The sequence below is a fragment of the Erythrolamprus reginae genome, chromosome 1 (assembly GCF_031021105.1).
Source record: "Erythrolamprus reginae isolate rEryReg1 chromosome 1, rEryReg1.hap1, whole genome shotgun sequence".
NCBI lineage: Eukaryota > Metazoa > Chordata > Lepidosauria > Squamata > Dipsadidae > Erythrolamprus > Erythrolamprus reginae.
In genome coordinates, this window is record NC_091950.1 from 143,331,471 (window position 1) to 143,474,360 (window position 142,890).

At 42.5% G+C, this 142,890-nt stretch overlaps 3 protein-coding genes across 13 annotated transcripts in view; all 3 read left to right on the forward strand.

The window, feature by feature from the left end:
• Positions 1 to 12,038, forward strand: part of SSRP1 (structure specific recognition protein 1) — a 22,789-nt gene extending 10,751 nt beyond the window's left edge. For both annotated transcript variants that reach the window (XM_070727377.1, XM_070727387.1), the window contains exons 7-17: positions 615 to 718; positions 1,505 to 1,633; positions 2,299 to 2,520; positions 3,348 to 3,420; positions 4,042 to 4,186; positions 4,346 to 4,391; positions 5,628 to 5,751; positions 7,717 to 7,887; positions 9,024 to 9,118; positions 9,224 to 9,398; positions 11,492 to 12,038. In XM_070727377.1, the coding sequence (XP_070583478.1) occupies positions 615 to 718; positions 1,505 to 1,633; positions 2,299 to 2,520; positions 3,348 to 3,420; positions 4,042 to 4,186; positions 4,346 to 4,391; positions 5,628 to 5,751; positions 7,717 to 7,887; positions 9,024 to 9,118; positions 9,224 to 9,398; positions 11,492 to 11,563 (1,356 nt within the window). In that variant the 3' untranslated portion in view covers positions 11,564 to 12,038. The remainder of the gene's footprint in view (positions 1 to 614; positions 719 to 1,504; positions 1,634 to 2,298; positions 2,521 to 3,347; positions 3,421 to 4,041; positions 4,187 to 4,345; positions 4,392 to 5,627; positions 5,752 to 7,716; positions 7,888 to 9,023; positions 9,119 to 9,223; positions 9,399 to 11,491) is intronic.
• A 43,138-nt stretch (positions 12,039 to 55,176) lies between these two features.
• On the forward strand, positions 55,177 to 103,396 carry TNKS1BP1 (tankyrase 1 binding protein 1). 10 transcript variants are annotated; one of them, XM_070727434.1, is made up of 13 exons: positions 55,383 to 55,538; positions 65,322 to 65,460; positions 67,818 to 68,589; positions 71,428 to 71,500; positions 72,767 to 74,188; positions 76,420 to 77,087; positions 77,118 to 78,122; positions 83,290 to 83,674; positions 84,337 to 84,478; positions 85,532 to 85,665; positions 86,283 to 86,434; positions 97,739 to 97,817; positions 102,936 to 103,396. In XM_070727434.1, exons 1-12 carry the CDS (start codon positions 55,476 to 55,478, stop codon positions 97,797 to 97,799), a joined length of 5,016 nt encoding a protein of 1,671 aa, XP_070583535.1. In that variant the 5' UTR covers positions 55,383 to 55,475; the 3' UTR covers positions 97,800 to 97,817; positions 102,936 to 103,396. The 10 variants fall into 10 exon arrangements, with proteins under 10 accessions (XP_070583511.1, XP_070583527.1, XP_070583535.1 ...); XM_070727410.1 differs by having other exon boundaries at positions 55,177 to 55,538; positions 71,431 to 71,500; positions 76,420 to 78,122; XM_070727426.1 differs by having other exon boundaries at positions 55,177 to 55,538; positions 71,431 to 71,500; positions 76,420 to 78,122; positions 83,293 to 83,674.
• Positions 103,397 to 117,705: 14,309 nt separating this feature from the next.
• APLNR (apelin receptor) lies at positions 117,706 to 121,549 on the forward strand. The gene is made up of 2 exons (XM_070736214.1): positions 117,706 to 119,049; positions 121,268 to 121,549. The coding sequence occupies exons 1-2, from the start codon at positions 117,947 to 117,949 to the stop codon at positions 121,284 to 121,286; spliced, it is 1,122 nt and encodes a 373-aa protein (XP_070592315.1). The 5' UTR covers positions 117,706 to 117,946; the 3' UTR covers positions 121,287 to 121,549.
• Positions 121,550 to 142,890: the final 21,341 nt, after the last annotated feature.

Genomic DNA, 142,890 nt, shown 5'->3' on the forward strand with positions numbered 1-142,890 from the left:
GTAAATTTAAAAATAGAATAAAAAATAGAATAAAATGTCCCACCCACTACAAATTCCCCACCCTGAACCACTCAACCATCTACATGACTTCTGTCTGTCTGTCTGTATATGAATATGAATATACAGTGGTACCTCAACCTAAAACACCTCTACTTACAAACTTTTGTAGTTAAGAACCGGGTGTTCAAGGTTTTTTGCCTCTTCTCAAGAACCATTTTCCACTTACAAACCCGAGCCTCCGAAACTGTAACTGGAAAAGGCAGGGAGAAGCCTCCATAGGGCCTCTTTAGGAATCTCCTGGGAGGAAACAGGGCCGGAAAAGGCAGGGAGAAGCCTCCATGGGGCTTTTCTAAGAATCTCCTGGGAGGAGACAGGGCCTCCATCCTCCCTGTGGTTTCCCCAATCACACACATTATTTGCTTTTACATTGATTCCTATGGGAAAAATTGCTTCTTCTTACAAACTTTTCTACTTAAGAACCTGGTCACTGAACTAATTAAGTTTGTAAGTAGAGGTACCAATGTATATAGTTTCCACTGTCTCTGTTTGTTCCAGATAAGTTTATCTATCTGTCTGTCTGTCTATCTCTAATTATGACTGTCTGTTTGTTCCAGATCAGCCTAGACCCTCCTATAAAGCAAGGCCAAACTCGCTATCACTTCCTTATTCTACTGTTCTCAAAGGATGAGGATATCTCCTTGACCCTCAACATGAATGAGTAAGTATCCATATATGGTCAAGATTCATGCATCTCAGGAAGCTATGACTGCTTCAGCCTTGGTTTCACAGATTGTTTAAACCATAGTTAAGCAACCTGGAAGTCTTTGTATTTGATGTTGCATTTGTTCATAAGGTCTCCTGCCGCATACCTCCCAGAGACCAATAAGAGCTCACAGATTTGGCCTCCTCCAGGTCCCGTCGACTAAACAATGTAGGTTGGCGGGACCGTGGGGGAGGGCCTTCTCTGTGGCAGCTCCGCCTCTATGGAACCAACTACTTCCCGATGTCCATACTGCTCCCACCCTACTGGCCTTCCACAAGGCCACAAAGACCTGGCTTTGCCGGCAGGCCTGGGGACCATGAATTGTCCATCTTTCATGGCTAAATTTTATTTTATGAATGGTGTGCCTGCATAAGATTTGATTGGTTTTTATATAAATGGGTTTTATTGGGGTTAATTTTTTAGAGCTTATATTCGACTTATTTTTTACTGCTGTATCTTTTTGTATCGTTATTATGTTGTAAGCCGCCCTGAGTCCTTCGGGATTGGGCGGCATAGAAGTCTAATAAATAAATGTATGCATGTGTAAGATAATTGTAAAAATGGATATATAAAGCAATGTCACTTCTGTGGTAGTAGCATACTGTTTTAGAATGGGCAATAACAAACAACATCTGTTGTTTGTTATTGCTCTCAACTCCCAGGCTCACCTGATGTCTCAGTGCCCTAATATTGCACAGGGAGTCTGTCTGTGTCTTGATTTGTGTTCTCTCTGCTTAAAAGGGATGAAGTCGAGAAGCGCTTTGAAGGACGGCTCACCAAAAATATGTCTGGCTCTCTGTATGAGATGGTCAGTCGCGTTATGAAAGCCCTCGTCAACCGCAAGATAACCGTACCAGGCAACTTTCAGGGGTAAGGAATGCAGATTGTACGAACAGATGAATTGTGAGTAAACAGCTTTCAGTGTCCAGAAGGGCAGTGTCCAAGAAGGCATGAAGATCGGAGTGATAGATATAACGAATAACACAGCAATAACTACATTGAGTCTCTACAGGTAGTCCTCGACTTACCACTGAGCGCAAAATTTCAGTTACTAAGCAAAGCATTTGTTAAGTGAAGTCTTCCCCATTTTAACATTTCTTGCTACAGTTATTAAGCGAATCACTCCAGTTGTTAAGATAATAACTCGGTTGTTAAGTGAATCTGGTTTCCCCATTGACTGCTTGTCAGAAGGTCACAAAAGGGGATCATAAATTTGACCGTCATAAATATGACTCGGTTGCCAAGCATCTGAATTTTGATCACGTGACCAAGGAGATGCTGCCAAGCATCATTAAGTGTGAAAAATGGTCCTAAGTCACTTTTTTCAGTGCTGAACGGTCACTACATGAACTGTTGTAACTGAAGGACTACATGTACTGTGTTAATTATTAAGGTTAAGCCAAATGGTGATAAACTTAAGGATATTTGGGCTCCCCCCCCCCCCCCCCCAGTTTGATAAACTGCATCGCATTAAATAAATGCCTTCATCTGGCTCAGTGAAATTTATATCTGTGGGGTTTTTTGTCCTTTGCCAGACATTCTGGATCCCAGTGCATCACGTGTTCCTACAAGGCTAGTTCGGGCCTCTTGTATCCTTTGGAACGTGGCTTCATCTATGTGCACAAGCCACCTGTCCACATCCGCTTTGACGAGATTGCTTTTGTCAACTTTGCTCGGGGGACCACAACAACACGTTCCTTTGACTTTGAGATAGAAACCAAGCAAGGGACACAGTATACTTTCAGCAGCATAGAGAGGTAAGTGAACGCGAAGCCAGCAGAGCTGTTGCGGGATGCCACCCATCTCAGTTGCTGCTTTGTAATGTATAGGCTTTGTGATTCAAAAATTCTGTTTGTATTGCTTGTCTGCTACTGTGACCCATGATTTCAAATGGGATTTTTTTTTCATTTGATCTTCCATCTTCTTTGATCCTCTTCCTCCTCCTCTTCCACCACCACTACCGCCCTTTTCTCCCTACCTTCAGTTCCCTGCATTAGCAACAAAAAAAAAAAGTATTACAGTGATCCCTCGTTTTTCGCGGGGGATGTGTTCCAAGACCACCCGCGAAAAACTAATTTCCACGAAGTAGAGGAAAGATTTTTTTTAATGTATTTAACAAGTATTTGGACTTTTAAAACCCTCCCTGTATTGTTAATAACCCACTGCTGCTGACTGCTGAGAGAGACCGGCTTCTCTCACAGTCAGCAGTGTTGGTAGCGGCTTTCCTGTAGTCGGGCGGCGGTGGACGATCTTCAGAGAGTTGAGAAACATCCACGAACTGGAGGACAAGACAAGACAAGCCTTTCCCCGTGACGCCAGGGCTGAAGGAAGGCGCCGCTGCAGTTCCCCCCCCCCCCTCCCAAACACACACAAACCGTCCCTGCCCCGGCGTTCTAAGCCATAAGCCCCTTTGGAAAAAACCCGTGATGTAGCGAATCCACAAAAGATGAACCGCAAAGTAGCGAGGGATTACTGTGCTCCTGTTTGATTGGTTTCTGCCATAAACAGGTGAATATTGGTCCTATGCATACATACCTGTGATTTATATTCTTACATACATACCTGTGATTTATATTCTCCGCAGAGAAGAATATGGCAAACTCTTTGACTTTGTGAATGCGAAGAAATTGAACATCAAGAACCGGGGACTGAAGGAGGTACTTGTTTCAGGGGGTGGGCTAGAGAGAACAAGGAAAGGCAATTGCTGTCTAGTCCTGTTCCTGATCTGCTTGGGGTGGGATGGGGGTTTCTCTTTCTCTCCAGAGCTTTCTTCCTTCTCAATTTCTGTTCTCTCCTTGTAGAAGAAAAAGGTCTGTGCGATTATCCCCTCCTCTTCCTCCTCTTGGTTCAGGTCTCCTCTGCATGGCTGTGGTGAACATACCTAATCACCATAGTATAACCTTGCATGAACCACAGGGATGGGGCAGTAGCCTGCTTTGCTCCAGGAGTGGCTTCTTACCTAATCCATTGTTAAAGTCACCAGCATGATTCCTCCCTTTCCCTGGGGAGGGAAGAGGGTTTTTTTTTAGTAGATTCTGGGAAGCGGCATGTAATTGGTCATTGAGGCATCTGCGGGATTTGTGGTACCAGAAACTTTCTCTCTGCAGTTTGTGTGCCTAGGAGCATGGGATTGGGGGCAGGGGGGGGGAAGGCAGCTACAGATGTAGCATCTGTGCATGCCTTAGGTGTCCACATGATTGAATTTTTTTAAAAAATCTGCTTGCGGCAATTGAAACCTTTGCACTCGTATCCACGGATCCCATTGTGTGTGTTACCAGGGCATGAAGAATGTGACCTCCTACGATGACTATGACAATTCGGATGACGATTCCCATGATGCCTACTTGGAGCGGATGAAAGAGGAGGGCAAGATTCGTGAGGAACATGCAAATGACAGCAGTGACGATTCCGGAGAGGAAACGGGTGAGATTTCTTTTGGTGGCTGACCTGATTTCTCCAAATTGCTTTCACTTGCAGTTGGGATCTTTATGTCTCTTCTTCTACATAGGTGCAAAGACCTCATATTTCCTGTTAAACTCTTTGAATTAGAAATAAGGGTTTGGTTGTTGTTGTTTTTTTCAGATGAGTCATTCAATCCAGTAGAGGAGGAGGAAGATGTGGCAGAAGAGTAAGTTAAAAAAAAAAGATACCCATATAATTAGATCCTCTTGTTTAATGTCTGTGGTATATGAATGAAACTGTGGTATACTTTAGTGTTGTTTAATAATAGTACTATCTAGTGACATTAGATTCATGTCATATTTTGAGTTCTTGAATAACAGGCAGGCTACAAATCTTACAAAATAACTACTTTTTAGAAGGGTTGGTGCAGCTTTTCCTTGCAGTGAACATAAGGTCACTATGACCAGCTTAGAACCAAAATATGCAACCTGTTGCCCTCCAGATATTATCTTCATAATGGCTGAATGTTAATCCTGAAGCCTGGGCCTTTGGAAAATTGAAATTCAAAGTATTTGCAAGTCTAAATTGCCTACTTGTGTTTTAGAAAATGATTGAGATAACTTAAGAATACCGAAACAGAAAAATCTCAAGATTAAAATACTTCCAAGAAGTATCTGTGCTGACTACAAAAAACATAAAGGAGAGATAATTCCTAAGTATTGTAGGAATAAGTTAAGATTGAAATTGGGGTTTATTTAATAACTTTATTTAATAAATCCCCTTAGCCTGCAGTTTTAAGGCAACTGACTTGTAATTGTAAATTAATCTTACAGTAAAGTAAGAATGTAGAGATAATCTCTGGAAGATAAATTGCATTTACAATATGGTATAGTAAAAGTTACATCTTCAGGGAAATCATGAGCATCAGAAATCTGAATACTTTCTTTGAAATTACCGGATAATTTATTGGAGGAAACAATGTCAGGAAAGAGAATCTGCCTAGAGTGGAATATTTATGAGTGGTTTTGCTTACTTATTTGAGGAGCTTTTTCAATGGGTTTCTGAAAATAAAATAAAATACTTGCAGAAAAGTCTAAATGTATTTTTTTCCTTATAGTTCTTTCATATAATGAAACCTATTTGTGCTTTATAAAAAATATTCTGTAAAGGGCCATGTGTTGTTTGCCACTACATGTATGGGTAAGACATAGTTTATAGAAATATAAACTCTTTAAAAAAAATCCTAGTACCTGATTTCTTCAAAATTGATTGTATAGAATTCTTTGTAAGATTTGTTTTAAATATAATGATCCTGTGGTGTGAAGTGTCAGGAATTGTAGATTAGAACTGAGATTTTATCAGGAGAAGAACGTTTTTGGAATATGTGAATATACCTGTATACACGCATACTTATTTGGCTAATCATTTTTGGCTGTCCCTTCTTGACTATTTCTTGAGACAGATTTGATAGCAATGCCTCTGCTAGTTCTTCTAGTAGTAATGAAGGGGATAGTGACGAGAAGAAGAAACCTGTCAAAAAAGCCAAAATCGTTAAAGAACGGAAGCCCCGCAAGAAACAGTCTGAGGTGAAAACTGAGCTCAATTTAACATGCTTAATGGTGTCTGTCCGACAAGATAATGATTGCATTCGGTATAATTAGAATGAATCTTGTATCCTGCTGAGTACTCTCTTCTGTTGCTCAGAGATCGCTGGAGACTCTATCTTGTTCAGAGTCGCTGACCTCCATCTTAATTTGGAGGGTTTGGTGGTTAGAGAACCTTCACTTATGACTTAATTGAGGAACGCCCCTCTGTGTCTCCAGAGAATAGACGCTATCAGCAAGACTAATTAAACGAAGGAAAACACTCTAAAATCAAAATCAGTTTCGCAAATTATATCTGAATTCATGTAAACATGAATTTAGTATAGGTCTTATTTTTTAAACGGAAAGATTAATCTTTGAAATAGATTCTCTTGAGACTTTAGTAAGTCATAAAATTAGTATCATAAAATTTTAGAAGGCATAAAGAAGTGGATTCTTTGTGGATGTACCGAGAAAGACTTCAGGATTACAGAATCAGAAGTGATCAATAGTGCAACTGCCTATTCAGTGCAGGATCCCCTAGAGTAGGTCTGTCAAACGGGCGGCCTGTGGGTCGGATACATCACATGAGGCCACACCTGCCCTGGTTCCGCAAAGGCAAAAAATGTCGTGATATGTCACAATCCAGCCTGTGATGTGGCTGAGTTTGACACTCATACTCTAGAGCAGGGGTGTTAAACTCAAGGCCTCAGGCTGGATCTAGGTCACAGGATACTTAAATCTGCCCCATGAGGCAGCCTGGAAATAGCTAAAGAACGGCCTGTGGTGCCTCTGGCACCCATAACCATGTGTGTGGGCCCACATGTGGCTCCCCTGGCCCTGTTTTGGCCAGCTAGGTGCTGCAGGAGGCATTTGTCCCATCGCCTTCCTCCCCCAGCCAGCCCATGGAGGAGAACTACAACACTGATCCGGCCCTCGAAGAGATTCAGTTTGGCACCCCTGCCCTAAAGCATGAATTAAATTGCTAAAAATAGTTTTGGGCCCTTTATCAATGTGATGTATGTAGCATAAATAAATATAAATATTATTTATATTGATTTCCAATTGATATTTCTAAATGGACGTTTTGTGATTGACCACTTTCACTGACAAATTGTTTTGCCAATGGAGCCTCTCTTGAGACCATCTATGATAGGTACTGAAAATGCTCAGTAATATTTATTTATTTATAGATTTATTTATTGGATTTGTATGCCGCCCCTCTCTGTGAACTCAGGGCGGCTAACAACAGTGGTAAAAACAGCATGTGACAATCCAATACTAAAACAGCTAAAAACCCTTGTTATAAAACCAACCATACATACATACAAACATACCATGCATAAATTGTAGAAGCCTAGGGGGAAAGAATATCTCAGTTCCCCCATGCCTGACAGCAGAGGTGGGTTTTAAGGAGCTTACGAAAGGCAAGGAGGGTGGGGGCTATTCTAATCTCTGGGGGGAGTTGGTTCCAGAGGGTCGGGGCCGCCACGGAGAAGGCTCTTCCCCTGGGTCCCGCCAAACGGCATTGTTTAGTTGACGGGACCCGGAGAAGGCCCACTCTATGGGACCTAACTGGTCGCTGGGATTTGTGCGGCAGAAGGCGGTCCTGGAGATAATCTTGTCCGGTGCCATGAAGGGCTTTATAGGTCATAACCAACACTTTAGTTCACTGTCTCAGTAATGGCTGCCCTCCCATGGTTGTAGGGAGGCTGTCTCCATTCAGTGGCAGAGAGATCTCAAGGAGAATCTTGACTGTGAACAAATTCACCTAGCAGAGGGCTGCTGGAGTACAATCCGAAACAAGTTGACCGTCCCACTTATTTCAAGGCAGAGACCTAAAAAGTCACGCAGTTCAGGAGGGAAACGTCTTTTATGATATCTGTAGGATAGACCGGGGGGAAGGCTTCTCTTCCCTACATATTTGTGCTTTTCTCCTGATTCTCTTCTTTTGTACCCTCTTCCTAGGGTAAAAAAGGGAAAGACCCCAATGCCCCAAAGAGGCCTTTATCTGTGTATATGCTCTGGCTCAATGCTAATCGTGACAAGATCAGATCAGAAAGTCCTGGCATGAGTGTCACGGACGTGTCTAAGAAAGCTGGGGAACTGTGGAAAGGAATGTCAAAAGAGAAGAAAGAGGTGAGTCAAGAGATTATCCTGACCGGAATCCCATTTGTGGGGGGGGGGGGTGACAATGTGTATGTGGGGTGGAGGGTTGTCTGAAAAGGTGTGTTATAATAAATCCCAAATTGTTAACTTTCTAGCGCACAGTAATCCTATTCTTATCATTAGGCATTCCCACAGGAATACTAAATTTCATACGGACTTTTGGGTACCGCTTAAGATGAAAGATACAGAATTCCTTAAATTTAATGCTTGAGTTTTTAAAAAATAGACCCAAAGACTAGGCACGATAGGCACTTCTCTAATTGTACAATGGACAGGGACTTCAAACATAGTGGGAGAGGATACGCCTTGCATACAGAGTGCGCTAAACTCAATCCCTGTTAGTAACCAGTAAGAGAGGCAAAGGATTCTGTCTACAAATCTGGGGAGTTTATATACTGAAACTCTTAGGCTAGGGTGGGGAGACCCAGTTCCAGTCTACTTCCTGACCAGAAGCTCATTGGATGACTTTAGGTCAGTTGCCCTCTCATTCCAAACTATGTCAAAATTGATTTTAGGAGAAATTGGGAGAAGGAAGTACTGTGTCCAGTACTTGATCTACATGGGTATTGCTGGGGATTTGGGGAAATAGTTTTCTGTCCCCCAATGAGAGTCTGTGTTGGATTTAGCAGGGCTGCTACTTTTGGACTATTTGAAGATCAAAATGCTTCAACTCCCTAATGCACTCTGCCTACCTCCCCAGATACATTTGAGTGTTTAATTTGAGATAGTCCATTTCTGGTAAGATCAGACTCTAGTCTGTTCCAAGATTGGAATCTTTTGCCTTGGAACCTTTTGCATATCTTTACTTTCTAGGCCAGAGTAATCCTATCCTGATCATTAGGCGTCCCCACAGGAGTTCTAAATCTCTTTACGGGCTTCTGAGTCTAAAACTGACCTTCAAAACCTTAGCAAATCAGCCTAAGGGGAAAGCACTATTGATTTAAAGAAGTTGGGATTTTGAAAGGTAACTTTCTGTTTCCATGACATTTGGATAGGGTACACTCCGGAGTTAGTAGGAATATTCTATGCATTAACATGCATTATATGTATGAATGGGAGTTCTGCAGTTTAAACAAGAGGTGTAGAACTGGCTGTTTGGCTTGTAGGAATGGGAGCGCAAAGCAGAAGAGGCCAAGAGGGATTATGAGAAGGCCATGAAGGACTACAAGGAGGGAGGCGGTAAAGCGGACAGTTCTAAGAGGTGAGCAGTTATATACAAGAGTTTCCCCCCACCCCACCGACACCATTTCACCAAACCGGAAGGACTCTGCTATTGCACAAACGTGTCTATGTTTTTCGTGTACAGAGAAAAAGCCCCAAAGAAAAAGCCAGATAAAGCAGGAAAAGGCAAACCAGAGAAGAAGGTAGCGACACCTGTAAAATCTCCTAGCAAGACTCCTCTTAAACAGTTAGGCGAGAGCTTCAAGAGCAAGGAATTTGTGTCCAGCGATGAAAGCTCCTCAGGGGAAGACAAGAAGGAGGTGAGTTTTAAAATACAGTGGAGGTGGGTGCTGAGACGTGGTGGCACAATGGTTAAAATGCAGTATTGCAGGCTAATTCTGCTGACAGCCAGCAATTCAGTTCTCACTAGGCTCATGGTTGGCTCAGCCTTCCATCCTTCTGAGGTCAATAAAATGAAGACCCTGATTGTTGGGGGCGATACCTCTTAGAAAGCACTGTGAAGCGGTATATCAGTCTTAAGGGCTTGATAATTTCTTGATGTTTGCTGTAAACTAAAAAAACCCCCTAAGGCACTGTTCAGCTTTATGAACTGAAGGCTTGCTATAGAAAAACCTATAATAATAATAATAATAATAATAATAATAATAATAATAATAATAATAATAATTTTTTATTAGATTTGTATGCCGCCCCTCTCTGAAGACTCAGGGCGGCTCACAACAATAATAAAACAGTGTGACAATGTAAACAAATCTAATATTAAAAAGCATCTAAAAAACCCATCATTTAAAAATCATGCAACACACGCATACCATACATAAAACTATAAAAGCCTGGGGGAGATGTCTCAATTCCCCCATGCCTGGCGATATAGGTGGGTCTTAAGTAATTTGCGAAAGACAAGGAGGGTGGGTGCGGTTCTGATCTCCGGAGGGAGTTGGTTCCAGAGGCCCAGGGCTGCCACAGGGAAGGCTCTTCCCCTGGGGCCCTCCAGACGACATTGTTTAGTCGATGGGATCCGGAGAAGGCCGACTCTGTGGGACCTTATCGGCCACTAGGATTCGTGCAGCAGAAGATGATCCCGGAGATATTCTGGTCTGATGCCATGTAGGGCTTTAAAAGTCATTACCAACACTTTGAATTGCGACCGGAAACTGATCGGCAGCCAATGCAAGCCACGTAGTGTTGGAGAGACGTGGGCAAACCTAGGTAACCCCAAAATAGCTCTCGTGGCCGCATTCTGTACGATCTGAAGTTTCCGAACACTTCAAAGGTAGCCCCATGTAGAGAGCCTTGCAGTAGTCAAACCTCGAGGTGATGAGGGCATGAGCGACTGTGAGCAATGACTCCCTGTCCAAATAGGGCCGCACCTGGTGCACTAGGCGAACCTGGGCAAACGTCCCCCACGCCACAGCTGAAAGCTGATGTTCCAATGTTAGCTGTGGATCGAGGATATATACCATCATCCTTCAAAAAGTTGTAGATTGTTGCCCTTAGAATTAATCCTGATTGCTTTGTTGATCTGAGACAATCCATTTAAGTTTGCATTTAGCAGTGACTGTTCATTTACCTGGGATTTATTGACTTCGGGGCATTTTACCCTTTAAAGCTAGTCTCTTGCAAATGTGGTGTGTGGAGTGGCCCTGTGCCTGGACCTCCCTGGGCCAGAATCATCTGTGGAATACATCACTACTTCATCTGCCTGCACACCAGACCAGACATCATGATTCTCCAAACATCATCTTCCCACTGGTCACCAGTGTTCCCTCTAATTTTTTTTTGGGGTGGGCGGAAAAGTATAGTGTCTGAGCGGCAGTCCCTTCGGGACTGGGCGGCACAGAAATAATAAACAAACAAACAAATAAAAAACCCACCCTGTTTTGCCTCAGAGAATTTCAAAATAAAATACTGTACTGTGTGTCTATAACAGTGAGCTCATAATAGGGCAACTCTACCAATATCAAAATGCCACTTAAATAGTTGAGCTAGTTTCAAACTAGATTTTGATTTTCTTTCTCTCTTCCTTACTCCCATTCTTTTTCTTTCTCTTTTCCTTCCTCTCTTTTTTCTATCTGTTTCTCTCTCTTCCTCTCTTCCTCTCTCTCTCCTTCCCTCTCACTCTTTCCCTCTCGGCTTCTGGGCAGGTTTGGAAAACTCTGAGTTGATGATGATTTTTAAGTGAGCGATTGGTCACTACTCAGCTTAGAGGGAACTATGCTGGTCACCATCTGCCACTATTTGCCAACCACAGTGCAAGAGCATTTAAATAGGATGAGGGCAGGGAATGCTGGCTTTCCCTTTGGAATATGATTCTTCTAATTTAGAACCCATAAAATATGTAGCTAATCCTAATTTGCCTTCTGTATTCCTAACCACGCTTGTTCTCTTCCAGGACTCTGATGAGGATGAGGAGATGGCCAGCACACCACCTAGTTCAGCAGAATCTGCCTCTGGCTCTGATTAGCCAGGAATACTCAAGCCCTCACACTGGTTCCCCTAAGCCCTCCTGCAGATGGCATGGTAGCTGCACTGCGGAGGGGGAAGACTGACTGGATATTTGAATCCGGGCCAATAGGCCGAAGACCCGGCAAGGCATAGGGATACCTTTCTTGTTTCACTGGCCTCCTCGGCTTGTTCCCTTTCCAATACCACAGTAATGAGTCAGAATCAATTACTGCCTTTGGAGAGAAAGGATGACGCCTAAAGAGACTCGAGAAAGCCAGCAATCGCTTGTTTCCTGCCTCCATATTCTTGTAGGCGCGCTGTATCTCCTTTCAGATGGCAGGCCAAATGGGCATAGAGCTGGAAGCTGGGACATTGTCACCATCTCCAGAGTCCAAGTTCAGTTGGTATATTTGATCTTTCCCTTTCCGGGTTTTTCTCTTTGCATTTCTGTTTTATCATGGCTAAATGGATTAATAAAAATTAAAGTGACTATATAGATGGGGTTTGTTGTAATGTAATCGGAGGTAAGGAACTTTCCCTCTGGAGAGCTGCAAGGAGGGGAAAGAAAAAAAAGTCACCCAGGGTTTCTGCAGCAGCAAATGCGGGGAAAGACTTCCCCTACCTCCACCTCTCTTGACCCGAGGCAGTGATTTCCCTGGAGGCAGTTGTGTAGCAGCTGTACCATCCTCTGCTTTGGGCCAAGGGTCTTAACTCTACTGCCTTCCATTAGCAACGGCACTAATTGTGTTTAAAGAGCCATTGTGTGCTGCTGGGACTTGGCTAATGCAAGGAACAGTCAATAGTGTGGAGGTCTGGCAGTGCAGGAGGCTCCCATCAGCGGTAATAGCTTTGAGTATCTTCGGCATTAACACTTGGGACAGACCTGGTTTTCTCCTACAAGTGCTGCGTAAGGCAGGGTGGGGAGAGAGGTGCTGTTGTGCTCTGGCCTTCTAGCAGAGGCCAGAAGGGAACATAGTGAAAGGTGATTTCTCTCTCTCTCTCTTAGAATTAACTGTCCATAACAACCAATACGAAGGCACTTACCAATGTGCATAACTCTGGAAGGGTTAATGGTGGACTGGGTCTGGTCTCTGGTTGCATCATAGCGGCTCTTCATTTGATAAGGAGGTCATTCCTCAAACCCGGCTAAAGATTCACGAATAGAAATGAAAACAGTTGACATTCCCGATTCAGCCCACGGAGTTCACCAGCCTTTTTTTTACATTAAGGATTCTCCTAGCATAGAACAAGTTCCAGCTTAATCAGCATTCTGTCCCCTGGATATGAAAGAAAAATCATTAGGGAGACGTGGAAGCAGAATGTGGCAATGAAATCATGTATCCCTTATCGGCAAAGTGCATTGTTACAGGATTTTTCTCTTGGCTAAAAAGGGAAAACCAGTGCATCGACTAATACATATTAGGCACTGCTTTGAATAATTTATATGCTCCAACCTGGTTGTTTAGACATTAGAAATGAATGCTTGGTTTTCCAGATTTCATTTCCCCACATTACTATAGTTGCTTACGTACCAGTCAACTGCTTATTTATTGTCATAAAATACCGTATTTTTTGGAGTATAAGAAGCACCGGAGTATAAGACTCACCTTAGTTTTTGGGGAGGAAAATAGGGAAAAGAATCTGCTTACCGGATATTCATCTGGCTAGCATCCTTGGTCTGGTCAGCTTTAGCACATTATCTTATCCCCTGGTTAGGGCTTTAAAAAAAAACTTATTTGGAGAGAGTAACAATGAAAGAGCTTGCAAGCCAGCAAGAGCTGAGAACATCCTTAGCACCTGGTTAGGGCTGGAAAGAAACATTAGGAACAAGTAGAGAATGAAACCACCACCACCCTACAAAGACAGGGTTTGGAAAATATTCTTAGCAGAGAGTAACAATGAAAGAGCTTGCAAGCTGTTAGCACCTGGTTAGGACTGGAAAGAAACATTCAAGCAAATCAGCAATGAAAAAAAAACCCTGCAAAGACTTAGGGCTTGGAAAACATTGTTTGCAGAGAGAAACAATGAAAGAGCCTGCAAGGTAAGAACTGGGAAGATGTTAGCAGCTAGTTAGGGCTGGGGGGGGGGGAGAGAATGGGAACTACATTCAGAGTATAAGACGCACCCAAATTATCAGCCTCTTTTAGGGAGGAAAAAGGAGCGTCTTATACACTGAACAATATGGTAACACTCACAATTAATACTGATGCTTTTATTAATTTCCTTATGAAATGACCAGAAAGAGTTGTCATTAATAACATAAACATGCTTTATATCCTATCTGCTTTGGCCAAATAAGATGTTCCTTCTTGGATTCCTGTTTCTTTTTTATAATCCCTCTGAAACAGGATGTGTGCACATTTGTGATGGGAGCAGGAGGTGCCCTTATTGGTTGTTATGGACAGGTTATTTGCAGTAGCCCCCCCTTTGGAGGGAAGTTTGAACTGACAAAAATACATTTCTGCATTCATACATTGGCTATCTATGATATAATTTATAGCATTTTGCAGAGACGGATTATATAGAATCCAAGGCAGACCTCTTGGTTAGTTCTTCCCTTCTTGCGCAACTTGAATTCATGGAGTTTTATTTTACATTCTTTGCTCTTTTAATGAATAAATGAAAAGCTATGTACTGTGAAGGGCCAGAATCAGCTTCATTATTTACAAATTATTTCACACCTTGGCCCTGTAGCATAGCCACAGTCCACAAGCCTCATCTACCCTAGAAAAAAGACTAAACGAGAGAACATTTAAGGATGTTCTTTGATTGACTTCTGGAAAATTGGAATGGTTTAACTGGTTTTGGTAGCCATTTTGTGAAAATACTTTTTCAAATATATATATATTTGTTTTTGTAGATTTACACAGGTGTATGTAGATTGTTCTGAGTTCGGGTTCATATTCAAAGCAGCACGAAACCAATAACTTCAGCCTGATGATGGTGAATATATATATATATTCAAATATATCTATCCATCCATCCATCCATCCATCCACTGGCTGAAAGAGATTGTTTACCCCTGCAGTTAGATGCTGTCAAGGTTTTATTTTATTTTTTTTACTAATAATGTCAAATAAGTTGTAGTTCTCTGCTTCATAGCTATCTTTCTTCAGTGATTATGATCAAAGCTGTATTCATGTACACATAAGAGAATGTTCTGCTTCTCTTCATTCTTAATTATTCTACAGATAAAACAAAAGAGAAACATTATTGTCACAGGATTACAAGATATTTAAACAACATGTCAAAAGTGAAGGTGTGATATAATTTCCTGGCACCTCAGGATTTTTTAGATTTCTCTCCAATGATCAAATAAAAGAGATACAGCATAACAGACGTCTTTTATGAGTTTGTACACAAACATAGTGTTGGTTTTCCTCTAATTCCAAAAGGATAAAAACCATTTAGGAGCAGGATGAGAGGAAATAAACATAGGACATATAGTCTTTATGTTGTTCTAAATTTTCTGCTGAAAGAGGGCTTCAATTTATCAAAGCTAAAAAAAGCCTTATGCCTCATTACCTTTCAACCTTCTGAGAGTTTTAATGGATTTTCCTACCTGGATTTTTTTCTTCTGCCCCATGAATAACTCCATGACTTTTTGAATAATTCTTTATCCTTAGCCATGTTTCCCAGTTAATAATAATATATTATCTGGTCTAGGGTGCAGGCACATCAAGAAACCAACCCCACAGGAAAACTATACCTATATTTTATTTATCTGGGAATTTATAAGTAGGTATAGATTTATTTATTTATTTATACCTATTTATTTATTTATCTAGGAAGCTAATCTTGCACAACGCTGCTTGTATGTTATATCTTCTCTTCCTCCTATATTATCTGAGTCAGGGAAGATCCAACCTAAATCTCTTCCTAAAGCCATCTCCTCCCCCAGAGCTCAAGGAATGCTTCTGCCCCTTTTTGTGACTTCTGAATGTGCCCTGCATGCCATCTTCATGGCTCTCTAAAGTTATTTTCCAGTGACTGGAGTCATGCTACTACCAAATACTAAGTCCATATGTGTATTTCTTTAACAGAAAAAAGCCCACTGGATTTGAGCAGACAATAAATTGAAATAAACATGAAAGTCTGTGCCAGGCTGAAGCCATCATTTTCAGTTAGAGACTTACTTTATTGATTGATTGATTGATTGATTGATTGATTGATTGATTGATTGATTGATTGATTGGATTTGTATGCCGCCCCTCTCCGGAGACTTTGTCCTGCCACAAGTAGAAAAGTACTGTGGTAATTGGGGAGAGATAGTTGCATGAGAGGGAAAGATACTAGCCACAAATTCTTTCCAGAGATTCAAGGTCATTCTTTGTTCAGCACCAGCCAGAAGTACAGGGAGGATTGAGGACATTGAGAGAACCGGAATGGTCCATGTGATGTCCTTGTGCCTGTGGGGACGAGGGATGAATCTTAATCTGGGTGGAGAACTGTAAAAAAGTTAGTATCGGGATGACTACAATTCGTAATTAACATGGCTCTGTTAATAAATTAGAACTTGGAAGAAGGCCAAGGTTTGGACTCCTGATTTATTTCTCTGCTTTATATCTGTGGAGATTGTCTGTCATCCAGGTCATGTCCAGGTTGTCCCAAAGATGCCGTCTGCAAGGAATATAAATCCTTCCATTCCCCACCATCAGTCAGAACTGAGGAAGCTTTTTGGGTGTGGAAGCGAAACGTCTTCAAACAAAAACAAGGAAGTCCAATTGCCTCTTGAAAATAAACACCTTTGGAAAGAACTGCTTTGTACCATGCTGACTTGGCTTCCAATTTTTTGAATCTTAAATCTTAAAAAGAATGGGGAAATATGATTACAGGTTTACCAAGTTTCTTATCACAATTTCACACTTTTTGGCATATTCTGTTGGTGTATCAACTGTCCTGTTGGGCATCAGCTTTACTGAGCTAGCCATGATTCTCTTGGAGGAAAACCTTAAATATTCCTGATTTCAACATACATAAAGTTACCTGCTGTATTTCATATTTTGCAACATATGCATTGTGTGTGCCCTTCTCTCTTGTTGGATGTGGCAGTCTACCCTCCAGAATAGTTTTGTGAAGGGCATAGAGCACAGGCACACAGCAAATGGACACAATTTGTTTCGTATCTAGCAGGAGATTTTACTGGATCTAATTCTTTTCCATGAATTAAACAATTCTGGATCCATCCACCTTATTCAAATGCAGGAGATAGCTGCATAAGAAGAATATTACCCCAGTACAAATATTTTTAATTTTCCAACATTAACCATCATGTGAAGTTGCTTGATCTTTTTTTTTTTTTACTCAAATGCGATGATGGCATCTTAATGTATTTAAGATTGAAACTCCCTCAATCACAGATAAAGAAAGTAGGAATGTGCCTTTGTAAGTGCAAGATATTATTTTTAAGTCTTGAACTTTTTCTGGGGCTTTTCTTTATGACTTATTTTATCTTTGGATGATTTTTTCCATCTGGTTTTGATGAGGGGGCAGAATACACTTTGGGAAAAGGAAAGAAAGACATACACATACCCAGAAAAATTATGGAGTGGATGAAGCATTTAAGTTATCTCCATATACATATTTCTTATAGTTATTAAATGTAAGCGCCTGTCCAGCCATGACAGCTAAACCTACACACTTATGATCATGTCTAGTCCATGTTCTCAGCAATTTTTATCAAAACGTGTAGAATATTATTCAACAAGTGTGTTGTAAAAATATTCCAATAAAAAACAGAGACAGCAACAGAAATAATAATTCTTTCTTTTAAGATTCAGAGACTTATTTCATGAGCAATTTGGAACATGAACAGCCATCATAACACAACTTATAAGGTCCACTGACATAGCTGAGTCCAGCAAGGTGTAGCTATGGCCAGTGAACTCATCCCAAAACATTGTTTTTATACTTTTCTGCACGCATTTCAAAACTTACTCCCTTGTTCTTTCTTACTGATAGTCTCCACATATAACCGTGTACATCTCAAACCTCTATCCCGACGGGCTACTTTCAGTTCGTTATTTCTTGCGGTTTCGTTTTTCTATGTCCAAATATATTTCAAAACTATTTACTTTGCAAAATCACATTTGGAGGTTAATCTGTCAGCTGAGTAGTACTAATTTCTGTAGTCTGCAATTTTTCCTCTGAAGTGAAGGGCTGCAAAAGTTTTTACTACTGCACTGGGAGTGTGTCTTATTTTGTGGGTGTGGCTTGCTGGTCATGTGACCAGATGGCACTGCCTTGATGATCATGTGACCTGGTGTGGCTTAAACGTCACTCACGTCAAGGGTTTGTGTTAGGGTTAGGGTGCCTGGCCTCTCCTCACCTCAAAGAGATACAATTTCCCTATTTATTTACTATTACTGAACATTCAAAATATACTATTTAATTCTAAGTGTATATGTCATGTGTACATACATATTACACACAGGCACACAAAAATATACATTATCTACTATATAAACTATGTGTATGTACACATGCACTCACAGCTCTTCTAAAATTATACACATTCAACCTCCTTTACTGTGATAGAAAAAATATATCCAGAGTCCAGAAGGGGGGGAAAAATTCAAAATTTTTCTACCGGTTCTGTGTACCTGACTGTACCCGTAGGAGCTCATCACTGTTCCTTTGGAAATCCATTCCTATTCTTACACTATTCAAAGGGTGTTCATCCCAAATTGTATAGCTAAAAGCCTGTAGAGAGTCTCAGTTATGCAGGTCATGGTTCTCCCAAAGGTGCTTTTTCAGGAAGCAACTTGTTTGTTTGTTTGTTTGTTTGTTTGTTTGTTTGTTTGTTTGTTGATTGATTGATTGATTGATTGATTGATTGATTGATTGGATTTGTATGCCGCCCCTCTCCGGAGACTCGGGGCAGCTACCAGCGACAATAAAACAGTGTACAATAGCAATTTGGTATTAGAAATGATTAAAAATCAATTAATATAAAAACCAAACATACATACATACATACATGCCATGCATAGAATTGTAAAGGCCTAGGGGGAAAGAGGATCTCAATTCCCCCATGCCTGGCGGCAGAGGTGGGTTTTAAGTTGTTTACGAAAGACAAGGAGGGTGGGGGCAGTTCTAATCTCTGGGGGGAGTTGGTTCCAGAGGGCCGGGGCCGCCACAGAGAAGGCTCTTCCCCTGGGTCCCGCCAGGCGACATTGCTTAGTTGACAGGACCCGGAGAAGATCCACTCTGTGGGACCTAACTGGTCGCTGGGATTCGTGCAGCAGAAGGCGGTCCCTGAGGTAATCTGAAGGGCTTTATAGGTCATAACCAACACTTTGAATTGTGACCGAAAACTGATCGACAACCGATGCAGACTGCGGAGTGTTGGTGTAACGTGGGCATATTTGGGAAAGCCCATGATTGCTCTCGCAGCTGCATTCTGCACAATCTGAAGTTTCCGAACATTTTTCAAAGGTAGCCCCATGTGTGTTGGGCCTGGTCTTTGGGTGTTACGCGAATGTCGTTGTATGGGTATACTGTGTATTTACGTACAATGACAATGCTAAAGCAATTAAGTAATAAATCATGATTAGACACCTGAAGTGGCTCTGTTTCTTTTGTTTCCTCTGCTAGGACAATACATTTGTGAGGGGAAAGGGGGGTGGGTGTCCGAGAGGCATGATTCAATTAGAGTGGATTACCTGATTTCAGCCGTCCATTTAAAAGGATGCGGAAAACCTCTGAGACTCTTTTCCAGTCACCTGCCTGTCAGATCACATTTTCTGCTACGGGATAATTTAATAAGTACTGAATTGTTTTGCAGGAAGCTGCCAGGGAAGAGTCTGTTCTTTCCCTGCTACTTGGTGAGGGCAAGACTGAGGACTGGATGCTTCAGGGCTGCAAAAACGAACTTGAGAAATGTAGAATGGAAACCAGAGACAAATTCTTCTTGGTGCAACTGGAAACAAAACAAAATATAGAATCCCTTCCTCTTCCCCAAGTTTGGTGATTCTCTTTCTTACTTTCTTTCTTTCTTTCTTTCTTTCTTTCTTTCTTTCTTTCTTTCTTTCTTAGTTAGTTAGTTAGTTAGTTAGTTACTTAGTTTGTTAGTTAGTTAGTTAGTTAGTTTGTTCGTTTGTTTGTTTGTTTGTTTGATATCTATGCCGCCCTTCTTGCGGTGACTCAGGGTGACATACAACATAAATGCATCAATATGTAAAGAAATCTAAATTACTATAAAAGCATTATACAATTTACTAAAAAGTATTAAAAACCCCATATACAGTACAGTCATACGCATTCATCCAATTCAATCATACATAGTATCGACTGGAGACAATCTCATCACTCACGGCCCCCATGCCCACCGGCAGACGTAGGTTTTAAGAGCTTTATGAAAGACCACCACGACATCATGAGTTTGACACCCCTGGTTTAGAGTATAAAATTGAGAAGCATAGGTAGTCGTTGACATACATCCACAACTGTGCCCAAAGTATTTGTTGCAAAGACAGTTGTTAAAGGAGTTTTGCCCCATTTTACAACCTTTCTTGCTGTTAAGTTTCTGGTACTGAAGAGGATGGAGGCAGGCTTAGTAACAACAGCTCTTTATTGTATAACAGTAGGATCCAGCCAAAGAGTCCCTTTCATACAGAGCTGTCACATGGCTCAACCAATCAGTGGTCTCCTTTTTCCCCGCTTGCAAAGTGGAGCTTGGAATAAACAGTATGCCTTCAATACATAACACAGTTACAGTTGTTAAGTGAATCGCTGCAATGGTTAAATTAGTAACACAATTGTTAAGTGAATCTGGCTTCAGGGAACTGGTAATTTTTTACCGGAGTCACTCCGGTTGCGCCCGATGGCAATGGAGCGAGTCTACACGCTCCGTTTCTGTCAGCGAACCGGCGGTTCTGGCTGCTACCCATCACTGTGTGTGTGTATATACACAAACACACACACACACACAATATATACATATACATATATATATATATATATATGTAGATTGTTCTGAGTTCGGGTTTTACCCTGTGTAATATTTTGCATGTCTATGCGACGTTTCGGCGAAATCACATTCACCGTCATCAGGCTGAAGTTCCAATCTTCACTAAGGTTTCCTTCGGGCGCATTACTGATTTTCTCAAAGTTTGATCTGGCTTATGCGCTACTTTGACCCCGTGGGGTGCCAGTATGCGTGCGGCTGTTTCGGATACCCCTTGTATGTATGGGAGTACCCTCCATGCTGATGTTTCATTTGCGCTTTCAGTAGGTTGCCGGAGTCTGGGTGTGACGCACCGTTGGATAAAATCTCTCGAGTAGCCATGACGTATACAAGTTTGATAAAGATACGCTCGTTCTTTTTGTTTGGCTGCCCGTGTGCTACAGTGAGTTTTTATCCTGTTAAATAATGTCCGTATACAACTGACTTTATGTGCGTTGGGGTGATTGCTTTCGTTGTGTAACATGCGGTCCGTGTTGGTGGTCTTCCGGTATACCTCCGTGTCGATGCTTCCATCTGGGTTCCGGTTAATCTGTACATCTAGAAAGGCCAGTTTACTGTTGGCCTCCTCCTCCACCGTAAACTGAATGTCCGGATATATGGAATTAAGAATTCCCATAAACCTGATTTTATCCCGTTGTTTAATAATGGTAAACGTGTCGTCGACGTAGCGTGTCCAGAACTTGGGCTTATATATTTCCATGGCTTCTCTTTCCAATTGCTGGAGAACTGCTTCTGCAATCACGCCTGAAATTGGGGATCCCATCGGCGTGCCCTTTATTTGTTCGTATATCTGGCCGTTGAATGTAAAGTATGTTTTTAGGCAGAATTTTAATAGTTGGATGAGGTCATCCGTGCTGAGGGCCTTACAGTGTTTTGGTTCTGTTGTTGCCAACAAATTGTTAATGGTTTGGATTGCTAGATCCTGGGGGATAGATGTAAATAGTGAAATCACGTCGAATGATACCATTACCTCATCTTCCTCCACCACCACCCCTTTAAGCTGTTCTAAAAAGTCTGTAGCCGAACGTACGGTGGTGGTGGTCCCTTCAACCAGCCATTGTAGTTGGCCATGTAGCCATTTGGCCAAACCAAATGTAGGGGTGCCACGGAGAGAAACAATGGGGCGTAAGGGTACCTCTGCCTTATGAATTTTAGGTAAGCCATAGAATCGTGCCATGGCTGAATCTTTCGGACGGATCCTTCTTAACGCTTCCTCATCCAATTTGCCTTGTCTCTTAAGTTTATCCACCATTTTGTTAATTTGGTTTTTGAATGATACCATGGGGTCTTTATCAAGAAGTTGGTAAGCACTCCTGTCATTAAGAAGGTTGTGGGCTTTACTGTTATAATCTACCCTATCCATAATTACAGTTGCCCTACCTTTATCTGCTGGTAGCACCATGATTGAATTGTCCTTCCTTAATTCTTGGAGGGCTGATGTTTGTGATGTTGACAAAGTCTTACATGGTTTATGATTAGCGAGGAGTCCTGTTAGACGTTGCCTAATGGAGTTCTTTGTTTCCTCCGTGGTTTCGATCTGATGGATGGTTGATTCCAAAGCTGCCGCAAAGTCAACCACCCTAGCATCAGTCAAGTTGAAGCCAGCATCCCGTTGTAAGGTCCAGGTCTGAGTGTCTGTAAGAGCTTTTGAAGACAGATTATGCACCAACGTTTTATCTGTCTGGTGGATCCTGCGTGCACATAGTAGCTCTGCCTTTTTCTTGAGCGTGTTGAATTTGTGCCTGCGTGCTTCCCATGATAGTTGGAGTATCCTGTGGTTTAGGGTGCTGAAGCAAGTATTTGTCAATATCTTGTAACACTGTGTGCGGCACCGTTCAATGGTTGTCGTTTGTGCGTTGATCTGCCTATGACAGTTGTTAATCATGGCATATAGCATTCTGGTCTGGAACTGGCAAACCGCTGCGCGTCCCTCCGGTGTATTAACTGCGGGTCTTTTTTGTAGCGATCTAGGTGGTAAGTCGTTCCGGATACAGCTGTGAAGGAAGGCCAGTTTTTCATAGTTGGTTGCCTTCCGTTTGGCATGTGTCTGAGCAGACTGAATAATGCTTTATAAAGGTGATTGTCTCCCATGGCATTTTAATACTCTGACGAAGTTAGCAGCACGCTAACGAAAGCTAAGTGGTTTTATTAAAGTTTCTATGTTCCGGTGATCGAGATGGCTGCTGCCTCATCATTCACACACATACCTGGAACTCGCATTTTTAGGACTATTCTTGATGAATACGGGCGTGGAACGCTATATCATGCACGCCAGTGGGAGACACATGCCAAACGGAAGGCAACCAACTATGAAAAACTGGCCTTCCTTCACAGCTGTATCCGGAACGGCTTACCACCTAGATGGCTGCTGCCTCATCATTCACACATATATATACTGTGTATATATATATATATATATATACACACACACACACACACACACACACACACATACATACATATATGTTGTGGTTAGCTCTGGCCCAGCTCCTGCCCCAAGGAATGTGCAGGTGGATGTGGGGAAAACATCCACATGCTGCAGGCCGGTTTTGCTCCCGATGGAATCTGCCGATAAAGCCTCCTCTGACCAAGGCAGCATGAGTGACAGGGAAGAGGGGAGTTTGGCAGACAGCCCAGGAGGAGATCAATCATCTGTATCATCTTTGGCTTCTGAACAAGAATTAATGACACATCCACGCATGCATAGAGTGATGCATAGGAGACAACAACTAAAGGATTATTACAAGAGAAAATGAGCCCACCTGTGGCTGGGTGGGGCTCCTGTAATTAGGGCTGGTGCTATAAATAGTAGCGTGTGGGTTTGGCCCTTGTGAAAGAGTATCTGATCGCAGTTCTTCAGGAATCATGTGTTGCTGTTTTCTGGACTTGGTTTGTTGGTTTTCCATGCCTTTGAAACCAAAGCAGAGCAGTGTGTGTGTGTGTGTGTGTGTGTGTGTCTCACTTCCTTGGAAGAAGAAGGGGTGTGAAGTTTCTTCACAGCTGCTAGCTAAGTACTTAATGACTGCTTAAGGGAAATTGTACAAACCACAGGTTGTTTTGGGACGAGTGCTCTTTGCAATACAAAAAGAGTGCTTAGTTTATTTTGAATTTTGTGATAAAGAACATTGTTTTGAATTTTCAAACGTGTGTGTGTATGTGCAATTTGTACCCTTGAATTTTCAGGAGGCTCCTACCAGAGAGCCCGGCAGAACAATATATATGATGCAGTTGTATATATTCCCTACATAGAGATCACAGCATTGATTTCACTCCTGTTGATTATACAATAAATGCTCATTCTCTTGGCTTGTCTTTGGTGATAATTTGTAGCCCTTAAAAGAACAATTCTGTAATTCCTTTAATCCCGGCAATTCTTTCCAATACTCCGTTTCTACTTCTTTATCCTGCTAAACATGTCATTTTCCCCTGGTTCATTATCTGGTCTCATCCCGTATCTAAAATATAAAGTATGACTATCTACTTGCTAATTCTTTCCTGAGGGGGCAGTCAACTATTATTTGCTCCAGAACTGATAATTTTTCATTGCAGTCCATGATACTCTTATAATAGCTATCTTCAAATTCATAATTCAAAAGCATTTAAAGTCTTTCGTTCTCATTCAGTTTTTAGTTTCATAAGCATTACTATTAAGCAGACCATTGATTTATCTATTTTAATTGCTGTCAGTTTAAAATGATATACAGTAGTCCCTCGATTATCGCGAGGGTTCCGTTCCAGGACCCCTTGCGATAATCGAAATTTCGCGATATAGCGGTGCGGAAGTAAAAACACCATCTGCGCATGCGTGCCACTTTTCCATGGTGTTTTTACTTCCGCACCGCCAGCCCGCTGCCCGCCACTTGTCCGCTGCCCGCCCGCTCACCTCGCCAGCAAGAGGGGAAGACCCATGAAAGATTCCTTGGGCCGCCTAGCAGCTGATCTGCTCGGCAGCGCAGCAGCAGCCTGCGCTGCCGAGCAGATCAGCTGCTAGGCGGCCCAAGGAACCTTCCATGGGTCTTCCCCCTCTTGCTTGTGAGGGCGCTTCAACGTTTCCGGACGGCAAGCTCGGACTCTTTCTTTTTCCCTCAGAGGACGCTTATGACAGGCGGCTGAGGCTTCGAGTGTGTCCCCTTCCACCGCCAAGGTCTCCCAGGAGTCCACACCCCCTTTTAAGGCGCCCGCAGATCAAGCGCTCTAGCCAGGCCCGGGCGCACGCCCCCTCTTCCCGCTTCGGTGGGCCTGCCCGGCGCGGGGGTCTCTTCCCCCTCATGGACACTCTTCGTGCCTGGCTTCCTTCTCTCTCCTCCCTTCCCCCCGCTTTCCTCCGGGCGTGTTGGAGAAGAGGGTCTTCTTCCGCTCTTATTGTCTTGGGTGGGCGGGAGGCAGGAGCTGCAGAAAGGGAAACTTTTTTGTTTTCCTTCGCTCCGCCACCCAAGAGAGCGGAGAGGCAGCGGGGGCGCAAGGAAGAAGAAGCGGTGGTGGCGGCGGCTTCCTTCGGGGGCAACGCCAGCAAGAGGGAAGATGACGCGCGGGCGGCACAGGGGGGGGGAGGCAAAGCTCTGCGGCTCCAGCCACTTTCAGCCAAGCCTCCCCGGCCACGGAGCCAGGGAAGCCGAGCCGGGCGTGGAACATCGGCGCAGGAGGCAGGACACGATCGGGCGACCGGAGCAGCAGCGCCGCCGCCGTCACGCCCGGCTCGGCTTCCCTGGCTGCGTGGCCGGGGAGGCTTGGCTGAAAGTGGCTGGAGCCGCAGAGCTTTGCCTCCCCCCCCCCTGTGCCGCCCGCGCGTCATCTTCCCTCTTGCTGGCGTTGCCCCCGAAGGAAGCCGCCGCCACCACCGCTTCTTCTTCCTTGCGCCCCCCGCTGCCTCTCCGCTCTCTTGGGTGGCGGAGCGAAGGAAAACAAAAAGTTTCCCTTTCTGCAGCTCCTGCCTCCCGCCCACCCAAGACAATAAGAGCGGAAGAAGACCCTCTTCTCCAACACGCCCGGAGGAAAGCGGGGGGAAGGGAGGAGAGGTCTTCCCCCTCTTGCTGGCGTGCGTGGGCGGTGGGGAAGACCCATGGGAGATTCCTTGGGCCGCCTAGCAGCTGAGGGTCTTCCCCACCGCCCACGCACGCCAGCAAGAGGGACACTCTTCGTGCCTGGCTTCCTTCTCTCTCCTCCCTTCCCCCCGCTTTCCTCGGGGCGTGTTGGAGAAGAGGGTCTTCTTCCGCTCTTATTGTCTTGGGTGGGCGGGAGGCAGGAGCTGCAGAAAGGGAAACTTTTTGTTTTCCTTCGCTCCGCCACCCAAGAGAGCGGAGAGGCAGCGGGGGCGCAAGGAAGAAGAAGCGGTGGTGGCGGCGGCTTCCTTGGGGGCAACGCCAGCAAGAGGGTCTTCCCCCTCTTGCTGGCGTGCGTGGGCGGTGGGGAAGACCCATGGGAGATTCCTTGGGCCGCCTAGCAGCTGAGGGTCTTCCCCACCGCCCACGCACGCCAGCAAGAGGGCGAAGACCCTCTTGCTGGCGTTGCCCCCGAAGGAAGCCGCCGCCGCCACGCCCGGCTCGGCTTCCCTGGCTCCTTGGCCGGGTGGGCTCGGCCGAAAGGGGCTGGAACTGCAGAGCCGAAGGGTGGCCTTTTTGTCTGGGAGGGAAGATGACGCGCGGGCGGCACAGGGGGGGGGGGGGGAGGCAAAGCTCTGCGGCTCCAGCCACTTTCAGCCAAGCCTCCCCGGCCACGGAGCCAGGGAAGCCGAGCCGGGCGTGGAACATCGGCGCAGGAGGCAGGACACGATCGGGCGACCGGAGCAGCAGCGCCGCCGCCGTCACGCCCGGCTCGGCTTCCCTGGCTGCTTGGCGGGGGGGGGGGGAGGCTTGGCCGAAAGGGGCTGTACCCGCAGAGCTTTGCCTCCCACCCCTCGCCCCTGTGCTGCCGGCGCGTCATCTTCCCTCCCAGACTCCCCCGGCAAAGTGACGTGGAGGAATGGAAAGCTGAAATCGGGCGGTTTGAGTTTCCCATTCCTTCAAGTCACTTCGCCGCTGCTCTCCTGGCTAAACTGTGTGGCAGGAGACAGGCTTTGAGTTTTTGGCTGGGGGGGAGAAGTAGAACCTTCCTAACTCCCCCCCCCCCCACCAGCCAGAAGGAGCGGCGAAGTGACGTGGAGGAATGGAAAGCTGAAACTGGGCGGTTTGAGTTTCCCATTCCTCCAAGTCACTTTGCCGCTCCTCTCCTGGCTAAACCGGCGGCAGGAGACAGGGTTGGGGGGGGTACTGGGAAGCCCCCCAGGCCGACTGCCACCTTTTCAAACAGCCGCGCCCTTCCCAGCTGAGTCCTGAAGCCAAGCGCCTTTGGAACTTCTGCGCTTGGCTTCAGGACTCAGCTGGGAAGCGGCACGGGTGTTTTAAAAGGTCTCCCCCGGCATGGGGGGCTTCCTAGCACCCCCCCAAACCCGGGTTGGGGGTTCGGGGGGGTGCTAGGAAGCCTCCCATGCCGGCGGGAAGACCCAGGGAAGGTTCCTTTGGCCGCCTAGCAGCTGATCTGCCCGGCGGTAATGCAAACTCCACCATCTACGCATGCGTGCAGATGGTGGTGTTACTTCCGGGTAGAAAACTCGCGATATAGCGTTTCGCGAAGCTCGAGATCGCGAAACTCGAGGGATCACTGTATTTATTCTTCATGATGTTGTCTACACTCTTCATGATGTCTATATTCTTCACGATGTTGTCTATTGCCTTAAACTCTTTACTTTTCCAACTGTTTGTGTACTTTTATAGTCAAAGTTATTAAATAGCTTTTCCCCATTAAGGGTGAATTTGCAAAGCATGCAGGTTGACATTAGTTGGTTCACAAATGTATAGTATTAAAGCAGTTTCACAATAAAATTTGTGATACATCTGTATTTTCAACTAATAAAATATCATCACATACGTATATACAGTAATCCCTCGCTACTTCACGGTTCATCTTTTGCAGATTCGCTACTTCACGGGTTTTCAAAGGGGGCTTAAATCTATTAAATCCATTGAAAATTTTAAATCCATTAAAAATTCATAAAATTCTACAGTACTACTGTGCTCTATTAAAGAAACTGGTAGGATATCACATGTAGTTCCAGCTGAGAAACATTACAGAATGACTGTTTAATGCAAAGGTTGGGTTTTAAAAGTCCAAATACTCATTAAATACATTAAAAAATGTATTTCCTCTACTTCACGGAAATTTGTTTTTCACGGGTGGTCTTGGAACGCATCCCCAGCGAAAAACGAGGGATCACTGTAGTTTTGTTTCCACTTTTCATTTTTGATTCCAGCAGTCAGGCTTTGCAATCTTGCCATTTTTAATGCGTTCCTTTCTCAGTTCATTTTTTTTCCAGATCCTATGTTTATGGTAGCATCTTGTTAATTGAAAAGATTCCTCAGTAAAATAATCAAGTGTTCTGGTACACTCATTAGTCTTAATATGTTCCACATTCTGGCATGTTCTACACAGGCCCTGAAGTTGCCAATGAAGTAAAGACAAACCTCCTTTGTGTAGTCTCTTGTTCTTTCTGACATTCATCTTATGTTAATTATTCAATTTTGGATAGCTCGGTTGTTTATAAAATCTACCTGTTTGGCATTTTTTTCATTTATTACAGTTGCATTTTCCTTAAGCAGAACTTCGTATGAGGAAGTAATGATTTGATAATGTGAACTTTTCTTGTTGTATCTTTCTGTTTCAGTGTCTGATATATACCCTATTTCTTATTCCTAAACTATACTACTGTAATTTGTTCCATATTTATTCATACCAAGTTAACATTTTTCCTCTGTGGTTTCAATAAAGAGTATTCATATTTCATTGAAATTGTCCATATTTAATCTGTCTGTAAGTAACTCCTTCATAAATTACAGCTACTAAGAAATCTTCAATCCATTCAGTAATTAGGACCATAAATGCATCTTTCCAATGTCTCTTAGTAATAAGAAGGACCTGGAGAATACATTTCCATATATGTTGTTTCAAAAATATGAATGTCCCAAAATATGGTTGTCCCAAAATCAAATTAATATACATCATCACATCTTCTCAGAAGACAATAGGTTTAGAAAATTATAACAGCATGTGCTTTAATCAAGATATTCACTAAATCGCCAACATGACACTTTGTTAATTTTTTTGAATACAAATGCAATTGGATTCAATAAGCCCAAAGTTGAAATTTTTTTGTTGACTAGGACTTGATTTAAATCCCATTTACTGAAATGTTTGATTCTAATGTTAAAACAGTTGGGATATCAAACTGATTTGTCAATAACAACTCATTTATAGAGATAAATTGCAGGGGGGGGGGGTTTTCCCCATAATGATCACTTCTAATAATTGAGGTGTCTCTGACACTGAAAATTACTGAAATCAAATTAAAATGTTGATATGAGGAGTGGCAACTACAGACAAATGGTATTTATCCTCTGACAAAGAAAATGATTTTTAAAGCAGTCTTTGTCCAATAATTGATCTAAAGTAGAAAAAAATCCAAACACATATCCAAATCTATATAATGTATTTTTAAGCAACTTTAAAGTTTGGATTAGCCCATAGTGTTAATTTAGCATGAGAAAAAAAATAAAATGCAATTTGCCAGATATAGTCCAGGATAAAGAGGGAAAGGTCTTCCCTGTCCGTCATGTCTGATTCTAGGGGGCAGTATTCATCTCCGATTCATGGCCAAGTCCAGTCTACCGTGATTTCTTAATCTACATAATAGTGGCAGAGTTAGCTTTAATTCATTATACTATACTCCAGTATTGGCGAACTTTTTCAGCACTGAGAGACGAAACAAGAGCATGCGCATGGAGAAGCACCAAAAACTGGACTAGCAGCTCCCTGGACCGCATGTATGCACTGGGAAATTAGAGGTTCCAGTTTCTGGCATTCATGTGTGCATGAAGACTAGCTGGCCGGCGCACATTAGTGTACCGGAAACTTAACTTTCCGGTGTGTGCATGCGCATCAGGGAGTTGCTCTTGTGGTTTCCAGCAGTCCCACTTGCACAAAAACCATCGGACCAGTTTACATGTGCATGCTGGAATCCGGAAAAACAATGGGTGACTCTGTTTGCCACTTCATGTTCGCATGCCATAGGTTTGCCATCACGGCTATGTTCTATCATATCATATTTCAAATATTGTGCAAAGCATTCTAATTATAAAAAGATCCCTTTTGTGTCTGGGAAGGAGAATTATTCCATGCAAACTCTCCGAAATGTAATACTATTCAAAATATATTGTAAGCTGCTTTTAGTCAGTTGAGAAGGATGGCATAGAAATCTAATAAATAAACAAATACACAAACATGCATATTTCAACATTTGAGAAACTGAAACCTCCATTGACAATTACATGTTTTGCAAATTACATGTTCTGCTCAAGATACAGAAGGATCTTGACAGACTTGAGCATTGGGCGCTATCTAACAAAATGAAATTCGATGGTGAAAAAAGTAAGGTTCTACATTTAGGCAACAAAAACAAAATGCACAGGTACAGTATATGTGGTACGTTGCTCAACTGTAGTAACTTTGAAGGGGATCTTGGAGTCCTAGTGGACAACCATTTAAATATGAGCCAGCAGTGTGCCAAAAAAGCCAACACATTTCTAGGCTGCATTAACAGAGGGATAGAATCAAAATCACATGAAGTGTTAATACCACTGCATAATGCCTTGGTAAGGACACACTTGGAATACTGCATTCAGTTTTGGTCACCACGATATACAAAGGATGTTGAGACTCTAGAGAGGTTGTAGAGAAGAGCAACAAAGATGATTAAGGGACTGGGGGCTAAAACATGAAGAACGGTTGCAGGAACTGGGTATGTCTAGTTTAAGAAATAGAGGGACTAGGGGAAACATGATATCTGTCTGCCTGCCGCCTGCCTGCCTGCCTGCCTGTCTTTCTATCTATCTATTTATTTGACTTCTATGCCACCCAATCCTGAAGGACTCAGGGCGGTTTACAACAATATAAAATACAAGACAATAAAAAGAAGTCAAATATAAAACTAAGTTATAAAATATGAATTAAAACCCTAATAAACTTAATAAACTAACCCAACATGCATACTAAACATTCATATAACTTGGCCACTGATGTTGTTTGTTCATGGCCTCCAGGCCAATGTTCCAATATCTCAGGGGTTGCCACAAAGGAGTCACAGAGCATCTGAGAGTAGGATAAGAAGCAATGGGTGGAAACTAATCAAGGAGAGAAGCAACTTAGAATTAAGGAGAAAATTCCTGACAGTTAGAACAATTGATCAGTGGTACGGCTTGCCTCCAGAAGTTCTGAATGCTCCAACACTGGAAGTTTTTAAGAAGATGTTGGATAAGCATTAGTCTGAAGTAGTGTAGGGTCTTCTGCCCAAGCAGGGTGTTGGACTATAAGACCTCCAAGGTCCCTTCCAACTCTGTTGTTGTTGTTGTTGTTGTTGTTGTTGTTGTTGTTGTTATTATTATTATTATTATTATTATTATTATTATTAAATCCATCTTCCAAAGTGAAGATAGAAACCCGTAGACATTTGCAGAACAGTATACTGGGTTTTTGAAACTATATCACACACTCCTCTGAAAATGGTATTTTTGTAATATGCAATAATTTCTTCCCAGAACATCACAAATTTACCTCACTGTAAAACATGTTTTAATTCAGTATTTTTCTCAATGCAGCTACAATAACTACATGATGAACTTATTACATTTCCTCACAAATACAATGAGGTCTTTGCAAAATGAAGTTCTTTTCATTATTGGTACCCTCAGTAAACAGTCTACACTGTGTCTTTAGTCTGGATATACAGTATTATCATCTCCAGTTCATCCCAAATACTAGAAGATGTATTGGGGTAGTAGTGGGTAGTGTCTCAACATCTGACATCCAAACGTAACTCAATATTACAGCCTTGAGTAATCAAAAATATACAATGCAAAAGACAAATGTAACAAACCACAGCACTAATCAGATTTATGCCAATGTATTTTTCTTGATGACAATATAAAAGTAGTTTGCCAATGCTGCCTTCTGGGCCAGATTTTAGAGATTCTTTTCCTAGATGTGTTGGCTTTTCTCACATCAATTGTGGGATTCTGGATAGACTACAAGGTTTGGGAGTCAGGAATACTACAAGTAGTCCTCGGTTTATAACAATTCATTTAGTGACCGTTATAGCAGTACTGAAAAAAGTGACTTACAACCATTTTTAACACTTATGATACTTTTGTAGCATCCCCATAACCATGTGATCAAAATTCAGATGCTTGGCAACTGCTTCATACTCATGTCCCAAGGTCATATGATCCCCTTTCGCAACTTTTTGACAAGCAAATACAACAGGGAAGCCAGATTCACTGAACAACCATGCTACTAATGTATCTGCTGCAGTGATTCGCTTAACAAGTGTGGCAAGAAAAGTTGTAGCAGAGGGCAAAAACCACTTAACAAATGTCTCACTTAACAACTAAAATTTTGAGGTTCAATTGTGGTTGCAAATCAAGGACTATCTGTATTTTATTGCAGTTCTGCTTTTGCTAAATAGTTAATTCCAAGGAGTGGTTGTGAAAGGAAAAAAACTTGATCCAATATAGAATCCGATAGGGCTCTGGGCTCCACCTATGCTGCTCAACCTCTATACAAACTCCTGGAGAAAGAGTATCCATTATTTCATTCCTACCTACTTTGACACTGCAGGACAAACTGAAGACACCATAAAAGTCCTGAACCTGTGTTGAAGGCTGTAAGGCTTGATTGGATGAAAACAAGTTTGAACAAAGAAGACAAAGTGGCATCAATAAACCTGTAGATTGCCTCATAACACTGGCTCTAGTACAGTGATCCCTCGATTTTCGCGGGTTCAAACTTCGCGAAACGGCTATACCACGGTTTTTCAAAAAAATTAATTAAAAAATACTCTGCGGTTTTTTTTCTATACCACGGTTTTTCCCACCCGATGATGTCATATGTCATCACCAAGAGTCACTTCTCTCTCTCTTTCTCTTTCTTTCCTGTCATTCTCTGCTTCAATCATTTTCTCATTTCTCTTTTTTTCTCCCTTTTTCTATAATTTTTTTCTCTCTCTCTACCTTCCACTCTCCCCCTCTTGCTCTCTCTCTCTTTCTCCCTCTCTCTCTCCCTCTCTGTGAGAACGCCTGCCCCCACCTCTCCTGCAGCCCCCTCGTTGATAGCTGGGACGAAAGCACTCTCAGCTAAGGGACTGTGAGAGGGGCGGGGCAGGCATTCTCAAAGCGCTCAGAGCGGCTACCGGCCGAATGAGGAGGATGAGAAGCCGTAACCGCCAACGCTGCTGCAGGAGGACCCGTGTCCGAAGAAAGCCGGTGAGAGGGGTGGATCGGGCGGGCGGGCGGTAGCGGCGAGGGGGCCGGAGGCGCTGGGGGGGCGGGGGCAGCCGACATTCAAAGCAATCTTTGCCGGCCTCCGCACTTTCGTCGCTCCCTGCCCTAATTTCAAGCCCGGCTCCTTGCGCTGCCTTGAAAAAGGGTGCGTGGGGGTAGTTTTTGGCTGTCCATAGCCAAAAATGGTGTTTTTACTTCCGCACCGCTACTTTGCGGAAAATCGACTTTCGCGGGAGGTCTTGGAACGTAACCCCCGCAAAAATCGAGGGAACACTGTAGTTACTTTGGATGGAGTAACTCCTGAAAAATGTACCGGTAGTTCAACAAGAGCCTTGGTGGCACAGTGGTTAGAGTGTAGTTCTGCAAGCTACTTCTGCTTATCAACGGCTGCCAGCAGTTTGGCAGATCAAATCTCAGTAGGCTCAATGTTGCCTCAGCCTTCCATCCTTCCAAGGCAGGAGTGGGCTAGTGCCTGGACCGGGGGGGGGGGACGCAGTGAAACTGGAATTCCACCCCAGAACACCCAATTTGCACTGAAAGGTGTTGAAACAAAATGCATAATCCACACCCACAGTGTGGTAGTAAAATTTTTAGTAGCCCTTCACTGTTCCAAGGTCAGTAAAAATGAGGACCCACATTATTATTATTTATTATTTATTAGATATGTTTGCCGCCCCTCTCCGAAGACAGCTTATTCTCTGTAAACCACTTAGAGAGGGGTGTAAAGCACTGTGAAGTGGTATATAAATCTAAATTTTATTTATTTATTAGATTTGTATGTCGCCCCTCTCCAAAGACTCTAAATCTAAATGCTATTGCTATTCTAAATCTAAATGCTATTGCTAACATCAGTGAGGTGGGAAGGCGCATTATTATTATTATTATTATTATTATTATTATTATTATTATTATTATTTATTAGATTTGTATGCCGCCCCTCTCCGAGGACTCGGAGCGGCTCACAACAAAAATACCATGTCACAAATCCAATATATTAAAACACATTATTTAAAAAACCATACACTCAGACAGACCATACACACTTCAGTCCTGTTGGGACTGTTAGTTTCTACTCAAACAGCAGATAGAAACATGGCCAGTGAGTCTTTTGCCCAACTGTGGCTCACAGTACAACCCCATCCGAGGATGCACTTGACATTGATAAGTTTCACCTGGACCATCACCTGGTTAGATCACTGTAATACACTATAGCTAGGGCTGTCTTTGGAGAAAAGCTGCAGCAGATACAAAATGCAATATTCTGTGGGATAATTGTTGGAACAACTCTCCAGTATAGAATACTGTAATACCAATTCTGAAGTCATTCACATTGAGGGCTAGTAGGTTTCCAGGCTCAGTTGAAAGTGCTGGTTAACGCTTTAGAAAGTCTCTTTTTGGCCCAGCACCAGATGCATGAGGCTATCCCTTACCAAAACTAAACTTGCTGATCTGATCTTTTAAGGAAGCCCTGTTTAAATTCCCCACCCCAGGAAAATACTGGGGTTGGGTAGGAAGAACCAGAAGACGGTCTCCTCCATAGACAAGCTCCACTTCTGGAATACCTTGTTCCCAGAGATGCATCTTTCTTATCTGCTTCTACAGATGAGTAAAAGCAATGCTATTTCAATAAAACTTTTGCCCCAGCTGATTTGATTGCGGGTGTAGAGGAAAACAAAAAATGAAATTTAAGTAGGCAAGAGCTGTTAGCTAATGAGAGAGAGTAAATAACATTTCAGCTCCTGGGAAAGGAGAGAGCTTGAGAAAGTGGCTCAAAATAACCCGACTTTGATTCTGTTGGGATAAGACGGGGCAGAGGGAAACTCTGGCAGGATTTCAAGATATTGTTATTATACCCTGTAACAATAAGATGAATCCGAGTAATATCTGTTTCCTGGCCTGGTTTATCTTGAAAGGGCTGGCAGGGAGTAATTATCATGTTTGTTGAATAGAGGAATTTGCTGTCATTCCGCCCCACCCCCCCTCTTGTGATATATTCACTATACGAGACCACGCAATTCTTTAGAATTGGGATAGGTTATAAATATTGCAAATAAATAAATCTCCCCCTCCTCCCTTTGTGGGTTGCTTTTAGGTTCCACCTGGGAGGCATTGTCAGGCATCAGAGAATTCGCATTCAACAGAATACAAAGATGTTGTTCTGCCCGACAGTACTGCTTACGCTGCTCTTTGCTGATAGTTTTCTTCATCTTGTGTTTGTTAGAAGTGAAAAGCATTTGTATTTATGGGGGAAAGAGAATGGGGGACAGTTGGCAGGAATGAAGAAAAAAGGGGGGCTAATGTGCTGATGATAAGGAGTGCAATTACCAAAATCTTATAACAGAGGGATCAGTGTTAGTCATTTTCAGCTGACTTTAAAAAGCGAACCAAGGCCATGTCAAGAAAACGTCACAGCCCAAGAATATAGAGAATATATATATAGAAATCACCAAGAACATTGTGATCCCCTTATATAGAGCGCTGGTGAGACCACATTTGGAGTACTGTGTTCAGTTCTGGAGACCTCACCTACAAAAAGATATTGACAAAATTGAACGGGTCCAAAGATGGGCTGCAAGAATGGTGGAAGGTCTTAAGCATAAAACGTATCAGGAAAGACTTAATGAACTCAATCTGTATAGTCTGGAGGACAGAAGGAAAAGGGGGGACATGATCGAAACATTTAAATATGTCAAAGGGTTAAATAAGGTTTGGGAGGGAAGTGTTTTTAATAGGAAAGTGAACACAAGAACAAGGGGACACAATCTGAAGTTAGTTGGGGGAAAGATCAAAGGCAACATGAGAAAATATTATTTTACTGAAAGAGTAGTAGATCCTTGGAACAAACTTCCAGCAGACGTGGTTGGTAAATCCACAGTAACTGAATTTAAACATGCCTGGGATAAACATATGTCCATTGTAAGATAAAATACAGGAAATAGTATAAGGGCAGAGTAGATGGACCCTGAGGTCTTTTTCTGCCGTCAGTCTTCTATGTTTCTATGTTTCTATATTAAACCTGATTGAAGCACTCCTTTAAGGAAGGGTTCCTCAAAATGGGTTCCGTGAAAACTTAATGGGATTGTATGAGAGACTCAAACAAAACAATAATTTACTCAGACCCAGCCAATTTTCCATCACTAGAACTTGGCCTCTCTTGACTAGAGTTTCCAGGAATTCAAACCTCCCCCCAACTAATAGCATCTGTGGTCTAAAAAAGTTTAAAACCCCATTTTAAGATGCTAGGTCTCCATCTGGTGGCCACATTTATATAGTATGGCTCCTTAAATATACAGTGTCTTCATGCTGCATATAAAAAGGAGAAGACAATTAGCCATGTGTTTTTCCTTATTGACAGCATATTTTGAAAATATGGCTGCCAGTTCCTGCCATATGTAGTAACAGTTCACAACTGTGGTGCATGTCTAAAATAATTCTCTTCAGAGAGAGGCACCATACAAATCTAATAAATTATTATTATTATTATTATTATTATTATTATTATTATTATTATTTGTTGTTGTTGTTATTGTTGTTGTTGTTATTATTATTATTATTATTATTATTATTATTATTATTATTATGTCAGTACAACACAGCAAACAAGATCACTATGCTGGATTTCGTATTTCATCACCAGTCGGGCGCTTCCCAAGCACCTAAGACTGAGTGATGTAGCGGCGAATTATGTTTGCCGATCCCAGTAAAGCGGCCTTTTGCAATTGACAGATGGAGATTTTGTCAATTCTGATGGTTTTCAAATGTCCGCCGAGATCCTTTGGCACTGCGCCCAGCGTGCCAAGTACCACTGGGACCATTTTCACTGGCTTATGCCAGAGTCGTTGCAGCTCGATTTTTAGATCTTCGTATTTCACTAATTTCTCTAGCTGCTTCTCAATTCTGCTGTCCCCTGGGATTGCGATGTCGATGATCCATACTTTCTTTTTCTCCACAATCTGAAGTTAGTTGGGGGAAAGATCAAAAGCAACATGAGAAAATATTATTTTACTGAAAGAGTAGTAGATCCTTGGAACAAACTTCCACCAGACGTGGTAGATAAATCCACAGTAACTGAATTTAAACATGTCTGGGATAAACATATATCCATCCTAAGATAAAATAAAGAAAATAGTATAAGGGCAGACTAGATGGACCATGAGGTCTTTTTCTGCCGTCAGACTTCTATGTTTCTATGTTTCTAAGATGTCTGGTGTTTTATGCTTCAGAATTCGGCCAGTCTGAAGTCAGAAGTCCCACAGTAGTTTTACTTGCTCATTTTCGACCACTTTTTCGGGCTTATGATCCCACCAGATCTTTGCCACTGGGAAATGGTAGTTCCGGCACAAGTTCCAGTGAATCATCTGTGCCACAGCATCATGTCTATGCTTGTAGTCAGTCTGTGCGATCTTTTTGCAGCAGCTGAGTATGTGATCAATTGTTTCATCTGTTTCTTTACAGAGTCTGCAATTATTATTATTATTATTATTATTATTATTATTATTATTATTATTATTATTTACAGACATCTACTAGATAAATTCTCCCAACGTTTTTATTATACTTGATTTAATTTCCAAACCGTGTAGTTTCCTACATATAGCCCCTCACGGTCTGGAGGGATGTCCAACTCCCTTCAATGGCCAAGTCCAAGGTCCAGATGTCACTGGTTCCTTCGTGAGTTAATGAGTTTATTTCTGAAACAATGTGGGTAAAGCCCGCAGAACCCTAAATGTGCATTATAGTAGCCTCAATAAGAATACGGAAATAGGGCCAAGAGACTTAAGGGTCACATTTGAGGCTGACTCTACATCAAGAGATTCTGTGATATAGCAAGGTGTCACTTGGCAATAGCTTCTTAAAGAAGCTGTACCTTTTCCTGCTTCGAAAGACTGGTTGCTGCAGCTGTAATACAAAGCCAGGAAAAATATACTTGGTTAAAGTGTCTTGCAGCAGACAGATACTTTATTTATTTATTTGCTTTTTGTTTATTTATTTATTTAGATTTCTATGCTGCCCGATTCAGGGCGGCTTACGACATAATAAATACAATACGAAACGTATAGAAGTCTAATATTACAAATCTAAAAAATTCTAAAACCCCATTATCTTAAAAACACAATCATGTACATCAGTGTTTCCCAACCTTGGCAACTTGAAGATATTTGGACTTCAACTCCCAGAATTCCCCAGCCAGCAAATGCTGGCTGGGGAATTCTGGGAGTTGAAGTCCAAATATCTTCAAGTTGCCAAGGTTGGGAAACATTGATCTACATTTATCCAACTCATTTAACTATTTGTGGCCAGGTTTGGAGGGGTGGGTATGCGCAAGAAGCCCGCTTACATGGGGAGGCAGGGAAGCCCTGTCCTGCCTGTCCTTGCTGCTACCAACCTCTCGGCTCCGGCGGCAGAGGTTCTCACAGTACCGCTTTAGGCCAGGATGCTGGAGCAGCCATGAGGGACGTGAACTGCCCCAGGAGGGCCAGAGAAAAGTGCAGCTTCTCACACATGGAGGCATGCCGGCCAGAAAGCAGTTGCACTCCCTTGGCAGAAGTTGGGAGAGGGAGGGCTGTGCTGGCTTGTTCCGAGGCTGGGAAGGGGCTCCGGCTTCCCAGTGGAAGGTGGTGGAATTTCCCGTCCCAGTTTGTTTGTTTGTTTGCTTGTTTATTTATCATTTTTTTAAAGCTGCCCTTCTCCTTAGACTTAGGGCGGCTTACAACTTTTTAACAGAGTCAGCCTATTGCCCCCACAATACGTGTCCTCATTTTACCCACCTCGGAAGGATGGAAGGCTGAGTCAACCTTGAGCCGGTGATGAGAGTTGAACCGCTGACCTTCAGATCTAGCAGTCAGCTTTAGTGGCCTGCAGTACTGCACTCTACCCACTGCGCCACCTTGGCTTTCTTTCTTTCTTTCTTTCTTTCTTTCTTTCTTTCTTTCTTTCTGTCTTTCTTTCTTTCTCTCTTTCTTTCTTTCTCTCTTTCTTTCTTTCCCTCTCTCCTTCCCTCCTTCCTTCCTTCCTTCCTTTATTGCACTTGTATGCCGCCCCTCTCCATGGACTCTGGGCGGCTCACAACATATCAGAAAAAACAATATACAATAAGACATCTAAAATCCAATTGATATAAATAAATAACCTAAAATCATTCTAAAAAGGCTAAAGCATTAAAAAATATCATTCATTCGGATTCAAACCACAAACATACCACACATTCGTTGGCCAGAAGCTAGGGTCTAGTGACCCCAAGCCTGGCACCATAAATAGGTGTTCAGATTCTTATGAAAGACAAGGAAGGTGGGGATAGTTCGAATCTCCGGGGGGAGCTGATTCCAGAGGGCCGGGGCCCCCACAGAAAAGGCTCTTCCCCTAGGCCCCACCAAGTGACATTGTCTAGTTGACGGGACCTGGAGAAGGACGACTCCGTGGGACCTAATCGGACACTGGGATTCATGCAGCAGAAGGCGGTCCTGTAAGTAATCTGGTCCGATGCCGTGTAGGGCTTTATAGGTCCTAATCAACACTTTGAATGGCGTTCGGAAACTAATTGGCAACCAATGCAGTCTGCAGAATGAGCATACCTTGGGAGGCCCATGACTTCTCGCACGGCTGCATCCTGCACAATTTGTAGTTTCCAAACGCTCTTCAGAGGTAGCCCCATGTAGAGTGCATTGCAGTAGTCGAACCTCGAGGTGATGAGGGCATGAGCGACTGTGAGCAGTGACTCCCTATCCGGGGCTGCAGAACCTAGTTGTCAGTGGGGATGTCTTGCCACCCCGATGGAGAGCAGGGGCATGGAGACACAAAGACCTCCAAAAGGCAAGGCAGAGCCGGCACATGTGCACTGGACAGCCGGTCTTTGCACGTAGATGTGCTCCAGAAACCAGAAGATCCATCTGCTTTTCAGGTTCAGGCATTAACATATGCACACACATGCCTGTGCTTCCATTTCGGCACTTTGCCAACAGTATTGTTGTTGTTGTTGTTATTATTATTATTATTATTATTATTATTATTATTATTCAGATTTGTATGCCGCCCCTCTCCGCAGACTCGGGGCGGCTAACAACAATAAAAAGACAATGTAAACATATCTAATATTAAAAATAATCTAAAAAAAACCAATTTAAAGAACCAATCATACATACAAACATGCCATGTATAAATTCTATAAGTGCACTCATGGGAATTCCAATCTATTTTGAAGTGTTGCTCAGTCCTAATCTTTTGTACCCTTCCAGGGGGAACAATGGGGTGATAATTTTCTCTGACAAGGAAAAGAAAGGGGAAAAGTTGTTTTCAAAGTTGTTTTATCTGTAAAATATAGATAAAGTTGTATTTTACAGGCATATGGGACTGAAGGCCAAGCCTAGATTGGTTCCAGAAATGTGAATGAAAGAGCAGTAGATTTCTGCTTCTTAGCTCCCTTTCAGTATATCTTTTGTAGCTAATTTACACAGCAACAAAACAGAAACGCGAGAAAATAAGGACATTTCAAAACATTATATCCGGGAAGGTAATTTGGTCCAGCAGCTGTTGTACTACCGAGAGTAGCACCTGCCAGCATGTGCAGTGTGGGAGAATGATGGAATGTATTACTTTCCCAATACAACAATTAAGGCTGCGATTGTATACAAACACAGCTAGAAATAAGCACACAACTGAACTAAATAAGGCATTTCCCCACCTGTTTCTACAGCACTGCCCTGAAAATGTGAATAATTAATGTTTTAACTCTAAAAAAGTATAACACCATAGAGTATGTGTTGGGGACTGTTTTATCTTTGGCTTCTGTGAGCTATTCTGTCAACTGAAGCCAACAGCAAGACATAGATAAGAGGAGAGGGCAACTGTGGCAGTGATGAAAATGCTAGCCTTGGTTGATGGAGACCCAAGTTCTAGTCTTTCCTGATGGATAGAAATTAACTGGGTGTCTTTGGGCCAGTCACTGCCTATTAGCCATAGCCGGGAAAATTCAAAAACATCTTACCATTACCTACCAACCTGCATTGAACTGGTAGAGTAATAATCATGATATTGCAGTGGATTGATATGGGCTGATAATAACAGATGACAGTTTAAGACTCTTATTATCAGCTCATGTCAACCACTGCAATTTTTGTTATTATCTTTGTCCCTGTGCTTCTTACTCACCCATTGTTAGTGAAATGAATCTCTTCAGTTTAAGAAACAAAGGATTCCTGCTTCTTCCTCTTCAAAGATAGAAGTAAGACTTTTCTATCATTTTACTACAAAGATAATGAACATTTATTGGCATCCAATGATAGGATCAAATTCAAGACCGCCATACTCTGAACTTACTTTATTCTTTTTATGGAAATTCTGCTGCTTAGTCACTCCGTATTCTTTTAGTACTCTGCTTGGGATCAGGAGCACTTCTCTAAAAATGGCCTCCAATGAATTCAAAATCTCTCACAATGTTACAGGCCCATAAAGCTGCAAAATAATCCAGAGTAGAAAATTACAGAAGAAAATGCAAGTATACCTGGATAGGCAGAGTAAGCATAGGGTAGCAAGACAGGCAGCTAAGATTGTTTTAGTTTGATGGATTGTCTGCCCTGCCCTGCCCTGCCCTATCCTATTCTATCCTGCAAGGGGTAAAGAAACAGGTTCAAAAAGATAACACATCCATAAGAACATAAGAAGAGCCATGCTGAATCAGGCCAAAGCCCATCAAGTCCAGCATTCTGTGTCACACAGTGGCCCACCAATTGTACATGGGGATCTCGAGTAGAAAGAGAAGGCAAAACCCTCCCTTTCCCCTGACCCCCAACAAATGGCACCCAAGGGAATCCTGCCTGCCTCAACCAACATAGAGGCGGCACATGGACATCCGTTTCAATAACCACCGATACACTTGGCATCCATGAATCTGTCTAATCCTGCCTTGAAGCTATCAAGGCTGACAGCTGTCACCTCTTCTTGAAGTGAATTCCATAAACCAATGAACTTCTGGGTGAAGAAATATTTCCCTTTATTTGTCCTTGCTTTCTTACCTATGAGCCTTAGGGAGGGCCCCCTCGTCCTAGTATTGTGTGATAGTGAAAATAATTTTTCTCTATCCACCTTTTCTATCCCATGCATGATTTTATACGCTTCGATCAAGTCACCCCTTAAACGCCACCTTTCAAGGCTGAAGAGACCAAGGCGTTGCAACCTGGTTTAATAAGGGAGGTGCTCCAGTTCCTTTTTATGTTCATAGGTTAGATTTGAGCTGAGTAGGTTTATTGTGTAATGTTTTTGGAAACTCTTGGATTATGGCAAGTCCTGGAAATTCAAAGCATTTCTGCAGGTGGGGAACAAGAAGTCTGTTAAGGCAAAAATGGGAAAGCCTATCGGTACTAATTGGTACTTTGATATCTCTGGATACCTAAGTACCAATGTGTTTCGGTCAAATTAAAGAAAGCTTATGATACAAAGACAATGGGCTCCACTACGTATCTGATTGAAAGAATGAGCTGTTTAAGAATGCAAGCATCTCCTCAGACCAGAGTCAAATCTCTGAACTGAACAGGCTGTACACTAAGAGAAGGACTTAGAGAATGATTTTTCATTGGATTTGCAAAAGATATTTATTAAAATCTCAAAGATGTAGAAAAAGATAAAAGGGAAAACAAATTCTATGACAATATCTGAATGAATTAAAGATGGTTAGAAGTACAAGGAAGGGATATATATTTGGTTTGTTTGACCAGGTTTAATATAAGACATACTGCATTTCTATGTCTAATAAAACATATGGACTTTTTGCTGACACCAGGACTGAAAAGTTGATGATTTATGGATTTGCATATAGATAAGTGATGGATTATGAGAAGAAGACATTTGTTTGTAGCCTTATAGGTAGTGAAGTGGTATCAAATGCCAGTCCTCCAGAACCAAGCAAGTTATGTATAATTACTTCTGAGCAATTTCCCTTATTGTTCTTCATCCATACACAGAATAGGCATTGATTGCTTACCTGAACGCCTCTTCTCGTACGGTGAGCGGGTACAGCAGTCACGTGGGTTGCTCCTGTCCAATCCGATGGGACTGAGCCTAGTATTAAAAAAGCCTGCTGGATCCGTCCCTTCCCCAGAATTCGCGAATCCGTAGACTTAGGCTCAGATGTGAAGGCTCAATAATGTTCAACTCTCATGTATTAGAAGAAAGATAGGTTATAGAAGGCATAGAAATCACATAAAAAGGGAGGGAAGTGACTGCTGTACCCGCTCACCGTACGAGACGAGGCGTTCAGGTAAGCAATCAACGCCTATTCTCCATACTGAAGGTGCGGGTCCAGCAGTCACATGGGACATACCCAATAGATAAGTCCCTAGGGTGGGATTAGTTCGCTATCATGAGAGATAACGGATTGGAGTACCCTTCTGCCGAAGGCAGCGTCCGCTGAGGCGTAAGAGTCGATCTTGTAGTGCCTTATGAAGGAGTTTGGTGAGGCCCAAGTGGCTGCTTTGCAGACTTCTTCCAACGGGGCTTGAGTCGCCCAAGCGGCAGATGTGGCAGCACTCCTGGTAGAGTGCGCTGTAATATTCTTTGGAATGGAGAGGGAAGCTGACTCATAGGCCTTAGAGATGGTCCCTCTGATCCAACGGCCTATTACTGTTGAAGACACTTTGGATCCCAAGGATCTGGGATGATAGGCCACGAAGAGTGCTTCAGACCTCCGAATGGGTCCTGTGCGTTGAATATAAATCTTCAGCGCTCTAGTCAGGTCCAGAGTGTGCCATCTAATTGCCAGGGGATGATCCCGTTGAAGACAGAAGGAAGGTAAGACAACATCCTGGAACTGACCTTGGGTAGAAAGGTGGGGTCCAGGCGCAGGACCACCTTGTCCTGATGGAACTGTCTGATTGAGAGAGCTGCCAACTCAGATATGCGTCGGGCGGATGTAATCGCCACCAGGAATGCTACCTTAAAAGATAGGTACCTGAGGGACGCTGATTTCAGGGGTTCATAGGGTGCCTGAGTAAGGGAATGGAGAACCCGTGGCAAGTCCCAGGAAGGATATCTGTGGACCTTAGAAGGCCTGAGGTTGGCAATACCTTTGAGAAATTCTTGGATTTCCGGAAAGGAGCGGAGAGGCTGCCTGCGAGGCCCTTCCAAGACAGAAGAAATGGCTGCCAGGTGGCGACGGATGGTGCTGGTAGAAAGGCCTTGATGGAAACCCTTCATGAGGAAGGAGATTATCTTGTGAATGGGAAGACACAGGGGAGATAAACCCTCCTGCGAGCACCACTGATGAAACTTCGACCATGTATGGTCGTAGATCCGATTGGTAGACCCTCTTCTGGCCTTCAGGATGATTTCCACTGTGTCCGGGTCGTACCCTCGCAGGTCTAGGTCTCTCCGGATAATAGCCAGGCGGTGAGGTGGAACCACTCTGGGTCTGGATGGAATGAGGCCCCCTGCCGCAACATATCCTCCGAAACGGGGAGTCGCCAGGGGTCCTGGACGGACAGCTGTTGGAGGTCCGCGAACCAGGGCTGGCGAGGCCAGTGAGGGGCGATCAGGATTACTTGAGCCCTCTCTAGGATGATCTTGTGGATCACGTCTGGGAGAATTGGAATTGGAGGGAAGGCATACAGTAGACCTGGGGGCCAAGGACTCCTGAGAGCATTGATTGCCTCTGCTCCCGGGGATGGAAACCTGGAGATGAAGCGAGGAAGCTGGGCATTGGCTTCGGTCGCAAACAGGTCTAGAACTGGCTGACCGAACCTGAGGCAGATCTGGTGGAACAATGTCTGATGGAGATTCCACTCTCCTGGATCTATAGTCGCTCGCGAGAGCCAGTCCGCTTGGACGTTGAGGCTCCCCGAGATGTGGTCGGCTAGTAGTGACTGGAGATGTCTCTCCGCCCAAAGGCCTAATTTTAGGGCCACTCTCATGAGGGCCTTGGATCTGGTGCCTCCCTGTCTGCAAATGTGGCTTTTTGTGGCTATGTTGTCCGTAAGGATCAGAACATGCTGGTTGAGGATGTGAGGTTTGAACTTTTTGAGGGCCAGAGAAACAGCTCTCAATTCTAGCCAATTGATGGGCCTGGAAGCTTCCTCCGGTGACCACGTGCCCTGGGCTATCAACCCCTGGGCATGGGCTCCCCATCCTGATAGGCTGGCATCTGTGGTGACAACAAACTGGTCTGGGCACCTGAAGGGAGATCCCTTGTCCAGGGCTGGAGAAGTCCACCACTTGAGGGATCTGCGAACTGCCGGTGGAATGGCGATGCGACGAGTCGAGTTGCTGTGCCCCGATCTCTGGAATGGTAACAGAAGCCACTGTAGTTCCCTGGCATGAAGACGAGCCCAGGGGATAATGCCAATGCACGACGCCATCTTTCCCAGTAGGGAGGATAGGGTGACTATGGAGGCTGATTGTTGAGATAGAATACGTGAAATAAGATCCCCTATGCTGTGTTTTCTCTCAGGAGAGAGGAAAACCTGGGACATCCTTGAATTAATGATGGTTCTCAGATGTAGAATGGAAGTGGATGGCCGGAGGTGGCTCTTACCGAAATTAATGGAAAAACCATGGTTCTGTAGAACCGACATGGTGGAAGAAAGATCTGCAGCCGCTCCATCTTTAGAATTTCCATGAATTAAAATGTCATCTAAATAACATAAAATATGGATGGGCGTGGCCGGGATATGAGCCGCCAGGGATCCCAAGAGTTTGGTAAAGACTCTAGGGGCCGAGGAAAGCCCAAATGGCATAGCCCTATACTGAAAGTGTCTGCCCTGGAAGGCAAAACGTAAGAATTTTCTATGGCATTTGGCAATGGGAATATGGAGATAGGCTTCTGTGAGATCCAAGGAGACCATGAAGTCCCCTGGATGAAGGGCGGCTAAAATGGATGTCAGGGAATGCATTTTGAATTTTCTATATTTGATGAATTGGTTCAGATTTTTGAGATCCAGAATGGCTCTCCAACCTCCAGAGGTCTTAGGGACCATAAAAAGGATGGAATAAAACCCCCGGCCTCTCTGGAGAGAGGGGACCGATTGAATGGCTTTGATAGATAATAAATGAGAAATAGCTTCCTCCATCCGGATACGAGATGGGGAAGAACTGGGAGAGGGACAAGAAATAAAACGTTTAGGGGGGGAGAAATAAACTCTAAACGGAGACCCCTTTCTACCGTATCAATGACCCAGGGATCCTTGCAAGAGCGGCGCCATCTGGAGGAAAAACAGGCAAGGCGACCGCCTATGGGAAAGGAAGGTAACTTACCATCTAGGTTTTTTGGAAGCCCTGTTTGAAGAAGCTCCTCTTTGGTAGCGGAATCCTCTACCTCTGGAATTCCTAGTTTGGGATCGAAAGCGCGGGGAATACTGACCTGGATTCCTTTGAAAGACAAGCCCCTGATCCTGTTGACGCCCTGGGCGACGAAATGACTGCGTTTTGGTGGTCTTCTTGGTGGTTGGCCCCAAAACTTTTTTCTTGTCCGTGGTTTCTGTGAGAAGGGGATCCAGAAGGTCTCCGAAGAGGAGATCACGTTTCAATGGACCCATGGCTAATTGCCACTTTTGTCTTACTCCTGCCTGCCAAGGGCGAAGCCATAGAAGTCTTCTGGCCGTTGTAGAGGCCGCTACCGACCTGGCTGCAAATCTGGAAGATTGCAGTGTAGCATCTGCCACATATTGGGCGGCAGCAAAGATCTTGTTGAAGTCCTGTTGGCCCCTGAGATCATCGGGAGGAAGATGCTGCTGGAGTTGACGAAGCCACAAGAGCATAGCTCTGGAAAAGAATGATGCAGCTGCGGCACTTTTAATGGCCCAGGAGTCTGCGACGAACCCTCTCTTGAGCATTTGCTCAAGACGCTTGTCTTCTGGACGGAGAACCTCCTCTGCTTCACCAGGCATGGCTGCAGCAGAGTGGAGGGTTTTGACCGGTTCATCAGGCTTAGGACAGGCTAGGAGTTCTTCATATGAAGGAGAGAGCTTGTATAATTTTTTGTCCTTGGAAGTGGGGTTAAGGCCAGATGCTGGATGTTCCCACTGCTTAAGCAAGGCATCCTTGAACAATTTTGGCATAGGAATTACCTCATTATCTTCCTGTTCTTCCATGAAGTAGGGTAAGTTCTCCTCCGGAGGATCTGTGGAAGGAGTAGCCTGCTTTTCCTGGCCAGCTAAACCCGTGGATACTCTTGCCTTGAGAAGAAGAGATTTGAAAAGTTGAGAGGGAAAAATGGTAGCTGGGGCTGGAATCTTAATTTGAGATTCCTCGTCTTCCAACAGACCTTGAAAAGGGTCGTCATCCCCTTCTACATATCCATCCTCATCATCTTCCTGGGAAGAATCTGAATCCTCATTGATTGGAGCTCTGAAGGATGAAGGAGAGCTCAAGGGAGGGGAGGGACGTGGAGGTGGATGAGACAAGGAGGGCACATTGATGGCCGAGAGTTTGGCATCAATGGCCTTAGACAATACAGAAAAAATAGCTTGAAACTCCGGAGGTAGATTAGAGATATCAGCAGGAATGGCAGAAGAGTCCCTGAAGGCCTGAGAGGTTTCTGGCTGGGAGGAATCTTCCGTTATATCTGGTTCCTCTGGACCTAAGCCCCATAGGTTAGGTTGGGGTCTGTTTAGGTTTGGCTCATCCAGAGATAACACAGTGACACCAGAAAGAGGCAGGTTAGGAGCCTCTGGGGGGTCAGGATTGATGTGCACTTGGGCCTGCACCTTTAAACGTTTTGCTGATTTATCATGTATTTTTTGAAGGGCTAGGTCCCTTCTCTTCTCAGCCCTGGTGGACTTGGCCAAAGAGTGGGCTCCTGAAGAGGAGGATGAGGAGGCCTGGGGAATACTAGTAATCTCATTGCCTGTAGGCCTAGCCTCTCTGGGACCTTTAGTTGTGCCTCTCTTGGGAAAAGAAGTCATAGTCTGAAATGTTTACAGAAGACAAGACTTGAGCCAAAAATCTTTGGGGGGAGAAGTTCTTTTAAAAAGCTTTCCCAAGAGGAATGGGATCCTGCTCCTAGGCCCAGGAGCTACTGCGACTTAAGGGCAATCTGGACGGGACCAGAGTTCGTGACCTCAAATGCAGCGTGGCAGGCCTCCCTGAACTTAAATAAAGTAACCAAGGCACACTGGTTGGAGGCGCAGCCGGTGGAGAATTTAGCCTGAGAGACTCAAAGCCCACTCCAGGATCAAGCGGTGGACTGAAAAGCACTAAACGGCTGGCTAAAAGGCCAAACCGAAAGTGCAACTTAAAGGGCGCGAGGACCTTCGCGCCAAAATAAACCGCTCCGTTAGATCTAATGAGAGCGATAAACTAAGTCCAGGAGACTAACAAGAGAGCTTGAAGGAGTCTCACACCGCGGGAGGTAATAGCCCTTAGAGTAACAAAAGCTTGCCTAACAAAAACCTCCAAGCCGAGAGGATTGTGAAGCAATCCAAGCCGGCGGCAGCTGCAAGCTAGCGGCGAGGGAAAAAGCCGCGGAAAGCTGCGCTGCAGACTTCTCCCCTGAGGGAAGCCTAGCTGACGACGGCTGGCGACAATGTAGGCAAGCAGAATGGAAGGAAAATATTTCTTACTTATTTTAGAAGAGAAGGAATCAAAGGGAAGGTGTTAGTAGTTGGAACGAGCCTTCACGATACCGCTGGATGCGGGATTGAGCGAATTCTGGGGAAGGGGCGGATCCAGCAGGCTTTTTTAATACTAGGCTCAGTCCCATCGGATTGGACAGGAGCAACCCACGTGACTGCTGGACCCGCTCCTTCAGTACGGAGAAATCTTGCCAATATAAAGCAACTACAGTATTTGCATAATTAAAGATATGTGAGAATTGCTAGGGTGGAGCCTTTTAACCAGGGGTGGGTTCTATTTACCTTCCTCTCTGGTTCGCATCACAACGGAAGTAAATACATGCCCAGAAGCAAAAAACAATATGGCGGTGTCTATGGTGCCTTCAAACCAGCTCAGAGGCATGGCAGGCCCGGGTCGCTGCCAGTTCCAGCAATCCAGGCTGCCAAGTTACTACTGGTTCTATAGAACCGGTCTGGACCAGGAGGACCCCACCTCCACTTTTAACACTCAATCAAACTATCTAAGCTTTACTGACTTTTGCCCTCTGGAGTGCAGTCCCTCCCTCCTGGGAAATCCAGGCTATATTCCATCAGATCCAATCTGTTTATACTTCTTGTGATGAGGATGGAAAGTCACTTCTTTATATATTTCTTTTCTTTATTTTTTTCCCCTGTTTCTTTCTTTGTCCTTTGTATTCTATTTCTCCTTCTCTCTGAGTTTAGTTTGCAGTTGCTTTTACTGTTGTTAAATAAAATCTGCAATAAACATGATTTTAAAAATGGTGATGAATTTCTAGATGTCTCTGCCTCTGTGTTTTAAGGCACTGAAACAAGAAATAATCAAGATTATAATAGCCGAAATACATGAGCAGGAATACCTAGCAGAAACAGAGATGTTCTCTGACGCGTCTAATTTCTAGGCTAGAGAAAAATTCTGCCTGGTCTGCAAACAGAGATCACACTTGAAAGCATTTTGAACCCAAGCAAGCAAAGACATCCCTCCCCCACCAGTCCTTCAGAGATGCTAATGAGGGAGAATTAGCCAAGACGGAGGCTTATCCCCTCAAAGGAAGGCAAAATAGACAAGATGAAGAAGACAGGGCTAATGCCCTAAGGAAATGATGCCTGTTGGGATGAAGTAGGTGATGTGCTTCCTTAGATGTTTTACTGCTAGAACTTTCAAAAATAGTAGCCAACTGAACTCTATCCAGGTATAGTGGAGCAACTGTTCCAATGTTAAAAATAATAATAATAATAATTATTATTATTATTTATTAGATTTGTATGCCACCCCTCTCCAGAGACTCGGAGCTGCTCACAACAACAAAACAGTACAAATCCAATAATTAAAGCAGTTTAAAACCTGTTGTGGTTAGCTCTGGCCCAGCTCCTGCCCCAAGGACTGTGGATGTGGGGGAGACATCCACATGCTGCAGGCCTGTTTTGCCCCCGGTGGAATCTGATGATGAAGGCTCCTCTGACCAAGAAGACATGAGTGACAGGGAGGAGAGTGTGGCAGACAGCTCAGAAGGAGATCAATTATCTAGCTCCTCCTTGGATTCAGAACAAGAGTTAATGATACAGCCACGCATGCGGAGAGCGATGCATAGGCAACAACAACTGAGAGATTATTATCAAAGAAAATGAGGCCACCTGTGGTTGGGTGGGGCTGTGGTCATTAGTGAGGCTGCTATAAATAGCAGCCTGTGGGTTTGGCCATTGTGGAGGATTATCTGATCATTGTGTTTTGTGACTGCTTTACTGACTTTTACCTTTTGTGTGCTGATTTTCCCCCGCTTTGAAACTAAACCAGAGCAAGGTGTGTTTCACTTTGTGAAAGAAGAAGGACTGTGAATTGCCTCACAGCTGCAAGCTAAGTATCACAGAACTGATAAGGGACTTGTACAAATTACCAGTTTGTTTGGAGACAAGTGCTCTTTTCTATACCAAAAGAGGGCTTAGTTTAAGTGAATTTTCATTATAAAGAACATTGTTTTGAATTTTCAAACGTGTGTGTGTCTGAAATTTGTACCTGTGAATTTTTGGGAGGATTCTACCAGAGAGCCCAACAGAACAAAAACCCTTAATATAAAAAGCAATCATACATCTCATACAAACCATACATAAAACGAAATGGTCCAGGGGAATCAATTTCCCCATGCCTGACGACAAAGGTGGGTTTTAAGGAGTTTGCGAAAGGCAAGGAGGGTGGGGGCAATCCTAATCTCCGGGGGGGGGGAGTTGATTCCAGAGGGTTGGGGCTGCCACAGAGAAGGCTCTTCCCCTGGGTCCCGCCAGACGACATTGTTTCATCGACGGGACCTGGAGAAGGCCCACTCTGTGGGACCTAACCGGTCGCTGGGATTCGTGCGGTAGAAGGCGGTCTGGGAGATATTTCTTTGTTGATCTTGCAAAGGGCAGATTATAATGACAAATGGGAAGCAAATAAACAAAATAAAATAGAAATAGAATCTTTATTGGCCAAGTCTGATTGGACACACACAAGGAATTTGACATTGGTGCATAGGCTTTCAGCGTACATAAGAAGACTAAAATACATCCATCAAGAATCAAAATATGCACTTAGTGATAGTCATGGTTACTAATAAAGATCGCAAATCCTACTAGGAAGAAACAAATGGAAACAATATAGATTGAAAGAGATAAGCAACATGGTTATAGTAATATGTGGGAGGAGATAGATACTAGTAAAGAAAAAAAGAAGAATAGTAATATAGTCTTAGTAAATTATTTGACAGTGTTGTGGGAATTATTTAATTGGATTTGTATGCCACCCTTCTCCGAGGATAGTTGTTAGTTGTTAATTAGTTGTTAAGCAGAGTGATGGCATTCAGGAAAAAAACAATCCTTGTGTCTAGTTGTCCTGGTGTGCAGTGCCATATAGTGTCATTTTGAGAGTAGGAGTTGAAACAATTTATATGCAGATGTGAGGGGTCTGTAGATGTTTTCATAGTCCTACATAATCCAGACTGAGTGATGAAGTGGCATTTTCGTGTGGAGGATGCACTGGACTCCCTAAAATTGGACTCTATTTTACTAAGCATGAGTTATGTAGTCCAGAAGGAACTTAAGGTTGGATTTGCTGATAGAGCTTGCTCAAGAACAAGGAAGAATGGATATTCAACTTTGAAAGAAACAATATTGGAATTGGGACTTTTCAAAATGGATTCTGTTACAACCTGAAGAAGTTGGGAAGTTTTCACTCCAGTCCGACAGTAAAGTATGAACATTCTGATTGGTTCCCTGCCAGATTGGCTCCCTATTTAAACCCCCTGCCTTTTGTACTCTGCTGCTGGAAGTTGCTCCCTGTAATCTAATAAAGAGCTGAAGTCACTCCACCAGTCTTCTGTCTCTTCAGTATCAGAACTCAACAGATTCTCCTAAGTATTATAACTTCTCTGGTAGAAGAGACTCATTTGGAGCTGTAAAGCTAGCAAAGCAACGCAATGAAGAAGGAGGCATTGCCTTGAATTTTGATGCAGATAATTGGGAATTTTGAGGAAATCAGGTGGATGCAAAGGGAAGAACTGGCCATAAATTGCCAAATCACAAACTGCAAATGTAGCAGTCAGCACATATAGAGTTCATGGAAGAAATGTCTGAGAGAATCAAATTTAAAAAAAACCCTAAAAACATGGAAAATATAGAAAATGTGCTACCCACAGCATTTAGTGGGTAAAGAAATCTAGATTGACTTTAGTTGCCTGAATGTTGAGACAAGTGAAGGAAACAGGCATTTTATATATTTTTTGGACTAACAACAGTAAAAGAACTAGCAAGGCAAAGATATGCCACAGACTAAGAGTAGCGATGAAGGCCTTGGGGAAGCTGTTCAGAAGCTTGGATGTTTCTGTATAAAGATCAGAATCAGGCTAGCAATGGTTTCCCATATTGCTTTTGGATAAAAGGGACGGAAATTAATATTAAATGTTTTTGAACTTTGGTATTGCAGAAAACTCAAGAGAACACAATGGGAAACTATGAAAATAAACAAATGGCTCACAGAATAGAATAGAATAGAATAACAGAGTTGGAAGGGACCTTGGAGATCTTCTAGTCCAACCTGTTTCTTAGGCAGGAAACCCTACACCACAAATCAATTCAAAACTCTCGCTCAAGAAATAAATGATCAGACTCAAGTTATCACATTTGGGACACATTATGTGAAGATCTTACTATAAATCTGGAGTACCATCAGCAGATGGATGCACTGTAGAAGATTGATGGATCTACTATCAGCAAAGCTGTAGGGACAGGTTGGGAAAGATCATTCCAGAGATAATCTGACTACTAGTAATTTAGAATAAAATAGAATTAGAAACATAGAAACATAGAAGACTGACGGCAGAAAAAGACCTCATGGTCCATCTAGTCTGCCCTTATACTATTTTTTATATTTTATCTTAGGATGGATATATGTTTATCCCAGGCATGTTTAAATTCAGTTACTGTGGAATTTACCAATCACGTCTGCTGGAAGTTTGTTCCAAGGATCTACTACTCTTTCGGTAAAATAATATTTTCTCATGTTGCTTTTGATCTTTCTCCCAACTAACTTCAGATTGTGTACCCTTGTTCTTGTGTTCACTTTCCTATTAAAAACACTTCCCTCCTGGACCTTATGTAACCCTTTTACATATTTAAATGTTTTAATCATGTCCCCCCTTTTCCTTCTGTCCTCCAGACTATACAGATTGAGTTCATGAAGTCTTTCCTGATACGTTTTATGCTTAAGACCTTCCACCATTCTTGTAGCCCGTCTTTGGACCCGTTCAATTTTGTGAATATCTTTTTGTAGGTGAGGTCTCCAGAACTGAACACAGTATTCCAAATGTGGTCTCACCAGCGCTCTATATAAGGGGATCACAATCTCCCTCTTCCTGCTTTTTATACCTCTAGCTTATGCAGCCAAGCATCCTACTTGCTTTTCCTACCGCCCGACCACACTGCTCACCCATTTTGAGACTGTCAGAAATCACTACCAATTCTTTATTGGCCAAGTGTGATTGTGCACACAAGTATTTGATTTGGTGCATATGCTCTCAGTGTACATAAAAGAAAAATATACATGTCAAGAATCATGAGGTACAACACTTAATGATTGTCATACGGTACAAATAAATCCACACCAACCTGATGGCACACAACAAACTGGGTACTGCTTAGTTAACAGAGGTTGGGTTTACGCAATGCACAGTGCTAAAACACAACAGGCTTAATGTGGGTCAGCAATCCTTGCTAATAATAAGGGAGCAAACATGCCTGGGATAACAGCTCACATTTACTGCATACAGGCTTTCTCTAAGGCAGTGTTTCCCAACCTTGGCAACTTGAAGATATTTGGACTTCAACTCCCAGAATTCCACAGCCAGCAAATGCTGGCTGGGGAATTCTGGGAATTGAAGTCCAAATATCTTCAAGTTGCCAAGGTTGGGAAACACTGCTCTAAGGCAATACAAAAGCATGCTGTGTTGGCACAATGGTTAGAATGCAGTACTGCAGGCTGCTGCTTCTACCGTCTGCCAGCAGTTCAAGTCCAACGGGCTCAAGGTTGACTCATCTTTCCGAAATCAGTAAACTGAGGACCCAGATTATTAAGGGGGCAGTATGCTGACTCTGTAAACCGCTTAGAGAGGGCTAGTAAAGCGGTATATAAGTGGCATTGCTATTGCTAACTCATTTTAGAGACTGTGGGAGTCTAGCCCAAAAGAGAAAAAAAAATATGAAAGAGTGACGTCAAAGCCAGTCCCAGTCCCAAAATAGTGGCCCGGGCAGACTATTACTAATTACATTCTTCAGTCTCAAACCTCCATGCCTGAGTTCCCACAGCAGCAGCCTCACCCCATAAGAGTTGCGATCATCTCTCGGTATCTGGGAGAGGCTTTAAGGAACAAGGGACCGCCTCCCTTTGGGGTGGGTTAGGGTGGTGGGGTGGTGCCTGTTAAAAGATGCTGGCTGCCCATCTCTGTTGTAGTGGAGAGAGTGGAAATTAGTAAGACATCTGATATATGCTTCTGAGTATAGCCTCCAGCCCACATAGCTTTGCCTATCGTCCCGTCTTTATGTTTCTCTCTTACTAGTACTAGTGTGTATGTATATATGTATAACATATTTTTGCCGATAATGAAAAGGGAGATAGATTCGACAGAAAAACACGCACACACATATATACACTGCTCAAAAAAAATAAAGGGAACACTCAAAGAACACATCCTAGATCTGAATGAATGAAATATTCTCATTGAATACTTTGTTCTGTACAAAATTGAATGTGCACAACAGCGTGTGAAATTGATTGTCAATCAGTGTTGCTTCCTACACGGACAGTTTGATTTCACAGAAGTTTGATTTACCTGGAGTTATATAGTGTTGTTTAAGTGTTGCCTTAATTTTTTTGAGCAGTATATATTCAAATCCCGGGAAGGGTATGGCTAGCTGACGAGAGGGAAATAGCTCAAAATAGATCTATACAGTATTAAAATCCCTTCATTTTCATTATCAGCAAAAATGTTGTACACACACACATACATACACACACACACATACACACCCACGTACATATCGAATAAGGAAAGCTGCATATGGTTGGAGACTTGCGCGGGCAGGGACTTGCTCTCAAAAGTTTGGCTCCTTAGTCATAACTCCCGGAGAACGCAACCAGCCAGATAATGAGCCTCGCGTCCTTATTGCGCATATGCAATAATGTAAATCACGGGGCTCGTTAAAGCCTCCCAGCTTTCCAGCGGGCGGGGAGCTTGTGGCAGAACCGCTTCAGGTTACAAAAGGGAGGCGCATGCGCACAGCCCCACCCATCGGCCCTTCTCGGAGACCAGTTTTTTCCTTAATAAGGCGGCAAGCAAAGCAAGGCAAAGGGGGTTCTCGTCCAACGTAGAAAAATAGCCTCCCTTCGCTAGCCCGGCCTTTTCCCCTTCGCCGCTCTGGCCTCCGGGCTCTGTGACACGTGGGGGTTGGGGCGGTGTCTCCCGCCGTCTATGAATATTGAATGAGAGAGGGCGGGGCCAGCCTGGGCCTCGAATAGGGAACGTCATGAATATGCAAAGAGCGCGAGGAGCGCCCGAGCCTTCGTCGTGCTCCGGATCGCGAAGCTTGGTAAGAAGCCATTCGCGGACGCCCCCCCCCCCTCCCTCCCCGAGAAGGTGGGGAGCTGCGTGGCTCTTCTCGCGGGGAAATTTCGGTTTGCAGAAAGTGGCGGGGTTCCCGGAGGCTCTTGAGCAGGAGAGGTAGGGAGGGAAAAGGTGGAGGCCGGAGTGGGGTGGGGAGGGATAAGGGGTGCAAGAAAGGGGGAACGCATGTGAAAGGGGGGGGGGGGAAGGCCATATGTGAAGTCTTGGGATCTTGAAAACGGGACGGGGGGGGGGGTTTACGACTGGGAGGAGGAGACCTGAGCCACCGCGGCGGAGATCTGTTCTGGGGATCGTAGTGGCTGCAAGGAGTTGTAAAAAAAAGAGGCCCGGCCTGAAGACCTGGACCCGGCTCATAGCAGGGGCGCAAGGATGGCGGACATGCTGCAAAGCGGGGGAAAGGCCAGTGAGGTTGGTGCCATATGGTATGTATGGGGGCAGCGCTACTTTTGTGTGTGTCGCCTGGACTCCCGGCTCCTGTTCCTTCGCCCTGAGTTTCCCACCGAAATTTGGACCCGGATGGTGCCTCGTTTTCCTGCAGCTGGGGTCGGTTTTATTTTTTAAATCTCCTCCTCGGAACGCTTTGCAACTCTCCCTCTTTCTCTCTCCAACCACTCCTTCTCTTGGCTGAGGTTCCAGGTCACACACACGCACACACAAAAAACCCACACAAGCCTCCTCTGAAAACTTACTGAATAGCAATTAATGCAGGCTGAGGTTCCAGGTTACACATATACATTACACCTCCTTTGAAAAATGAACTGAATAGCAATTAATGCAGGCGGGCTGTGTAACCCTAAAATACACCCTCTGACCTCTCATTGAAACCCTGTTCTTTCCCAGCCCCTGCCTTTCTTGGGTTTGAGTCAGCCAAGGTTAATTCTTCAAATGGCATCCTGATTTTTCTGCCTTTTGTGTGGGGAACCAGTTATTTACCGATGACAAATTCCTTGGGTGACCAATCACGCTTGGCCAATATATAATTCTATTCTATTCTACTGACAAGGCAGTTCCTTCTCTGATAGGAATAATCTATTCCCTTTGTCTTCTTGAGTAAACGGGCTTGCCAGAAATCCTCCACACCTTCCAGTTTTTAAAACCCACTTCTTAATCTGCTTAACAGAATTGCATCCTTTGATCTTTTAGGCAGCTTTTTCACTTGGCTTTCAAAGAAATCTTGCCATAACCACCTACATCTGCCCTGGTTTTGTTACTGATTTCTGCTACTCAGTAATCTGTTTGAAGTAAAAGAGCCACAAAGTGTTCCTCCCCAGGAGGACGGGAGACCAAAAAACAACAACACCCCACCACAACAAGGGGGGAGTGGCTCAAGAGACTGGTTTCTCCACCAGCCAGAAGGAACATCCCATCCTAAGGACAGTTATCTGGAGCAGTGTTTCCCAACCTTGGCAATTTGAAGATATTTGGACTTCAACTCCCAGAATTCCCCAGCCAGCAAATGCTGGCTGGGGAATTCTGGGAGTTGAAGTCCAAATATCTTCAAGTTGCCAAGGTTGGGAAACACTGATCTGGAGACTGGAAGGGTAACACTTTGGTGTTCCTTTCAGCTGAAGAAACAAGAGGCACATACTGCTTTGCAAGGGAGAACTACTGAAAGCCAAGATCAGCCCAGTTTAAATTAAACCAATGCCAGCATATTGCTCTTCCTTTCCACTCCCTGTCTCTTGTGTGTGTCTTTTTGGGTTGTGAACTAGTGGGCAGGGCCTTCCTCTTTTGGCAGACGTGAACTGCTTTGGAAGAGTTCTACGAAAAGCCATGTTAAAGTTAGCCTAACAGTCTTTAGCGTAAAATTTATGTTTGGGGTTTTATGAAGTCAGTCTGGTTTCATCTAAAACCCCTATTCTTGCAATTTTTTTTAAAAAAGTCCATCTGCACCTACTTATTTTTCCGCTACTTCTCTACTGATGTCCTTTCCCTAAGGAGGCCCCTCTTGGTTAACCATCCCATGATTTAATCCTTGTTCTTATAACAATTGGTTGAGATTCTTTTGCAGTCTTCACTAACTGTGGCCATCATCCAGTCGTATGGGTTTCAATACCCACCAGATTTCTTATCAGTGGTCATTCTGAGTGGGAAAGTCCTGAGAGTTGATGCACAGGTCTGGAAATTTCCCCAGTTCGGGAAGGCTGCTTTTACATGTAAACTTTTTCACACATATAATAGAGATCAATGCCCTATCTGCCAGCGTTTTATAAATAAACAGGATAGTATGTAAAACAAAAATCCATAAATGGTAAGGGATTTACTGGAATGTATATTATAGTTCAGACTGTATTGCATGTTGAGGTGGGGGGCTCTTGAAAGACATGGGGATAACTTTTCTTTCTCTATTCTTTTTATTAATGAATCTACTTGACGAAATTTGTATAGCCACTCACTCACTCTCAAGGTCTCTGGGCGGCTTATAAAAAGTAAAAACCCAATTTACAAACAGTAAAAATATTAAACACACACTTCACCGTGACAGCAATTAATCAAACCACTTGGTAGACTCCATCTCACTCTAGGTTCCCCATTGGCAAAATCGTATCTTCAGGGCCCTGCAAAAGAGTGTCAGAGTGGAAGGCAGTCTTGAAATTCTGTGGGAGATGATATTCCAAGGGAGGGAGCCACCACGGAGAAGGCCTTTCTTCTGGGTCCCGCCAGATGGTACCTCTTTAGGGAGAGGGGACCGTTGTCATTACTTTCTTTCAATGAAGAAGTAACCTCATTCCTTTATGAGAAATGTGACCAAAGCAGGAATGCTTTCAGATGTTGTAATATACGACTGGTAACCTGGTTGAATACTAATTGCACAAGATGAGTTCCTACATAATGAAACACTTTCAGAAGAGATAGTTGTGCTGAGACAAAATCACTTATTCTTCAAATCTGGAGTACCTATCCACTACTATGGAGGGAACTCCAATCCATTCAGCCCTTTCCCTATAACAGTGATGGCGAATCTTTTTTTCCCCTCGGGTGCCGGAAGGGCGTGCACATGCATGAGTGCCCACCCTCATAATTCAATGCCTGGGGACTGTGAAAATGGCTTCCCTTGCCCCCTCCCCCCCCGGAGGCCCTCTGGAGGCCTGAAACGGCCCATTTCCCAAACTCTGGTGGGCCCGGTACCATAGTTCCCTCTAAGCTGAGCAGAGAGCAATCGCTCACTTAGAAATCATCATCAACTCAGAGTTTTCCAAACCTGCCCAGAAGCCGAGAGGGAAAGAGTGAGAGGGAAGGAGAGAGAGAGGAAGAGAGAGAAACAGATAGAAAAAAGAGAGGAAGGAAAAGAGAAAGAAAAAGAATGGGAGTAAGGAAGAGAGAAAGAAAATCAAAATCTAGTTTGAAACTAGCTCAACTATTTAAGTGGCATTTTGATATTGATAGAGTTGCCCTATTATGAGCTCACTGTTATAGACACACAGTACAGTATTTTATTTTGAAATTCTCTGAGGCAAAACAGGGTGGGTTTTTTATTTGTTTGTTTGTTTGTTTTTTATTTTTTTATTTATTTTTTCTGTGCCGCCCAGTCCCGAAGGGACTGCCGCTCAGACAGTATACTTTTCCGCCCACCCCCCCAAAAAATTAGAGGGAACACTGCCCGGTACGCCAGTTTTTTGCCCTCCCCAGGTTCCAGATGCGAAAATGCCCACCCCTATCCCCCCAGAGACTCTCCGGAAGCCGAAAACGCCCTCCCAGAGCCTCTGGGCAAGCCAAAAATCAGCTGGCTGGCACTCACATGCACATTGGAGTTGAGCTAGGGCAGGGGTAGGCAAAGTTGGCTCTTCTGTGACATGTGGACTTCAACTCCCAGAATTCCTCAGCTAGCATGATTGGATCAGGAATTCTGGGAGATGAAGTCCACAAGTCATAGAAGAGCCAACTTTGCCTCTCCGTGCCATAGGGTTGCCATTACTGCCCTATAAAGCCTCCCACGTGGCTGCTAAAATTCTATGGAAGAAGAATTCAATTTTAACTTTGTTTTTGGCAAGAGTTTATACTTTTACCTATTTCTTCCTTTGAGCATAGAATTGCTGAAGCTGGGGGGAAATGTTTAGTTAGTTTACCTTTCTATGTCCATCCTGAAGAATGCTTATATAAATGAGGATAGTTCTAATTTTTTAAAAAGTACTCTACAGCGGAAAAAAATATCAATCTCAGTTGTGGTTTTGGAGGTAAACGTACCGGAAATGAACAAGGATTTATTAATGTCACCCAATTTTTTTTTGTCTTTGTTGGAGCTTCAAATTCTGGCTAGATTGCGTTTAGAACAGAGTGCAGGGACACTCCTTAGAGTGGTAAGAAGCAGAGTTTACACATCGTGAGTCACATTTTCAAGCCAAATACAACAATTAGGTTTGTTCAGTACAAGCTTGTAAGAAACATATATTGCAATAGAAGGTTTATTCCTATATTATAATAGATATATCAATTATTGTTGATCAGCATTTTTAAATAGAAAAAAATTAGAAAAAAATAGAAAAAAATAAGAAAAAAATAGAAAAAATAGGGAAAAAAATAGAAAAAATAGAAAAAATGAGAATGCACTAATTCAGGGATATTTGTTTAAACCTCTTGGAGAAAGTAAGGAACATGACTTGATGTTGGAGGCAGCAACTAGTATAAGAAGCATTGTATTGAACTGTCTGTGTCAGTGGCCCCCTTAGTTAAGAGAGAAGAAAACTTAGCCTTGTAGATATTGTTGAATTATCATACTTCAATCATGGACAGTGAGAATTGAATCTAAACTATCCGTAGGCCAAATGTCCCCATCTCTGCTCAAAAGAAATTGGTTTAGAACTAGGTGATCACAGGTTGTATGGGGGATTATGATGGTCATGGATGCTTAATCTACCAGTGGCATAGAGAAGGCCTACAAGATATGTCTTCTCTGGATTTTTCTGTAGGAGATGTTTTATTGAATATCTTAGAGGTATGAATGTTTTACAACAGGAGTTTATGTAGATATTTAACAGTGCCCTTTGGGCATTTTGTCATTTCTGTTTCTTAGTTCAGTTTTGGCACTTGCTGGCTTCTTACATATATCATTTGGCGTCTCTTTGTCTCAAGTTTCTTCAGTCTACATTTTCTCTGCTCTTTGCTTGTTCCCCAGGATTTCCTCAACCAGATCCTTATTATAATCCCAATGGGAGGGGGGAGGGGTTCTTGTGTAATTTAAAGTTGTAATGTCTCATATTGCAGTAGGTGTTGATTTGGATTCAAGTTCTAGGAAAGTCTTTCTCCAACTGCTTGTCATGCAATCAGTAGATGGATTTAGATGCTTCAGTTGAACTTTGTGCTTAGATATTACTTAATATTTCTCCCTTGGCTAAATCACTTTCTCTCTGTTTTAGTTCCCTAAACAGAGCGAACCTAATTTTGTCTTACATCACCAAATTCTAAGGAAGTATAATGAACATTTCTACATGGAAGGCAATAATTAGTCTGCTTTAGAAACAACTTTTTTTTTCTTTGCACATCGAATCTTCCTATCTTTCTTAGGTCCTTATAGCTTATTACAATTCTATACATTTATTTTCTGCATATCAACTTTTCATCACTGTAGCCCAAGGCTCATTTGGATAAGACGATGTATTTGCTTGGCCAAAAATTTTATTCGAGGATGTGTTACAAATAATTTTACACCCACCCTAAACATTTTTTTCCTATGAAAAAGTACTGTACTTAGAGGTAGTCCTGAAGCAAAGACCACAGTTGAAGTCAAAATTTCCATTCCTAAGCAATACAGTTGCTAAGTGATTCATGTCTCATTTTACAACCTTTTCCCCCCTCTGATTGTTAAGCGACTCACTAAAGTAGTTGAGTGAATCAAGGGGCCATTAAGTAAATCTGGCTTCCCTGATTGACTTTGTTTGTCAAATGCTCCCTAAGAAGGTTGCAGGTGATTCCAGGACCCCAGGATGATGCAAACATTATAAATACATCCTGGTTGCCCAGCATTTAAAGTTTGATAATGTGACTGTAAGGATGCTGCAATCATCATAACTCTGAAAACTGGTCATAAGTCACTTTTTCAGTGCAGTTGTAATTTTGAATGGCCCTTATTCAAAAGGTTGTACATTGAGGACTACCTGCATAGGAAAGTGGGGGTTAGCGTTAGATTTTAAAGCAGAGGTCTTCAAACTTGGCAACTTTAAGACTTGTGGTCTTTAAGCTATGCTGTCTGGAGAATTCTGGGAGTTAAAGTCCACAAGTCTTAAAGTTGCCAAGTTTGAAGACCTCTGCTTTAAAGGCTTTCAATCGTCCTTTCAACCCTGGACGACAGCCCCCCTTCCTGGATTCTTGCAACATGAAAACTTCTGAGGAAAAGAATTTTGCTATGATAATTTCTGCCTATTCAAAACCTCAATAAATTCTTTTCCTCATGTGATATTCTCAGCCGAACAGCCCCCCCCCCCCCGGTTCTTTGTTTACTCGTTGTGCATATTTTCCCAAAGTATGTACTTCCTCTTTGAAAGTTACTTCATACTTATTTTATATGGATAACACTATTTTCGGTGCAGGGAGGAAAGCAAGTCACCTAATAACATGAATGCATTTCTCTCTCCAACAAATATATTACTTTTCAGAGACAGGTAACATTTATGTAGATTAACCTTACGTGTGCATTGGCTGGACTGCTTGATAAAATGCCGCTACATTAGCTTACATTTTGCACACTGAAATGTTTGTCAGTTTTACCCTGACAAATGTTTTCTGCAACCCGATTCTGTAGATACGTTGGGATTACAACTCAGAAATTCCAACCATTGTAACTGTTGTGTGTCTTTATAGCTCAAAACAAGACTGAACAATGTATATTGGATGGTACTTCAAGAGCTAAGTCTTTGCATAATTGGAATTAATATTATTAAGAGAGAAAAGTCTACGGAGAGGGGCGGCCTACAAATCTAATTAATAATAATAATAATAATAATAATAATAATAATAATAATAATAATAATAATAATAATAAAAAAAAAAAAGGCTAGGAAGCAGCAGCACAGATATGTTCTTGTCTGGCTACTGCCTTGTTTAATGACTGTTTGTAGTTACAGTGGTGATTAAAAAAAGTAACTTTATAACCATTTCCTCACATAAACAATCTTTGTATGTCTTTTAAGGCCAAGGAAAGCTGAAGTAAGGACATAGGTAGGTACTGTGAGGTTTCACTTAACAACTGCTTTGTTTAATGATAGAGTTCCTGGTCCCAATTCTGGTTGCTAAACAAGGACTACCTGTATGTGGGTAATACAACGATTCAACCTGAATGCATGTTAGTGGTTAGAGTGCAGTACTGCAGGCTATTTCAGCTAACTGCTAGCAGTTCAAATTTCACCACCGGCTCAAGGTTGACTCAGCCTTCCATCCTTCGGTGGGTAAAATGAGGACCCAGATTGTTGGGGGCAATATAGGCTGACTCTGTAAACTGCTTAGAGAGGTCTGTAAAAGCACTATGAAGCGGTATTTATTTATTTATTTATTATTAATTAGATTTGTATGCCGCCCCTCTCCGTAGACTCGGGGCGGCTAACAACAGTAAAAAGACAATATGAACAAATCTAATATTAAAAGTAATGTAAAAAACCCCAATTTAAGAAACCAATCATACATACAGACATACTATACATAAATTTTACAAGCCTAGGGGAAGGGAATATCTCAATTCCCCCATGCCTGACGACAGAGGTGGGTTTTAAGGAGCTTACGAAAGGCAAGGAGGGTGGGGGCAACTCTGATATCTGGGGGGAGTTGGTTTCAGAGGGTTGGGGCCGCCACAGAGAAGGCTCTTCCCCTGGGTCCTGCTGAATGACATTGTTTAGTCGACGGGACCCGGAGAAGGCCAACTCTGTGGGACCTAACTGGTCGCTGGGATTCGTGCGTCAGAAGGCGGTCCCTGAGATAGTCTCGTCCGGTGCCATGAAGGGCTTTATAGGTCATAACCAACACTTTGAATTGTGACCGGAAACCGATCGGCAACCAATGCAGAGTGCCGAGTGTTGGTGTGACATGGGCATATTTAGGGAAGCCCATGATAGCTCTCGCAGCTGCATTTTGCACGATCTGAAGTTTCCGAACACTGTATGTAAGTCTAAATGTTATATTATCCGCAGAAGAGGTTGGCTTGTAGATACTAAGGGATGAGATGAAGGGCTGAGCAGCAAACACAGTCTGTTCTTCAGTCTCCTCCATTCAGCAATGGAAGAAGTTGCTTGCTGGGTTCCCAAGAGGCAGACTGTGGATGGGGGTGTTTTCACGGTCTTTCAAGGATCCTTATTCTCCTCCCTCTGTCCACTGTGATAATTTTTTGCCCCTATCTGACTAAAGGGGAGCTCTTCACAAGCCCTTCTCTGGCCTCATTCTGGGTCCATTTCTGTTCGAATATAAGCCAATTGGAACAGTTCCTGCTACACACACTCTTCGTAATGCTGTTTCCCTTCTTGGAGAGAGTTTGGCCCATTGTTGAAATCTAGTGGGAGGTCGTTGCTGTAGTGATGGGAGCAGGCCCCAGCTTTACCTCATTGAATTCCAGTGGCTCTGCCAAGTGATTGAGAAATCAGGAAAGGGGAAGCACTCCAGATGTTTACTCCTTGCCCTGCACAGTCTGGTTGGGAACATGTACAGCTGGGATGGCGCTGAGCTGAATTTATCCCATTACGGGGTGGGGGGAGAGGGAGTGGATAGCCGAAAGGAACTTGGAAGGAGGAGAATGGCTCAGATTAGAAAAGCAGCTAAATGAGAATGCTGTGGAGAAATGACAGGAGCTGACAGAAGGGAGGGAGGGAAGGAAGGAAGGAGAAATGGAGGGAGGAAGGAAGGAGGAAAGGAAGGAAAGAAGGAAGGAAGGAGAAATGGAGGGAGGAAAGAAGGAAGGAAGGAGAAATGGAGGGAGGGAAGGAAAGAAGGAAGGAAGGAGAAATGGAGGGAGGAAAGAAGGAAGGAAGGAAGATCAGAAGGGAAGGAAGCAAAGGATCAGAAGGAAGGAAGGAAGGAGAAATGGAGGGAGGAAAGAAGGAAGGAAGGAGAAATGAAGGGAGGAAAGAAGGAAGATCAGAAGGGAAGGAAGGAAAGGATCAGAAGGAAGAAAGGAAGATCAGAAGGGAAGGAAGGAAAGGATCAGAAGGAAGAAAGGAAGATCAGAAGGGGGGAAGATCAGAAGGAAGGAAGGAAGGGACGGAGGAAGATCAGAAGGAAGGAAGAAAGATCAGAAGGGAGGAAGATCAGAAGGAAGGAAGACAGATCAGAAGGAAGGAAGGAAGGAAGGAAGGAAGGAAGGAAGAGGCAAATCGGTATTAAATGGAAAGAATAGCAAGTTGGCAGAAGAGGAGGAGGAGGAGGGTGTGACGAAGGTGGCGCAAGTACTTTGCTGAACAGGGCAGTGGCATAGGTTAGGAAACCTAAACTGTGATGCATCTGAGTTTTTCTACTTTCAGTGTGAGTCATGGGCTGGTTGCTTGTGTTCCCTTCATCCTTGTTCCAGCCTGTCCTGGGAGGGGCCTGAAATGATATGTATTCTCATATTCTCTCCCTCCCTCCTTCCCCCTTCCCTCCCTCTCAGAGAAAGACAAGGAATGGCACCTCGTATTAGAGCTAAGACCTAGCTAAAAATAGTAAGCAAAAGTATTGGGGAAATTTCATTTTGATGATTGAATATCAGTGCTGTGCCATCTGATAAGAAGCCTTGGTTACTTCTTGAGATGATTTTGCAAATTGCCTAATCTCTTTTTTTTGTCTCTCTATGTCCTAGGGGCTGGCCTTTATGCTCACTTCTGAGTCGACGCCTGATGTGATGGATTCTAAGCCTCAGTCGCTGTGTTCTTCATTTTCCATTACCGCCGCCAATGGCCATAAAGACGCTAAGCCACCACCAAGCAGCTCTGAGATAGGTATATCCAAAGGACAGCAGAAATGGGTTCCTTACCACATGGCGACCAGCCAGGTTTTCTATTGATAATAAGGGAGTGGTTCTCTAAAGAATTAAGAGCTGACTGTTATATGAAATGGCTCTTTCTGTGGGACTGCAAATTGCACATATGGGAAAACATTTTCTGATGTATTCTTAGGCATAATTCTCCTTCCCACCTTGGAAATATTAAACACTAAATTAAAGGACAGTTTAATTCCACGTTGTTGGTTCAGAAATATTTTGTTGTTGTTACTTCTTTCAGGATACAAACTAGGATTCTTAACAGTTCACTCCTCCTATAGTCCAAATAAGTGCTCCCTATACCTGGGTAAACCCAACCTTAAAAATGAATACAAGTGTATTTTTTCTTTGGGCAATGTTCTGTCGGGCTCTCTGGTAGAATCCTCCCAATAATTCACAGGTGCAAATTTCAGACACACACACGTTTGAAAATTCAAAACAATGTTCTTTATAATGAAAATTCACTTAAACTAAGCCCTCTTTTGGCATAGCAAAGAGCACTCGTCTCCAAACAAACTGGTAATTCATACAAGTCCCTTATCAGTCCTGTGATACTTAGCTTGCAGCTGTGAGGCAATTCAAAGTCCTTCTTTCACAAAGTGAAACACACTTTGTTCTGGTTTAGTTTCAAAGACGGAAAAATCAGCACATAAAAAGTCAAAGTCAGTAAAGCAGTCATGAAACACAACGATCAGATAATCCTCCACAATGGCCAAACCCACAGGCTGCTCTTTATAGCAGCCTCACTAATTACCACAGCCCCACCCAACCACAGGTGGCCTCATTTTCTTTGATAATAATCTCTCAGTTGTTGCTGCCTATGCATCGCTCTCCGCATGCATGGCTGTATCATTAACTCTTGTTCTGAATCCAAGGAGAAGCTAGATAATTGATCTCCTTCTGAGCTCCTCCTCCCTGTCACTCATGTCTTCTTGGTCAGAGGAGCCTTCATCGTCAGATTCCACCGGGGGCAAAACAGGCCTGCAGCATGTGGATGTCTCCCCCACACCCACAGTCCTTGGGGCAGGAGCTGGGCCAGAGCTAACCACAACAGGCAATGTGTCCATGTGTTGTTATCCAATCACAATAAGAACTTTTGAATTGGTTTAAAATGTTTTGTCTACATTGGGTAAACAGGACTTTCAGATAAATGGTTTTGATAGCAAAGCGGTAGGGGGTGGGGAGAGAATTGTTGATCTAAAATGATATAATCCTCCATGAGCTTTAACCATGTGAATCTGGTGGTCCTATCAAGGATTGACCATGTTTTTTAGCCTGAGACTCTTGCACCTTAAAATGCAGTCCACAGGGTCTTTCACAGGCTATGCTGTATTTTTCTTTGTCACTTGGGATTTGCAGGCTTGGTAAGCTGTTCAGTGTGACCTGGGTCCCAGGTTGCTTACATATTCATGGAAAATGTTAAAAAATTACATCTGCTTTATTCCCTTCTCCCTATTCCATTTTCAGCTCAACATTGCTTACAGCTTTTTACTAGAGAAAAACAATGGTGTTTGAAATACATGCACTTGTCTAATCATAGATTCTTGTAATCTCTGAACAAGCTTCCTCTGCTGAAAGGATGAGACGACTTAAATCTTTTCAGAAGCAATTGCCAGGAAGACAGTGGACCATTAAACCTTTCCTCAGCCCGGAGCACGGATTCAATAATATCCCCTGAAAATTGAGAAATTAAGCATGAAGGGCTTTAGTAACAGTAATTTAAATTAAGGATTCTTGTATTGGAGTCTTATACAGTGTTACCTCTACCTACAAACACTTCTACTTATAAACCTTTCTAGATCAGAACCAGGTTCTCAAGATGGTTCTCAAGAACCATTTTCCACTTACAAACCTGAGCTTCCGAAACTGTAACCAGAAAAGACAGGGAGAAGCCTCTGTGGGGCCTCTCTAGGAATCTCCTGGGAGGAAACAGGGCCGGAAAAGGCAGGGAGCAGCCTCTGTGGGGCCTCTAAAGGAATCTCCTGGGAGGAAACAGGGCCGGAAAAGGCAGGGAGAAGCCTCTGTGGGGCCTCTCTAAGTATCTCCTGGGAGGAAACAGGGCTGGAAAAGGCGGGGACAAGCCTCCATGGGCCTCTCTAGGAATCTCCAGGGAGGAAACAGGGCCTCCACCCTCTCTGTGGTTTCCACAATCGCACACATTATTTGCTTTTACATTGATTATGAGAAAAATTGCTTCTTCTTACAAACCTTTCTACTTAAGAACCTGACCATGGAACGAGTTAAGTTCGTAAGTAGAGGTACCACTGTAATTTAATAGCCATGTGTTAACACTTCCTTATTAAATGTTTCTCTTAGGGGATGCCCGTCCAAAGCCTCCTGTGAAACCCAAGCCTTGTGTTCTTCCTAAGCCAGCTGTGCCCGTGAAGCCTATAAGTGGACTACGCCAAACTCTTTCTGAGGTGCCTTCTGCAGAAAAAATCAATTTGTTGGCTGGGCCTAAGCCATATAGCGGTGGAGCCGGCAGTGCCGTAAAGCGCCCTTGTTTTAACCTCAGGTGCTCTCCAAAAGAGGTTGCCAATGGGAAGGAAGTTCCATCTTCCTTCTCCACTGCAAGCAAGTCATCTGAAGATAAAGAAGATGCTGAGCCCACAAAAAAACCCAGTGCTGTTGAAAGAGCTTCCGAGGAGGAATGTAGGGAATCCTCTAGTGTAGCCAAATGCACACTCCCCTTCAAAGTGAAACCGGTGCCGGTAGCAACTAAGCCAGAACGTTTTCCTGGGACCACAGTGGAGGAAATCTTGGCCAAAATGGAAAAACCCAGTGAGAATTCACCCAGCTGTGACCGGCCTCGGCTAGTACGCTCTTTCTTCAGCCAAGATGGTGGTTCAAATATTCACCTAGGGCCTAAGAGTTATGTTGCTTTTCGGAGAAGTTCCAGTGGAGAAGAAGGAGTAGGAACAGATCCAGAAGGGTCTGCTTACCGAGTCTCCTCTGAAGTTAAGAGGAGTTTGTCAAGGAACAAGGAATTGAAGGAAGAAGACAGCAGCTTAAATGAGCAGCGTGGGTCTGAATCTCAACAGCCAGAGACAGAGGTCAAAATAAATGAAATTTTTCTTCCTACAGACAGGTGAGGTTCCTATACCATTCTCAGTAGTGTTGAAAGTTTGCCTTGTGAGTCATCAAATACATTCTGAGAGCAGAGATGGATTGTAGATTAGTAGGTGTTCTCGTGCTAGCACTCTTAGGAAAAATGAAATTAATGCACCAAATGTTTTTTGTTCTTTTACATTTGGCATTAGTGGGGGCAGATGCTTTCTTTGAGAGCAAAAGAACAGGTTGCTACTTTTTAAAGATTCCAGCCCTCCTGTATATATATCTATACTTGGATCAGTCTCGGTCGATTTGATGTGACTTTTCTCTGACTAATCATGTCTGGAATTGAGCAAATTTCTCATAGTTCCATCTTTGCCAAATCGCGGATACAAAGAATATAGGGCTGCAAAGAGATGGCAGCTCTCAGATCTAAGTGTTGACAAGGTAGAGGAGATGACATCTGATGAAATGGAAGATACTTAGAATATTCAGCAAGACTTAAAATTTCCATAATTTTTGCTTTTAACACCTTCATCAGTTCATTTAGATTAATCACGGAGCTTCCTCGTTCTTATGTAGATTGCACGTGTGTTTGGCATCACAGCTTTAATTTTTGCATTTAATAATACAATCCATTTATTTAGATTTGGCATGAGCACTGTTTCCATTGTTAAGTAGATTTACTACTGTTCTTTGTATATGTTGTGAGCCGCCCAGAGTCCGCGGAGAGGGGCGGCATACAAATCCAATCAAATAAATAAATAGATTATACATGTGATAGGCACAATGCCCTTAAAATAGGGAAGTTTCAAGTTTTATTGGATTTATATGAAGATTCCATTTTTGCAGGCTTTGAGAACCAGCCTGTGGACACCCCTTGTGCCTGGAGCAACAAGAAGATGTAAATGAAGTAGTTGTTTCCCATTAGTGCTGGAAATGAAAAAAAAAAGTGATATGCAGGATAGTTTAGTTTGGAGGAACTTTTAAGTCACTCCACTCTTTATCTTTGAAGATGGTGAAGAAGGATGATTCTTTTCAGTTTTTGGAAACTTGTGCAACAACTTAGGGGTGTCATCTTCACATGCTCATTTCCTTAGTACAATGGCTATGGTAGCATGTATGTGGAGAAACCCACCATCCAAAGAGTTCATGTTAAGCAATGGTCCTCTGAAAGACCTTGGAGGGCTCCAGATTAGCTATATGTGCTTTAGGTTCAGGATCCTTATTTCTGTTTTTTGTGGTTGGTGATTTACCTTGTATTCAACCTGCCTTTAAAATAATATGAGGTTATCCAGAAAGTACACATAGCTCTTGCGGGGAATATTCGCCGGGGAAGTTGGTAGTACTATTGTATAGCGGGAAGCCAGAGGAAGAGAACAAGCAGTGCCTATGGTCAGATCATCGACTGATGTTGTGGTGACCATCCTCATTCCATTTCCCTCCAGTGTGAAGTGCGCACTGTACTACGATACCTGAATTCTAAAGGCATGAACGCTGCTGCGATGGGTGTTCAAGATTTGTGCGCGATGGGTGCCCAAGATTTTTCTCGCCGATTACTGAGCTTTGAATTTTTTGGCTGAAGGAGAATGCATTGATTGACGTTTGCTCTCTGGAGCAGTGATTTTCAACCTTTTTTGAACCGCGGCACATTTTTTACATTTACAAAATCCTGGGGCACACCACCAACCAATATGACACAAAATGACACTCTAACACAGTACATATTATACATAGAGTTAATAATATAGTTTCCAAATGTATACAGTATAAATACTCACTTAGTGTGAAACCTGGGCCTGTTTTGATGAACACAAAAGGGGTATCCTGGCAGGAGTGGTAGTTTGGGGACAAATGTTTAATTTTCTCACGGCACACCTGACCATGTCTTACGGCACATTAGTGAACCACGGCACACTGGTTGAAAAACACTGCTCTGGAGTATGGTGATAAGCCCAAGTTTCTTGTCCTGTCACTATACAGTTGAGAAAAGCCTCGCCTTCAATCTCAAAACGGTCAAGAAATTCTCGGGTGGCCCTGACTGTCGATTTTGTGAACTTCAGTAAGCAAGGAGTCATCGGAGAGGGGCGGCATACAAATCTAATAAATTGAATTGAATTTTGAACACCCATTGCAGCAGCGTTCATGCCCTTAGCATTCTGGTAGCGTATCACAGAGCGCACATCGCACTTGGAGGGAAACGGAATGAGGACGCTCATCTCCAACCTTCACCGCAATGCCAGTCGATGACCTACTGACCACTGGCACTGCTCGTTCTCTTCCGCTGGCTTTATTATTTATTTATTATATATTTAATCAGATTTGTATGCTGCCCCTCTCCGCAGACTCGGGGCGGCTAACAACAATAAAAAGACAATGTAAACAAATCTAATATTAAAAATAATCTAGAAAACCCCAATTTAAAGAACCAATCATACATACAAACATACCATGCATAAATTTTATAAGCCTAGGGGGAAGGGAATATCTCAATTCCCCCATGCCTGACGACAGAGGTGGGTTTTGAGGAGCTTACGAAAGGCAAGGAGGGTGGGGGCAACTCTGATATCTGGGGGGAGCTGGTTCCAGAGGGTCGGAGCCGCCACAGAGAAGGCTCTTCCCCTGAGTCCCGCCAGACAACATTGTTTAGTCGACGGGACCCGGAAAAGGCCAGCTCTGTGGGACCTAACTGGTCGCTGGGATTCATGTGGCAGAAGGCAGTCCTGGCTTCCCGCTACACGATAGTAATACCAACCTCCCCCGCGGATATTCCCCACGAGAGCTACGTGCTTTGCAACTTTACTTTCCAGATAGCCCTCGTAGAAGTAATAGAAGGTGTCTCTCTTCTGGTAATGACAACACATCTTTCTGTTAGCAGCTCCAGCCCGCCTAGCACGAGCTGTGAGGGAGACCAACTTGAATCCAGCAGTCCGCGGTCTTCTCCTGGTGTGAGTTATTTGCAGCTCGGCAATTCCTCCATTGGCCTCTCTCCTTCCAGGCTCTCTCCTGTCTCAGGGGTATCTGCCACCTCTCTCCTTCCAGGCTCCCTCCCTGTAGGGTGCGTGTCTCCTTTCTCTACTAATGCTTCTCTTCAAGAAGAAGAGTTCTAACCCTAGCAGGGAACTTTTTCATGCATCAGTATTGGTTATCTTAGCCCAAAAACTTGTTGCTCTTTGGGGCATAGGTTATGGCATGGTAAACAAAGAAGCAGACAGTTCTCTATGCCGATATATCCAGGTGCTTTGGTGTTTCAGAGTGAAATATTCAGCTCTGCTAGCTGTGTTAGATGTTATCGCCGGTAATTTATATTTTTCCCCATCTGGAATGGCATTACCCGGAGTGCAGAAATCTTAGCTATGCTGGTTAGTAGATTATGAGAGTCTAGATAGTTATTTCAGTACTTTTTAATTTTTAAACTAACCACTTCATGTCCAAGCAAAGAAGAATAGAGCAGTGTTTCTTCAGATCTTAAAATAAATTAAAAAAAACCACCCCAAGCTAACTGCGCAGAGAGAACCAAAGCTCTAATACAAAGTTACGGGGCCATGGCCAGAGGGAAGGGAGCAGTTGTGACTCAGAGTATGTAGTTCAATGACCTGGCAGGTATGTATGAAACAGTTCCCGCTGCTCAGCCTGTGGACAAATTTGCTAGGAGAGAAAGCACAGCAGCCTCTTGCTGGTTGCTCTGAATGGGTGATGGTAATGATTAACTCCATTTGCCTCACTTCAGGAAAGAGAGCCATGGGCTCATTGGGTGTGTTTCACTTAGCGCTGCTTTGTGTTGCGCCCTCTCCCTCTCTCTCTCTATAAATCTAATCAAGGAGAAGGAAAAGGCTGAGGTGGGTGGGGCATGCATTTTTTTATTGTTACGGCACAATGTTGACTGATTTCTTCAGCTTCTCTTTTTCCCTTCCTGCTCCACTCTTTGCATTTCATTGTCTTCTGACTTTAAGGCTATAGGGGCGATACTTTGGAGAGGGGCTTTCAAGGTTGCTGTTGATGTGTAAAAGGCAGGAAGGTGATGCATGTGGAGTGATTCAAGGGAAAAAGGGATATAATTGAGCCAGATAGTCTTGTAGTATATTCTAAATAATAAGTCCTGGTCTATAGGTTGCAAGATGATCAAGTTCTAAGATTTTGCTAAAATTGTTTTGGAAGTTTTCGAGGAAAGAAGGTGATTGAATTTGTTCTTCCTGTGTGTCTCTTTCCCCCAGGCCAAATTCTCTTCCAGAGTCACACCTGGATCTCCCGATGCCCCTTCTGAAACAACCCAACCCCCTGGTGCTCCCTACCTTCCAACAGATGTCCAATGTAGTGAAGCTTTGCTTCCACCAGGCTCCCCTGATGGATCTGCTAAATCCCCCAGGGGTTCTCTGGCAGACGCTGTCAGTCGCGTTCCGTTTGCAGACCCCACTGTAACCCTTGCAGATCCCTGGCCTCCAGGATCTCCTATGAAGACTTCTCCAGGACAGCCCTTGCTTTCAAACTCGGCAGATGTTTCTGCAAGATACCCTGAAGCCACTCTTCCCCCTGAGCACACTGCCAGTTTGACCCACCCGCCCGTTGAGCATAATCTGCAATCTCGCCAGTGTCTTACAGGAGTCTCCGAATCGCCGGGCTCCCCTAGCATTCTTTCAAAGTGCCATGCTTGTTCTGATCAGCCTCCAGGGTCCCCTTCGTGCCTACCAGACACCCCACTCAACAGGGGAGAAGGTGATCTCAAAATCCAAGCACAGATTCTTCCTCTCGAGGAGAAGGCTCCCCTGCTAAATCAGCGGCGTGCTTCAGAGGGGGTGGTGCAAGCCCAGAGTAGAAAAATGGCCAGGGAAGAACTAGGAGGTTCCTTAGCTGCCCTGCCAAGAGAGAAGGACCCACCTGTAGAGCAGACTTTAGGAGGAGACTCTAGTTGGAGCCTGTCGCAGTCGTTTGAATGGTCGTTCCCTAACCGGGGACTGGAGTTGAGTGGGAAGAGACTAGTATCTCCTCCCAACTCTCCCATTCAAGAACACGATGATGACAGTCTTTTGGAAGCTCAGTTGGGTGGAGAGGTCCCTCCCATTCAAGGGTCGTATCAAGAGGCAGGTTCAGAGGGAGGAAACGGGAAAGAGGAGGAGACTGAGGCTAGTGAGCACAGGGCCAATAAGGAATCTGAAAGCAATTGGAAGGAGGTTGAAGGGCAGCTAGAAGGCCATTCTACCCTTGAGTTGTCTGCACCGGGTGGTCCGTCTGTCCAGAGAACGATTGGTAGCCCTAGTCTAAGGGCCCCAGTGGTGGCTGAAGAGGTTACTTTCCAAGAGGATCGTGATGATTTCCTCCAGTTTCCCCCAAGCCACGAGGAAGAGGCTCTACGGGCAATGGAGCCACTACCAAGTGTAGAGGAAACTGCTCCTCCTGCAGAGCCTTGCATCTTGTTCTCAGAAAGTGCCCAGATACAGACGGCTGACACCTGTCAGGAGGAAGATGATGCCCTGGCTATGGCACAGGAAGCTAAGATGGAGAACTCTGACCTACTGGGTGGAGTTGAACCTGGTTCTAGTTCACATTGGCTAGATGAGCTTCTGGCATCTCCTCCGCCTAGCGCTGATGATACAAAGAAAAGAAGTACATCTGAGATGGAAGATCCCGCAGGACCACAGGTAAAAACACTGTTCATTTTATGGAAGGCGGTGTTCTATTCAAAAAGAATAGTGATGGGAAGATCTTAGTGGATTCAAACTTTCTCAGCGCCTAAGAATGAGGCATAGAAGGCGTTAAATGGACACAAGCATGTTTAGATGAGTAAACATTCCTGCCCAGTTAGAGGACTGAGCCAGGGCTTGTCTTTAAGAACAGCAGGCAGCCCTTTTTTTGAGGAAGCTATAAAGTAGTTAAACTGGTTGGGTGGCTGCAGAATGTACAAGAACAGAGGCTGAGCCAAAAGGTGCTGCCATATGAGATAATCCTCCAGTCATCTGGGAGAAGTTAATTTTCCTTTTCCCAAATCCATTTCTCTCTGCGCATCGAAGATGACTCTTGATTTCTTGGACTTCTTGGTTATTAAGAAGTTATAGTTTGGATCCATTACAGTCTTGTCCTTAGTTAAGGACTTAAGTTATATACATTTTGTCTATTATTGAGGGAGACTTTATCCCATTAAGGGCCCATTGATGTAGTCATAAAAGCTGAAAAGTCAAGTGGGTTGATAGATTTAGGACAATTAATTTCCACTGGGAATTAATTTCATAATTTGAAATTTGAATAAAAATTCATGATATTGGCTTCTCCAATTTCTCTTCATAACTGCAACAAACTCACTGCTCTGTTCCAATTAGGCCATATAAACTTTTCTTTCTTGCTAAACTATCTTAATTATTCCTTATAGATGATTGTTTATTTTTATTGGCATATTTCATCCTTTCATTTTTATACATCATACCACTTTTCTGTTTCAGAATTATTTGTGTCTTTGGTATTTTAAATGTATTTTAAATTTGGTATTTTAAATATATCTTAAATGTTTAGTTTTTTAAGATAATTTTTAAATTAACTATTATTTTAATTGGCTTAGAAATGTTTTATATATTGTATCTTTTTAATCAAAATGTTGTAAGCCGCCCCGAGTCCACGGAGAGGGGCGGCATATAAGTCCAATAAATAAATAAATTTGTAATATACTGCATCTATATATGATTGGGTATAGCTTTCAAACTTATTGATACATGTATAACTGTAAATTGGATCATAATACATGAGTAACATATAGAGATAGTTGTGTCTTACTGTGGGAAGTGGCTTCCATTAACAAACAGTGCACGTGTAGTTTGGGAATGTTAAAAGCTTCTGTGAAAAGTCAAAGTCCCTTTATCCATCTAGTTCAGTATTTAGACTTTTCACAACTGGGGCTAATTTTTATTTTCAATCTTAATTAATCTTGACTTTTGGATCAAATGTTGTAGTTTCACCATTTGTATGATAGACTGTATTTATATCCTGATTTACCAGTTGAAGGTTAGGGGTCCATACGCACGCTGGGGATTTTGTAGTTCTCAGTGTAGAACTCTAAATCTGAGTAGCTCCAGTAACATTGCCTATGATGAAATTGCTGCAAACATGAGTTCAATATTTGGACAACCACACATCTCTACTTCTTAATATCTAAATGATTTAAAAAATTGCTGTCAAAGGTCTTTCCCAGCTCCAAATAGTTCTCAACTGGTCGTTAAATGACCATTCTCAGTTACAACTGTGATTTGTATCAATCTGACTTGTATTGGACGACAGCCGATAAAAGTTACTTGAGCAGTTTTCACATGATTGGTTGCAGCATCCATTGGTCGCATGATCAATATTCAGACTCTTGGCAACTGGTTCTTTTTTATTGACAGTTGCAGTATGCTGGGATCATGTGATCCCCTTTTGCGACCTTCTGACAAGCAAAGTCACTTAACAACTGTGGCAAGAAAGATCACAAAATGGAACAAAACTCAATTAACAATTTCTTGCTTAGCATCAGAAATTTGGAGCTCTGTTGTAATCGTAAGTCAAGGATGACCTGTATACAGGCTGAAACTGGGATCTTTTGTGTGCCAAATATGGACTTTTGCTAAAATATTTAGATTTTTTAAAAAAGAAAAATACGAATAGTTCCTAGATTATTTTTCTTTGCTTTAATTTATGCTTCTTGTCATTCACATCCCTCTAATTCAGTGTTTCTCAACCTTGGCCATTTGAAGATGTGTGGACTTCAACTCCCAGAATTCTGGGAGTTGAAGTCCACACATCTTCAAGGTTGAGAAACACTGCTCTAGTTTATTATCCCAACCCTTCGTCTGTAAGAATCTCATACAATTTCCCCCTTTGTCTTGTTTTTCCCCCCTTATTTTTTTAGGATCTTCTGGGATGGTCACGGAAAGACCTCTGTAGCGAGTTTGGCATTGTACGTGCTGATCATTCCGATACCTTTGGCTTGGATTGGACTGCCGATGCGACCAAAGTTAAATGGCTCGGAGAAACAGAACAGGATCGAGAATTTGGCACTGGCTCACAGGACTGGCCAAACTCCTACACTGTTGGTAATGCCAAAAATCAGGATATGGAATTTGGCACCAACCAGCAAGAATGGACTAGAGGATCCCCATTACTGGGCAGCCCCAGTCCAGTGCAAGAAGAGTGGCTTGCTTCTTACGGCAGCCATGGTGCTGATCATCCAACAGAGGAATCAAATTGGACCAGCGCCTATGGTATCAATACTGACGAGGGTCAGCCCGCAGAACCTTATATGAGGAAGCCCGGCTGGCCTACTCTCTGCCATGCTGGCGGTGATCAACAGAGCAGTGAGTTTGTTGTGGTTGAGAAGACAGATTGGAGCAGCCAATATCATGCTGCTGCTGCTGCTGAAACAACCGAATGGCCCACGTATCAGATGGAAAATATCAGTTGTCCAGAATCAGGTGTCAGCCCTGAATTGGCAAAAGTGGCTAGTGAGTACACTATTGAGAGCCAGCTGGAAACAGAGTTCAGTGCCAAACGTTCAGATGATACCACCCCAGTTTCTATGTTTAGTGCCAGCCATTTAGGCTGGCCTAGTGGATCTGATTCTGGCAGCGGTACTAGTCAACCACAAAGAGAATTCACTGCCCATCAAGTGGAACTGTCTCATGAACCTCAGAGCCGTCCAGAAGCTCAACTTAGTTTTCAGCAGGGCTCCCGACCCGATACATATGGCTTTGATGATGGCAGTTACCCAGAGTCTAAACTGAATGTCAAACAGTGTGACTCACCTAGTAGATGTGATACAGAAATTGCCCCAAACCAATTCAGTGCTGGTAAATCTGATGGAGCCAAAGAATACAATGACGAGATAGGTTGTAGAATTGAAACAGATGGCGGCAGTAACTCTCAGATGGAGGTGGATAATCAAGAATTCCATGCCCGAAGACCAGTTTGGGCTGACGAATACTGCCTGGGTAAATTTGAACCACGAGAGGATACTACTGGTAGAGGAAATTGGGTCAAAGACACTTTTAAGTTCTCAGAATGCGAACAGAATGATACTACGGGACAGGATCTAATAGCTGGATTTGGCTCATTAGATTTGTCCGATCAAAAAGTCACAGTTGATTTAGAGGAATCAACTGACAACCTAATACATCAGGTTGGGAATTTAATACATTTGGCCATCGACGAACCCCGAGGAATTGGAGAAGGTGAACCTGAATGGACTCAGCATCTTGATGCTGGAGAATTGGCTATCTCCGGTGACTTAAAAGTTGAGAACTTAGAAGCTTATGAAGAACCTGCAAAGAAGCACCTTGACTGGGTCAGTCCTTTTGGCATGGAAACTTCATCTGCCACACCAAACCCAAGATTGGTGAATGCAGAAGAAGGCAGAGAACCTGATGTTGGGCAAGCAGATTTAATTAACAATATGGATTTATCTGACCGCATAAAGACAGATGTAACTGGTTTGAGACCCAAGGCTTTGGATGGGGCTGAAGTGGCATATACAGATGGGAGCTGTCGTTTGGGGGCTACTAGTTTGGTTGATGATGTGATGCAGCACCAAGGAGCAACACCAGTATGTGGAGAGAGGTAAAAGCTTGTTACAATTGTTTGATAGTAGAGATGCAAAGAAGGAAGGAATGGACTAACACAAGGAATATAAAGTAGCAATTAATTTTGCTCTTGGATTGATTTGTTAATCAACTATGGTGAATGAGTAATTGCTGATATCTTATTGTGCTTGGCTGTGATTCCTTTCATTATTGCAAGTTATCAGTTCTTGGTGTACGCAGTGCTATGTGCAGTAGTTCTTTGCCATGTAGACTTGATTAAATACGTTGCAACTTGCTCTGAAAGTCAGACAGCATTGGGAGGACCCAGATCTGCAATGCTCATATTGTTGTTCTGTGGAAATACAATTCAGTTCACAATTAAGATGGTTGCTATGTCAATGTTATCCTTATCTAAAACAGCCTATCCCAACTGGATACAAAGGTGTGCGATTTTAATTTCCAGTAAGGCTATGATGAATTGAAATTTTAGAAATTGAATGCCACAGCTCTGATTAATGTGCAGGCTGAGGAATGCTCTTTTAAATCAAGTGGGAAATAACTTGGACTTTTCACTTGTAGCTAAGGTGCAATTGCTAGCTAGGGTCATTGGGAACTGATGCTTAAAATCATATTTATCCATAAATTGTTCATTAAATAATAAGACAGGGGAGATGTAAGAGTGATAGGATAGCCACAAGTGGAAACTGAATATATATGCTCTTTGTTACTGTTGAGAGAAGCAGGCATAGAGAAATAATGTTATATAATGCATCTTGAAGCTGTGCTTTCTGGCACTCTATCTAATCTGGCCAAAAGCCCCAGTTGTAGACTTAGTAGTTACAGTTTGTTTATTTATTTATTAAATTTGTATGCTGCCCAATTCCCAAAGGACTCTGGGAGGCTCACAACAAAGATAACATTGCTCTGATTTTTCTACTTGGGAAAATGTAGCAAGATATCAACATTGCTGCAAAATGAATACACAGATGTCAGTTTGACTTGTTACAAATGATCAAATGTGTAAAGTTAGTCTCTGGTGGAAGAGCTGTTCCATTTGCTGTTGTATTTCTCAAAATTTATAAAATATTAGTAACACCAAGGACCTTCAGAATCCATTCTCTTAAGTAGATAATGAGATTATTTCTTTTTAATGTATATATTTGGACCATCATCGACTTTCCTATGTTCCTGATCATAGATCTTCTTATATGACAGCTTTTCAATAATTAGTTTCATTATCACCCCTCCTCACATTCCACTGTTGATCTACTGCAACTTATGTTACCGTGCGTGAAATATCACACAGCTTCCAGGGGGAAAGTGTAATGTAATGTTGCAAGATTGATGTCAAGAAGCAGTGCATTGCAAGGACTCATAAGTAGTGTTGGGTGAACCCAACAAAGTTCAGGTTCGGCACCCGAACTTTTGCCATAAAAGATCAGGTTCGGTGCCGAACCTGAACTTTACCCGAACACGAGTAGCCGAGGAGTGCCGTCGCTTGACTGTCACCTTCCGAAACAGCTGGGGCACTTCTCGGCATTCTCCTGAATGCTGAACCTGGAAGTTCAGCAAAAGTTCGGGTTCGGGTGAACGCAATCCCCAATAGGGGATTCCACGGGCGAAGCTTTGACGTCATGGAGACATCCTTCCTGGCTGGCCGAAACGGGGATGTCAAAGCTCCGCCCATGGAATCCCCTATTGGGATTCCCCACCTCCATTTGCGCCTCCCGACCGGCCGACAGCTCCCCGGCTCTTCTGAGAAGGTGACAGCCGGGTGGCGGCGTTTCTCGGCGTTCACCTGAACCCGAACTTCCGGGTTCGGCGTTCAGGAGAATGCTGAGAAGCACCCCGGCTGTTTCGGAAGGTGACAGCTGGGCGGCAGCGCTTCTCGGCATTCTCCTGAACCCGAACTTTTGCCAAACTTCGAGTTCGGGTTCGGTATACCGAACTTTGCAAACTTCGGTTCACCCAACACTACTCATAAGTAATGCAGGGGCGAAATGCTCCCAGTTTACTCTTGCCTGTTGGTTGTCAGAGAGCTGGTTGCAAAGGCAGCTCGAGGTTCCGCCCAGACGCCACCATTTGGGTTCATTTACCCTCTGCACATGCGCAAAGTATTCTGTACATGCACAGAGGGTAAAAGAACCCAAATGGCAGCGTCCAGGTGGGTGAGCAGAGTCTCATGCTGTCTTTGCGACTGGCTCTCCTATGGCCGACAGGCAGGAGCGAACAGGAAGATTTCACCCCTAAGGTAAATGTTCACTGAACTGTATCCTGATATGACCCTAATATATCTTTCCTATTGAACCACTGGACCTTGATGGAAGTTAAATATGGCTGAAGATTTAGAGCAGCTGTGTGGTGTAACGTTGCAGCAAGAATTCCCCACCTATCCTGAGAAGATGTTGTTTATTTTTTTATTTAGTAGATTGCTCTGAGGCAATCCAAAGGGAAAAATAATCTGGGTGGTAAAAAATATGGAACAATTTTGTCTCTTGCCAAAGTAGTGGAACAGAACTATCCCATGGAGATTCTCAGTTTTGGAACCATGACTCTTTCTTTTGCTGAAGAAATAACATCTTTGAAAACAAGTTAGCTGGACAGGAATGCAGAATTATAGTCGGCTGTTCTTACTCTGTTGTTCTCTTTTTCTCAGTCTTGCACTGACATTGGGCCCGTTTTCAGCTTGCATTATTATTATTATTATTATTATTATTATTATTATTATTATTATTATTATTTATTAGATTTGTATGCCGCCCCTCTCCGTAGACTCAGGGCGGCTCACAACAATAAAAAAAGACAATGTAAGAACAAATCTAATAATTTAAAAAACACTAAAAAACCCCATTATTAAAAGCAAACATACACACAAACATACCATGTATAAACTGTAAAGGCCCGGGGGAGATGTCTCACTTCCCCCATGCCTGACGGCAGAGATGGGTCTTAAGAACTTTACGAAAGGCAAGGAGGGTGGGGGCAGTTCTGATCTCCGGGGGGAACTGGTTCCAGATGGTGGAGGCCACCACAGAGAAGGCTCTTCTCCTGCATCCTGCCAAACGACATTGTTTAGTCGACGGGACCCGGAGAAGGCCAACTCTGGGACCTAACCGGTCACTGGGATTCGTGCAGCAGAAGGCAATCCTGGAGATATTCTGGTCCAATGCCATGAAGAGCGTTATAGGTCATAACCAACACTTTGAATTGTTACCGGAAATTGATCGGCAACCAATGCAGACTGCGGAGTGTTGGTGTAACATGCACCATTCATATTTATACCTCATTTTCTTAAATCAATTTTCCCCTGTATTCTACTGTTAGAGGAATTCATCTCACTGAATGGAATAAGGCATATGGATTCTTGGCTCATTCTTGCAGAATGCCCTCAATTGCTTGACATTATTGTGAAAGGAAGAGGATGTGAGAAAGTGCTTCTACATAATATTTATAAATAAATCTATAGGTCCTTCTGCATAACAATAAAAATGCAGCACATTCTTAATGTCATCAAATTATGTTATCTATGTCTCTCTAAATGTTGGAGAGAAAAAGTTAATCACTTTTAAATAATTCAGAATAGCCATCATTTACTTCATGAAGCTTATGATGCTAAAAGATGCCTAAGGTTATTCACTTGATTTTGGTAAAGGGTCAACGAGATGTGAAACATGATTATCAAGAACACAGGCATACAGTTTTAAAGATGAATAAGAACTCTTATTCAGAAGAAGTAGTGGCTGGGTTGGTTTGAATAGATAGGGAAGAGGAAGTCTTCTACATAATGTTCTTCTCTTTCCAACTCAAAATCTGGATTGATAGGATACTTTAAATTGTGCAGTAACCCTATATTGAGAGGTATATTTTGACAGCTTAATGTAAACAATTGTCAAGGTTCGCTCTGTATTGATTATGTCAGTTCTCCCCTCTCAATCACCCTCCAGATTGTAATTCCAAGAAATCATAACTAGTTTTTCCTGTCGTATTATCTGGTTGTGTGCACTGTTGCATATACACAATACAATCGTAATAGTTAAAGGAAATCTGCTCAGGAGGAAATTGTTTTCAGAATAAAATGATGGGGGAGCAAGTAAGGGAGAAGAGAAAGATTTACTATATTTTTCAACAGTAAGACCCACCTACATTTTGAAGAGGAAAAAAATGCTTTTGGTCTTCGTGCACCACATTTTTGGACCCTTTGGGGGCTTTTTCCAGCTTTTTTTCCTGCCCGTTTTCGAGGGTTTATTCAGCATTTTCGAGGCTTTTTCTGGGCTGTTTTTGAGGGGGGGGGCATTTTTGAAGCTTTTTTCAGCCTGTTTTTTTCGGGGGGGGGGGGGGATTTAAAGAAGGTTTTTAAGCCAGGATCTTGGGGTTAACTTGTGAGTTAAAAACTATATATAAAGGTGGTTTGTTTGTTTATTTATTTATTCGGGGGTTTTTGTGCTGCCCTTCTCCTTAGATTCAGGGTGGCTTACAACATGTTAGCAATAGCACTTTTTCACAGAGCCAGCCTATTGCCCCCACAATCCGGGTCCTCATTTTACTCACCTCGGAAGGATGGAAGGCTGAGTCAGCCTTCAGCCGGTGATGAGATTTGAACTGCTGACCTACAGATCTGGTCAGTTTTAGTGTCCTGCAGTACTGCACTCTACCTGCTGCGCCACCTCGGCTCCTTGATGTAGTAGTTAGGTAGTGACTTATAAAACAACTATTATATTTCACTTGATGGTAAGATAAAAACATACATTTTTCTTTTCTTCCTGCTTTCTCTGCAATGTTTAGTTGCCTTGGATTTTTTTAAAATCTTACGTGCATTTTTTAAGTGGTACGGCCTCATTAATGATTAGTAATTTTTGTAATGATTCATATTCAATATAGTTATGCTGCTTTTTATTGAGTGTATGTTTGAATCCTTTCTTGTCCACTTCAATATTATATTATATCTTTATTATATCTGGAAAGTCCTCTACACAGCCTTTTAACTATGCAGCTCAGTCGTAAATACAGAGGGGCGGCATATAAATTCAATCAATCAATCAATCAATCAATCAATCAATAATCATTACTCTCACAGTCAGAAAACATTTTTTAAAAAGGGAGCAGCTAAACTTGGGGCAGGTTGATAGGAAAGAAACAAGTAGAGCAAACCATTAAAACGAAACCTTCTTAAGAATTCTACTTTGTCTCTTTATCTCAAACTGAAGCAGAAAATGCCATAGTCAGCGCCTGTCCAGTCCCAGCTGCCTGCTGGAAGGAATGGTTTCTAGTAGTGCCAGCAGACCAGAGCTCCAGCAGAAGAGACCTGCCTCCTTCCATAGCTGCCATTTGGAAGAAGGGAGGAAGCTGAATACCTTGCCCAGTGAGCTGGTGCCAGCCGCTGAAAAGATCAGGCCGTCTCCATTCCCATTGGAGGACGTGGGAGAGGTTTTATCCGACACGGATGGTGACATCAGGCAGTGGAACAGTGGAAATGGGAGCCAGCCACCTGAAAGGCAAAGTGAAAGTCAATCCACGCAACCTGTTTCCCAGGATGATTGTGCTTCGGAGGGAGCTGAAGCATTAACAAGAGAAAAATTCACTTTCTTGGAGGCAAGTAGTAGCAGGGGTGGCTACTTGTAAGATAAGAAGGCTCTATGACCATGATGGCGAACCTATGGCAGGTGTGCCACAGGTGGCACACAGAGCCATATCAGAGGGCACGCAAAACTCTGCCACGTTTCAGCTCCCAAGCTGATTTCTGGCCTTCGGAAAGGCTGTTCCGCCCTCCAAATGCTTCCCTGAAGCCCTGGAGGCAAAAAATATCACACAACAGACAAAACCGGAAGTTCAGGAAAACGCACTTCCGGTTTGCCATTGTGCTGTTTTTTTGCACTCTGGAGGGTTCAGGCAAGCTTCCTGAAGCCCCGGAGTGCAAAAAACAGCACAATGGGCAAATAGGAAGTGCGTTTTCCCGAACTTCCTGTTTGCCTGTTTGGGCATTTTTTTTCACCTACCAGGCTTCAGAAATGTGCGCATGTGCGGGGGTAGTGGTGCACATTCATGGGGGGGGGGGGGACGGGTGTGGGCAGATACACATGCTAACACACACACCCCTTTTGGCACGCAAACCAAAAAAGGTTTGCCATCACTGCTCTATGGTAACATTGGCGGAGCAACGTGGGAGTTATGGCAGTAGCAGTAATTTAGTCATTAAATCCCAAGTAACACCATTTTAAGAATAGATGATGTTTTGACTTCTGTATTGCTTTCAGGATATGGAAATTCTTGATAATAGTGCACATCGGGACCGTGCAAATTTGGGGCGCAAGCGGGGTCACCGAGCCCCATTCACCCGAGCAGGAGGTACTGTGTTAGAGGAGGACAGGGACAGCTGGATGTTCAGAGATTCTACAGGTAAAATGCCACCAACGGATGAATTACTCATTTTTGTTACCAGCATTATATGTTGTGTCCAGGGGTGAAATGCTCCCGGTTTGCTTGTGCCTGTCAGTCATCGGAGAGCCAGTCGCGAAGGGAGCATGAGGCTCTGCCCACCTGCCCAGATGCCGTCATTTGGCTTTTTTTACCCTCCACGCATGCACAGAATATGTGCGGAGGGTAAAAAACCCCAAATGGTGGCATTCGGGCAGGTGGGCGGAGCCTGGCGATCCCTTCACGACCTGCTCTCCAATGACTGACAGGCACGAGCCAACTGAGAACATTTCACCGCCTGGTTGTTTCTGTTTTCCTTGGTTCTGTCATTTGTGTGCATCATGTTCCTGTCCAGCTATTGTGTATGTTGATGTCAGCCTTGTGATGTAGTCCATAGAAGAAGCCCATCAAGGAGTACTAGCCCTGTCTTTAATTGAAGGTTTCATAAGCTTGCAAGTCTGAAAGTATATCTCCTCCTCCCCCCCCCCTTTTACAATTCAAGAAAGTAGAGATATCCTTTCTGAGGGTGCAGTCCTTCTGTGGGCTTGACTACTTCTTATAGGAACTTTGCTTAGTGTGCAGCAATTCCTCCTGTCTCCAACATCATTCTCACATACTGTTAGTTAACTGTTAGTTATCGATTTATCTGTTTCCAAAAGAAGGCAACACCTATACTTTGCCCTACGTTTAGAACTTACCAGTCATAGTTCATTATTAATGATTTACTGAAATTCTGACATCTGTTCTTTTCTAATGCCATCATGGTACTTGATATTTGAAAGGAGTCCATGAAGGCATGTGTCCTCTCTAATGGTCTAGAAATAGTCTATAAAATAAAATAAAAGCAATCTAAAAATGGAGGAGAATTGGAGGCAAGGGATAATTTTTTTAAGTAACCACAATTTCAGTTGTGCTTTGAACCTTTATTATAGGCTCCAAACTTTTACCAAGTTCTTTGATATTGTTTTGGTTTAAGGGAGTATACTTCATTGTGCATTAATCTTTGTAGATTTTTCTCTCCTCACCTTTCCCCAGAGCCCAAATTAGTTTCTGCAGTTTCTGATGAAGAAGTCCCCGAGGAATCAAAGAGCAAGAAGTCACGAAGCTCTCCGTTGTCCAAGGGGGTAAAGGTAGCCCTCTTCCCAGGCCTCAGTCCTTCAGCTTTGAAGGTAAGGTGTAAAGGGAAGTGAGGACAAAACAGAAGAAATTATAATATATTGTCAGATTGGTTTCTGGAAACTGGATTGTTAAAATCATCCCAAATTGAAATCAATTTTGCCTGTGAGATTAGGAGATTAAGGTATAAAAGGGCCCGAGCATCTGATCTCCTAAATCTGTTAAAGCAGTGGTTCTCAACATTTCTAATGCCACGACCCCTTAATACAGTTCCTCATCTTGTGGTGACCCACAACCATAAGTCCAGCGGCAATTCTCTCCAACAGAGCTTGGAGCTAATTGGCAGGAAGGTCAGAGGGACACCCCCACTGTCAACACCTGATTGGTTGGATTGTAAAAATATAATCCAAGGAGCCAAAATAGAAACTTTAGTTCCTAACACCATGAGAAATTTGCCTTTTCCCATGGCCTTAGCTAGGCGACCCCCGTGAAACGGTCATTCGACCCCCAAAGGGGTCCTGACCCCCAGGTTGAGAACCACTGTGTTAAAGTATAATGAAAGCAAGAGGATAATAATGAAGAATCGGGAGAGGACGTATGGGATAGCTTGTTAGCAAAGGTTAGGAGCTTTGCTGGGGCCTGCTTGTAATTCTTCTGCTCTTGATCCTAGGCTAAGTTGCGAGGGAGAAACCGCTCCGCTGAGGAAGGGGAACCACAAGGTGAAGTAAAGGAGGCTCCTGTACAGCGTTCTAAATCATGCAAGATGGCCAACACTAGTGGGAAGCCTCTGGTGCTGCCACCTAAGCCAGAGAAATCCTCAGGGTAGGTATGGTTGTACACGAGGAGGGGCTGGAGAATTGCAGGTAAAGGGATCCTGGAGGCTGTACAAACAAATTTGGCTTCAGTGTTCTAGGACAGCAGGCCCCAACTTTTTGGGCACCAGGAACCGGTTTTATGGAGAGATTTTTCTGTAGACCAGAGGGGATGTGATTTCATGTGTTGCCTGCATCCCCCAGATGGGGCTTTGCTTGTTTGCATGGCCCAGTTTCCAGCATACCATGGACTGGGGGGTTGGGGACACCTGTTTTGGGATCCTTGTATGATAGCAGGTGATGAACATAGTACTCTGCCAAGCAGGGAATGGGTTTCGCCAATGATTCAATGCCTTTTGCGCAAAAGGAATCCTTTTGAAACTACTTTTAAGAACTACTGATGGAAAGAGTATTGCATGATATCAACATGGAATCTCTATGGTATTTGTGAGCCCTATGTGCTTTCAGGAACTTTTTCTTATAATTTCTTAGCTCACTCCTTGTAGAAATTTGACTAAATTTAATCTGGAATTCTTTGCTTAAGCTTTGCAATGTCTTCTTTGTTAGTTCAAGGCCAGCACCACCTCAGATTTACATGGACTGAAATATTAATAACAAATCTTTTAGAAGACAATGAGAAATTAAAGAAAAACCTTTTACCTGTTATAGTTTGAGGGCATGGGAGATAACAAAATTTAGATGAGTAAAATGGAAATGCAAAAATCAAGAAAAGGATCTGGATCTGTCACAATCATGACAAGAAATTCTGGACAATGCCTCTTTGTAGGAAGAAAAGGATATGGATATGGAACAGCTTCAAAAGAAATTCTTCTCACTAGGAGATTTACAAAGTAGGCTGGTTAAAGGTTTGAAGATTTATTTTACATTTAGAGAATGATGAAAGATTAATTCTTGCAATGCCAAATGGAGTAGGGATGATTTAAAGATTGTGCAGAACAAAAAAGAAAGAATATAAAGTTAGACTGTTTGATCAGAGAAACTATTTGATATTTATGTTAACGTCTGAAAAAAAGATAATTTCTGGAAAACATATAGATAATAGGCTTTGGAGAGAAGAATTTTCTTTCTGTTTGTAACTTTAAAAGAGGGTCAAAATTAGTATGTTGGTTTGTACTCAATGTGATGAAGATTGGAAGAAGCCTCTTTATTATTGTCTTTTTTCTTAACTGCTTTTTTGCACTTTTCTTTTTCCTAAAAAAACCCCTCTATAAAATTATTTTTTTAAAAAATGGTTTTCCTCAGTTTAGCAAAATTGGTGCAGCAGAGGCTTAGCTGTGTCCTGTAGATCAGAGGTCCCCAACCTTTTTTGCACCAGGGACCGGCTTTCAGCTAGACCAGTTTTCCATGGCCCGGTGGGGGGGGGGGAGCTAGCTGTCAGCGGCGCCGTAAAAGGGGCGATCAAGAGAGGAATGGGTGAATGAATGGACGGAGGGTGGGAAGGAAGGAAGGAAAGAGGGAAGGTACAGGAACAGAAGAAGGGTGCAAAGAAGCAAAGAAAGGTGTGAAAGGGGAGAGTAAGAGAGGAAGGAGTGAAAGAAGGGAATGAGGGAGGAAAGAAGGGAGGAAGGAAAAGGAAAGCAAGAAATGGAGGGAGGAAAGGAAGGGAGGAAAGGAAGGAAGGAAGAAAGAAGGAAAGAGGGAAGGGACAGGAACAGAGGAAGGAAGCAAGGAAACTTATGAAAGGGGAGAGTAAGAGAGGAAGGACTGGAGGGAGGGAGGGAAGAAGGTAGGAAGAAGAAAGAAAAGAAATAGAGGAAGGAAAGGTAAAAGAGAGAAAGAAAAAGAGCAAGAAAGAAAGAAAGAGAAAGAAAGAAAGAAAGGCAACTTCAAAGAAAGGCTCACTGAGCATCTCTCACTCTCTCTCTCTTTCTATCCCTCTTTCTTTCTTTCTCTTCCTTTCTCTCTCTCCTCTTCCTTTATCTCCTCTTTCTCTCCCCCCTCTCTCCCCCTTTCCCTCTCTCTTTCTCTCTCCCTCTCTTGCTATCTCTCCCCCCTTTCCCTCTCTTTCTCCCTCTCTTTCTCTCTCTCCCCCCTCTCTCTTTCTCTCTCTCTCCCCCTCTTTCTCTCTCTTCTTCTCACTTTCTCTCTCTTGTTTTCTTTCTGTCTCTTTTGCTTTCTCTCTCTCTCACTCTTTCTCTCTTGTTTTGTTTCTCACACTCTTTCTCTCTCTTGTTCTCTCTCTCTTGCTATCTCTTTCTCTCCCCCCCTTTCTCTCACTCTCTCTTTCTCACTTTCTCTCTATCTTGCTGTCTGTTGCCTTCACTCACTCTCGTTCTCTCTCCGTTCTTCTCAGCGGTGACGCGCGCACGCCCTGCCCGCCTCACATTTGCCGAGAGGACTTTCGCCCCGGGCTCTCAGCAAGGGGGTTTGCATGAGAGGCGGGGCCGGCGGAAGGTGATATTCAATGTCGGGGGCGCACGGGCGGTTTTGCGCGCGCTCCCTATCTCCCTGCTAGCCCACTCGGAATACGTATTCAAAATAAGAAAAGCCTTTGCCGGCGAAGGCTTTTCTTATTTTGAATACAGTATTCCGAGTGGGCTAGCAGGGAGATAGGGAGCGCGCGCAAAACCGCCCGTGCGCCCCCGACATTGAATATCACCTTCCGCCGGCCCCGCCTCTCATGCAGCCCCCTTGCTGAGAGCCCGGGGCGAAAGTCCTCTCGGCAAATGTGAGGCGGGCAGGGCGTGCGTTCCGGGTGCGGGAGGAGCTGCGGTGAAAGGCAGGAGGTGGCAGAGGAGCAGAGGGGGCAAATCGGGCGGGCGGTGGGCAGCGCGGAAAGGCCGAGGGGGCCCTGGCGCCGTGGACCGGCTGAAAACCCCCAACGGCCCGGTCCCGGTCCGCGGACCGGCGGTTGGAGACCCCTGCTGTAGATACACTGGTTAATGCTTCCAATCAGTTTGTCGACTATTGTTTGGGTTTATATCCGAAGCTATACTACATACATACCTTTAATGATTCTGAGAAATCCTTGTTTTACAAAAGAATCATACACAGAAATATAAGTGTTAAAAGTGGATCTTGAAAATAGTCTATTGAGAAATGAATGCACTTCAAAATGCCAGGAAAAGGGGAGAGTGAGATCCTTGGAATGTAATAAAACCCCTGGAATGCTGAATTCAAGAGTATTCCACGTTTGAAACACCTGTCCAATCCAAATGTACCGTGTACCTATGATTGCTTACTTTAAAGTTTGGGCCTGCCCATTATAGCGTTTTTTTCTTAAGGGAGCATGACCTTCATATGAGGGGGAAAAATTGGAGAGTGTGGCCTAGATGGCTAGTTCTATCCAATACTTCATGTGGATTTTTTTTCCTTTTAAATCTGCACAAATTCTGCCATTGCTTTTTCTTAGGCTAAAAATACCATGATTGTTGATGATGAAAGTGCAGAAACCGAGTGGAACATTAGATGTGTTTTTAGAATGACATTCTATCTCTGAACTTTCTCAGACTATCTCTTCTCCCTCAGAGGTCTTCTCAGTATTCTTTGGTTGTCAGAAAGCACAAGAAAGAGAGAATGTGCCTTCCTTTTCTCATTAACCGCCATTATCCCATAAGGGTGCCAGTAGAAAACAGCCAGCTTAAAGAGCACTGCCAACTCCTTTGCTGCCTCAGCAACAACTAAAAGAAAAAAGAAAGCCCAGAGGGGAAGAGGCAGGGACGTTTCCTTTTATCTGGGTTATTAGCAGAAGAGACCTGTGCTTCCACTGTCAGTTCTCCAACCACGCAGAGTAATCCCATACAGCAAAGGCTTCAACTCTCAGAATTCTCCAGCCAGCTATGTTGACATTAGGTAGAGCAAGCAGCGTTTGCCTTTATGGAGAGCTGGGGCTTGAGGTTGATTTGGTTTGCTCCTGTCCTTGAGAAATGGTTGACGGGCCACTAATGCGCAGAGCTACTTTGGCTAGTGTAGTGGTTAAGATACTAGTTTATTTATTTATTTTTTAAAAAAATATTTTTATTGATAATATTTAAATGAAACTGAGTTGGGACAGCTGATGGGACGGTGGGACAAGGTAAGACGATATATGACGAGCAGAATCCGAGACCAAGCTACAAGAAATAAATTGGAATCACTCTATAATATGTAAACAGATATATTGCTCTTGGGTTAAGTGGACTATACAAGAAACACCCCCAATTTGGTGGTGGGGAATGTGTGTATGTCGGGGTGGTGGGCACAATTCTCCGTGCTAAAGGAGCGGGTCCAGCAGTCACGTGGGTTGCTCATGTCCAATCCGGTGGAACTGAGCCTTGTATTAAAAAAGCCTGCTGGATCCGCCCCTTCCCAGAATTCGCTCAGTTCTTGTATCCATCGGTACGGTGAAACGCTCGTTCAACATAACACCTTCCCTTGACTCCTTCTGCTTAGAACAGTAAGCATATTTCTCTATTTTTTACTTATTATATAGCCAACCGTAATCGGCTTGGCTCCTTTAAGGGAGAAGCCTGCAGCCCGGCCCCCCGCGGCTTTCCCTTCGCAGCTAGCCAGCTGCTGCTGCCGGCTTGGATTGTTTCCCCTCAATCCTTTCGGCCTGGAGGTTTTATTTTTCTTTACAAACAAGAGGCTTTTACTTAGAGGGCTTTACCTCCTGCGGTGTGAGACGTTCTCAAGTTTCTCTTGTCAGTCTCCTGGACTTAGTCATCGCTTCTTTAAACTTCGGAGCGTTCTATTTTTGGCGCGAAGGCCTTCGTGTCCCCTTAATTGCGCACTTTCGTTTTTGGCTTTCTGCCATCCGCTTAGTGCTTACAGTCCACCGCTGGGTTCCTGGAGTGGGCTTTGAGTCTCTCAGGCTAAATTCTCCACCGGCTAAGCCTTTAACCAGTGTGCCTTGGTTAATTAATTATCTTTAGGGAGGCTAGCCGCGCTGCATTTGAGGACAAGAACTCTGGTCTCGCCCAGATTGCTCTCAAGTCGCAGCAGCTCCTAGGCCTAGGAGCAGGATCCCATTCCTCTTGGGAATAAACCCTTTTAAAGTGCTTCTCCCCCCTAGGTTCTTTGGCTCAAGCCTGGTTTTCTGCTAATTTCAGACTATGGCTTCTTTTCCCAAGAGAGGCACAGCTAAAGGTCCCAGAGAGGCCAGGCCTACAGGTGATGAGATTACTATTTTACCCCAGGCCTCTGTTTCCTCTCCTGCTGGAGCTCACCATGTGGCTAAATCCACCAGAGCTGAAAAGAGAAGGGACCTAGCCCTCCAAAAAATTCATGACAAATCAGCTAAACGCTTAAAGGTGCAGGCCCAAGTGCACCCTAATCCTGACCCCTCAGAAGCATCTATCCTGCCTCCCCCTGGGTCATCTTTTTTATCTCTGGATGAGCCAAACCTAAACTTACCCCAACCTAACCTGTGGGGTCTAGGGCCAGAGGAACCAGATTTAGTGGAAGACTCCTCCCAGCCAGAAACCTCTCAGGCTCCCAAGGACTCTTCTAACATTCCTGCTGATATTTCTTCTCTACCACCAGAATTTCGATCTATTTTCTCTGTCTTATCCAAGGCCATTGATGCTAAGCTCTCAGCCATCAATGTGCCATCTGTGTCTCACCCACCTGTGCGTCCTTCCCGCCCCCATGGTTCTCCCTCAACCTTTAGGGCTCCAATGGAGGAGGTCTCAGACTCCTCCCAGGACGAAGATGAGGATGAATACCCGGCAGAGGAGGAGGACCCCTTTCAGGGTCTCTCAGAGGACGAAGAATCTCAAGTCAAAACACCTACTCCAGCTACTATTTTTCCTTCTCAACTTTTCAAATCTCTCCTTCTCAAGGCAAGAGTATCCACAGGTTTAGCTGGACAGGAGAAGCAGACTGCTTCCTCCACTGACCCCCCAGAGGAAAATTTGCCATACTTCTCAGAAGAGCAGGAAGATAATGAGGCAATTCCTATGCCAAAATTATTTAAGGATGCCTTACTTAAACAGTGGGATCATCCAGCCTCTGGCCTCAACCCCACTACCAAAGACAAGAAATTGTACAAGCTCTCTCCTTCATACGAAGAGCTTCTATCATGCCCTAAACCTGATGAACCTGTCAAAACTCTCCATTCTGCTGCAGCCATGCCTGGTGAGGCAGAGGAGGTGCTTCGCCCAGAAGATAAGCGACTTGAGCAAATGCTCAAGAGGGGATTCACCGCTGACTCCTGGGCAATAAAGAGTGCTGCAGCTGCATCCTTCTTCTCCAGGGCTATGCTTCTTTGGCTTCGTCAACTTCAACAGCATATTCCTCCCGATGATCTGAGGGGTCAACAGGACTTCAACAAGGTTTTTGCTGCTGCCCAGTACGTGGCGGATGCCACTCTTCAATCCTCCAGATTTGCAGCCAGATCTATAGCGGCCTCCACAACGGCCAGAAGACTCCTATGGCTCCGTCCTTGGCAGGCAGGAGTACGCCAAAAGTGGCAACTTTCCATGGGGCCATTGAAACGTGACCTCCTCTTCGGAGATCTCCTGGACCCCCTGCTCACGGAGACCACAGACAAGAAGAAGATTTTGGGCCCCACCATCAAGAAGGCACCCAAAACACAGCCTTTTCGTCGCCCGGGGCGCCAACAGGAGCAGGGGTCTACCTTTCAAAGACAGCCAGGTCAGTATTCCCCCCGCTTTCGTTCCCAAGCTAGAGGCGCCAGGGGCAGAGGCTTCCGGTTCCAAAGAGGAGCCTCTTCCAATAGGGCTTCAAAGAAACCCAGATGGTAATCTCCCCTCACATCCGATAGGCGGCTGCCTGGCTCATTTCTCCTCCGCTTGGCGCCGCTCCTCCAAGGACCCCTGGGTCATTGACACTGTAGAAAGGGGTCTCTGTTTAGAGTTTATTTCCTTTCCCCCTAAACGTTACATTTCATGTCCCTCCCCTAGATCCTCCTCATCCAGTTCCCGAATGGAGGAAGCTATTTCTCATTTACTATCTATTAAAGCCATTCAACCAGTCCCCCCCGACCAAAGGGGCCGGGGTTTTTATTCCATCCTCTTTATGGTCCCTAAGACGTCTGGAGGCTGGAGAGCCATTCTAGATCTCAAAAAGTTGAATCTTTTCATCAAGTATAGAAAATTTAAGATGCACTCCTTGGCATCCATTTTAGCTTCCATTCATCCGGGGGATTTCATGGTCTCGCTGGACCTCACAGAGGCGTACCTCCATATTCCCATTGCCAAACACCACAGGAAATATTTACGTTTTGCCTTCCAGGGCAGACACTTTCAATATAGAGCTATGCCCTTTGGGCTCTCCTCAGCCCCAAGAGTCTTTACCAAGCTTTTGGGAGCTCTAGCGGCTCACATCCGGTCCACGCCCATTCACATATTATGTTATTTAGATGACATTTTAGTTCATGGGAACTCTAGAGATAGAGTGGCCGCAGATCTTTCTATCACCATGTCAGTTCTACAGAACCATGGTTTTTCCATAAACTTCGATAAAAGTCACCTTCGACCATCTACTGCCATTCTGCATCTGGGATCCATTATTAATACTGAGGTATCCCAGGTATTTCTCTCTCCTGAGAGGAAGCAGAGCATAGAAGACCTGATTTTCTGTGTGTTGTCCCATCAATCAGTCCCCATAGTTTCCCTATCTTCCTTGCTGGGGAAAATGGTATCATGCATTGGGATTGTTCCCTGGGCTCGCCTTCACGCCAGGGAACTACAGTGGCTTCTGTTACCTTTCCAGAGATCGGGACGCAGCAACTCGACTCGGCGTATCGCCATTCCACCGGCAGTTCGCAGATCTCTCAAATGGTGGATTTCTCCAGCCATGGACAGGGGCTCCCCCTTCAGGTGCCCAGACCAGTTTGTGGTCACCACAGATGCCAGTCTCCTGGGCTGGGGAGCCCATGCTCAAGGATTGATAGCCCAGGGCACTTGGTCTCTGGAGGAGGCCTCCAGGCCCATCAACTGGCTGGAGTTAAGGGCCGTCTCTCTAGCATTAAAGCAATTCTATCCTCACATCTCCAACCAACATGTTCTGGTCCTGACCGACAACATAGCCACCAAAAGCCATATTTGCAGACAGGGAGGCACGAGATCCAAGGCTCTCATGAGGGAGGCCCTAAAGTTAGGCCTTTGGGCGGAGAAACATCTCCAGTCGCTCTTAGCCGATCACATCTCGGGAAGCCTCAATGTCCAGGCGGACTGGCTCTCACGAGCGACCATAGATCCAGGAGAGTGGAACCTCCATCAGACACTGTTCCACCAAATTTGCCTCAGGTTCGGTTTTCCAGTACTGGATCTATTTGCGACCGAAACCAATACCCAGCTCCCTCGCTTCATCTCCAGATTTCCAGCCCCGGGAGCGGAGGCAACCAATGCCCTCAGGAGCCCCTGGCCTCCAGGCCTCCTTTATGCCTTTCCTCCAATTCCGATCTTACCGGAGGTGATTCACAAAATCATCCTAGAAAGAGCTCGAGTGATCTTGATCGCCCCCCACTGGCCTCGCCGGCCCTGGTTCGCAGACCTTCAACAACTATCCGTCCAGGACCCTTGGCGACTCCCCGTTTTGGAGGATATGTTACGGCAGGGGGCCTCATTCCATCCAGACCCGGAGTGGTTCCACCTCACCGCCTGGCTGTTATCCGGAGAGACTTAGACCTGCGAGGGTACGATCCGGATACAGTGGAAATCATCCTGAAGGCCAGAAGGGGATCGACCAATAGGATATACGACCATACCTGGTCAAAATTTCATCAGTGGTGCTCGCAGGAGGGTTTATCCCCCCTGTGTCTTCCCATCCACAAGATACTTACCTTTCTCATGAAAGGTTTCCATCAAGGTCTCTCCACCAGCACTATCCGTCGGCACTTAGCAGCCATCTCTACGGTTTTGGCAGGACCTCGGAGACAGCCGCTCCGTTCCTTTCCGGAAATCCAAGAATTCCTCAAGGGTATGGCCAACCTCAGACCGTCTAAGGTCCACAGATACCCTTCCTGGGACTTGCCTCGGGTTCTTCACTCCCTTACTCAGGCACCATATGAACCCCTGAAATCAGCGTCTCTCAGGTACCTATCTTTCAAGGTAGCATTCCTGGTGGCGATTACATCCGCCCGACGCATTTCTGAATTGGCTGCTCTCTCAATCAGACAGGACCTCTGCCAGTTCCATCAGGACAAGGTGGTTCTACGCTTGGACCCCACCTTCCTACCCAAGGTCAGTTCCATGTTCCACAGATCCCAGGATATTGTTTTACCTTCCTTCTGCTCCCAACGGGATCATCTCCTAGCTATTAGATGGCACACTCTGGACTTGACTAGAGCGCTGAAGATTTACATCCAGCGCACAGGCCACATTCGGAGATCTGAAGCACTCTTCGTGGCCTATCACCCCAGATCCATGGGCTCCAAAGTGTCTTCAACAGTGATAGGCCGTTGGATCAGGGGAACCATATCTAAAGCCTATGAGTCAGCCTCTCTCCCCATTCCAAAGAATATTACGGCACACTCTACCAGAAGTGCTGCCACTTCGGCCGCTTGGGCGACTCAAGCCCCGTTGGAAGAAGTGTGTAAAGCAGCCACTTGGGCCTCACCTAATTCCTTCATCAGACACTATAAAATCGATACATATGCCTCAGCAGATGCGGCCTTCGGTAGAAGGGTTCTCCAATCCGTTATTTCTCACAATGACAACTTGAACCCTCCCTAGGGACCTATCTATTGGGTATGTCCCACGTGACTGCTGGACCCGCTCCTTTAGCACGGAGAATAGGCGTTGATCGCTTACCTGAACGCCTCTTCTCGTGCGGTGAGCGGGTACAGCAGTCACTTCCCTCCCTTATGTGTTTTCCTCTTCTTATCTTCTATAACCTTATTCCTTTTCACGAGAGTTTAACATACTTGAGCTTTCACATCTGAGCCTAAGTCTACGGATTCGCGAATTCTGGGAAGGGGCGGATCCAGCAGGCTTTTTTAATACAAGGCTCAGTTCCACCGGATTGGACATGAGCAACCCACGTGACTGCTGTACCCGCTCACCGCACGAGAAGAGGCGTTCAGGTAAGCGATCAACGCCTATTCACTATGCACTGTTTTATGTTGTGTGATATAAAAATTGTTAAAAATCGTTAAGATACTAGTTTAGAAACTAGGAGACTGTAAGTTTTGGGGCCCAAAGCCAGCTGTGTGTCCTTGGCCAGTCATTCTCTTCAGCTGTAGGAAGGAGGCAATGGCAAACTACTTCCGAAAACCTTTGCCAAGAAAACTTCCAAGGATTCGTCCAGGCAGTTACCAGGAGTCAACACTGATTGAAGGCACAAAAAAAAAATTGTGCAGAGGAGCCCTCAAAAGGCCCGTTTGGTTTCTTCATTGTCTGTCTTTCAGAAAGCAGATTGCTTTAGAGAGTATTCACAAATCAAGTTTTTCATTAAGTTGTTGCTTTGATTTATTTTATTGATTTCTGTTTATGGTTTACATTATTATACTGGGCTTTGTTATAAGTCCCTTCAGTATGCTTTAGTAAACAAAGGTGGAAAAGAAATGCATATAAATGTTACCCTATTTTCAGCCTGCAATGGAATGTCTGCATAGTTGATATAGTGAATGTTCTTTCTAGAGGCACTTCTTGGTTACTAGATCAATATTTGAACACTGTTTTCTGAAGAGAGGAGAGATAGGGTGGAGTGAAGGGTCCGCTTGTGCATTTATGTTGTGTGAAAAGAAAAATCTATACATGCTCAAGCTAGCTTCCAAACCACAAGATCATTTTTCATATTGTATACCACAGAGGCACACTGTTAGTTTTGTGACACTTTAAAAAAAATTCCATCAATAGCAGAAGAGAAAAATATAATAACCAAGTAAAAAGAATTAAAAAAAGCAAAGAATGGCGGAGAGAGCAGCAAAAATAAATAAACTGAAATATACCCAAAATTATAATTAAAAATAACATATAACTAAAGTAAATGTGAGAGCCAGTTTGATGTAGTGGTTAAACATTACGCTAGAAACAGGGAGCTGGTGACTTCTAGTCCTATCTTAGGCCCAAAGCCTAAGAAAAATTTAATTAGGTTGCATCTTCTATCCAGAATGGCATAAAATCTTTCCACAAAAGTAAAAGACTATTCTTAGTTGCTGCCCATGAACTGTAAATCAAGATCTTCATTCCTAGAGGTGGAGCTCTTGCCTCGCAATCAGGAGGTTGTGAGTTCAATCCTAGGTAGAGGCAGACATAAGGTCTCCTGCTACATGACCTTCAAGGTCCCTCCAACTCTGTTAATGTGATCTGATGGATTCTACATTTTTATAATGCAATTCAACATCGTGGCCCTTATTTCCCCCACCCACCCCATTCTTATTTTTCAACCATTTTCTGATTTTCAGATCAGAAAGTTCCTCACCCAACTGGCTGCAGGTTCTGAAGCTGAAGAAGAAGAAAAGTTGAAATCCAACCAACTTTCAGGCAAGTATCTGTCTTCCCGAGAAAGCATTTGATCCTGTAGTTTTACAGTGGAATCACACTGCACACTTGGGCATTTTGGTTCTGCAGCTGCAAATAACGTTTGTAGAATTTGGCAGCTGGGCCAGAGTTCCCACAGCGAAATGCTTGCGGCTGCTCTTAAGACCTGGAATTGCTGTCCCTAAGGAAGATGAGGCAATTCATCTCCAACATTCTTCATAGCTGACATGTTTGGAAGAATTCTGAACCTGAGCCGGGGTGGCGCAGTGGTTAGAGTGCAGCACTGCAGTCTACTTCAGCTAACTGCTAGCTGTAAGTTCAGTAGTTCAAATCTTACCACCAGCTCAAGGATGATTCAGCCTTCCATCCTTCTGAGATGGGTAAAACGAGGACCCAGATTGTTGGGGGCAATATGCTGATTCTGTAAAATTCTCTAAAGAGAGGGCTATAAAAGCATTATGAAGCTTCAGGCGGTAGGGAAAGCAAGTAGGATGCTTGGCTGCATAGCTAGAGGTATAACAAGCAGGAAGAGGGAGATTGTGATCCCCTTATAGAGAGCGCTGGTGAGACCACATTTGGAATACTGTGTTCAGTTCTGGAGACCTCACCTACAAAAAGATATTGACAAAATTGAATGGGTTCAAAGACGGGCTACAAGAATGGTGGAAGGTCTTAAGCATAAAACGTATCAGGAAAGACTTAATGAACTCAACCTGTATAGTCTGGAGGACAGAAGGAAAAGGGGGGACATGATTGAAACATTTAAATATGTTAAAGGGTTAAATAAGGTTCAGGAGGGAAGTGTTTTTAATAGGAAAGTGAACATAAGAACAAGGGGACACAATTTGAAGTTAGTTGGGGGAAAGATCAAAACATGAGAAAATATTATTTTACTGAAAGAGTAGTAGATCCTTGGAACAAACTTCCAGCAGACATGGTTGGTAAATCTACAATAACTGAATTTAAACATGCCTGGGATAAACATATATCCACCCTAAGATAAAATACAGGAAATAGTATAAGGGCAGACTAGATGGACGATGAGGTCTTTTTCTGCCGTCAGTCTTCTATGTTTCTAAGCGGTATATGAGTCTAAATGCTATTGCTATCATAAAAGTATCTGTTAGATTTCTGAATTGTCATTATTCATAAATCCTAAATCAGTGATGGCGAACCTTTTTTTCTTGGGTGCCAAAAAAGTGTGAGTACGTGCTATCGCGCATGCACGAGTGCCCACACCCATAATTCAATAACTGGGGAGGGCAAAAACAGCTTCTTCTGCCCCCCCCCGAAACAGCCTGTTTCCCAAGGTGTGGTGGGTCCAGTAGGCTCATATTTTGCCCTCTTCAGGTTTCAAAGGCTTCTCTAGAGCCGGGGGAGGGTAAAAACACTCCCATATTCCCCCGGAGACTCTCTGGAAGCCAAAAACGCCCTCCCAGAGACTTTGTGTGAGCCAAAAATCAAGTGGCTGGCACACACATGCACATTGGAGCTGAGTTAGGACAAAAACGTGTGCCAGCAGATATGGCTCCGCATGCCACCTGTGGCACCCATGCCATGGGTTCACCATCACTGTCCTAAAATATCTCTTCCATGTGCTTCATCACATTCTGACTTGAGATAAATTTGCAGCATCAAGAAGTTTTCATTAACATTCCATAGTTGAGATTGCAGTTTGCTTTTTAAATGAATTGATGCTGGGGGAATTTTTGCATCCTCTGACGTAACGTAGCAATATGAATTGGGTTAGGGTTTCCTTTGCTGCCACTGGGCTCATCAGAGATAACTTTCTGGGCAAAACTCTGCCCTGCCTATATTATCCTTTGGCTTTTAATAAAAACAGTGCTGTGAGATTGGGCTTCTCATATATTTCAACGTTTTGTTCTGATAAAAGCCTAGGATTCCTAGACGACAAATTCTTTTCTTAGAATTGCTTGAATGGAGGAAGACAGTTTAGATATGCATTGCAGCTGTGCCTAGGATGGCACTCCTGCATCCTAAACAGGTATATTACTCTCAGGTTTCATTATATTTTTGCTCTTGCTTGTTGGAATCTCTGCAGTCGGGCACAATGGAATAGCTTCCACTTTTCTTTTACCAAAAGCCAGATACAGTGATACCTTGTCTTACAAACTTAATTGGTTCCAGGACAAGGTTCGTAAGGTGAAAAGTTTGTAAGTCGAAACAATGTTTCCCATAGGAATCAATAGAAAAGCGATTAATGCATGCAAGCCCAAAATTCACCCCTTTTGCCAGCCAAAGCGCCCGTTTTCACGCTGGTGGGATTCCCCTGAGGCTCCTCTCCATGAGAAACCCCACCTCCGGACTTCTGTTGCCAGCTGAAGCGCCCGTTTTTGTGCTGGTAGGATTCCCCTGCAGCATTGCAAAATCCGGAAGTGGGGTTTCCCATGGAGGGGAGCCTCAGGGGAATCCCACCAGTGCGAAAACGGTCACTTCGGCTGGCAACGGAAGTCCAGAGGCAGAGGTGGGTTCGTACGGTGAAAATAGTTCGGAAGAAGAGGCAAAAAAATCTTAAACCCCGGGTTCGTATCTCAAAAAGTTCGTAAGACGAGGTATCACTGTATCAGTATCCATATCTTGGCAGAATTGAGCCATGGAGACATCTGCAAACCCTCTCTAAAAATTTTCTTTGTGAATAGCCTAGGTAAAAAAACAATCCTGGAGCTCATTATATGATGTGACCCAAAAGTAGAGGTGGGTTCCTTTCGGTTTGGAGTGGTTCGCCCGAACCGGTTACAACCTGCTGCTGATGTCACAATGATATCACACAACTGGTTCAGTCGATGTCTGTCCATGGGCGTGCACCATCTTTTTTTTAAAAAAAGTGATTTTTTTTTTTAAAAAAAAATAATTCTGAGCATGCACAAAAGTTGACATTCCAGCACTGTGTGTGCAGTCGCCCACTTTGATTTTGGCTTTTTGGGGGGAGGGGGGGTATTGGATTTTTTGCTACTGCACACGCAGAGTGGTCGCATATTCACGAGGTGCAGCCACACAGCTGAGGTGGAACCAAACTAGCAGCAAGATACGTTAGAACCCACCCCTGCCCCAAAGGAGAGAAGTGCTTGAAAATGGTTCTGTAAGAATCAGCATTCTGCTGGTTTATGCAGTTATTACATTATCGTTCTCTACCATGGAAATGCATGAATAATGTTCCCAGTGCAGAGAAGCCTAATAAACCATCCTGTATTTTACTTACCCTTCTTTGATTGACTTACTTTTAACTGAATTTTCATGTTTGGCACAGGAATGGACTTTTCCTGCCAAAGCACCCATTTAATAGTACTAGTAGTAATAGTAGCAATAATAGGAATAAAATATTACCAAATTCCCACTGAGTTTTGAATGAGAACACAAAGAGCTCACAAGATGGCAGTGATTTCAGTTAGAGCTTAGAGTAGAAACATAGAAGATTGACGGCAGAAAAAGGCCTCATGGTCCATCTAGTCTGCTCTTATACTATTTCCTGTATTTTATCTTAGGATGGATACACAGTGACACCTCTACTTAAGAACGCCTCTACTTAAGAACTTTTCTAGATAAGAACTGGGTGTTCAAGATTTTTTTGCCTCTTCTCAAGAACCATTTTCTATTTAAGAACCCGAGCCCGGAAAAATTTCCCAGGAAATTTGAGAGTGGCACGAAGGCCCGGCCAATTTTGGATTTTTTTGATTCTCCTCACCTCACCTTCTTCCGGCAGTGACTGTCCTCCTCCTCTTCTTCCTCCTCCTCCTCCCACCCAAATTCCGAGCTTTTATTTTTTTCCTAATGGATTTGCACGCATTATTTGCTTTTACATTGATTCCTATGGGAAAAATTGCTTCTGCTTACAAACCTTTCTACTTAAGAATCTGGTCACAGAATGAATTAATTTCTTAAGTATAGGTACCACTGTATGTTTATCCCAGGCATGTTTAAATTCAGTTACTGTGGATGTACCAACCATGTCTGCTGGAAGTTTGCTCCAAGCACCTACTACTCACAGGAGTGCTCTTGTGCTAAAATATTTTGAGACGGTGTTTGGGTAGCAGAGTCTGAAAAAGTACATTTCTTTTATTTTGTTATTTGTATTTATATGCCACCCACTCCAAAAAGGACTCAGGGCAGCTGATCAAATAGCCCTTGATTTAAATAATTTTTGTTGCAGTCTTTTTCCGCAATGTTCTGTCAAGCTCTCTGGTAGAATCCTCCTGAAAATGCACAGATACAATTTCAGACACACACATGTTTGACAATTCAAAACAATGTTCTTTATACCGAAAATGCAAATAAACAGAGCACTCTTTTTGTATAGCAAAGAGCACTTGTCTCCAAACAAACTGGTAATTTGTACAAGTCCCTTATCAGTTCTGTGATACTTAGCTTGCAGCTGTGAGGCAATTCACAGTCCTTCTTCTTTCACAAAGTGAAACACACTTTGCTCTGGTTTAGTTTCAAAGTGGGGAAAAATCAGCACACAAAGGTCAAAGTCAGCAAAGCAGGCACGAAACACAAGGATCAGATAATCCTCCACAATGGCCAAACCCACAGGCTGCTATTTATAGCAGCCTCACTAATTACCACAGCCCCACCCAACCACAGGTGGCCTCATTTTCTTTGATAATAATCTCTCAGTTGTTGTTGCTTATGCATCGCTCTTCGCATGCGTGGCTGTATCATTAACTCTTGTTCTGAATCCAAGGAGGAGCTAGATAATTGATCTCCTGAGCTGTCTGCCACACTCTCCTCCTCCCTGTCACTCATGTCTTCTTGGTCAGAGGAGCCTTCATCATCAGATTCCACCAGGAGCAAAACAGGCCTGCAGCATGTGGATTTCTCCCCCACATCCACAGTCCTTGGGGCAGGAGCTGAGCCAGAGCTAACCAAAACATGCAGCATCCCTTGTCCCAAATGTACTGCACAGATCTGACGTGATCTGACATGATGCACAACTGAAAAAAGTCACCTTGGCCACAATTAAGTCCTTCCAGAGGGTGTGCTGGTTTACATAGGAGACTAAACATTTGCCCATGACTAGTGTGGGAGGGGTTGGAGCGCTCCAGCAGACATCCTTGCCAATTTTTTGTAATCCTTGTCATTTTTCTTTTGTTGTTGTTGCAGATGTGCTGTCCTACTTCTGGGGCCTTAACAGCAGATGTTCCAGTCAGCATTTTATGGGTTGCAGACGGGAGTTCCCATCTAAACATCTTGGTGGGGATTTGAGGGGGAGGGCGGGAAGGGATTTGTGGGAAGAGGGAGGATGAAGCACATTTATGCACTTTGTATCACATTCACTCACTCATGCATATGGCAGTCAATTCTCTTTACCATTATATTTCCCGTTTTTTTTCCCCTTCTCGTGTTCCATATAATTTTATGAAATCTTTTTTTTTTTTTTTTTTGTAATCATGCTTGGCACTGCCCCCTCTTTTTTTTTCACATTAAGATAAGGAAGCAAGACAAGAAAGTGAAGCTTTCGCGCTCTCTGCTGCCATATATATATTGCATTTCAGACAAAGAGGAAAGGATTGTTTTCCCCTTCAGTCACCTGAAACAAATAAAAAGGTTTTATGGCTACAAAAGCCCCTGCTGTCGTATTTGCTTAAATGTAATCCTCTGATCTGTCTCCAGAGCCAACCTTGTTACTTGGCAACGTAGTCTAGAGCAGGGCAGCCGACAAGGCTATAGCAAAAAAGCTGGTGGTGGGGTGTTTTCCTTTTGTGGATGAAATGGTATGCTCTTTGGTGTGTTTGTGTGTGTGTCGAGTCACTGAAAGCTTTCACAATAGTGAATATTTGATCTGGTAGGAGATTGACCTACCTCTTGCAGGTATTTGACGGATGTGGAAATACATAACAAGAACCATTACCTTCTCAATCAACTTGCCCTCTTGTTTCCTGTTTTTGGGAAATTTTGGGACACTTCCTGAAGCCTGAAGGCGCCAACAACTGCACATGCTGATGTCAGCGTGCATACACAGTCCCTCTCTTCTCCCATATACGAACATGTTGACCCAAAAGTACAATCTCCTCTGCTGGCACAGTAATAGGTGAACACTATCTCAGGCAACATCTTCATTTATGCACACCTACGACTTAAAAGCCACTCGTAGATCTAGGAAAGAAAAAGAAACTTGATAGGTCAAAGGCCCCTGGACTAATGCTGTGAGATCTCTGTTTGCCACAAGATCTTGGCATGTTCTAGTTTGCTGCAAATAAAGAGTGGAAGAATAATTTGGGTGCTGGCTGGAAGCCTAGTGGTTGCAGATGCACTGAAGTAGGTGGGTCGGTGGGTGGGGCACTTCATGGCTAAACAAATTCATTCTCCGAGAATCCTGGGTAGCCGAAAGATTTTTCATGTTCACTGGAGGGACATTTAAGCAGTTTTCTCAAAACCCAGGAGTTTACAAAACCTAAAAAGTTATTTTTTTCCTCCTGCTAACCTAGCAGTTCGAAATCCCGTAAAAATGCAAGTAGAAAAACGGGACCACCTTTGATGGGAAAGTAACAGTGTTCCATGCGCCTTCAGCATTTAGTCATGGCCACATGACCACAGAGATGTCTTTGGATAGCGCTGCCTCTTTAGTTTTGAAACGGAAATGAGCATCGCCCCCTAGAGTCCGGAATGACTAGCGTATATTTGCGAGGGGAACCTTTACCTTTAAAAAATTCAGTAAAGTAAAAAGTCTTAACATGGAAGGAACTCTGCTAGATAGATTTGAGCACATCTACACACTGGAAGGAGGTGTGGCTGACTAGCTGGTTATGACCTGACCCTGGTGTATGTCACCTTATAAGTTGTTTTCTTTTTTGCAAATTCCATTACCTTTGAGTAATCCTTCCCTGGGCTAAGGTTTGCAAAAGCGCTAGGCCTTGTAAATTCCACTTTTCCAAGAAGAGCTTTGCTGAGTTTTATTTTGATTGAGCCCCTGATCGTTTATTCATAATATTTATTCAATAAAGTACTTAATGAACAGGTGCTTGGTTCTTTAAATAAACAGCCAACACTGCAGTCGGATGTATGGATAGATGCACAAATAAACAATGCGTGGTTCATTCAAGAGTAGCATGGTGTGAGGGACAACTCTTGTGGCTGAATCAGCCAAGGATTTTTTGGTAAGTACATGTGATACACACATTTAAAAACATGTGCATTTGTATACATTGTCTTAACACTGACTTTCCTGTGTGTTTCCTGGATTTTTATCCAGGGATGCAATTCCATAGTCATGATATAATCAGGGACTCGATATGTTACATTACACAAGAAACCACATCCTTAGTCTATATGCAGGCTGCTAACTGACTTTGAAATGTATTTGTACATTTTTTTGAAATTTTGTTTCTTCCTCTCAATAGTGTTTTTGTATAAGAGCTCCTAAAATGAGAACACTTAGTACTGTTGGAAATATGGCCTGCTCTATTGATCCTACCTGTCTTATGCAAAGATCAGTGGTGGGCTACAAGCCGGAATGCTAAATTGCGCTCACCGCGGCGGCTCATAAGTTCTTGCGGGACCAGCACAAATTTGCTGCTGCACCTGTGGAGGTAGCAAAATTGCACATGGAGCCACAGGTAAAACCTTGCCAAAACATGGGCGCAGTTTTGCTACCTCCACAGGTGCAGCAGCAAAATTACGCTGGTCCCGCAAGAACTTACGAGCTGTGGTGGTGAGTGCAATTTAGTATTCCAGCTCATAGCCCACTGCTGGCAAGGATGCAAATAAGAGTTTTTATGTGTGGTTTTTAAAACAATATTTGTGTACATCATGGAATTGACCAGCTTGATGACTGCAATGAAGAATACTGAACTTTTGGTTGCTGTATATCAGCATTTTCCATCTGTTCAACTTAGGAAAAAAGAAAAACAGCTGAGAGATAACTTTTGTCTCTATTTTTAGTTCCTGTATTTTAGTTGGGGTGGAGTTCCATATTGCAGCCTCCATCTTATTGCTTACTCCGCTATGCTATTTCTGAGTTGCCTGCAACTGTTATTTCAGCCAGCAGAGGCCGCTGCTGTACTTACTAAACTAATAGCAAATGAGTCTTGCTCTGCATTTAGGGAATGCAAACAAACCAAATTAGTTGTGAGAGCAAAAGGAGGTCCACTCTAGAGAAGAAAAAAGGCTAGAGCTGTGATAGCTAATCTTTTTGTTGTCATATGCTGAAAGCACGCGCATGCTGTTGCGGACATACACCCATAATGCAATGTGCGCATGACCCCCACATACGCCCCATTCCCGCACATGCTCGTGTGCGCCCTGCCCCCTGTGCATACGTGGCAGAGACCCGAAAACCAGCTTGGTGGTGGTAGGTATATGTACATGCACAGTGAAACTGAGCTGGGGTAATGGCTCACGTGCCTGCAGAGGGCGCTCTTGCATGCCATCGGTTCACCATCACTTGGCTACAGCCCGAATTTCTGGGTTTAAATAGAAAATATCTGCTAACTTTATTCTCTTTTAAGATTTTGTGCCAGACACCAAAATAACATTTTTAAAAACGGAATTAAGTTGAAGTGTTAATAACACGTTAACAGGGAACCAGATTGAATTGCAGTATGAACCAAATAAGATTAGTCTGGAGTGATGGGATTGGTAGTCTCTTATTCAGCCTATGAGATTATATGTGGTAATTTCAGAATCTACATCTTCATTTATCCTTATCAGGAAAGACTTAAATGAACTCAATCTGTATAGTCTGGAGAGCAGAAGGGAAAGGGGGGACATGATTGAAACATTTAAATACAGTATGTTAAAGGGTTAAATAAGGTTCAGAAGGGAAGTGTTTTTAATAGGAAAGTGAACACAACAAGGGGGCACAATTTGAGGTTGGGGGAAAGATCAAAAGCAATGTGAGAAAATATTTTACTGAAAGAGTAGTAGATGCTTGGAACAAACTTTCAGCAGACGTGGTTGGTAAATCCACAGTAACTGAATTTAAACATGCCTGGGATAAACATATATCCATCCTAAGATAAAATACAGGAAATAGTATAAGGGCAGATTAGATGGACCATGAGGTCTTTTTCTGCCGTCAATCTTCTATGTTTATATGTTTCTATTTTTCAATCTAAAGCTAATGGAAATCCCAAGCAATTATGCCAAACTTAAATTTTGCAATAATAATCAGCTTAAATTTCCACCCATCACTACAACCAATATTATAATTAACAGCTGTATTTACTCACAAAGCCTCAATTTCCCTATTTAAAGAATATTATTTATCCACTTGAACACTTCAGCTTGTAAGTTAATAAATCTTACAAGATTTATAATTGTTATGTTAGCTTTTTGAATACTATTGAAATCCTACCAGTATTATTTTCTTCCTTCCAGGGGGCATTTTTTTTAAAAAAAATGCTGCATAGATTTAGGTGTTCTAGTTATACAGTTTCTGCCTTCAGTCTTGTTCCTTTGCTCCAGATAATTTCCTGCAGGGTTCATGCTAGAATCTCTGCAGGGATTTCCAGATGAAATATGAGAAATGGCATCGCAGATGTATGACAGATATGACCATATGGAGGCATGATATTGCTAGGCATCAGGGTCAATGGATTTCTATTCTCATTAGTGGAAAACAGTCCATCCAGAGGCATCTTTTCTACATAACCTTTACATGCAAATTAGTATTAGAGCAGCTTCATGTGAAATAATACCTTGTATGGACACATTCACATAACCTTCCATACAGTATTCAATTTATATTAAGAATGCTATCATAAGTAAACAAAAAAGCTCCAGAAAGCACCAGTATGGTTTACACACCAATTATAGTGTGCTAGTGTACAAAAGGATATGAAGGTATCTTTTTGAGAAAGTTTTCAAGCTCTTTTCCTGTTGATAATGATTATTGAGTTTTTTCCATAAGCTAGTGCAGGTTTTGGACAGTACTAATAATATATTGTATTAATTAACACTGACGGCGACAACAACAACAGGTCTTCTAATCCAACCATTTGTGTAGGCAAGAAATCCTACACCATTTCAGACAAATGGTTATCCAACATTTTCTTATAAACTTCCAGTGTTGGAGCATTCACAACTTCTGGAGACAAGCTGTTTCGCTGATTAATTGTTCTGTCAGGAAATTTCTCCTTGGTTCTAAGTTGCTTCTCTCCTTGTTTAGTTTCCATCCATTGCTTCTTGTTCTGTCCTCAGATGCTTTAGAGTATAGTTTGAGCAACCCCTAAATTATTGGAAGACTGCTATCATGTCTCCCCTAGTCGTTCTTTTTATTAACCATTCTTCATATGTTTTATCCTCCAGTCCCCTAATCATCTTTGTTGCTCTTCTCTGCACTTCTTCTCGAGTCTCAACATCCTTTTAACATTGTGGCGACCAAAACTGAATACAGTGTTCCCTCGATTTTTGAGGGGGAAGCGTTCTGAGACCACCCGCGAAAGTCGAATTTCCGCGAAGTAGAGATGCGGAAGTAAATACACTATTTTTGGCTATGAACAGTATCCCAAGCCTTCCCTTAATACTTTAAAACCCTAAATTACAATTTAAATACCCCATAGCAACCATTTAGGTTATTACTCACCATGTTTATTTATTAAAGTTTATTTTAAAAAAATGTTTTTTAAAGGCAGACGAAAGTTTGGCAATGACATATGACGTCATCGGGCGGGAAAAACCATGGTATAGGGGGGGAAAACCCAAAGTATTTTTTAATTAATATTTTTGAAAAACCGTGGTATAGACGTTTCGCGAAGTTTGAACCCGCGAAAATCGAGGGAACACTGTACAGTATTCCAAGTGTGGCCTTACCAAGTGGTACTAAGACTTTATGTGGTCTTGAGGCTATCTCTCTGTTAATGCAGCCTAGAAGTGTTTTGGGGTTTTGGCAGCTGCTGCACACTGCTGGCTCATATTTAACTGGTTGTCTACTAGGACTCCAAGACCCCTCTCAGAGTTATTACTGTTGAGCAAGGTACCACATATACTGTACCTGTGCATTTTGTTTTCCTTGCCTAAATGTAGAGCCTTTTTTCACCATTGAATTTCATTTTGTTAGAGAGCGCCCAATGTTCAAGTCTGTCAAGATCCTTCTGTATCTTGAGCCTATCTTTTGGAGAGTTGCCAGTTTGGTGTCATCTGCAAATTTGCTGAGTTCCCTGTCTATCCCCTCATCTAAGTCATTGATAAAGATGTTGAAGAGTGCTGGTCCAAAAAGGCCGCTACCTTTCTCCTTTATTCTTTCACTCAGACTCCCAACTCTCAGCCAGCAGCTCCACCCACAACTTATGTGAAGTTAAAATGTAGTGGAGCTTTATTCATCAAAGGTAGATACTGAACTCAATTTGATTTAATCATTCTTCTGTTATCTTTCAAGTTGATGCCATTCATATGATTTGGAAAAAGCCAGGGCCTGGGATCTTATAGTTACTTAGGAAGTCATGGTTCTGCACACTGTATTGGCTGGGTCCTCAAAGTCAAATAGGTTGACATGAAGTTGACCTGCTATTTAGTGTATCGTGTAATACAGGTAGTCCTCAACTTACGAGTGACCGTCCAAAATTACAATGGCACAGAAAAAAAGTGACTTGTGACCATTTTTCACACTTAGGACTGTTGCAGCAGCCTAGTGACCGCATGATTTACATTTGGATGATTGACAGCTGGTTCATATTTATGACTTGCAGTGTCCTGGGATCGTGTGATTACCTTTTGCGACCACCTGAGAGTCAATGGGGAAGCTAGGCTGTAATTTGACGACTACCTGTAATTAAGGGGTTCAACTGGGACAATGAAGAGACAGAATCAAGCCCATCATGAGTCCCATGGTTGCTGACATAAAATCAGAGAAAAGGCACTTACTGTATTTTTGGAGTATAAGATGCACCTCCCCCCAAAAAGAGGCTGAAAATTTGGGTGGGTCTTATACTAAAGCTACTTATGTAGCTTTTTCCAAGCTTTTTTCCCAGCCCTAATGAGGTGCTAATGATCTTCCCAGGGCTTGCAGGCTTGTTTTTGTTCCTACCCCGTTGTAAGACGTTTTTTCTAGCCCTAAGTCTTTGCAGTCTTGTTTTCATTGCTACTCCCTCCAAAAAAGATTTTTCAGCCCTAACCATGGGATAAAATAATGTGCTGAAGCTGACCAGACTAAGGATGCTAGATGCTAGACTCAAATCCTATGGCATCTCAGGACTCCTCCATAACTGGATTACTGCATTCCTGTCAAACAGGCAACAAATTGTCAAAATTGGTAGCGCCATCTCCACCCCCGTCCCTGTCATAAGTGGCGTTCCCCAGGGAAGCGTACTAGGTCCTACTCTCTTCATTCTCTACATCAACGACCTCTGTGACCATATCGAAAGCAACTGTATTCTTATTGCTGATGATGTGAAACTTTTCAACACCACTGACAACACACTCACTCTCCAAAAAGACCTGGACTTTGTCTCAGACTGGTCTAACACCTGGTAATTTCAAATATCAACCAACAAATGCTCTACCCTCCACATCGGCAAAAAGAATCCAAACCACACATACGAACTGAATAAACAATCTCTCACTGCTAACCCACACTCAGTAAAAGACCTTGGAATACTAATATCAAATGACCTAAGTCCTAAAGCCCACTGCAACAATATCGCCAAAAAAGCTTCTAGAGTTGTTAACCTGATCCTACGCAGCTTCTGCTCAGGCAATCTCACACTACTCACAAGAGCCTACAAAACTTTTGCCAGACCCATCCTAGACTACTGCTCATCTGTCTGGAACCCATACCACATCTCAGACATCAACACCCTTGAAAATGTCCAAAGATATTTCACTCCTCCACTCGAAACAGAATATCCTCCAAAAATAGAGTAACAATCCTGGGCCTTGAAAGCCTAGAACTACAGCGCCTAAAACACGATTTGAGTATTGCCCACAAGATCATATGCTGCAAAGTCCTACCAGTCAATGACTACTTCAGCTTCAACCACAACAACACAAGAGCAGGCAAAAGATTCAAACTTAATACGAACCGCTCCAAACTTGACTGTAAAAAATATGATTTCAACAATCGAGTTATCGAAGCATGGAACTCATTACCGGACTCAATTGTGTCAACCCCAAACCCCCAACATTTCTCCCTTAGACTCTCCAGGATTGACCTCTCCAGGTTCCTAAGAAGCCAGTAAGGGGCGTACATAAGTGCACTGGTGTGTCTTTCGTCCCCTGTCCAATTGTCTTTCCTTTATCTCACCTATCATATATATTTTCTTTCTTTCATATATCCTCTCCTCTAAGTTCACTTTTACCCGTATATATATTACTACATGTCTATTTTTCTTCCTATGTATTTGTGTCTTGGACAAATGAATAAATAAAATAAAATAAATAAAAATAAATAAAATGATTATCTGGCAGGTAGATTCCCCCCCCCTATTTTCCTCCCCCAAAACTAAGGTATGTCTTATACTCGAAAAATACGGTAATTAAATGCCTGTTATCTCCACCAGCATGGCAATGCCAAGGGTTCATATTATGACCACCGTAATTTAAGACTGCTAAGAATATTTTTCCTTTCCTTACTTCAAAGAAATAATATGGCTGGATTATGGCTTGTATGTCATGGAACCCTATCACATTTTATTTTAAATTATCTGAAAGGAAGACACAGGGATATTAAAAAAAACCTTTTGAAACTATCTTAAGCCACTCTTCATCCAAAGTGCGATTCTCTGCTATTCATATCCCCTTATTGTTACAGTGAGACGGACTATAAATATTTTGCTTGCTACATCCTGGGCTCGGGACCCATTTCTTCTTTTCCTGTCTCCATCCTATTTCCTCTCCCCACCCCCATCTCTTGTCAATTTTTTTTCCTTACATTTGCAGCACAGAGTTTAAAGTGACAGAAATACAAAGATGATGAAGCCAAGGAAAAATTGTTGACCAACTTTCAGCTGAATAGTGACTTTTTTCATATAGAAACCTTTCCCCTTTTTATGTTGTTCCACGAACAGGGAAGAATGACTTTGGCCTAAACAAACTAATAAAAAAATAACTCTTTCGGTTCTTCTTGATTTACAGCACTCTGCTTCTCTTCGGTAAGGGTATCAGGTAGTTTATCCCATTAAAGCACTTGGCTCAAATCATCAGTGTTGACTGAGTAGTAACATTTCATGCTTATTCTTAAATCATATTAAATCTTTGGTTCACAAAGCCACTAGGCTTAGTCTAAACCTTCCATTGGGGGCTTAAAATGGTATTATCCATGCTTATTAAACAAGCTTTCTGATTTATTTGCTTAATCATATGACTGTACTGTAAACTAACCTTGGGTTATATGAACATTATTTTAAGGATCTTGGGATCTATAGCTTAGCAACAATAGGTTGCTGCTGCTAATGGAGAATATGGATTTTAGGAGGTGGACCTCAGGGTTAAAATTCAGCAGGTTCTGTAGAACTGGTAGCGGAAATTTTGAGTGTTTCAGAGAACTAGTAGTGGAAATTTTGAGTAGTTCGGAGAACCAGCAAATACCACTTCTGGCTGGCCCCAGAGTGGGGTGGGAATGAGGATTTTGCAATATCCTCCCCCCCAGGAGTGGGGTGGGAATGGAGATTTTGCCATACCCTCCCCCTGCCACGCCCACCAAGGTACGCCCACCAAAATGGTAGGGAAAAATTTTGAATTTCACTCATGGTGGACCTCCTTTTTTTCAAGGACTCCCCAGAAATAAATATAATAGGCTGACCTAGTCAGGGTAACATATTCTAATCTGTTTAAAGTCTACCTTCAGCTTATCTCTAGAAAAAATAGGAAAGTAAGTGGTTTAGCTGTTTCCAAAGTCTAGAACTGCAGAATTTAGCAAACTTCGTATTAAAGAGTAGCTACTGTACAATGTACATTATAACCATGGTGCTTTGTAGATGGAGACGTTTTTAAGAAAAAAATTCCTTTGTTAAAATAATCAAGTTAAATCTTTAGAAAAAAATTCCTCTGCTATTCTGAATCTAGCAACAAATCAGAAATCACTCAGTAGTTGACTGTATCAACCTACCCTTTGTGCAACAATAAGGATATGATCTCATTTTCATCTATTGGGGGCTGTATTATAAATTGAATTATTAGCATTATTTGATGGGGGAAACAAAAAAGCTGGATTCCATTTATTTAGTTGTCTCTACTGAGGCAATATACTAAATGCTTTGGGTGGTAATTTCAGGGCATATCAAAACCCTAGGATTTGTCATAGCCTCTGTTATCCTATTCTTGACAATTAGGCTGTTTTATAAAACACTATTTGTGTATTCAATATTTTGCTCACTGATTAACATTCTATGGTTGTTATGGACTACTGAAATGAAGTGCGGAATAGTCTAAAGCAGCACCAAAATGTTAAATTATAGTTATTTGAGATCATCCATCCAAAAGTTGACAGTACAGCTCGGCACACTTGAGAAAGTATTTGGAAGATGTGCTTTGAGCCTCATACACAAGCATAGAGTCTCTCTACATTAATTGAACAGCCCATGCTTTTTCCAGCTTCTGTTCAGTGAGACCGAATAAAAAATGCTGTTGCTTAATGATTGATTGGGTTCACATATTTATGCTATTTGGTTTTAGCTTAGAGGGCTGGGCAAATCCAGTCACCATTTGTAACAATGCTTATGGTTTAATGTGGGAGTAGGCAAAGTTTGCTCTTCTATGACATGTGAACTTCAGCTCCCAGAATTCTTGAGCTAGCATGAGTGGCTCAGGAATTCTGGGAGTTGAAGTCCACAAGTGATAGAAGAGCCAACTTTGCCTACCCCTGGTTTAGTGCAATGTCTGAACAAGGCAGCCAATCTGATGATTCAACAAACTATGGTTAAGAAATCCAGGCCTAGTACAATAGTCTAAATCCAGTTTGTACATTTCATTTAAGATCTGAGTCAGATCTAGGTAAGTTTCAGATTTTATTTTTCCAAACATGGGTGATCAAATCACCTACTGTATATCTTTGTTCAAGCATCACTGCTGGTAACCTAAAACCCACAATAGCATCTGGCAGGAAACCATAACTCAATGAACTTGTCACCTTTTCCTGGACTCCATCTGAAGTGGTGACCAAAGTAGGTTTTATGGCTTCTACACTATTCCAGGTTTTTTTTTCCAGCCCAGCATTTTGCATTCTATTTATTCTGACAAAGACTCTTGGAAAATTAATCATGCTGATTATGTTGATAGTTTGGCTGGTCCCATTGAGGATTTTGATTGAGCGTATGTTCCCCAAGGATTTAAACAAGGATTGACCTTGTTTCAAGCAGAAGTGCTTGCTTTAATTTCTAAACTAACCCCAATGGGAAGAGGGGTGGTTATCTGGGTTTGAGAAGTTAGGGTTCAAATCCCCCTTCATTCACTGGGTGACTTTGTGCCTGCAATTTAATCTTAGCCTAATCGGCCTTACAGGGTGGTTGCATAGACTAAATGAGGGCACTATAAAGGTCATAGAAACATAGAAGACTGACGGCAGAAAAAGACCTCATGGTCCATCTAGTCTGCCCTTATACTATTTCCTGTATTTTGTCTTACAATGGATATATGTTTATCCCAGGCATGTTTAAATTCAGTTACTGTGGATTTACCAACCACGTCTGCTGGACGTTTGTTCCAAGGATCTACTACTCTTTCAGTGAAATAATATTTTCTCACGTTGCTTTTGATCTTTCCCCCAACTAACTTCAGATTGTGTCCCCTTGTTCTTGTGTTCACTTTCCTATTAAAAACACTTCCCACCTGAACCTTATTTAACCCTTTGACATATTTAGATGTTTTGATCATGTCCCCCCTTTTCCTTCTGTCCTCCAGACTATACAGATTGAGTTCATTAAGTCTTTCCTGATACGTTTTATGCTTAAGACCTTCCACCATTCTTGTAGCGCGTCTTTGGACCCGTTCAATTTTGTCAATATCTTTTTGTAGGTGAGGTCTCTGAAGGATGCAGGTCACAGGGATTTTGAAGTTCTTCTGGAATGTTTCATTTTTCCTACTTTTAACCAAGGGAGTATTCTAACATTTCAAAGAGCTGGTCTGAATTACTTGCTAGTTGCTTTGTTATTCTGATGATAGTGCAACACAGAACTCCTTATGTTATAAACACAGGCACATGGATGAGGACCAGGGCAGCTGAAGGAAATTATCAGGCTGATCAGTAAAGCATAAGGGAAGATTGAACACCAAAGCCCTAAATGGCTTCTAAGAGTGGTGCTATGTTTAGCACGAAGCCATTTTCTAATCCAGCAAGCCAGATCTTCCTGGGAAGGCAGATAAAAGCCATCAAAAGACAAGATAGGTGGCTAGCAGTTCCATTACTACAGGTACTTCAAAGGAGCTGGTGATATCCTCCATGGACAGATAGTAAATATGCTCTGGTTCTGTCCAGTAGATACTAGAATATCACAGGTTGCCTGGTTCCAAGTTGTTCTTTCATACAGTTTCTGTGCCTGATGTTTTGGCCATGTCAGATTTAATCATCTAAATGTTGTATCCTAAAACTGCAAGTAGTAAATTAACATATAAAGACAGGCTCAATTTTTCACTAATGAACCAGAAGAGCCCTGCACTCCTCCACTCTAAATAGAATACCCTATGAGACTAGACTTTCAACCCTGGGCCTAGAAAGCTTAGAACTAAGATGCCTTAAACAAGATCTAAGTATTGCCCACAAGATCATATGCTGCAACGTCCTGCCTGTCAACAACTACTTCAGCTTCAACCTCAACAACACAAGAGCACACAACAGATTTAAACTTAATATTAACCGCTCCAAACTTGACTTAAAAATATGACTTCAGTAACCGAGTTGTCGAAGTGTGGAACTCATTACCGGACTCCATAGTGTCATCCCCAAACCCCCAACACTTTACCCTTAGATTATCCATGGTTGACCTATCCAGATTCCTAAGAGGTCAGTAAGGGGCGAGTACAAGTGCACTAGAGTGCCTTCCGTCCCCTGTACTATTACTCTCCTATATCTCCTATACCTTTCTTCTATTCCTATATCTCTTCTATTCTTTCATTGATATGTTCTATTACTATATCTTCTTTTCTAGTCTTTCTTAGATATATTTTACTATGAGTATGTCCTCTATAACCTATAACCATCATGTATTTTACTATGTGTATATAGATATATACCCACTAAAACCCTCATTGTGTATTGGACAAAATAAATAAATAAAATAAATAAATATGCAGTCTTATTAGACATTGTACAGTTGAAAACATGGGTGAAATTCAGCAGGTTCTGGAAAACTGGTAGCCCACATTTTGAGTAGTTGGGAGAACTGGCAAACACCACCTCTGGCTGACCTCAGAGTGGGGTGTGAATGGAAATTTTGCAATATTCTTCCCCTGCCATGCTGACCAAGCCATGCCCACAAAATCTGTAGGGGGGGGAATTGAATTTCACCCCTGGCTGAAAAGCTTTTCTTATTTAATTTGTCAATTGCTTTTCTCTTGATATTATATGCTCCATAAGCATGTAAGGGCTGTGTTTTCTGTGGGAATTGCACAAAGACATTTATTTTGGGACTGGGAATAAACTGGAATTTGAGCATTTTAGTTGCAATGGCAGATGTTTAGATCCGTTACAATTAATTCCCAATAATCTCTTTTTTGATGTTTTTTTAAGTTGATAGATTTCAATTCAAGTTTGCTCCTTTCAGAAAAAAAATTAGCTACAGGTAGTCCTCAATTTACAACAGTTCATTTGGTGACCCTTCAAAGTTACAATGGTACTGAAAAAAGTGACTTATGACCATTTTGTACACTTATGACCATTGCATCATCCCTATGGTCATGTCATTTATATTCAGTTGCTTGATCTGGTTCATATATATGAGGAGGGGAGGGGAGGGGAGAGAACAAACAGAATAGAATAGAATTCTTTATTGGCCAAGCGTGATTGGCCAGTAAAGACAAAGGAAATTGTCTTTGGTGCATATGCTCTCAGTGTACATAAAAGAAAAGATACATTTGTCAAGAATCATGGGGTACAACACTTAATGATTGTCATAGGGTACAAATAAGCAATCAGGAAACAATCAATATTAATATAAATCATATACAGACGGGAATGCATTTGGGTCCTCTAGAAATACTCTATGTGTCTAAAGTTTCAACAATTCACCTTCAATGTTCTCTGCTGACCAAAGCATGTCTTAATTATCCCACTCCCCACTTTTTTTCCTATGCTTCTCCTTGAGATGTTTGCTAGGCGACCATCACCTTGGCTGCATTCTTCCCAGCTCTGCCCCCCACCACCTTAGTTTTCAAAGCCTTTCAGGGAGCCAAGCAGAATAATCTTCAACTTCCTTAAGTAAAAGCTTATTTAGGTGTAAGAATGAGCATGCCATTTCTTTGCTTGGACTGACTTTTTTCTTAATGTGCTATCATAATGTGATCACAGAATGTCCTAAAATCAATGATGTTTAGGACATTTTTTGGGGGGGGGGTGTTTGTGTGTGTGCTTGCGTGTGTGTGTGTGTGTGTGTGTGTGTGTGTGTGTGTAAAGCGCTTAGATCACTTTGCTGCTGAAACTGAGAAAAACTCCCAATTGGGAAAACTGAGACTTTAGGCAAAGGTGATCAGGTTAGCAGGGAACCCTGCTATTTGGATTATCACTCCCATCATGCCACCCACCCGGCATCTCTGGTTGTCTTAAGCCACATTCCTTTCCTTGCTGTGGGAAGCTCAGGGTGAGAGCACATGTAGTGTAGAGTGTTTGCAAAGGGGAGGGTCCGAATGGCAGATGGAGCTGCCCAGAACCACAGGGGTCAATTCATCCAATTCACATAAGGATGTTGAGTGAAAGCAAGGGGAGGACTGGGGGGAAGGGGGCAGGGATACAAAGGTTTTAAGACAAGTCAAAAGGAAGCTCCTACTACAGTAGGAATGTATGTGGGGGAGAGAGAGAGATGACCCAGACTGAGGGAGGCACTGACCAGATCTATCTAAAGCTTTGAGAAGGAATCACAAATGAGCTGAAAGACCCGGCAACTTTCTCTCTCTCTCTCTCTCTTCCTTCTACACAAGAACTTTGCCAAGATTTATCCTGCCAAGTGATCTGGAAATCAAAGAGCCAACAAAACACACACACAAAAAGGAACTTCTTCTTCCGAGCACATTCTTCTTTTCTTCCAGCAGAAATGGAATTTGGCAACGATACCGACAACAACGAATGTGACTATGATGACTGGAGTTCTTCCAAAATTTTAATTCCTTCCATCTATTTTCTTGTTTTCTTCCTGGGCACCACTGGCAATGGTTTGGTGCTGTGGACCATTTTCCGAGGAGGGCAAGAAAAGCGACGCTCAGCAGATACCTTCATTGCAAACTTGGCAATAGCTGACTTGACCTTTGTGGTCACTTTGCCTCTATGGGCCACTTATGTGGTCCTGGACTACCATTGGTCTTTTGGCTCTTTTGCCTGCAAACTCAGCAGCTATCTGGTCTTTGTCAACATGTACGCCAGTGTCTTCTGCCTCACGGGGCTCAGCTTTGACCGCTACTTGGCTATCGTCCGCCCTATAGCCAATGCCAAGCTGAGGTCAAAAGCTAGTGGACTTCTCATGACCATTGTGCTCTGGACTATGGCGGCTCTCTTGGCCCTGCCAGCCATGATTTTCCGGAGGACTGGAGTATTCCCCGATAGTGACAGAGTGACATGCTACATGGATTATTCAAGCGTGGCAACCAACAAGACTGATGCCGCCTGGGAAGCAGGGCTGGGCTTGTCCTCCACCCTGATGGGGTTTGTAATCCCCTTTGCCATCATGCTGATTTGCTACTTCTTCATTGCCCGCACGATTGCCGGCCACTTCCGAAAGGAGCGCAGTGAAGGGCTGAGGAAGCGGAAGCGCCTGCTCACCATCATCATTGTCCTTGTGACCACTTTCGCGATCTGCTGGCTCCCCTTCCACTTGGTGAAAACCCTCTACATGCTCATGGACTGGGAGGTGGTGCCCTTGTCCTGCAGCTTCCATGCCTTCCTGAGCAATCTCCACCCGTACTGCAGCTGCTTGGCCTATGTCAACAGCTGCCTCAATCCTTTCCTCTATGCCTTCTTTGATCCCCGCTTCCGACAATCCTGCTCGGCTCTCCTCCGTTGCACGTCAGGGCATTTGCCTGGAGTTGCAGGAGAGAAATCAGCCAGCTATTCGTCTGGTCACAGCCAGAACCACCTAGGGAAGAACATGGAAGCAGGGCAGGAGATACACTGCCCTGATAGCCAAGATACTTTGCTTCATGGGTAAAAAAAATTGGATTAATGTCCAACAGCCACCATAAACTTTGCATACAATGAATCTCTCCTCACTCTGATTTTCATTCTCTTCCCTTCATCATTCTATCATCCGATTCTGTTTCTTTTCTAAATGTTGCAAGTTTTTGTTTAAAAAAAATTAAATTGGTAAGTTTTTTTAAAGTTGTTTAAAAAAAATTAAATTGGTAAGTTTTTTTAAAGTTGTTTAAAAAAAATTAAATTGGTAAGTTTTTTTAAACTGATACAATATTCATCCCTTCCTTCTGTATTCTGCTTGCTTATCCATTGTAACAATGTCTATGTTATGTAAAGATTATGCTAGGAAGGGGGAAAAAGTATTTCATTCTGTTCTAAAACGCAATGCTGCGTACCCTGCTGTTCTTCTAATGAAATTTACATGGACTTTTAAATGGACTCGTAGAGCCTTATGCTGGTTATTTTGCAGAGCTGAGCTTTGAAATGTTTTGAAAACTTACAATAGGCTTTTTAAACGTTCAGTGAAACAGTAGAAGGAAATGCACTTGGGAGCTTGCTGCATATCTGGTCTGTCTATAGTCATGCTTCCATGTTTCAAGCCAGCTCTGTGGAACAGTTCCTGTTTAAGAAATGCTTCGATCCTACACCCCAGATTTTCTTAACTTTTTCTTACCATGCCACTTTGAGGCATGGTTTCTTGGCAACTTCTAATTCCTTCATTTTCCTTGTTCTATGGGAAGAAATGATTGCAGCACCTGAAATTTCGAGTTTTAATATTCACCACAATGGAAAACTGGCACCATGGACAGAAAACTTCAGTCTGCAAAACTATTTCTTCCTATGTATGAAGACATCTTCTTCAAACAGATAGCAATTGTAGTACTTTCTTAGCTCCATGCCTGCCCTGTCAAGTAAAGGCCCTCAATTCAAAACTATTCTTTTTTTTAAAAAAAAAAACAAAAAACAGGAATGGTTCATCAGCAAAATCTTTCCACTCACTCTTTTATCCCCGAATAAAATGTAAAACTCTTGCTGCTTACTACACAATCTTAACAGAAGTTTGAAAATAGTATCATGACAAAAATGTTTTATTTCTAAGTATTCGGGTCCATTACTCAACTTGCCTATACTTTATATTTTATTTACTTTCTTCAGTACTTTTATGTACTGAATAAAGTTTTAAGTCATGCAGAAAAATGCTTTGAGTCTCTTTTCATTGAATTGATTTGCTGACTAAGAATGTTTATGTAATGTTTTTAATAGTGCATCCTTTATTTTTAATAACTAATGGGCAATGTAAAACTGTACATTTATATAGACTTAATGATTTTTTAAAAAATCAAATCTTTATTTACTGTAAAAATTTTGTTGCAATTAAATTTGCAAGGAAGTGCTTCAAACTGAAAAGTGTTTTTTAACATTAAAATATTTTTTCTGAATTAAAAAATAATTAAGATATTCAATGGTATTCATGTTATCCTATTATTACTCCACATATAGTTTTTTTTAAAGATTCTACAGTTTATTTTGAATCTTAATTGCCGGGATAGAATTATAGATTTAAAATGTTTATAATGTACTTGCCAGTTTTCTTTATATGAGATAAAACATTCTTATCAGTTAGCAAAACATGGCTGGACATGTTATTACTAATCACTATGACACAAACATGTAAAAGAATGAAGAGATAAGTTTGCCCTGGAATATTCCATTTTAGGGTAAAAATAGAAATTTTAAATTTTAAATATACCCTTGAGAGTAAACATTGCCTTTCCAAATTTAGAAAATCACAGTTCAGAAAAACGTTTTCCCTGTCAGGCTAGCTTTAGAGATATATAGTAGGCTTTAAATGCAAGCAACTACAATCAGAAGTGATATAGCCAAACAAAACAACAATGTCTTGATTCTGTTGAATGTATAAAATGACCATGGGTGTGTTATCTTACTTTTTGTAAAGCTCTCAAGATAATATAAAATGATAGATTTTAAGATTCATTATCTAGTATGTTGAATGGCTATTGACAGGGCCTAAAAAAGTACAAGAGAAGGAACAGAGAGTATAGGGGCCTCACTGAGGGAGGTGAATTTATCAGGTAATTGTCTTTGTATTCCTCTTTTATGTACAGGTATGAATATGCATAATGCAAAACAAAAAAGCTGTTTTTATTCTTTTGTTAATATACATGGGATTCATTTTTAATTTTCTTACATCCTCTCCTATTGTGACCAGAGCAGGACAGCTGAGGTGAATCCCAGGAAATTGACTTGCTGATGCAGAATGTGGATCCATCTAGGACAGTATTGCTCACATAGAATGATGGCAACTGTCAAAGGTTACAGCTGTGACTCTTTTCAGCTCTAGCTGGAGATGTTTGGGACTCCAACTGGGACCTCTTGTATGCAAAACCTATCTTCTGCTACTGAGCTACAATCTCTCACCTAACTTCTAAAGATGGACAAAAGAAATATGGAGCATTTAACTGGAGAATTAAATAAAACCTCAATGAATGTTTACCCCAGAGTTTTTATTGAAAAGAGCATGGTTTGAATGTTTTCCTTCCTTTTCTGTGTATTCTGTGAGGCAGAAGAAAAACTGACACATATTATTATGCACCTATGAAATAGTCTTAGAAGGGAAGAAGGTGATGGAGGGGATTGTCAGTCCTTCTGCAACACTGGTTATAATCCCGAATATGTCCCAAGTTCATGAGGTCCTGTCTACTTATGACAGTGATGGTGAAGCTATGGCACGGATGCCACAGGTGGCACGCAGAGCCATATCTGTTGGCACGTGAGCCATTGCCCTAGCTCAGCTCCAAAGTTCATGTGTGTGCTGGCCAGTTGATTTTTGGCTTGCACAGAGGCTCCGGGAGGGCATTTTTGGCTTCCAGAGAGCCTCCAGCCTCCAAGAAAGTCTTTGGAGTCTGGGGAGGGCAAAACAAGAACCTACTGGGCCCACTAGAAGTTGGTAAACAGGCTGTTTCTAGCCTTCAGAGAGCCTTCAGGGGGGAAGGGGATGGAAGCTGTTTTCACCCTCCACAGGCATTGAATTATGGGTGTGGGCACTCATGCATGCACAATAATGCACACACACACTCTTTCGGCACCCAAGGGAAAAAAGGTTCACTATCACTGACTTATAATATCCACTGACCATTCTGATTCCACATTAGTGCCCCAAAGTTAGAAACCTACATGCAAGCTTTGGAATTTCCCAAAACATTTTGTCATGCTAAATGTTAAAAGGAAAATAAAGAGGATGAAGAAAATGTAGTTAAAGTTCAAGGCAAAGGAACATTTAATTATTTCTGAGCTAAAACGTGGGATACATTGCAGACATTCAAATTAGAGTCTGTCAAATTCTGTTCAGATTTCAAGTTGCACCTGAAAATCTCATGGGTGGCTGAGAAACAGCTAATTAACAATGATGGATTCTTTCCCCATTTGAAAATATAAAGTACAGATGTTAGGGCCATGTTTGTCCTTAGTTGAAATACATATTCTTTGGTAGGTGAAAAAAACACCTCTGTGATGGATTGGAATTGTATACAGTGAATACACAAAATATGTTTAGTGGTATTTTTACAGGTGAACTGCTACCCTGAAAATATGCTAATACTGAACATTTGAAATGTGCATCGTATCAAGGGTAATGAGATAAGGGAAATATCCGGAAGAGATATACACATGGGCTGAATGGATTAGCAAATGGGGAAGCCAGAAGAATCATTAAGCACAGATGAAATTATATAATGTCAAGAATGAAATGACAAATATTGTTCTATGTCATGATGCAAACTTTTTGTAACTCTCCAGAAGATTTCTTTCTTTCTTAGAGGAATGGATTTGAAATTTTTTCCAAAGAGACACTAATGCTTGCAACCATAAGAATAAGCACACTGGTGTAATATTTTTGATTCTTTTTCTTTGGCAATGGGGCAGGTTTATTATTTTTCTATGGGAAGGGTTATCAATGTGTATTCTGCTATTTATCCATTACACATAGAAGTTGGCTGTAAACATCCTCTACTCTAGGGGTGGGCAATTATGGCCCATTTATAATCTGTGAACGTCAGCTTCCAGAATTCTGAACTAACCATTAGGAATTCTGATAGCTAAAGTTCACAGATTGTAAAGGGTCCAAAGTTAGCTATTCCTGCTCTACTCTATAAGTGTTTTTAAAAACAAATCCACCTAAACTGCATAGTTTCCTCTCTGCTTTGCCAGATTTGCAGTAAGGGAGGCAGCTGTGGCCAGGCCCATGGCTTAATAACACATCCCAAAACTGAATAGGAATAAAGCTTGGAGGTTATGAAAGCTAATTTTGTTTCCAATCATTTCTCTTTCTTTTTCTTAACATTGCATTACTGCTGCAACTAAAGTGTGGATATTGCAGGTTGTGGCTGGCAATATAGAAGCATACTCTCAAGAGGGTTTGGGTTTGTTTTTTTTGCTTCTCAAACACATTAATCTCATTTGCAAAATAATCTGGTTGGGTTTGACCTCAAATTTATGGTGGTATTGGATTATGGTGGTGTTGGTATTGTGGAGGCAATGAAATGGGTTGAGGTTGGTCATAACTCCATGGAGGAAAGGTAAATTCAGAGGCCAGGAGGCATCTTTAATAGGATTTAGGGTGTGACCTGTGGTGAAAATAAGGCTTTTCTTGGAAGTCAAGGCAGAATTCTGAGACCAGAAAAGAGCAACTCAGAAAAACCTATCTTGATACCTTTGCAGGTGTGGTGATTACCAGAAAATGTGGATCATGTTAGGCTTAGATAGTCTGAATCACTGGGTGATTTTTCTTGTCCTTTAAAGATATTCCTGCATTATTAAATTGCTAAAGGCTTTGCTTTTTAGTAAATAAATGTTTCACCCAAATGTGCCATGTCATGTCTCACCCAAATGTTTCACCCAAATGTACCATGTCGCGGGCAGATTCCTAATGAGTTTTTCTCTCTAGTCTCCCCACGGTGCCCATTTTGAAAATTAAGAGGGACAAATGGTGAAGAAGGTGCCAACCTCCTGGTTCCTTTAAGTGGTGGGATTGTGTTAAACCAACTGTGGTTGTGGGAAATCTGGAGGAAAAGCTGAGAAAAGAAAACTAATTTCATCTCCTTTGCAAGTTTATTCCTTTCATGGGATAGGATCACTGAAAGGAACATCAAAGAAGCTTCCCAACCTCAAAATCAACCCTCTGAAGTATTTTTTCCCAAGTTTCTTCCTTGGGAAAAATCCTGTTAGAAGCCATTTCCTTTAATAGGATCTCTCTGTAAGAATCTCTTAACATAATCTGAAATCTGATATTGCTGTGATAACTTTCACTGGCTTCTTTCAACTTGACTGTAATCTGCCCATGATATTGAATAAATGGAACTAACAAACAGTTCCTTCAGGTGGCAGGAGTTATGCTGACAATCTAAAGAGCATCAGGCAACAATTTGATGGCTATTGCACATTTTTTAAGGAAGTGGAAAGACAGAATTTGTTCTGGCTAATAGACCTGAGGCACTCCAGTACTTTTTCCCTGGAGGTATTTCTTATTTTAAATATGTATTGACATTTCTCATATATTCTTGCAATTTGTATTTCCTAATCCATTTAGTTTTCACTATGCTAAGATGGACATTTGAATAAGACCCAGAAAGCAAACTATCATTTGTTTGGAATATATAAATATTGGCTGAAGAGAGATTTGAAGAAATCCTTATTTACCAAAACTTACAAACGCTAAACATTGCTCTGGGTGCTGAAGAAATATTATCCATTGGTATACATACAGTGGAAAGAGGATTGATAATCCCTTTTGGATAATCTTTTTAAAAAAAATACTGTGACAACATGACAATTCAACATCTGTAACAAGACAATGGTGTTTTATTAAGCCAAATCAAATGGCACAAACACTATATCAGGAAGATGTTATAAAACGCAGGTGGTGGAGAGAGAAAATAAGAGTCCCAAAATTAGATCAGGTGCTACAGTCTGTGGTTTAAAGTCAGTATTGGGATGATAATTAGTCAAAGTTTTATTGAGTTTGATTACACTTGATGTTACTTAGATTGATGGTTCAGCTTTACTTTTCCAAGTCCATAAATACAAAAACAATTTGGTCTTAGGTACATCGACTCTAGTTGCACCCAAAAAGGTGGAATTTCTAGGTTGTCTTCTGAAATATTAATAGGTATAAATGGCAGCCAAGCTTTTCTGAGATGCACAAAGAAGAGCTGACTCTTCAGTTTGGTGAGATTACAAACTAAAAATTAAAAAATCAACCCTGACAACTGATTTCCTTCCTTCTCTGCTGTGAAATTCAATCTCTTCACCTTTGTTCTGTTTAGTTTTCACATCACATGTTGCAAAATGTTAATTTCTTCTTGGAGTTTTGTAAACAGTGCAATTGGCAAAAAGATCAAAGGAGCTGAACCGTGTTGTAACAGTGTCTCCTAAATGTAACACAAATGTGAATTGCAAGATCAAGGCAGATCTCTTTCCAGAGCTATCACTGTTGCAAGATAAATAAAATAAATGTTGTAAAACTGAATTGATAAGGGTTAGGCCTTAAGGGTTTGCTGAGAAAATGTGCTGCAAGACATTCCCCTTTCACTGGAGAAAACAAGGGATGCTAAAATTAGACTTCCTTGGGAAAGTTAGATCTTCAACCTTAACCTATGATAGGGAAGTGCTTTTCTAGGTGTGTGTACATACACAATATAGAGTGATACAAGTAATACAATACATTGGATCTGTTGACTCCATTTCACACCTCAGTTCAAGTAAAGTCAGGGACACAATAATGGATCCATATAATTGACAAATCCACAGTCTGCAAGAGACTGGGATGAATCACAGCTGTCTACCACATTTTAACCTCTAACTCAGTGGTCCCCTGGTTTTTTCCACCAGGGACCAGTTTCAGCAAGACAATTTTTCTATGGCCCAGTGGGGGCGGAAAGGGGCGTGGTTGGGGGCGGGATTAAGCATGGGGGTACTGGTCCTCCCCGCCCCTCTTTCCCGCCATCGTCCTGTGGCCGGCAGAACCTGCCTCCCAAGCCCTCTTGCCCAGCGGGAGCTAAGCGCTGGAGAGACGGGGTCAGGCTGGCCCTCCTGCCTCCCCCCAGCCAAAAACGCAAAAGCGCCCCGCGGCAGAAGCCAAAAGAGGCTTGAGCCTCTCGGTCCTTCCCGCCCCTCTGTCCCATCCATCGTCCTGTGGCCGGCAGAACCTGCCTCCCGAGGCCCCTTGCCCGGCGGGAGGTGAAGCGCTGGAGGGAGGGGGTGGCGGCATGAGGGCCAGCAGCTGCTGACTCCACGGACCGGTGCAACATGCCCCGCGGCCCGGTACTGGTCCGCGGCCCGGTGGTTGGGGACCCCTGCTCTAACTGATGAACTTCAATTGTCTTGGATTCCAATTTCCACAATCCTCAAGAGGTTCACAATATAACTACATCTGGAAGGCAACAAGATAGGAAAAAACATATTTACCGGTACTCAAAAGTAATGGCCAGGTGATCATGGTATGGTATGGTACAGTATGGTAAGCCAGGTGCCCCTCATCCTAGAACTTCTGCCTTCCATTTTCCTTCCTCAGATGCAGGCAGTTGCGTTTCTTCTGTTACAGTTCAAGTCACTGGACCACATGAAGATCTCCCATTTCCCTTTGAAAAAGTTAACCGCTCCTCCTGGTGCAGAAGCATTAGCTTTGTACTCAAGGTGGTGAATTGGCATAGAAAACTACACTTTGCAAATTGTCTTTGCTGGGACATACAGCCACAATTTAGCGATCACAAAGCAGTTCAATTGTTAATAAAATTGTCGCTATGTGAAACCACAACCATGCTTGTGATCTCACCTCAGCTTTTCTTTGCTTTGCAGACCTAAGAAGGTCATAAATGTGAGGTCTGGTCACAAAGCTACTTCTCCTCTGCTCATCATAAGATTACTAAATGAGGATTAACTAGGCATCTAACAACTACAAGCCATAGGTCCCTTCCCTCTTATGCAGTGGACCACTTTAACTCAGGAGTTTGCCAGAAGATTTGCTGCAGAAGCAAATCCTTAAAAGTTTAGAAGTCCTTTCCTCAGTGGATCATCAGGAATCTGAAACAAGTCCATGGAAACCCCCCAGAATCAGCACTGGTTTATTTGACCCTGTTTGTAATCTCTGTTTAGGTCAGTCTGTTTATGCCTGATAGAATCTGGTCAAGCAATTATGACCCATTCTTGTAAAAAACTGAACTGGTTGTGCAGTGAGTTTGTGCCTCCTGTTGAGAAAGATATTTATTATTTGTATTTATATGATGCTCACTCAAAAAAGGACTCAAAGCTGTATAGAAACATAGAAACATAGAAGTCTGACGGCAGAAAAAGACCTCATGGTCCATCTAGTCTGCCCTTATACTATTTTCTGTATTTTATCTTAGGATGGATATATGTTTATCCCAGGCATGTTTAAATTCAGTTACTGTGGATTTATCTACCATGTCTGCTAGAAGTTTGTTCCAAGGATCTACTACTCTTTCAGTAAAATAAAAAGGCCAAAACTCATTAATTAAAATGCCCTTTGTATGTTTGTGCATGGAATAAGCACACTAAAAGGGGTGGGTGGGGGGAAATCACCCTGAGAATTGTTTAGGGAAATCCAACTAAAGATAGCAGCCGGAAAAGGAAGACAAAAACATTGCCTCCTGAAACCTAATAAGGCCATGAGGCCTCAACAGGATTTCATGGCAAGCTTGTTGATCGAATGTTTTGACTAAATGTAGCTATTGATAGATTTACTGCATGTAATCCTGGCTGGTGATGGAAATGAACAAGCTGGACTTATTTGTGAATTACCGGCAGGGCTATGGTAGCTGGGCTATAAAAGTGTGACGGTCTCCAGAAAGTAACAAAAAGTTCCTCTTTGATTTCTAGTGGCTATCTAGATATTACAGCCAGGAATAGAAGCGAGGCTTCCAGGTTGCAAAGGTGCCTCCACCATAGAAACATAGAAGACTGACGGCAGAAAAAGACCTCATGGTCCATCTAGTCTGCCCTTATACTATTTCCTGTATTTTATCTTAGGATGGATCTATGTTTATCCCAGGTATGTTTAAATTCAGTGACTGTGGATTTACCAACCACGTCTGCTGGAAGTTTGTTCCAAGGATCTACTACTCTTTCAGTAAAATAATATTTTCTCATGTTGCTTCTGATCTTTCCCCCAACTAACCTCAGATTGTGCCCCCTTGTTCTTGTGTTCACTTTCCTATTAAAAACACTTCCCTCCTGAACCTTATTTAACCCTTTGACATATTTAAATGTTTTGATCATGTCCCCCTTTTTCCTTCTGTCCTCCAGACTACAGATTCAGCTTATTAAGTCTTTCCTGATACGTTCTCTTCCCCATTTGAGTAGGGTTTTTTTGGCAGTGGTGGGATTCAAACTTTTTTTTACTACCAGTTCAGTGAAGGACTGCTAAAATTTTTACTATCACACTGTGGGAGTGGCTTATTTTGTGGGTGTGGCTTGCCAGCCATGTGACTGGAGGAAGGCTTAAAGGCAGTGATGGGCTACCAAAATTTTTACTACCACACTGTGGCCGTGGCTTATGCATTTTGTTTCAACATCTTTCAGTGCAAATTGGGTGCTCTGGGGTGGAGCTCCAAATTTTGCTACCGGAACTGCATTCCTGACCGTTCCCGTAGGAGCCCATCACTGCTTAAAGGTCATGTGACTGGCTTAAAGGTGGCCAACTTGATGTCACTTGCATCAAGGGTTTGGGTTAGGGTGCCTGGCTTCTCCTCACCTCAAAGAGATACAATGTCCTTATCTATTTACAATTACTGAACATCCAAAATATACTATTTAATTCTATGTATATATGCCATATGTGTACATACATATTACACACAGGCACACACAAATATACATTATCTACTATATAAACTGTATGTGTATGTACACACACACACACGCACGCACAGCTCTTCTAACATTATACACATTTAACCTAATTTACTGCAATTTACAGAGTCCAGAAGGGGAAAAAAATTCAGTATAGTGAGGTAATATCTGTGTACCTGACCGTACCTGTAGGAGCCCATCACTGTGCCAGTTCTGTGCCAGGCTTGGTGTGCATGGCTTGGTGTGTGCAGCTTTGTGAGTATGGCAGGGGAAGAATACTGTAAACTTCCTTGCCCACCCCATTCCAGGAGAAGGTTACTGCAAAATCCCCATTTCCTCCTGATTAGCTGGGACTCAGGAGGCAGAGAATAGATGGGGGCAGGGCCAGCCAGAGGTGGTATTTACCAGTTCTCCGAACTACTCAAAATTTCTGCTACCAGTTCTCTAGAACTGCTCAGAGCCTTCTGAAACCCACCTATGCTCCTTGGTGCTCTCTGAATTTGCTTGTTTTCTTGCAGATGTTTCATTACCCTAATTAGATATATCATCAGTGCTAGTAAGGAATGCACTCCTTACTAGCCCTGCTGATGTTACCTAGTTCAGGTAATGAAACATCTGCAAGAAAAACAAGCATAGAAACATAGAAGATTGACGGCAGGAAAAGACCTCATGGTCCATCTACTCTGCCCTTATACTATTTCCTGTATTTTATCTTAGGATGGATATATGTTTATCCCAGGCATGTTTAAATTCAGTTACTGTGGATTTACCAACCATGTCTGCTGGAAGTTTGTTCCAAGCATCTACTACTCTTTCGGTAAAATAATATTTTCTCATGTTGCTTCTGATCTTTCCCTCAACTAAACCTCAGACTGTGCCCCCTTGTTCTTGGGTTCACTTTCCTATTAATAACCCTTCCCTCCCTTTTAACATATTTAAATGTTTCGATCATGTCCCCCCCTTTCCCTTCTGTCCTCCAGACTATACAGATTGATTTCATTAAGTCTTTCCTGATAAGTTTTATGCTTGAGACCTTCCACCATTCTTGTAGCCCATGTTATCATATCAATATCTTTTTGTAATATTCTCCTTTATTGGTTTCTTCTCCATTTGTAGATTAATGGCGCTTAAATTCTGTCTTCTCTGCCAATTTGGAAAGCAGATTTTTAGTCTGAGTTTCTTCAGTCAATCTCAGTTAGTCCTGGACTTACGTCCAGAATTCAGCCCAAAATTTCTATTGCTAAGTGAGGCATTTGTTAAGTGAGATTTGGCCCATTTTCCAATCTTTCTCACTAAAGTTGTTAAGTGAATCACTGCACTTGTTAAATTAGTATCATGGTTGTTAAGTGAATCTGGATCCCCCATTGAATTAGCTTGTCAGTCAGAAAGTTGCCAAAGGAGATCACATGACCCCCAAGACACTACAAATATCATAAACTTGAGTCAGTTGCCCAGTGTCTTAATCTTGATCACATGAGCATGAGGATACTATAATGATTGTAAGTGTGAAAAGTAGTCGTAAGTTGCTTTTTTCAGTTGATGTTGTAACTTGGTTACAAATGAATTATTGTAAGTCGAGGGCTATCTGTGTAACAAAACATATAATTCATTTCCCCTAGCATTCTCTGTACTGCTTGCAAAATTGGCCAAAGGAAAGCTGTTTAGTCTATTCAGCCTGAAACTTCTGATGAAAATACCCCGATGAATTGCAGGATTGTGTGATATCAATGTCTTGCCCTTAGAGAATTACAGTTTGGGGGATGGAACAGAAGGCTGTATGTGTTGGCTTTTGACGCCTTAAACAAGATCTAAGTATTGCCCACAAGATCATATGCTGCAACGTCCTGCCTGTCGGCGACTACTTCAGCTTCAACCACAACAACACAAGAGCACACAACAGATTTAAACTTAATATTAACCGCTCCAAACTTGACTGTAAAAAATATGACTTCAGTAACCGAGTTGTTGAAGCGTGGAACTCATTACCGGACTCCATAGTGTCATCCCCAAACCCCCAACACTTTACCTTTAGATTATCTATGGTTGACCTATCCAGATTCCTAAGAGGTCAGTAAGGGGCGAGTAGAAGTGCACTAGAGTGCCTTCCGTCCCCTGTCCTATTGCTCTCCTATATCTCCTATACCTTTCTTCTATTCCTATATCTCTTCTTCTATTCTTTCATTGATATATTCTATTCCTATATCTTCTTTTCTATTATTTCTTAGATATATTTTACTATGAGTATCTCCTCTATAACCTTCATCATGTATTTTACTATGTGCATATTGATATATACCCACTAAAACCCTCATTGTGTATTGGACTAAATAAATAAATAAATAAATAAATAAATAAATAAACGAACGAACGAACGAACGAACGAACAAACAAACAAACAAACAAACAAACAAACAAACAAACAAACAAACAAACAAACAAACCCTGCGATGATGTTATCATGCATTGTGTGTTGAAAGGTCAGCACCGCTTGCACAAAAGTAAGAATATTCCAGAGTCATAAAATTGGTTTGGGAAGCCCAGAAACCCCCTCAAAAATCACATAACCTTACAAGTAGACAGTTACGTAAACCTGAAACAAAGATAAAATCAGTGAAATGACCACTTCCCTCTTGGCCTCAAACCCCAAGCCACCTTGGGATTCGCCACTTTAAAAGGCATCGAAAGGAAATCCCAAATCAAGTCAGAGGTCAGGGGGGACGTGCAGCTCTATTTACTTTACTTATTTTTGTGATTTGTATTGTCTCTTTGTGCCCATATGGCACCTTAAGTGCTGTATGCTTGCAAATTAAGTTGCTCCCCTCCCAGCTTATAAGTAGAACAAATGCAAAACCTAATACCATCTGGAAGTTTTCTTTTGTTGAGTCTTGTTTGTGCGACCTTTCTTATCTTGGTGATCTCATCTGCAGTTTGTGTCAAGTTTTTAACTCCACCAGGAGTACCGTAATAAGATTTATGACCTAACCCACATTAAAAAAAAATTAAGCAAAGGCCATGGTAGGTTGTTTTATTTTTAAGCTACTGTATTTGGGTCAGAGCCAGGCAAAATCTGAAGAGTGACTCACATTCTTTCTCCTCTTCAGTTGTTGCATGCATGTAGACCAATCTAGGCAAATTTTCCATGGCTGCCCAGGGTGGGATGAATTTTGGAGCAATGGCCAAGGACTGGTGAAAGAGGCCATGTTGCAACTGTGCAAGACCACATAATACGCTTGGGCAGCGATGAGGTGTTTCCCTTTTGGAGCACTTCTGTGGAGTGTTGGATTATAAATTGCACAACCTTATGCAGTGTTGTGGCTCAGAGTGGTGGCACATATTTGTGTGAAGTTGGAAGGGCCTAAGGAGATAGAAAAACATGAGCCTCAAGTGGCTCAGATTTCTTACCTATTGATTTTATGTAAAGAGCAGATATGCCTCTATAACATGTATGTACATCACAGGAATAATTATTTTCTTTGTTTGGCATTTATCCATGACATTTGAAGTTATTCTATTTTATAGCATTCGCCATCATATCAAACCCTGCTGTATATCTGGCAATCATCTGTCATATAATCAACAAAGATGATTAGGGGACTGCAGGCTAAAATATGTAAAGAACAGTTGCTGGAATTGAGTTTGGGGTTTTTTTTAGTGTTAGCCCTATAAAATGACTTATTTTGCTGTAAGTTTTCAGATTCAGTTGAAATATGATGGAAAAATTGGTGACATTTTTTAAGAAGGGTATATACTGGCAGAAAGGGAATGGATAGAACATTTCTGCTGTGAGGGATGAATGTTGAAGTGTGTGTATGCTTCTCATGTATTTGTTATATGACAGTGAGAGCTAATTATGTGGTGAGAAACAAAATAAAATTAACAATAATAATAATAATAATAATAATAATAATAATAATTTATTAGATTTGCATGCCACCCCTCTCCGCAGACTTGGGGCGGCTCACAGCAATAATAATAACAATGTGCAATGTAACAAATCTAATATTTAAAAGAAAATATTTAAATACCCGTCATTTAAAACCATACAACACAAGCAGAGACCGCCTCCTGCCGCACGAATCCCAGCGACCGATTAGGTCCCACAGAGTGGGCCTTCTCCAGGTCCCGTCAACTAAACAATGTCGGTTGGCGGGCCCCAGGGGAAGAGCCTTCTCTGTGGCGGCAACGGCCCTCTGGAACCAACTCCCCCCGGAGATTAGAACTGCCCCTACTCTTCCTGCCTTCCGTAAACTCCTTAAAACCCACCTTTGCCGTCAGGCATGGGGGAACTGAAACATCTCCCCCTGGGCATGTTTAATTTATATATGGTATGCTTGTGTGTATGTCTGTTAGTATATGGGGTCTGTTTTAAATCTTTAAATATTTTAAATTTGTCAGATTATTTATGATTTGTTTCCACGTGTTGTGAGCCGCCCCGAGTCTTCGGAGAGGGGCGGCATACAAATCTAAGTAATAAATAAAATAAATAATATAAAGCATACCATACATAAAACTATATAAGCCTGGGGGAGATGTCTCAGTTCCCCCATGCCTGGCGGTATAGGTGGGTCTTAAGCAATTTACGGAAAACAAGGAGGGTGGGGGCTGTTCTGATCTCTGGGGGCAGTTGATTCCAGAGGGCCGGGGCCGCCACAGAGAAGGCTCTTCCCCTGGGGCCCACCAGACAACATTGTCTAGTCGACGTGACCCGGAGAAGGCCAACTCCACTGGGATTCGTATAGAGGGCATGGATTTCTTAAGATATACATGTAATTTCAACTGAAGATTTGTAGGTTTCTTTGGTTGTTTGCTCTTCCTTCAATTTGCAGTAAGCATCCTTGTAGCTCCTTTACAAGCTGCCTAATCCACTACATTGGTCCCTTTGGATGTCTCTTAGCCTGCTTCTTCACTTTGACACTGCATTAACCTTAATTTACTTTTCAAGGAGTTCCAGCCAGCTAAAGCATGTTTCCCTTTCAGATTTTCTTCCTTATTCTTGATTTACTAAACTCTATTTTTCTAAAATCCATGATTTAAGCCATAATTGACCATAGTTTTTTTTAAGAATCTAGAACTCTAATAACACATGTTCATTTGTACCCAAAGTTCCCACTGTTTTATTGTCTTTAGTAAGGTCCTTGCTAAAAATAATAAATAAATAAAATAAGATAAATGCTACAGTTCAGTAGCAGCATCTATTTGGTTTGCCAGGTCATCTCATTTTCCATTTCCCTTCAAGGAGGGAAATGGCCAAACTGCCCTCAAAGTTAACACTTAAAGAAACAAAGCAAAAGGACTGTGAACCAAGGACTCTGCTTCCAGATTAGGAGGGTGGGGGAAAGGAAGCAGCAGGAGCATGCAAGCAAAATGTTAGGAAGAGATAAGGGTGGGTATCAACACACAGACTATTGTTGAAAATCGTGTCTGGAGGACGCACAAGGAAAAACCACACATAGCAGAATGAATACGGTTCTTGTACACTATGGCAGAGTCTGCTCCTGGAATGCCTAGGTTCACTGCAAAGGGACACATACAGATACAACATGCACACAAATACATACATGGGTTTTCACCAGACTCTACCCAGTTTGTTGCCTTTGTGTTAATATGTACTGTATGTATGTGTGTTTGTATGTATGTATGTATCGGTGATGGGCTACCAAAATTTTTACTACCACACTGCGGCCGTGGCTTATGCATTTTGTTTCAACATCTTTTAGTGCAAATTGGGTGCTCTTGGGTGGAGCTCCAGATTTTGCTACTGGTACTGCGTACCTGACCATATCCATAGGAGCCCATCACTGGTGTGTATGCATGTATGTATGTAATGGGAAAAATCTGAACAATACATTTTGATCCTGTATAAAAAGATCAGCCAAAAAGAAAAAAGAAAAAAAAGAACAAATTTGCAAAGCAAAAAATCAAGGAGGGACATCGAAGTGATTAATTGTTACCATCTGTGCCACTTGCTGTTCCTCAGGTTTACCTAGGAGTTGGAGAGACAATCCTTACTTGCAAATTCCACACATTTTCAGAAGATGTTGAATGTTTCTCCTCCTGTGGTTGCACTAACTGCATAAACCGTTCTCTTGCAATAAGTTTTTTTAATTTTTTTTTAAAATGAACAGAAGGCATATTGTCAGCTCCAGGAACAAATTTGGCACAGCTTTGGAAAAGAGGAACATTATTATTATTATTATTATTATTATTATTATTATTATTATTATTATTATTAATTAGATTTGTATGCCGCCCCTCTCCGAACCTTGGTGATGATACCTGGAAACTAGGCAGCAATTGGCAATACAGATCCCTAATAGAGGTCTAAACAAATTTAAACATGAAAGGCTCTTTTATAATCTGCACAACAAAGCAAATTTAGACATTGGAAAAATGGTTTTTAGAATAAAAATCATGACCCCTGTCAAACATAATGGTCAAAATAGGCTTAAGCAGATATTATCAATCCTCTTTAATGTTCTTATGGGTATATATGCATTTTAATTGGTTCTTTAGTTTTAGTTGTAACTTTGAATTTTAATTACAGTGTTCCCTCGATTTTCGCAGGGGATGCGTTCCAAGACCGCCCGCGAAAGTCGAATTTCCGCGAAGTAGAGATGTGGAAGTAAATACACCATTTTTGGCTATGGACAGTATCACAAGCCTTCCCTTAACACTTTAAACCCCTAAATTACCATTTCCCATTACCTTAACAACCATTTACTCATCATTATTACTGGTACTTGCCATTGAATAAAACACTTAGTAATCCTGATATTTATAAACATAATTATTTATTAACAATAATTATTTTTTTGTTATTTATTTGCAAAAATTATTAGTTTGGCGATGACATATGACGTCATCGGGCGGGAAAAACCGTGGTATAGAAAAAAACCCACGAAGTATTTTTTAATTAATATTTTTTGAAAAACCGTGGTATAGGCTATTCGCGAAGTTCGAACCCGCGAAAATCAAGGGAACACTGTATTTGGATTTCGATATATATTGTCTCTTTTATATGTTGTAAGCCGCCCCGAGTCCTCCAAGAGGAGTGGCATATAAATCCAATAAACTTAAACTTATGCAGGGATGGATTGTGCTAGCTACACTTGGATAAAAATCTTCCTTTACTTGATGAATATTAATTTGGTGAAGATCATAACTACTAGTAGTTTTTTTCCCTTTGATGAATGCATCCTCATTGTGTTCATTTATTTATTGTGTTCATGTACCTGTGTGTGCATTCACATGTTAATATGTTCTGCATATTTTTGGCCTGCTCAATTTCGTAAACATGTTTTGTAGAACTTGATCAAATCCCATTAAAGCCAGCCCTCATTTAGCGAGTGCCTCAGTTAGCAAACATTCACAAATACAATGATAATAAACTGTAGTAAAAAATATCACTTTCTAATCAATATGTGCACTAATGCCAAATTTCTGTGCTCAATCACAATGCATGTCAGTGTGAGAGTAACGCTGGTGTTGCTGCACAAGGGAACTTTACCTAATGAGATAGCATCAACCTGCGGTCTCCCTCTTCCCCCATTTCCCTCTCTCCCTTTCCTTCCCTCCCTCCCCCTCTCTCTTTCTCTCTTTCTTTCTCTCTCACTCATATAGTTTGTTCAGCGATCATTTAGCTGGAATGAACTGTGGTTGCTAAACGAGGACAGGCTGCACACACATTTTTGTGTATGCAGAGGCTAAGGCAATGGAATGCCATGGGGAAGGGGGGACACACAGGTTTTCCCTTTCTGCTGAAGTGTGCATACCAAGGAAAAGTCTTACATGGAGATCCCAGATTGTCATTCTTGAGACAGATTTGTCCTTACAGACTTTCGGCAGAACTCTAGAAATGACATTACCCGATTGCAAGCTTAGACAAATATGGAGAAAAATTGATTTTATTTTATTTATTTATATATTTAATTATAGGATGATAATTTGTATAAATAAAACATTAGAAAAGTAATGATAGAAGACAATAGAGCAGTAGGACAGGGATGGTAGGCTCAACGGTGCACTTATGCACACCCCTTACAGACCTCTTAGAAAGGGAGAGAGGTCAATTGTAGATAGTTTAAGCTTAAAGGTTTTGGGGTTAGGAGTAGAAACCACAGAGTCAGTTAGTGCATTCCAGGCGTTGATTACTCTGTTGCTGAAGTCAACCAGTGGAACGGCTTGCCAGCGGAGGTTGTCAACTCCCCAACTTTGGACATTTTCAAGAGGAGATTGGACTGCCATTTGGCTGGGGTGCAGTAGGATTTCCTGCTTAAGCAGGGGGTTGGATTCAATGACCTGTAAGATCCCTTTCAAATAGATAGATAGATAGATAGATAGATAGATAGATAGACAGACAGACAGACAGACAGACAGACAGACAGACAGACAGACAGACAAATAAATAAAGTTGTATTTTTTGCAGTCTAATTTGGAGTGGTTGACATTTAGTTTAAATCTATTACATGCTCATGTGTTGTTGCGGTTGAAGGTGAAGTAATTGCTAACAAGAAGGACATTTTGGTATATGATTTTATGAACTATTTTAAGAATTTTAAGAAGAAGAAAAGCTTTGTAAAACTACTAGAAATGAGAAGCTATGCTAAGCATCTGAAGCGATGCTTTGCATGGTGAATTGAGACAGACAGCCTGCTTCCAAATGCTTTGTCTAGCCCTGATACAGGAGACCATAATATAAACTTAAGCGTACAAATTTGCATACCAACATCTACACACAGAGAGAAAACTTAATGGCTTCTGGCACAGCCAATCGATCCTATGGATACGGAGTTCCCACAACTCTTCTTTTGTTTTTGTTTTTTTTTAAAAAAAAAATATTGATGGAATTTATATACCGGCTTCTATCCAGCTGGAGTCATGGCCCAGTTGCAGGATTTGGGGCATGGCCTCAATTAAGACACCCTGATCAGCTCCTCCTCCACTGCTTCACCCAGTCAGACCGCATCCAAAGTTAAGCTGGAGAAAAACTCACACTTCCCTAACAGCTATTTACGCCTTCGCAAGTTGACTCCCATTTTCACACACAGGCTGAAAGCTGTGGAAACAAAGAATGCAGATGTGCACAGTGATAATTAGTTCTTGACAGAAGCTTTGGTAGCCTGTGTAATCCAAGCTGTTGAAAAGAGTTGTTGTGCTTCATCATGACCCAATTGAGGGGTGTGTGTGTGTGTGTGTGTGTAGAAACTAGGAGTGGAGAAAGAAGGCATCTTTGAGGGGGTTGGGGAAATGAATAGAAATTGTGGTCTGTATTGAATTGAAATTGTGTGTTTATTCCCCCCAATAAAAGTATAGGAAACTGTCAAACCATGTAAGGGGCGAGTACAAGTGCACTAGAGTGCCTTCCGTCCCCTGTCCTATTGCTCTCCTATATCTCCTATAGCTTTCTTCTATTCCTATATCTCTTCTTCTATTCTTTCATTGATATGTTCTATTACTATACCTTCTCTTCTATTATTTCTTAGATATATTTTACTATGAGTATCTCCTCTATAACCTTCATCATGTATTTTACTATGTGTATATAGATATATACCCACTAAAACCCTCATTGTGTATTGGACAAAATAAATAAATAAAAATAAATAAATAAATAGATTTTGTTGCAAATAATTATAACTGATGGAGAGGGAGAAATGTAAAGAAGGAAGAGACTATGTGGTCTATAGAACCTCCAAGGAAAAAAACCTGTCTGCTTAGGTAAGTAATGTACATTTCAGTTACAGAAATCCCTAGGAAATAGTGAAGCCAAACATATCTTACTATTTAGTCAATGCAAGTAGTTTGAATTAGCCAAATAATCCTTGAGCACTCAAATCTAATTTTGCAAAACTTTCCAATGCAAAAAAAAATCCAAGAGCCAAATTTAAAGGTGAAGAGAAAATTTCAAAATATGTAGAGGTTGGCAATCTAGGCCAAAAACCAGGAGATGGGGAGTTCTAGTCCTGTCCAAGGCATGAAAGCACCAGCTGGGTGACTTTGGGCTAGTCGTACTCTCTCTCTCTCTCTCTCTCTCTCTCTCTCTCCCTCTCTCTCTCTCCCTCTCTCTCTCAGCTTAATTCACTTCACAGGGTGGTGGTTGTGAGGAAATTGAGAGGAATTTTCTGTCTTGAGTGACTTATACATATAAATAATAAAGGCAGTATATATATATCCTTAGAGGCATAGAGGAAAAATCACTGCCTAGCAAGGCATAAGCAGTCCAGGTTCGAATCCTAGAAGGGTATGGCTGGCCGACGAAAGCTAAAAAGCTTGAAATAGATCTATACCAGTCTCCCTTTATTTCGTTATCAGTTCTTTGCAAGTTTGGAAAATATGGTTTGGTGTCTGGATGACCCCCGGAGTGTGTGTGTGTACGTACACACACACACACACACACATACACACAAGAATCTACACAGCTTTAGTTTACTAGTTGAGATATGCATTTCTAAGCAGGTGAATACTTCCAACTATAGCCTGCATTTTGCAAGCATAGATATGTTATTTCCTGGCTGCTGCAAGATACTTTCCACCCTCTGGATTGCATTAAATCAGGCGAATGAAGAGGAGTGGAGTGGAGTCCTGAGATAACTGCCAACTTTGTCTTCTGGGATGCTATGCTCTGCTGGATGAAGTAAACATCATGCTCTAGATTTTAGCCGGTTGTGTTAATCAGTGTTTTTGGTTGAGGTAAGAAAAATTTCCAGATGGATTACAATTGCTTCAATCATTTGGAAGTTCCTTGTTTTCATATATTTTTATTATTGCTGACTTCAACCGATTTTTCTTCTGCTCATCTTTTCTTTCAGATTGGTATATATGGGGCTCATTTCAACCTTATAGATGGCCTTAGAGGACCTTTGCTTGGCAATTAGATTCAGAACAGACAAGCAAGAATAATTCTTCATCCAAGAGGATGTAATAATTATTTTATGGCACACTCCTCATAAAAGGTGTAGTAGTTCCATTGGGATTGGGTGGCATAGAAGAAGCAACCTCTATCAAAATACTAAACAAAAAATAGGACTAGGGAGGTATTAAAGTAATGCAGGGTCCTAATACTAAAGGTAATAAATAAAAGAAATAACTTGAATGAAAAAGGTATTTATAGCCTCCTTTTAGTTTAATTCCCTGCAGGCCACCATGGCTTTGTCTATTCTTGCTCCCTCTTTTGTATCTAGTTTGCAAAGTTAAATGGAACTTTGTCTCTTGGGTCTAATAATATTTTTAAAAATAAAGGCAGGGAGACACCATGAATTCACCCTCACATAATCCCTTAATCAGATGCATGCTGGCACTGCTGGATTGTAATTCTCACTCCTTAGGATTGCACTCCTTATGTGAGTAAATGCAGTCCAACATATCTAAGGAGCATTAAATCAGGAAAGGTTGTTCTGGAGGTACCTAATTCTAATTAACCACTACATAGGTGATCATAGGGGCTAACTTAGATAAGTCAACTTTTACACCAGCTGTGGATTACCTAAGAAGAGTTTCCAGCAATGTGGCATTCAATCAAATTAGGTGTTGTGCTCTCAAATGCTGCCTGTAAAGGACACCCGTTACTTTTTTTTCTTCCCTTCCTTGTAGGAGACCAAGTGAGGAACGTCAAGTCTCCTTTTACATTTGTTTTTCTTCATCAAAGGGCTCCACAGCACACCCCCACGGGTTGTGTCCAGCTGTTTGGGGTCAGACTTCTCCAGGAGAAAAGAAAGGGCCAAGTGTAAACCAAGAAAGACAACCCAATAAAATGAGTTTTCAGGCATCTCACTTACAGAAACAGGAAATACAAATATTGCTCAGCAGGATAAATAACATGCAGATGGTGAGAGAGGGAGCTGCTCCAGTTAATTGGGAGAGACAGTGAGAAATCCTGTTATGCAGGATGAAAGTGTATCACTGATGAGATGAAGTTGTTCCAGTAAAGCTCAAATAAAAACATTTTTTTAAAAAAATAAATGACACATTCTACATTTTCATAGATTAACTCACTTCGGTGTATTCTAATTTTGCACTTCCAAGGATCTAGGCCTAAAGTGGGTCTCAGGCTGGTTTGCAAGTACAACACTTTATGGCTTAATTGTTGAATGGGGCCTAACATGGCCTTAAAAGAAAAGAATGTAATCCATGAATGCTGGATTATTTTTCTCCATGCCCCTTCAAATTTATTTATTTGATTTGTATGCCGCCCATCTCCCTATAACCAGTGGTTCTTAACCTTTCCAATGCCATGACCCCTTAATACAGTTCCTCATGTTGTGGTGACCCCCAACCATAAGTCTAGCGCCAATTCTCTCAACAGAGCTTTAAGATGATTGGCAGGAAGGCCAGAGGGACACCCCCACTGTAAACACCTGATTGGTCAGATTGTAAAAATATCTTCCAAGGCACCAGAATAGAAGCTCTGGTTACTAGCGCCATGGGAAATTTGCCTTTTCTCATAGTCTTAGGCCACCCCTGTGAAATGGCCGTTCAACCCCCAAAAGGGTCCCAACTCCCAGGTTGAGAACCACTGCCCTAGGGATTCTAGGTGGCTTCCTAGGGATCCTAGGCAAATAACTGCAGAAAATGATGAAAGGGTGACTTTATTCCACATATTCATCAATCCTACATTTTATTATCAAAGTAAAAGGCAGTGTTTGGTCGCAACTTCTCACAGCCATGAACATACATTCCATACCTGACATCATGCATGTGAATGTAAGGGGTTTTTCCCCCATTGAAAATGAATGATTACAATAGCATTCTACTACACTCATTGTTACATTAAATGTCAACTTTCTATGCTTCCAACTGCAAGAAAGTATATAAACGCAAACATATTTCTTTTCCTTAAGGACATCCTTCCCCCCCTGCTTCTTTCATTACTCTCTTATCCTTATAACTAACATTCTAGCTATATGCAGGTAACAATTGCATGATCACTTCTGGATTTGCAAGAATTTAATTTAGCGTACATAAACTATAAGTTTCAAGTTACAGCCAGACACTATTGCATCTGGTTTATTATTTCCCTGTTCCAATTTTCCCCAGGTTACTGAAAATTTGCTGTAATGATGTTTGCTTTTTGACAACGAAAAGTTTAGCTTCTTTCCTTGCTGAATTTTCACTCAGCTCCAAGTAAACAGTAGTTATCATGAATTTCTTAGCCAAAAATGTCCGTTGACAGGAAGAAAGCATCTTCTTCTTTGCATATCTAACTTGAACTTTGCATATGCTGAGTTAACAACTTTGCATATGCTGAGTTACCATGAATGATTACAAGCAAGGCTACAACATGGCCATGACATTTCAGACAGTAGAGATTAAGAGGTCAGTAGATGTGCTAAATGAACTCTGGCTAAAGGCACAGTTCTCGAAAATGCTGGCATGGAATATTATGAGAAGGAAATTTAAAAATATTTTCCCTCGAAACAGAAAAAACTTCTCCTTTAATTCCTGCTTATAAACTTATCTCTCTGGAAGAATTCTTCACAAAACATTGTTTGTCTTTCTGTGCATGTCTTCTTCTAACTTTGATGATCGGCTATTGTACTGGAAAAGTAGCAGACAGATAATTTATTAAACAGTTAATTAAATGATTAGCCCTACAATCCTATCTGGGCAAGTTACATATCCCGTAGAACAAAAGAACGTAGCAAAACTTTTGTTAATCAGAAAAACCTTAATAAAAGAAGCATTTGTCTATTTATGCACCTTATTCAGTCAGTAAAAACAGTTGCATTTTGAAACTGGGTTCTCTGACCAAGGACCTCAGTGGATAACAGTGGGAAAGGATATGTAAATTAATTGTCTACTTGGGGAGCATCATTATTTGTTGTTCCACCTCAGGCAGCAAAATGGATTAGGTCTTCTTTTATTAGGCAACCTAAATATAACCCAACAAAGCAGCAACTCATTTATTCTCTCATTTGATATTCTCTTTGATCATAATGTTCAGAAATCTTTTCTGCCCTGGGAAGTCATAAA

Coding starts and splice junctions, on each gene's coding strand:
- TNKS1BP1 (XM_070727402.1), top strand. CDS start 55,476: ATGAATATGCAAAGAGCGCGAGGAGCGCCCGAGCCTTCGTCGTGCTCC. Junction 71,501..72,766: donor GTCCGCGGTCTTCTCCTGGT/GTGAGTTATTTG, acceptor TCTTTCCCCCAG/GCCAAATTCTCTTCCAGAGT. Junction 83,675..84,336: donor AAAAATTCACTTTCTTGGAG/GCAAGTAGTAGC, acceptor TATTGCTTTCAG/GATATGGAAATTCTTGATAA.
- APLNR (XM_070736214.1), top strand. CDS start 117,947: ATGGAATTTGGCAACGATACCGACAACAACGAATGTGACTATGATGAC.